Raw genomic sequence first — 144179 nt, forward strand, 5'->3', positions numbered from 1 at the left:
AGAGGCAGACAGATACAAGAAAGAAGGAATATTATATTAGCGGCATTTTTGTAGCCATTATGTAGGGTTTCGATCGCATAATTCAGTAAATAGTCAGTATCAACTTACCAGTCTTTAACGGAAGGACAAAAAGAAGAGCAGACGGCACACAGGCCGCAATCATGATCATTTTCAAGTAGAATCTCAAACTACCGTACATCTTCGAAAACTTCGTTAGTCGTAAGGGATCAAAGGATGATGTCCGCGCTGCGGAAAATAGATGAGAAGCGGCTATTTCAACAACCACCGTGTAGGTACTGCACTAGCCAGAAGTATCTGCGACAGAAATCAGAATACACTCGTTTTCGCGATGGTTGGATCAATTTCGCGTGGGACTAACCTGATTGAACCTAACGCGGGATAATTGCTCAACTCACGACTTTAACCAGCTCGCTTGATTCTCTGTAAATGCTCGAAATTGACGCTTGGATTCTTTCCAGATTAACTAGCTTTGTCCCTCCCTCCCTTTATCAATTTTCTTAGATTGACTTAGACTGCCACAACATATTATCTTTCTTCTTTTCCTTTCTTTTCTTTTCTTTTGATCTTTTAAAGCCCTAAATCGCTGGCTATTTTGTATACTATATATTTTGTACACTCAATTACTCTGTAAGTCATAAGTACATATGTTTTACAACGTTATTTGTCATATTTCAGTTAAACGCCAGAAAAGCCAGAAATATATTTTCAGCATATTTTAACGCGCCCCTGGCAAAGATCTCAAAAACGAGTTGCGGCACAATTTAAGGCGACAAATAGCATCGCGTGTCTCGTTGTGGTAACACACGATTCGCCAGTTTTTTTTTTTTTTGATATCGGTGACTGCCATATTCTCTTGAGTTTCCAAATCGTAAAGAATCTTTCCCCAGGGATTGGTCAACTGTGTATGTCCCCATGCGACGTAACTTGCTTAAGGAACAGGAGCCGGTGATATGCAGGCAACGTATAATTGATTATCATTCGCTCTGAAACGCTGAAGTAATGACCAGTGCAGTGTTCCAGTGGTCATATTGAATGCCGCTGGATATATCAGCATTTGGCAACCTAACCCAGAGAAGCAGGAAATATGAAGCCACCGAATACCAATTAACTTCGTAGTTGCACGGTTCACATTCCATCATTTCTGAATATGCGAGGACAGTCCTCTTATTGTGCTTTTAATTCTTTTATTTGTTTCATTTTCAGCAAATATACTGGTTTTTTAAATTAAGCTTCTTTTTATACAGAGTTACAGATTATATTATTTTATATAGAATATATTTAAGAAAGATATTTAATTTTTTGCTAGTTAAGTATTGATCGATTAAGTTACTGTACCTTTGTTCCGATAAATGCGTGCCATTTCCTCGAATCTAATATCATAGCAAATGCCAATACCTATTTTGCAGCCCTTCACATCGAACGTCGTTAGGGAGTTACCAGGACTGAGTGAATCACTCTCTCGAAAAGTAATCTTATTAGGAATGTCGATGTCGAATAGATGTACCTAATAACATAAAAATGTAGTCGCTAATTCTATTGCTGCAACTTTTGTAATTTAATATCAAAGTTACCAACTCCTAAACTTTAATTATTTTTTATTTAATAACTGACAGCGTTTTTATCACTTTCTTTTATTAAAAAATCTTATCATTTAATAATGTTTAAAAAGGAGAAAAAATAAGTATAATAATATTTTAAGTATGTGAAAAATTTATACAACAACAAACACATTACAACAAAAATGGGCGTTTCCCGTATCATAACGTATTTTATAAACCGTAAATTATAGAATTGGTTATAGTATACGTATGTACATATGTATATTCCTAAATTATTCCTAGATAGAGTCACTTTCTTCACCCCAATATTTTCAAATTCAAAGCCATAAAGGAATATATTACTTACCTTTCGGTGTTTTGCTATCAAAGTTCCATCGGGACCCCAAATAGTACAGGTATTGTACAATTTATCGCCCTCTATTTCAGGCATCGTACCACCAACTACATAGATGTTGTTTTCTTTAGCTGCGTTCGATGAAGCAACGCTCGTTTCACCATCAGGAATACTCTCGGCGTATTTTGGAAAGTACTCTGCATTGCAATATTTCAATTAATGAAAAATAACTGTCTTCTGTTCCAACCATAAATTAAATTGAAATGTTTGTCAGTTTTTTATTTTCTAAATTATCAAAATAACTAAGTTTTATATTTCGACTTAATTAAATATGCAATTACTTAGCTAACAGTATATATAATAAATTGTTTCTACAGGTTCAAAATGAAAAATGAATATTTAGAAATATTTAATTACGACAATGCTATTTGTGTTAGCATCAGTGGCTTGTTACTCAACGACTTTGCTAGTACTTTTTGAAACATAAAGTTAGTTTTCAATTAACACTTATACTAGAGGCGGAATTATAAATGCAAAATAATTGATAATACTAATTTATAAGTACCTAATTATTAGTATCTTAAAAAATATATTTATACAAAAATCACGATAATCATGAAAATGGGGAAATCCTATATTCTCGAATCAATTCACAATTTATTTTGTATATTAATTAGATTCCGGGCTCATCAGTACGTACTCACTGGCGACATCGAGAAAATGTATCGGCAGTTCCTCGTACGACCAGAGGATCGGAAATATCAAAGGATATTATGGCGCAGCGCGAGTGGAGAAACAGAAACATATGAGCTTAACACCGTAATACTCTTATCATAGAAATAGAAGCAGTCCTCAATTCCCGCCCACTAACTCCTATCTCCACCGATCCAAATGATCTCCTAGCCCTCACTCCCGTACATTTCCTCATTGGCGATTCATTAATGTGCTTACGTGATCGAGATTTCAGAGACATTCCATCGAACCGACTCTCCAAATGGCAGCATATCCAACAGCTTAAACAACATTTTTGGAACCGCTGGCATAAGGAGTATTTGAACGAGCTAACCAACCGCAATAAATGGAGCAAGGGTGGACACAGCATCCAAAAGGGCACAATCGTCATCCTCAGAGAGGACAACGTTCCCTCCATGCATTGGCCTCTGGGCCGAGTTATCAAGGTTCATCCAGGCGCCGATGGTGTCATCCGGACAGCTACAGTTCAGACGGCAAAGAGCATTTTGGATCGGGGCGTCAAAAGGCTTGTCCCACTGCCAATTCAACCCGATCTCGAGAAACCCGAACAACTAGCCACCGAGACGAAATAAGATGGGAACTTCAACCACACCTCCCTAGTTTGATCGGTACCCTCTCAACGGGGGGGGAGAATGTTACGCCATGCGGCTTACCATAGGTCATATTCTTAACTATCGATCGCGGCACTATAATGTCGCAGACGGATCGTCGCGTCTGCCCGGCAAACAAACGTTGTAGTGGCAAGCGCATGGTTCATTAAGCAGGGCGACTTCCAGAAACGTCGACTCGTGGCCCGTATTTTACCTCGCAGTAAAAGAATGTGGCGTGATCCGAACGTAGTGGGGGTCGCCTTCCAGAAAAAACGAAAAAAATCGAAAGGCGTTCAGAACTTTTCGAGAAGTCGAACCGTCAACACATCTGATACGTCGCGCATTACTTATCAATCAAAACGCAGTTACATTTTTTTTGTTCCTTTTATATCTTTCTAGTTAATAAGTTGTTGAAATAAACATTAATTTATTTGTGTTAATTCTGTGGAATTTCATTGAACTACCCTTACTATCATAATCGAAATAAGGGGATCGATCAGTTCGTGGCGTCGATTATTTAATCGTAACGGGAACTTACAACTCTCGTTGACGTGCTATCTCGCGATCGCGTCTCTCCGCGAACGGTCGAAACGCCTATTTTTTAACGAACGACGTCTCCCACTAGAGACTTTCTCTCGAGAGCGGCTAGCATCCTTTTCTAACCACCGATATACAAATTGACCAATTAGCAGCAATGCCAATTTCCCTTACTTTCTGAACGAAGGTTGTCCTCGACGAATCCGATTTTTCCTCTGCAATATTTTTAAAGCTGCACATTTCGAATTTTCCAATTATGCCGAAACAATTGCGTGAACCACTCTATATATTCCATACAATAAACTATTTTTTGCGTTTTAAAGTAGTTGAATATTTTATTAAAATACTCTGAGCAATTCTCAGGTTTCTGTGAAAACAAGATAACCCAAATGTAGTTGTGTTAGCGCGCTAACGATATGTCAAACAAGAATAAAACAGTTACGACCAGTGAAGAGTCCGCGTGCCTTTGACGATGCCCTAGAAGATAGTGCTAAGGTTCCCCTTACTAGAGAGATAGCTCGCGGCGGCGAGCATCGCGGGCGATGAAGAAAAATCTACCGCCCTCCAAGGGAGTCTAGAACCTGAGTACTTAGAGCGAATCGAGGACATAGCGTTGAATCCCCCGGCCACCACAATATGATAAACTCAAGGACGAAACACTTCTCTCTCCTTTTCCTTTATTTGTCGGCTCTACATCCATCCCCCTTGCTTACTCAAGTTGTTGTTTGTCTATATACGATTCAGCAGCTATGGAACCACATATGGGCAAGATGGATTGACAGAAAGGAAGCGGAGGATTTTCGCGACGGAGGATGTAATTGAAGGATGAGCGTTGTAATGAATTGGTTTTGGTTTGTAAATATATTTGTTATGTTCTTGCAGCACTTCTTCTTTGCATTCTCAAGTCCCTTGGACGGCCTTTAGGAGAGAACAAAGACACAAATGATAATTGTAGCTGCTGGCTGTAGATGTCGCTGCTAGGGTACTGCTGTATTTTCTTTTCATTTAAGAATCGTGGAAGAAAAATCGGACTACGGTCGCCGGGATTTAAGAACCCAGATCCCGAACGTTCGTAACTTGAGGCGCTAACCACTGCGCTGCCGTTGTCTGGTATTAGTTAGTGTCGAGTTGTCGTATTTGTGCTGTCGAGTGCCGTCACATATGTATGCATTTATGAATTGAGTGGTTTACGAGTAATTACAATCGATATACATTACAAGTAATTACAATTTATTACAAATGACTCGCTGTGCATATTACTATAACAGTCAGTACTAATTCTATAGATCAGCAGCATTATAACTTTCCAATAAACAACCGAAAATCACGTCGTTGAATAATAAATGCATTCACTGTAGAACGAAATTATTATTACGAATATAAGAGAAACGATTTAAAAACCATGTATTTTTTCATTTAAATTATTTGCATTTGCAAAGGGAGATACAAAATTTTAACAACGTTGCAAATTACAAAGACACAAATTACAGTTTCGTGTTTACGTTATTGTTCAGAGTTTGTTGGAATACAACGATATTAATCGCATACAGGTGAGGTGATTGATCGAACGGATTCTTTCCTTCGTTGTTCAGCGATATCCTCATTAGCGTGCGTTCGTGAGATGTACCACAGCGGCTAGCACGTGCATGCTCTTTCGAGAATTCGGCGGAAGAAGCGTAGGAATATGGATGGAACATTCCCGATGGGCACGTCGAGAAGCTACTAGAAGGTTCTGTGGCACATGTGACGCCACACAGACACCCACACAGGTCACACTCATTACTGCATAGAGAGTGGGGTTCAAAACCTTTTCAAGGGCCATGGGTCACTAAGCCAGTCAGTCTGTGTCTGTGTCTGTGCCAGTCAGTCAACTGTCTACATTCCAGAACACACACACTTATAATTCCTGTAATAATTGTTTAATAAATATCACATTATATTGTTTCAACACAAACATTGTGTCTTCCACAGATTATTAATCTTAATTCCAAGATTATATTCTGTTACGTCGCGTAACACTCTACCTAGCCGAGGCCACACACCGCGGGCAATGTGGCAACCAGATGTCTTCGGATACTCGCAGCATATCCTCCATAGTTTTAAGCACCGTCCATAAATCATAGATTTCCTAGAAAAGGTGCTTTAAACAAAACAAACATCTGGTCCCGAGGAATTTCTAAACACTATTGTCTACCACGGCAGGACAAGGGAAAGTTGTTTTTTTGTCACGCACGCTGCAACTTTCCTCCCACTAACCACTTTCTCTCGAGGGCAGTTAAGACCCTTCGTTTAACCAATTAAAAACGAAGCCTATTCCCTCACTCTCCTAAATAACATCGGCACCAACAAATCCGATGGTCCCGTGCGCTAGACACTCGGATCCTTAGCCTTCCTCCGAGACAGCATCGTCTGCCAAGAGGACGGTGTTTGCATCCTTCGAACGATCAGCATCCTTCGAGCGGGTATCCACCAATCTCGTACACACGCACCAGTGTAACTATCCTCGTTATAAGTTGTGGAATAAACGGTGAAATATAACTTACTACTGTGTCATATTCAATCAACCACCTCTGTTATCTCAACCGAAATAGGGGAACGACTACTTCGCGGCGTCGATTCACCGAATCGTAGCGAGAAGTTACGCCTCTCGCTGACGCGTTTTCCTCGCGACCGCGTCTCTCCGCGAACGGTCGTACCATATTCTAACAAAGCTTCCTAATAATTATGGTACAATTGGTAAAATGATGATTTTACATGAAAAAAGTAAAAAATATATTAGATAATCGAAATAACGCGATATAAATATAATTGAAATAACATCAGTAAGAACGGATGTTTTAAGCTTTCGATTTTGAGAAAACAGGATATGAATATGTTTAGTTAAAAAGCAATCCGTGTTTATTCGAGCATTCGCGGAGAGACGTGATCGCGAGAAAGCACGTCAACGGGAGTAGTAAATTCCCGTTGCAATTAGATAACCGACGCCACGAACTGATCGATCCCCTGATTTCTGTTACGATAATAGGGGTGGTTCAATGAATTTAACACTGTATTAACAGGTTAATATAGCTTGTATATTTAAAAATAATGAATGTAATAATAAAAACGTCACAAATTATTTAGCGATAAATACAGTTGATATGTTATAGGAATTCGACCCGACTTTGCGATATCTCTCAATGAATTCGTTAGACTAAGCAATTTATAACGTTTGACTCTTCAGAAGGGACCGATTACTCTTCGATCCTTTTCGTTGTCTTCTCTGGAAGACGACCCCCACTACGCTCGGATCACGCCACCGTTCGCGCCTATGATCACGTATACCAGCTTCTTTATGCGGATAAAATAACGCACCGAAGGCGAATAGATGTTTCTGGAACTCGCTGCTTGACGACAACTATGCGTTTATCGCTACTTTGTGTATATCTCGACGGTCATGTAAGACGATCTGTTTGCGACGGTTAGGAACACGGCCTATAGTAAGCCTTGGGGCGTAATAAACGGAGAGAATAGAATAATCTACAGGATTATCAACGGTGAAGTATATAAATATACTAACGACTCAGAAAACATAATTGAGGTGAGTTGCTTAGATATGAAATTATTGTTAATAACTAAAAGAATAATAGTACAAGTTAGATTAGCAGAGAGACAAACGTGATTGTGCAGTGAGTCTAGGAAACAGGATAAAATATAAAACAAATAAAAATGGAATATGCAATACGTCCTATTCAAGAAGATTGGATATCAACTAATGCATAATAAAAGAATGTCCGCAATATTTGGAATTAAGAACAAAATTCTTAAAATAAACAACCACCATCTTTATGAACAGAGAAAATTGATTATTGAGACTAAAGAATTTTATTAAGAAACAACATGACGCTCAGAGCATAATAACTGAAGTTATAATAACCTGAGCACAACTCAAAAACTTAGCTATGACCCTTTTGTAATAACTAACAAACAAACATTTCAAACTTAATTAATTGTAAACAAGCTACAGATAAGTTGAAGTTGGATATGAATAAGCTTAATAACAAAATTAAATAAATAGAATTTTTCTTATTTAAATGCGACAGTTCGTAGTACAAAACAAATTTTGTTCAGGAATAAGGTTTTCTGAAAATTTCCAGCGAAAATTTTTGCAAAAATTTCCTAAAGGAATTATAACCTATGAGATAAATGAAATAAAAATACAAAAACCAACTGATATTAAAAGAAGAATGATTATTTTACAAGATAATATGAAACTGTGTAAGGGATTACATATGTAACATATTGTCCCGATGTACACATATCTGCGAAGCGACTTACTACCCTGTATATTCCAGAAACTTCTTAGTTTGCCCCAGCCTTAGCAATTTGAAACTATTTTATTAAAATTAAGAATTTTCCACATTAGATCGAACGCACTTCTAATAGGTACCAAACAGTATATATATATAGCAAGATTTCACATATCTCTAAATTATTCACAGAAAATTAATACGGCACATAAATTAGACTTCGGATTGTAAAAATTAAGAATAAATAACCGATACAGTCTCACAAAAATAGAAGGATAAAGATAGAGATAAGGGATCAAAAACAACAGTTATTTTTCAAATTTGTATGAAAAGCCCTTAAGAAAATAAGTTCCTCCTTAAATTGAAAACAGTTATATGTATAGAAATCAAACTTGCGATAAAAGTAAAAAAGATAGAAAATAAGAAAATTGTATTTGTTTTTATGACTCACTTTTACATGTAGTATAATTTCCACCGCTATTTTAGCATAGAACGCTATTTTCAAACACGAATTGTTCCAACTCGATAGTCCCTTGCTTTACTGTAAACGGAAAATTCTTTCGTGTTCTCAACCAAATTTATCAAATTCCAGCAATGACACATGCTATGTGATTGTCAGTAGAACATGGAGAAATGTTTCCAGTAAAGTTTCGAGCGACTTATCGGCGATTTTCAGGAGACACGACGCGACGATATCGCGTGTACAGTGCTTCTATCGGTGTTGATGCGCTTTAATACATAGTGCAAGAGAACACTAATAAGATTTCCCAGTGGGCCTGTAAATCCTTATAGATCACTCAAAAATATATCATATTGTTTGTTTCAACTACTAGCAATTTAAAACGTCGTCTACATATATTTAGAAAGTTAGCAAAGACATATATTTGTTCCTGAGCATGATTTCTATCAGTTGAGCGTTGTAGCAAAATGTCCGATACAATTTTATGTTGAATTTGTCTTTTTTTTAGGCTAGCTTGATTGGATTACAGGTAGATATAAACGATCCGTGTGTTGCATCTCCAAGGCATCTTCGACTCATCGATACGCAGTGATACCCGGCAAACTTCTAGTGGACAAGCGACGTTGCTTGCAGGCAGTTTATATACATGTTTTGGCATGTGTTGTCGGCAGGCAATGTCTACAGACGCCTGTAGTCTGCCCGTACGCGCCTTAAGTTTCACTGACAGACATTGTCCGCCGATTACTACGACATCTGTCTGTGGACAATAGGCCGTCAGTGTGGAGTTATCTTTACCCGAATAATTTAAGAAATATAAAATAAACTTCAACGAAAAGTTGCTAGCTTCGATATCTTACTAATACAATGTTATCGAAATTGAATAAACCTCGTTACTGTATTTAAAAGGAAATTGCATTTATATTTCAAGTTTATAGAGACAACAACAACAACCAAACAAAGAATCGCAACGAAGAAATAAACGGATACAACAAACAGAACACTAGATCGAAGATAGAACAATAAACAAGATAGAACCAAGAAAACAACAGTAACGAAGAACCGGGGCGCAGAAAAAAGCACGAAGCGTGCGAGCTGGAGAGAAAACCTGTGACCGTCGGTGCAAGCGGTAAGCATACAAAATGGTTGCCGAGCAGGAATAATCGGCTGGAGAGCCAACCTGCTGGGACCGAGCTATATGGTGGCAGGTATCGCGTGGCGCCAGCTAAGCGAGCTGCCGCCCGAAAGGGTAGGTTTAACTTGTCCAATGATCCGCAAGGAGAGGGCAAGTCGCGCGCCGACCATCTATGCGCGCCATTCCCAAGTCGAACGCGAACATCTAAATGCGAAGCCAGTATGCGTTTTCACTGCAGGTATGGCGCGGTCGACCAAAAGGTCGAGCCCTCAAACGCACACATTACTTGTACAATTCGAGTGCTGCAGATACGGAAAAGCAATTTATAATTTATCGTAATTTATCGTAATGCGAATTTTGGCGCGTCGTCATAAATAGATTTTTATTTAAAACGAAATTGTTAAATATCCTTTTGTATCAATTCACATAACGTTAATAAATCAATATTAGACATATTACTCATAAATTGTACATATCTTTGTGCATATACGCATAGTTTTCGTGCATATATCAATATTTGTATATTTTATGTGTATAACTTTCATATGCTTTTCGCAAATTTTACATTCATAAACATCTGCAATCTACACGTTACGTTTTTCGTTGTATTTACAAGTACGGACATTAGATATTCTATTACATTCTTTTATTATAATCTTTTGATATATTTATAGTTGTTTAATTATTAGGTCATCCCATAAGTTCGTGCCGTTTTTCGAGAGGTTATATATGTTAAGATCGTTTACATACCTTTCAGTTTCATGAAAAAATGTAATCCCCCTCTCGTTGTACAACTTCTTCCCATTTTTCTGGTAGGTTCCGTCTCGATAAAAGTTCTCTTGTTTTTCTTTAAAATAATTTTCTATGCTATTTTTGAGAGTGTCAATATTTTCAAATTTTTTAGCTACTAAAAAGTGTTGTAATGCTCTGAACAGGTGGTAATCAGATGAGGCAATGTCTGGGGAATATGGGGGATGTGGTAAAATTTTTCAATTAAATTCAGACAATTTTTTTGTAACGCTTTTCGCGACATGCGGTTTAGCATTGTCGTGATGGAAGATAACGTTGTTCCTATTCACTAAACCTGGCCGTTTTTCAGCTAGTGCTTCCCTTAATTTTTCTAACTGAGCGCAATATTTGTCTGAATTAATGGTATCACCACTAGATAAAAGTTCAAAATAGAGTATTCCTTTATAATCCCACCATACACACAAAAGAACTTTACGTGGATGTAACCCTGGTTTTGCACAGCGTTCAAGTGGCTGATTTCGTTGGGATCAGCTACGTTTCCGTTCAGGGTTTTCGAAAAGTATCCACTTTTCATCACCAGTTACCAGGGGCGTTTAAGGAATGGTTCACGTTTATTACGTGCAATTAATGCACGCTGTCGTTCGTTCAAGACGGTTCCGTTCCGTAAGTTCATGGGGCACCCAAACGTTCAACTTTGACACCATCCCCATTTTTTTAAACACCTATGAATCGTTGTCTTAGGTATTTTCAGGACATTTGACATCTCTTGAACTGTCAAACTTGGTGATTTTTCAACAAGATCCCGAATTTTATCTCCGTCTGTCTGAGGAGGACACCCGGAGCGTACCTCCTCTTCTAAACAGAAATTCCCAGCTCTACAACGTTGGAACCACTTCCTACAGGTGCGAGATGAAAGCGTATTTTCTCCGTAAACAGCACATATGTTTTTCCTGGCAATTGTTACCGAACTTTCTTTCCGAAATTCATATAACATGAGATGTCGAAAATGGATACGCATTTCACTCGTGATTTTTTACTGTTAGAAGTCACTGTGTTCACTATATTACGATCTTATGCCCACGAAGATCTACTCTAGCCTGTTCTCGATCAGCTAAGCTCAAGTGCATTGGTCCCGTATGGCCGTATGTTTAGAAATCGACACATGAAATATATACACAAAAACTTATGGGATCACCTAATATGTAAACGATTTTGAACTATTTAATTTAATAAAGACCTTAGATCGACGGATTTTAATTGCTGTCACATAATCGTTAATTCATTACTTTTCCTCCAACTGTCACGAATTTTCACAAAGTGTGTATTTCGGATCGTTAATCTCATACGGATGTAAACTTCATTTTCTTAATAATCTTGGTCAATCATGTATCACATTTTCTATAAAATCTATAAGATCAGCAAGTGCTCTAATACTTGTGAACAATCATATATCTTAATTCGTGCCTTTTGTATTAATACAGAAGCTTCATGCGAGAAAGAATTTTCGATATAAATGTTCTCAATGTTGTAAATCGAGTTCTGCCAGAGCAACCGAGCCAAACGGACGTGTAAAACAGTGCTTCAGAAAAAGTGCGGCAAGTGGGGAAGAGAAAGTTACGAACGGCAACGCCCATAGCTAAATGGTGGAAACTCGTGTCTTCTACTAAGAAGACTACAAGCAAAACTAAAATGAAAAAGCACATCCCACCGATAAAAATAATTAACAAAGACGAACAATACTACATAAATAAAACAACAAACATATCAAAACCAAGCCAACCAATAAACGAAGAACAGGAATGCTCAGCTACAAACGAAGTTGATATGGAAACAATACCAAACAATGAAGAGAATATTACCAATAACGAATTAACCCAACAGGATGAAAGCTGGAAGGTGGCAAGTTATAACAAGAAACGAAAAATAACAGGAAATTCAGATACAGAAAAGCAGCGATGGCTGCAAGAATTACCATTAAGAAACTCCTTCAGCTCACTTACGGAAGAAATAGACGACCCAACAACCAAAAACACAATTAAATCAACGCAAACTACAAAACCACCACCAATATTTGTCGACGCCCAGATAATAGACCCGCTTATTGATCGACTAAACGATATAGTTGGGAAGGAAAACTACACAATAAAACAAACAAAATTAGAACAAGTAAAAATTCAAATAAACACCCCAGAAAATTATAGGAAAGTGATAAAAGAATTAAAAGAAAAAACGCTGTGTACCACACATACCAGCTGAAAACGGAAAGGAGCTACGAAATAGTTATAAGAGGACTACATTCAAAAACTAACACAAAAAAAATTAAGTGACGAATTAGCAAAAATTGGTCGTCAAACAAGAGCAATAAACAATATGACAAGATACGATACGAAGCATTTAACAACACATTGTCCATACGTAGGGAAAATAAATGAAGTAAAATGTTACAACTGTAATGGAAACCACCCAGCCAGCTATAAAGGATGCGAAATCAGAAAACAATCACAACGTAAACAGTTTCCACCACTTGGCAATAGATCAATCAACAACTACCAACCACAACAAAGTATAACGGATAATTAAGCAACATTGAAAGCACAAAATGAACCAAAAGCTATAAACGGAAACACCGATCCCCAAGGAAACCGCAGCTACGCGCAAGTAACCCAAAACATTAGACAAACAACGCCCACAAACAAACAGAATCAAAGCAACAATACCGAAGACGATACAGAAATCAAAGAAATGCTCAGACAATCCATTAAAGGTACAGAGATATTAAGAAAAATGGTAAGTGAGAAAAACACAATACTAAGGCAACAAGTACAACAAACAACAGTCATGTTACAACTACTCACAAACTTGCTAAGTAAAAAATAAAAATGGACATGCTTAAAATAGCAGCCTGGAACTCTAACGTACTACAACAAAGGGCCCTAGAAACTAAAACATTCCTGTATAATAATAATATCGACATACTACTCGTATCGGAAACACACTTCACTATAAAAAGTTACATAAAAATACAGTACTACACAATATATGATACCAAGCATCCCTCAGGAAAATCACACGGAGGGACCGCAGTAATAATAAGAAACGACATTAAACACCACTAACACAGCCAAGCTAGTAAGGAATATATACAAGCCACTGTACAAACTAGCAGCAACCATTTACAGTTGTCAGCAGTATATGTACTACCGCGACACAAAATGACATCACAAACGTGGGAAGAGTACTTTCAACACTTAGGTGACAAGTATATCGCAACGGGAGACTACAATGCAAACCCACGCTATGGGGATCAAGAATTACCACACCTCGAGGTAGAACCCTGGAAAAATACATTAACAACAACCTCAATATATTATCCACAGGAAGACATACTGGCCGACAGACCTGAGCAAAATACCTGGCCTACTCGATTTTGCAGTTACAAAGGGACTAAACGCAAATAAACTAAAAATAACACCCAGCCTCATTGCATACAGCCCAATTGCTTACAGAAACAAATTAATACTTTATAGCAATCTAGGGACACTATGCAACAGAACAACCAAATGGCAAATTTTTAAAGAAATAATCGAGAGCAAAACCAGTTGCAGCATCCCATTGGAAACACCCGAACACGTCGAACAGGCAGTAACACCATTGACAGAAACTATCCAAGAAGCATCATGGACAACCACTATACCTGAACCAACCAACAGACAAACAAAAATAATTCCATCAGACATACTTGAAAAAATTAGAGAAAAAAGAAAAGCGAAAGCAAAATGGCAAAAACATAGAACACGAGAAAACAAAAAACACCTAAACAAACTTGCAAAGGAAATAAAAAACAAAATAAAAGTGCACAACAATAACGAATTCACAAAATTCATGGAGTCACTCTCTGCTCACGAGAACTCCAACTACTCCCTATGGAAAGCCACGAAAAAAAAAGAAACCAATAAAACTAGTCCCAGCAATCAGGACGGCAGACAACACATGGGCAAGAAGCAACGAAGAGCAAGCTGAAGAATTTTCCAACCACCTTTGAAACACATTTATACCACATAATATCAACAACAGCAACCCCAAATGTCATACGGACGAGGATGCGTTTACCACTAGTACCTCAACTGACAACCACTATACCATACCTAAAACAACAGCACAAGAAATTAGAAACATAATCGAGAAAACAAAAAACAATAAAGCACCACGAATCGACCTAATCAATGGTAAAATCTTGAAAAACCTTCCGCCAAAAGCGATAACACTAATGACAATAATATTCAATGCAATACTAAGAATCCAATACTTTCCTAAACTGTGGAAACTAGCACAGGACATAATGTTACCTAAACCAGGCAAAGAACCACACCAAACTGCATCTTACAGACCAATATCACTACTTCCTGTGTTTTCCAAAATACTAGAGGAAATAATATGCAACCGCATAAAACCAATAATATAGAAGGAAAAATTAATACCAGATCACCAATTTCGATTCAGAAACATACACTCCACTATAGAGCAAATGCACAGGCTCATTAAAGAAATAATACTAGCATTAGAAAACAAACAATACTGTACAGCCCTCTCTATGGACATAGATAAAGCATTTGACAAAATAAACCACGAAAGCCTACTACAAACAATCAGGAAACAATTTCCGGAGCAAATATACCAATTAATAAAATCTTACTTAAGCAGCAGAACCTTCGTAATAAAAATCAAGGACACATACTCTGAAGTTAAAGACATCAAGGCAGGAGTTCCGCGAGGAAGCGTCTTAGGATCAATACTATACACAAAACATACCAACAACTACCAATAGCAAAATACTGACACTCACGGACGACACAGCTGTACTAGTCAGGCACACTAACCCAGAAACAGCAGTCAAATTACTACAAGAACATATCACAAAAATAGAAAAGTGGCTGCAAGATAAACAAATAAAAGCAAACCCCGATAAATGCAACCATATTACATTCACACTGCGAAAACAGACACCATCAAACATCCTACTGAACGGCACGCACATACCGCAAACAAGGCAAGTCAAATACCTAGGACTAGACCACCTAGAAACACAACTCACATGGAAACAGCATACTAAATCAATAATAGACAAAATACAGACAACAAGGAGACAAATGCATTGGCTAACAAGTCGAAAATCCAAATTAAGCATAGAAAATAAATTAAAAATATACAAAACGATCATAAAACCAATCTGGACGTACGGAATACCACTATGGGGGGCAGCGGCAATGAGCCATATAAACAAAATAGAGACAGTACAAGCTAAAATTCTTAGAACAATAGTAAACGCCCCATGGTACGTTAGAAACGAAGGCATACAGAAGGACCTGGGAATACCAATGGTCAAAGAGAAAATTAGCAGACACGCAGAAAAATACAAAGAAAGAATAGGAACACAGCCAAACTGGCTAGCTGCGGAAACGATCAACACCTCAAACATGGATAGAAGGCTGAAAGGGAAATACCCAGCAGACCTCACAAAGGACACAACCAAACAAACACGAAGATGGTATCCCACTGGGGGTAGCTACCCACATAATAATCTAACAGCTAAAAAATTCTACCAAATGTCCAAACTGGACAAATTGTGAATCTAATCTATAAAATAAAAAAAACCTGTGATCTGAGTTTAGATCTCAGTTTAGAGTGATACATCTCCTAAAAGGATTAAGAGATTTTTTAACAAATTCCCAAAATAACAGTGAATTTTAGAGCAAAGATAATGGAAATACATAAACATCTTGTTAATAACGACGTGGGTATACTGATAGGAACTAATATCTGCAGAATATATGAATGTCTTAAACATAAGGTAATGCTAAAAAACGTTCTCTTTGTCCAACGACCTCTTGATTCCTATACAACCTCTCCTGGTTATCTTGCACACGCGTAACATTCACGTACCGTTACATGCATTGCCATTCCATACTTTTCGTATCCTTTTTATACTGTTACTTGAATATAGAATTATATAAAAAATACAAGAGCACAAAGATATAGAAAATATAAAAATATAAAAATAAAAGATTACAAAACTGTCAAAATTACAGAAAATCAGATTAAACATTAGTACCTATATTCTACATTCTTTTTGTATTACATATACATTTTTTACATTATAAATGTCGGGTTTACATTAGAATTAGGGTTAGGGACGTGAAACGAATCTTCATTTGGATTACACATTGTCGTTGTGCAATAGGGAAGACATTGACTAGTGCAACTGCGATTATGATAGAATCGGACAAGTAACCGTGGTAATTAGATACTCGAGAAATTAATGACAATGATCCTAAGTGCAATAACGAATCCGCGGTCAACGGAATAGTGGATGTACGGGCTCACAAAATCTAAGTCGGATGCGTAATATTCACTGGTCGTAAAGGGTTACTCCTTTCATCAGTGAGATCGCGAGCGAGAATGCCTTTCCCGTCCCGATGATGCCACAGAGGAAAACTATAATGTGGTGTGTCTAAGGACACGAGATCATCGGATTCGTCGAGAAAAGCCTTCGTCCAGAAAGTAAGGGAAATTGGCGTTGCTGCTAATTGGTCAATCTCCATATCGGTGGTTAGAAAAAGATGCTAGGCGCCCTCGAGGGAAAGTTGCTAGTGGGAGACGCCGCTCGTTGAAAAATAGGTCTCCCCTATTTTCCCGTAGTTGGGACAAAGACTGTTTGTCTGTTTGAAGGACTTTAGTTGACTAAATCTTAAGATTTATAACGGGCCCTCGAGCTAGCCGAACATGTACTGCGGAGACGCATCGACATCTGGCAATCATCTTACTCGAAGAATAGGGTCTGCGTGCGGCGAGCCACGGGACAGAAACCGTTGGAATGTTTACTGTCGCGTGTCGCCACGAATATTTCTTTTAAGGAGAGCTATAGAATTACTCCATACCTTTGTTAGACAAAGCGTTCATCCCGTAACCGCGGCTACGTTCGGCGACTGACTGTCGCCTCGAGCCCAAGCTCATTATCACAACTCTCGAACAATTACAATCGGATTGAATAACTACAATTGTTCAATTACAGACTCCGGTGTTCTTTCATCTCCGACATATATATATGTCGAGTCAAGTTCCGAGTCTGGGCCCGAGTCGTCCTCGTGGCGGGGGCTTGGGACAGGTAAGGATTCCTCACTGAAGCTATCCATGTTTTCTTTTACACTGAAGTTATTTTTATTGACACACACGAAATTGTTACAGAGTTGACACAAACTCACAATGACCACATACTCGCGACGCTAGTGACAATGGTCTTAGGTTCGATAACGAGTCCGCGGACAACGGGACGGTAGTCGTACGCACTCGCAAAAATCTAAGTCGGATTTTGTGTTGATATTCACTGACCGTAAGGCGTTAATCTCTTTTTGTCGGTGAGGTCGCAAGAGAGAATGACTTTCCGTCCCGGTGATACCCCAGAGGAAAACCATGACGGGGTGTGTCTAAGGACACGAGATCATCGGATTCGTCGAGAAAAGCCTTCGTTCAGAAAGTAAGGGAAATTGGCGTTGCTGCTAATTGGTCAATCTCCATATCGGTGGTTAGAAAAAGATGCTAGCCGCCCTCGAGGGAAAGTTGCTAGTGGGAGACGCCGCTCGTTGAAACGTATGTCTCCCCTATCTTCCCGTAGTTGGGACAAAGACTGTTTGTCTGTTTGAAGGACTTTAGTTAACTAAACCTTAAGATTTATAACGGGCCCTCGGGCTAGCCGAACATGTACTGCGGAGACGCATCGACATCTGGCAATCATCTTGCTCGAAGAATAGGGTCTGCGTGTGGCGAGCCACGGGACAGAAACCGTTGGAATGTTTACAGTCGCGTGTCGCCACGTATATTTCTTTTAAGGAGAGCTATAGAATTACTCGATACCTGTTGTTAGGCAAAGCGTTCATCCCGTGACCGCGGCTACGTTCGGCGACTGACTGTCACCTCGAGCCAAAGCTCACCGTCACTAATCTCGAACAGTTACAATCGGATTGAATAACTACAATAGTTTAGTTACAGTTATAGTAGACTTTAGATTGCAATGTTGCGGGGCTATCCAAAGGTTCCGGTGTCCTTTCATCTCCGACATATAGATATACATGTATATGTGACGAAATATACTAAAGCAATATTGACCCTTTGTCGCTGAAAGTATCAAACTACAAAACTTTCTTTCAAATTTTCAGAATAAGGAAATCAGGATCATGATAAATAATTGGAACATAATTAAAAATAATATATCTTCTCTATAAGATAATGAATACATTGGTTCATTTAATTTTTATGGATATTCAAACGCTTCTGTGAAATAAAACGTCAAGATTATAGGGTATAAAATTCATAGCTATGAAATAACTAGAACTCTGATGTATTATTAAAAATATACGTTAGGTTGTATGTAGTGATACATACAAAGATTACATGTACAAACCCATAATTAACACAATGCTACCGCAACCATTCTGCAATCTACCTTGCCCAAAACACTCTTCCAGTCACCTCCAAACTCTTCAGTTCTCTCCACCTAACCACCCACAAACCATTCACAAACATGCAATTCTCGACAAAAGAAGAACTTATCGTCAGTTGTCCTTAACATCTCGTTCATTCATTTGGTCCCTATCCCCCTATTTCCTCCCACTGCGATGATCGCACTACATTTTTCCACGTCTCTATTCTATTCTCTGGATGATCTGAATTCTCGAGCAGTCGAGTGAAGATTGATCTGTACAATTGATCGATTTCTTTTTACTACAGACATGCAAGAAATTCCGTGTTGGAGAGCGATGTTGCGAGTTCGAGAGCCTGGACCATCTGAAGAACGTTACCGGAACTGGTATAGTTTATGTCGTTGATGATAAGAATTCCTCCACGACTCAGCAACAAGAGCTACTCTGGGTGATGAGCTCAATGGTGCTGTTGCGGCTATTTTAATTTTTCAACAAGGATCCAGATGGCGCCGTTGACGAAATTCTTTCATTGTAAACTTCAACGATCAACATCAGCCATCAGGGAACGAAGAAGGTACGCTGTAACGTGTCTGAGTAATTATACCTCGAGGAGTACATACAGTTATGTAATGAAGATTCGTATGTGAGTGTTTGTTTTCTTATTTCTTTTCCCTTTGTTTCATTTGAATGGATTTTTGTACTCAAAGAGCGAGGTAAGATTACGTCAGATACGTTTTTACATATGCTAAAAAAATGGAAAATGATGATGATGAATCAATGACGCGTAGAAAATTATAATCTATTGTATTGCTGTTATCTAATGGTGTTGTAGTTGACTGTATGGTGGATGTATCTAATGGTGTTGTAGTTGACTGTATGTTGTTCAATATTGCTATGAAACTCTTCTGATTCATTGTCACTTATACGAAGGATGGAAGTATACGAAATTGATAAAATTATTAATAATATTTACGAAGAGAAAGTAAACTGTTGGATATATGACAAAATAATTCTATTTTAAATAAGAGACTGGTCAGCGTGGTTATTTTGTTTACAAAATCAAACGAATTTAATGAATGTAATGGTAAGGAAGTAACTATAAGTGGCTGTTAAACTATTTTTATGCTTGAAAAGTAATTCGCAAAGTAATGTAAAGCAGTACTACTGAGTTGTACATAACCTCTTTCAGAATTTGTTCTTAACCTCTTGCTTTATAACTTCCTTAATTATACTCTTCAAACTTATTGACTACTTCGATGTTGTTACGAACAGAAACTGATAAAATATTAATCTTAAATATAGATTGAAATGAAAGCTTGTCACGTAAATATATATATATATGTCCGGTTTACATTAGAATTAGGGTTAGGGGCGTGAAACGAATCTTCGTTTGGGTTACACGTTGTCGTTATGCAATGGAGAAGACATTGACTAGTGCAAATACGATTATTATAGAACCGGACAAGTAACCGCGGTAGTTAGGTGCTCGAGAAACTAATGACAATGATCCTAGGTTCAATAACGAATCCGCGGTCGACGGGATGATAGATGAACGTACTCACAAAATCTAAGTCGGACGCGTAATATTCACTGGTCGTAAAGAGTTACTCCTTTCATCAATGAGATCGCGAGAAAGAATGTCTTTCCCGTTCCGATGATGCCACGGAGGAAAACTATAATGGGGTGTGTCTAAGGACACGAGATCATCGGATTCGTCGAGAAAAGCCTTCGTTCAGAAAGTAAGGGAAATTGGCGTTGCTGCTAATTGGTCAATCTCCATATCGGTGGTTAGAAAAAGATGCTAGCCGCCCTCGAGGGAAAGTTGCTAGTGGGAGACGCCGCTCGTTGAAACGTATGTCTCCCCTATCTTCCCGTAGTTGGGACAAAGACTGTTTGTCTGTTTGAAGGACTTTAGTTAACTAAACCTTAAGATTTATAACGGGCCCTCGGGCTAGCCGAACATGTACTGCGGAGACGCATCGACATCTGGCAATCATCTTGCTCGAAGAATAGGGTCTGCGTGTGGCGAGCCACGGGACAGAAACCGTTGGAATGTTTACAGTCGCGTGTCGCCACGTATATTTCTTTTAAGGAGAGCTATAGAATTACTCGATACCTGTTGTTAGGCAAAGCGTTCATCCCGTGACCGCGGCTACGTTCGGCGACTGACTGTCACCTCGAGCCAAAGCTCACCGTCACTAATCTCGAACAGTTACAATCGGATTGAATAACTACAATAGTTTAGTTACAGTTATAGTAGACTTTAGATTGCAATGTTGCGGGGCTATCCAAAGGTTCCGGTGTCCTTTCATCTCCGACATATAGATATACATGTATATGTGACGAAATATACTAAAGCAATATTGACCCTTTGTCGCTGAAAGTATCAAACTACAAAACTTTCTTTCAAATTTTCAGAATAAGGAAATCAGGATCATGATAAATAATTGGAACATAATTAAAAATAATATATCTTCTCTATAAGATAATGAATACATTGGTTCATTTAATTTTTATGGATATTCAAACGCTTCTGTGAAATAAAACGTCAAGATTATAGGGTATAAAATTCATAGCTATGAAATAACTAGAACTCTGATGTATTATTAAAAATATACGTTAGGTTGTATGTAGTGATACATACAAAGATTACATGTACAAACCCATAATTAACACAATGCTACCGCAACCATTCTGCAATCTACCTTGCCCAAAACACTCTTCCAGTCACCTCCAAACTCTTCAATTCTCTCCACCTAACCACCCACAAACCATTCACAAACATGCAATTCTCGACAAAAGAAGAACTTATCGTCAGTTGTCCTTAACATCTCGTTCATTCATTTGGTCCCTATCCCCCTATTTCCTCCCACTGCGATGATCGCACTACATTTTTCCACGTCTCTATTCTATTCTCTGGATGATCTGAATTCTCGAGCAGTCGAGTGAAGATTGATCTGTACAATTGATCGATTTCTTTTTACTACAGACATGCAAGAAATTCCGTGTTGGAGAGCGATGTTGCGAGTTCGAGAGCCTGGACCATCTGAAGAACGTTACCGGAACTGGTATAGTTTATGTCGTTGATGATAAGAATTCCTCCACGACTCAGCAACAAGAGCTACTCTGGGTGATGAGCTCAATGGGGCTGTTGCGGCTATTTTAATTTTTCAACAAGGATCCAGATGGCGCCGTTGACGAAATTCTTTCATTATAAACTTCAACGATCAACATCAGCCATCAGGGAACGAAGAAGGTACGCTGTAACGTGTCTGAGTAATTATACCTCGAGGAGTACATACAGTTATGTAATGAAGATTCGTATGTGAGTGTTTGTTTTCTTATTTCTTTTCCCTTTGTTTCATTTGAATGGATTTTTGTACTCAAAGAGCGAGGTAAGATTACGTCAGATACGTTTTTACATATGCTAAAAAAATGGAAAATGATGATGATGAATCAATGACACGTAGAAAATTATAATCTATTGTATTGCTGTTATCTAATGGTGTTGTAGTTGACTGTATGGTGGATGTATCTAATGGTGTTGTAGTTGACTGTATGTTGTTCAATATTGCTATGAAACTCTTCTGATTCATTGTCACTTATACGAAGGATGGAAGTATACGAAATTGATAAAATTATTAATAATATTTTCGAAGAGAAAGTAAACTGTTGGATATATGACAAAATAATTCTATTTTAAATGAGAGACTGGTCAGCGTGGTTATTTTGTTTACAAAATCAAACGAATTTAATGAATGTAATGGTAAGAAAGTAACTATAAGTGGCTGTTAAACTATTTTTATGCTTGAAAAGTAATTCGCAAAGTAATGTAAAGCAGTACTACTGAGTTGTACATGACCTCTTTCAGAATTTGTTTTTAACCTCTTGCTTCATAACTTCCTTAATTATACTCTTCAAACTTATTGACTACTTCGATGTTGTTACGAACAGAAACTGATAAAATATTAATCTTAAATATAGATTGAAATGAAAGCTTGTCACGTAAATATATATATATATATATATATATATATATATATATGTGTACTACTTACTCAAACTATGGATCACATAACCTATACAAAAAAAAAAAAAAAAAAAAAAATTATTGTACACTATAGAGCAAGAGGTTAAATCTTTAATCTGTTAAGAATTAAATTTTTTATTGTAACTGCGAAAATTATAAAAGTACCAAGCGAAGCAAGTACGGAATATATGCGGAATATGAATCGCTCAACGAACCAAAGAGCGGCTCAGTGACAAAATTAGTAAAGTAAAGACCACAAATATTACAACATTATATTCTACCACAAAATAATTCTCTATACAAAAAAGGTACACAACGAATCGATTTTTCACAACGATAAGAGTCAACAGAACCAATCAAGACCAGGCGAGACTCTCATAAGACAACGATATCAGAGGGATCAAATCAGCGACTTCAATCTATGTTACAGAGTATAGTTATCAAGAAAAATTGCTCTTTTCATGAAAAGTATGGTAATGATACTCTTATAATACATTGTATATCTGGCAGTCGGATGTGCCCGTGGCCATCGGAAATGTAAAGACGACGCTTTTAGAAAGTGATAGCGCCATCGCGTTTTAAAAACGCGTTAGAAGAAGGACGGTTTCGCTATCCAAGGCGAATCGAAAAGTGTGCGTGTTGCGAGAATCAGAGTTGATCGAGACGTCGAAGCATAGAGTCGTTAGAATTGAGTTGCGAGTGTTGTCGAGTGTTAGAGTTGCTAGTGAGAGAGAGAGAGAGAGAGAGAGAGAGAGAGTTACCAAATAGTTGTCAAGTTATTTGTTGTAAATACGAGCGTTGCATTTAGTTTTCCTGTTAATCAAACATCGTTTCTCTGTCTAACTAATATCTGTATTTTCAATCCATTATTAATATATTCCGATATTACAAGTGGTGGCTCGTCCGGGATTGAATAAGACAGAGAAACGATACGATTTAACGGAGCTATTTGTGCGGGAGTAGAAAAGAATAGAATAAAATGGCAAACGTTGAAGACGAACGATTGTCGGGTGAAGAGGATTTGACGCTGGAGGAGCTGAGGAGTAAGCTCGCACAGATGAATCTGCCTATATCCGGTGCGAGATCAGTGCTGGTTGCCAGGTTGAACAGAGCGTGCAAACCTGGTCGATCTACTCCTAAGGATTCGAAGCGTGGCGAAGAACCAACAAACCAGTGAGATCTAAGAAGCAAGCAGAGAGCCGAACGCAGTCAAGAGGGAGAGGAAGACCTCGAGAAGATGAGGACGAAAGAGCTGAGAGCGCGTCTCGTTAGCTTGGGGTTGAAGGTAACGGGAAGAAAATCCGAACTACGCGCGCGGCTACAGGCGGCCCTAGAAGGAGACGATGTATCGTCGGAAGAAGGGAGCTCCGACGAAAGTGAAGGCGAGGACGATAAACAAGGCGCGCGAGAATACAGGAGAGGCACGCGAGCGGTGTATCAGGACCGCGATGAGTATCAGCAGAAGGTATGCTTCGGTTCGATGTTGAGTTTTAAAGACGTGGAAGACTCATTAGAGAAATTCAGCGGGGATGATCTGCTGAGTGTAAATCAGTGGGTGGAAGACTTCGAGGAAATGGCAGCAGTGTGGGGTTGGTCAGACGCCCACATGGTGGCCTATGCTAAGAAATTACTCGCAGGCTCCGCTCAGGCCTTCGTACGACAAGAGCGATGCGCGAAGTTCTGGGCAAAGCTAAAAAAGGCGTTGAGGAATGAGTTTGAAAATGTAGTAAGCGACCAACAGATACATGGCGAGTTATCCCATAGAAAGAAGAAAGCAGATGAGAGTCTGCAACAATATATGTATCACATGTGCGGGATTGCAAAACAAGGAAGGGTTGATACGCAATCCTTGATAGACTACATTATTCAAGGCATTCCCGACGAGGTCGCGAACAAGACTGTGCTATACGGAGCCAGGAATATCGAGCAATTAAAAGAGCGTTTCAGGCGCTACGAAGCGATAAAAAGAGATATGGAGATGAGGACGAAATTTGAGGAGCCGAAGAGTAGCAGGGTAAAGCCGGTGGCGAAGCTGTCCGAAACCGAGAGGAACAAGGAACCCGGTCGATCTGGAGATGCGAGGAAGGCGCGATGCTACAATTGCGGTGATGCGGAGCACGTGTGTGCGGAGTGTCCGAGCAAGTCGAGAGGACCTAAATGCTTCAAATGTAGGGAGTACGGACACATCGCATCAAGTTGCGACAATTTGGGTGAGCCGTCAAAAAAAGTTTACAGCGTGTTTCGGTCGTTACAAACAAGGCGTGGTAAGGATGTTAAGATGGAAAATTTCGAATTGAGCGCGTTGATAGACACCGGTAGTGAGCTGACTCTAATGCGAGCAGATCAGCATGTGAAAATCGGAGCGCCCAGATTAAGTCGGGAAATCGTTGGATTTGGCGGTGTCGGTTCCGGAAGGAATTTTACGCTCGGGAAATTTTCGACGAACATTATTATAGACAATGAGTCGTACTGTATAACCATACACGTAGTTCCAGACACAGTGATACAACATTCGCTTATTATTGGCGCAGACTTTTTGGACACTGTTGAAATAAGTATAAAAATAAGTATAAAAATCTTTTATTAGTAGAATAAAGGACGAAAATCCCGAGAGTGTCCGGAAGTCCTCAAGATAGATGTAGAGACACAGGCGAGTGAGATAGATTTGTCACACGTTAAGGACATGCAACATAGGCTAAAAAGAGATTTGAAGAGAACCAAAGCATTGCTAAGAGACGCTCAAACGATGCTGGAGAGATCGAAAGGTGACTCGACGGGTAAAGCAGCTTTACGACAGCTGAAGAACCAGTTAGAAGATGCAGAATGCGCTAGAGCAGTTGCAGTTAAAGCGAAACAGGCACTGGAGCAAGAACCGAATGAGACGCAGGCTTTGTTGCAGGAAGTACTGCGGCAACGTTCCGAAGCAGAAGATCGTGATTAATGTAGCTAGTCGCGAACGAACTGAGCTACTGTCGCAATTGGAAGAAAATAAAGAAGAGTTAGCAGAAGTTTTGAAGAAGTATCGGGCAGCTGTGCAGCAAGTGTCGGAGGAACGGAGAATAGTGGCAAGACACGTGGTGATTGGTAAAGTGGACCACGAGATGGTGTCCTCGTCGGATTCTTGCGGCCAGCAGGAGGACTTAGCGAACATCACGAGGAGGAAGAATCTGGCTAAACAACAGTAACAGGATGTTGTTGATGATATTTGCGAATTTACTGAGAAGGATAGCGTTGCGGGTGTGAGGGTTGTTTCAAGTTTTCGGATAGACTCGAAGAGAGTGAATGCAAGGCGAACGAAAAGACAAGGGAAGTCGCACGTGCGGAATCCCTCCAATAATATCGATACGAAGATTCGATATACAGAGGATGTGGATGACGAGGACGACGATGGGATTGTCGAGGACACGATGAACGTGAAGACCTTCGAAAAAGAAGAGATCATAGTCTCGGTAGATGGTAAGTTGTTAACGTCTTCCATGTACGAACCGAGCCTACGAAAATGTCACGATGCTGTCACGACGATCAAAGCTCCTGACAAGAGTGAAATGGGTAAACAAACAACGGAGAGGAAGATAGAGGAAGAGCGAAAGAGGAGCAGTAGCATCGAGGACGAACAGGCCGCGGTGTTCCAAGAGGAACGAGATCAGCTGCGTGCGGACGCAAAGAGAAGGATTGAGGAGATCCAAATCCGAAACAAGCGGGCGTATAACAGGAGACGCAAGAAAGCGACAGCATACAGGACGGGAGATCTAGTGGCAATCGAGAGGATGCAGAGGGGTCCCGGGCTAAAGCTGCATCCGAAGTTTCTTGGACCGTATCGGGTGATAAAAGTCCTGCGAAATGACCGATACATAGTGCAGCGAGAGGGGGAGCACAAAGGGCCACGTACAACTTCCACGGCAGCCGATCACATGAAATGGTGGAATGCTGACGATAGTGATGTAAGTGCGAGCGGCGATGATGAGCACATCTGAGGGCAGATGTGATTGTCAGGAAAGGCCGATTGTGATATCGTAGAATAGCTTTGATTGGAGATCGGCTGAAAATAGAAAAACCGTGTACGTCGTGTTTCTGTGGTTCGTTTACATTTAAGAGTGCCTACGTGACTAAAGGCACGTAGTTGGTAGTTCTTACATAGGTATGAGGGAAACAATAGACAACGTTAGAAGAAGGACGGTTTCGCTATCCAAGGCGAATCGAAAAGTGTGCGTGTTGCGAGAATCAGAGTTGATCGAGACGTCGAAGCATAGAGTCGTCAGAATTGAGTTGCGAGTGTTGTCGAGTGTTAGAGTTGCTAGTGAGAGAGAGAGAGAGAGAGTTACCAAATAGTTGTCAAGTTATTTAATGTAAATACGAGCGTTGCATTTAGTTTTCCTGTTAATCAAACATCGTTTCTCTGTCTAACTAATATCTGTATTTTCAATCCATTATTAATAAATTATAATTAATCGGACAAAATTACACCTTTAATATATTCCGATATTACAATAACTTACTTTTTTCTACGTCAATGGACGTAGACGAAAGACGTTGAGTGAGGAATTAAAACAAGTGTGGATCGTTGGAAACCACTATGCTGCGGTCTACCATTCGTTTTACCCTATATATACCACGGAACAAAGGATAATTTTCACCGGCTTCATCAAGAGCACATTTTCTAAGCTTTATTATTTATTATTACACCCATTATATTATATTATTACGATATTATCTAATTAATTGTTGTTTATTTATTTTGATGCTTATATTAACTGTTATTTGAAACATACTTTCAACAACATAATAAATACAGAGTAAAGGTTAATGAAATTTTAAACAGCTTTTTCCAAAAGAACATGTTATATCCGTGTAAGGACTATAACACTTCTGTTTTCTCGTCATGAGAACTTTATGACGCAATAAAAACTGTTGTCCTTGAAAATTATACTCCAGATCAATTTTGTGATCCATTTTTTCTAACAGATCACCATCTCCCACGGCTATAACAAGTAAGTTTTTAACACTCTATACACATAGAAAACACGTATTGATTACGATTCTGCTGATTAAAACACGGAACGTCAATATATTTATTCACTATGCCAACACAGATAACATTTACCACTGACGAATATAATATATATTTGAAAGGATGGAAATTTTATTTAACCGACTATATGACCATACTCGGTCAAGTATCAACAGCGACCATCTATCAAAAAGATTAAAATTTTTAGCCATGTGATTTGGTCCCTTAAAGCGGGGATTTTAGAAGTAATATTTTTATAATAAAAGAATTCATGAAAAAGTTGTATTATCATAGAACTAATGATAAAATGCCACCAAAACCTTTAAATTTGTAATATTCGAAAGAAACTTGAAATCTCGTTTATTTACTCGGCAGCAAAATCTGATTTACCTTCAGGGTATACCTATACAATTTTTGCGTAACTCTCTCTTTTAAACAAAACATCAAAGCGTGTTGTTCCTAGCTTCAAAGGGCTTAACTCAATATTTTGATCAATTTTTTCTCGTTCCATACGGTCGTTTCAAAGCTTATAATACCATTTACACCTTTGCCTTGTATTTCATCCATAGTTCCCATGCAATTTTATTATTATCGTTCCGAAGAACCTTCGCACTTCTGCTTCGCTCGTGATATGTATTCACATTTGTTTTGCCATTTTGTTTCGCCTTTCGGGGACGATATGTTTGGAAATGATATGATATTGTAAACAAATAGGCCATTAAACGAGAATGGATGGATTCAAACGGAATTAAGTGATCTCAATTCCACAGCTTTGGCGGCTGAACGTGTTTTCCTTTCGAACGGTTTGCTCGCGTCAAATGGTGCAAATTTCAACAAGTACCCACGTGTTTACTATTAAATTCATTTATTTCTTTTTTATTTATTTATTTATTATCTTTTTGGCTAGGTTACCTTCGACGCATTTTGCGTATTTCTTGAGCAATTTTTAAGGTATTATTTCCTATATTATTGAAGAAAGTAATGATTTTTAGATTACCAATAAAAGGTAGATTTAAATTTTATACAAATTGGCATACATTGGCAATTGGCATAATTTAAGGAAATTGGCATACTGAGATGACAAATTACTGACATTCCTTTAGTATGTTATGGAAAATTTGTAAAGGTTTAAAAATTGTTGGAACACTTTGCATGGAATATATATTCTATATAGAATACGAGTTCTTTCTCTTTCCTAATTATTACGTGATAAAATAAGGCGTTTCTATTTGAATTCATTAAATGTTGTCTTAAATATTCAATTTGAAAATTCTTTGGAGAAAATCGAAGAAGATTTAGAACTATTTTTTAATCGATAAACGCTTCAAGAATTGAGAACCACTGACCTAGGGGAACTTGATTAATCGAGGGATACAAATAGTTCAATGATATTGCAGAAGCCATTTACTGCGTTCCCCTAATATGATTACATCGATAAAAGAGAGGTCACTACTTCTTCGCCATATTTCATACGTAAAAATAAAAATCTTATATCAAAGCAAAAAAGTCACTTTTTTTTCTTTTCTTTTCTTTTCTTTTTTTTTTCTTTTCTTTTTTTTTTTTTTTTTTTTTGGACCAGATCGCCATGTCATTAAATCGAGCACAATAATTAAATTAGAAAATTGAGACACCGATTGACACGAAACAGCCACCGTCAACCGAATCTTATGGACGTCTTACAGATTAGAGCGTTTCATTTACTTGAAGCGAAACGAGGATTAACTCGTAGCAACTGAGCAGTAGCTCAATGCCGAACATTTATCTTCGTTCTCGCCAGTACGGGGAGTACAAAAAGGCGATTTGCGAAGTCAAATTTGTGCATCAAATTGAGCGGCTTTTTCAACAAATCGAAATTCGAAATGTTGTTAAATACGACTTATTCGGAGACAATGAGGCGAAAATGATTATAAGATTCCATGAAAATATTATGTTAGATGAAAGCTGTTGGTGCCTATTAGTATGGTCCTTCTGTAGTATACACACGTATAATAGAATAATAATAATTTACTACGAGTAAAAGAAACATTTATACGTATCCATAGGGCTTTCGATTTATGAAAATTGAAAAGAAGATATATTCCATATGGATTTGGAATAATGGATTTATTAATAAATTATAATTAATCGGACAAAATTACACCTTTAATATATTCCGATATTACATTACCGCGATGTAATATTTATCATGCTTATTTTGTACGTAAAACGAATCGTTGGAATATTCCCGAAGCTAACGAAGCATTTCCCAAAAGTTAAACCGAAGAAATTAACGCGAATAGTTAAGTGAAATTTTTCCATTAACTTGCTGACCAACCGGCAAATAAAAAATCATAAAAATTGTTTCAATGTGTTGAGGTCACGCATAACTTCTTTTTTCATTGACGATTACCAAACAGGTAAAATTTCGAAATTGTACGAAGGCCACGTGACCAGATCGTATTGGAATTTGAAGTGCATGGAAAAAGACAACTCGAAGTACAAACCTTGAGCTGTACTACTCGAAGTACAAACGTGAACTAATGGATGCAGAAAAGCAATTAACGCCAAACATCCGAACAGCATCTTGGAGCCCGTCATTGTTCTGAAATAAAAGAAGTGACGAATTAAAAAGACGCAGGACTAATAATAATAAAGGAAACTTAGTTCGTATTATAAATTGAATTTACATCAGAAAAGAAGCACGATCAAGCGAAACAGATCGTAGAAATGACAAATATCATCGATATACGTTTCAGTGTAATTTCACTTTTGAAAATTATTTAGTTTAATACGATCGTATTCATCGCTCTGAAACTTTCATTGTGCTGCAATTTGTGCTGCGTCTTTTTAATTTCTCTATCTTTCTGTGTTTTCGGAAGAATTACTTGAAAGATTAAGAATTGTGTTACGCCGCGCGACTCTCTGCCTGGCCCAGGTCACACACCGCGGGCCAGACGGACACCAGAGGTCCGCTCTTCCGTACGGCGTACCCTCAATAGCCTTAAGCACCGTCCATAAATCATAGATTTACGAGAAAAGGTCCTTTAAACAAAACAAACATCTGGTCCCGAGGAGTTTCTAAACACTATTGTCTACCACGGCAGGACAAGGGAAAGTTGTTTTTTTGTCACGCACGCGGCAACTTTCCCCCCATTAATCACTTTCTCTCGAGGGCAGTTAAGACCCTTCGTTTGAGCAATTAAAAACGAAGGCTAATCCCTCGCTCTCCTAAATAACATCGGCACGAACAAATCCGATGGTCCCGTGGGCTAGACCGATCCTTAGCCTTCCTCCGAGACAGCATCGTCTCCCAAGGGCACTGTGTTTGCATCCTTCGAACGAGCAGCATCCTTCGAGCGGGCTCTCCACCAATCTCGTATATACGCACCAGTGTAGCATCCTCGTCATAAGTTGTGGAATAAACGGTGAAACCTAACTTACTACTGTGTAATATTCAATCAACCACCTCTGTTATCCTACCCGAAACAGGGGAACGACTACTTCGCGGCGTCGATTCACCGAATCGTAGCGAGAAGTTACGCCTCTCGCTGACGCGTTTTCCTCGCGACCGCGTCTCTCCGCGAACGGTCGTAACAAATTGCTTGCCTTATTTTATTTTCCATTAGTTAGGATTTGATTATTCCAGGTAAGGTTTATTATTTATAACAGGTTTTATCACTTGTTTATTACTTAGGAGTTTGTTATTTTAGGATTAGTACCTTTTAGGATTTCTTATCCTTCGAGTTTCTGTTTCAGATATCTAGGTCTATTTCAAGATGTTTTATTACATTAGGATTATTTATTCGATTAAGATAATTTAAGAGTTTCACAATGTACAAAGAAATAATCGCGTGAAATTTAGATTTATGCTTTAAACGTATTAAACACGCGGTAATTTCAATGTCTATAGCCTCGAACGTGTTCTGATTAGTTGTGTCATTGTCTGTGACATTGAAATCACAAAAATCCATTGCAAGTGTGCTGTCATGCAATGTGGATGTAATTGGGTTTTTTGGGTATTTCCTGTATCATCTGATTTGTACAGTACTATTTTAACGCAAGGACAGGAAAGTTATTATATATTTCCCGTCCATTATTTGAATCGTTGTGAAGTGTAACGAATTATATTCGATTCGAGCAGATGTTAATGAATTACCCATTTCATATGTAATTACATGGAAATAAAAATCATTGCAAAAATAATTGATCTAATGACAACGGAATTTCCAATATTTTTTTGTTTCGTCACGTCTTTTTCATAATATATCTTTTATAGGTACGTGATTTATTAATCGTTCGAATGGAAATAATTATTCGTATAATATTCAAATGATTCTAGCCATAAAATAAATTAAAACGATACCTGTAATGCAATCTGCGTATGACGTCAACCTCGATCTATGCTTATACAAGAAATTTTATCAATCAATGACTAGATATACAATAATCAAATATTATAAAATTTCCTGAAAACCTTTAGGTGTTAATATTAAGGTGTTAATATCTTTAATATTTGCAAGTTATTGTTTAGCGCTAATTAGTTAGAATGTAACAAGTGGTGTACCAGAATTGAGATAATTAAGCCACACGAACAATCTTATTTAGATCTTTTTAATTTTTTAATTCTCTTTTGCTCTAATACTTCGTAAAATTAATCTTCATTAGCTACTACACTTCATAGAATGACAAGAGATAATTTTTCTTATGTAACGTTTCATTCATAAAATCTATCATTAAAGTATATCTTCATAAAAATATCATTCCATACTAACGGTATATTTGGTGTCATACGAGATAACAGTTACCAGTGATGACATATGTAACTTTATAAAGATATCTCGTTTTATTATATATTAAAAGAATGTACTCATTGCTGCTATATTTCAGATGAAAAAAAGGAGGCAATGATTTTACAGTAAAATCGTTCGTTTACAACTGATTCATTTACATTTCATGATAATACTGTGCATTCTGAATATGCTATGATTTGGTTTAAAATAATAAATAGTCCATTCTTGCATACTATTGCTCCAGCTTTACTTGTATTTTCGATATTGGTATAAATAGAAAGACAATTAATGTCGTTCGAGTCTATTTTCGGATCATTTATATTACGTTTAATCCATATAGTTATTATATGAGACATAGTATCGTAAAATTTGGAAGAATAAAACGTTCGTACAGGAAGTACATTTTATAAGAACTCCAACAAATCTGCGTGTGCACCTAAAATACAAACCGATAGTGATTGTTCATAAGTTTATATACATTATCTAATGTCAATCGAAGGTATCAATTCTTTTTCTCCATAAGAGTACTTTTTCATTTATATGTGTTCAAAAATACATGTGTTCAACCGTGAAGCATATGTCACCTACAACGAAAAAGAGTTTTCCTATACTTAATATTTCCTTTATATACCTATGAAAGTCTATTCTTCGCGTAGTATGAAATTATGAATAAATCTGGAATATTGTTCAATCTGAAAAGAAAAATAACTTATTGACATCATTCATTGATACGAGATTCGGAATGTTTGTTTTGTCTTGCAGAAAAAGAAGGCAGCCCTCCCTTTCTTTTAATGTGAAATAGGAAGCGAAAATTTGAAAACAGATTTTTTGGAAATTTACTTGCAAATATCGTTTTCAATATCGTGATTTTCTTCCCAATGGTACTGTACTTTCAAATTTTCCAGTATCCCTCTAAAAACAAAAAGTCGAACCTCGTTATTATTAACGTAGGCATTACAAGGAAGAGAAGTATTAGAAAGCAGCTCCTTTTTATTATGGATTTCTTTATAATCGTGTAAATAAGAAATTCCGGAAATTTTTTCCTCAAGAATTTAATTCTTGTGTTTTGATTGATAATTATTACACTACATACTAACTTTTCGCATACTGTTCGCGTCTAACAATTTCCTAATAATAACTACTTCAAAATTACATATGTTCTTGCACGAATTCAAAAGTACGTATGATACAATTACAATTGATTCTAAAATAATAATTATTTAAAGATATTAAGATACTAATTAAACGTTTCACTATATTTCAAAATCTGGAACAACAAATTTTTATTTATAAAAAATGAAACTGTGTTTATATATTCTTTGTCATGATGCTATTTCTTATTACCATGTCGACATTTTTTAAAATTCATTTTGTTATCTCTACGCAATATGAAAATTCATATACTGCTTAATATTTTTTACATATTATCCATCCACCGCATGATATCTCCTGAAAAATCAAAATATTAATGTTATATTATTACAATGCTTCTTAAATTTCAATTTTTGACAAATTTGAAATCCAATATATTTTGCACAATTATTATTTATCAAAAAATTCTAAGTTAGTAACTTTCTTTTCAAATGGCAAATAACATATACTTTGACTTACCTGTAAGTTTTTGTTCCTAATCATCATTTCCTCTTATAGAACATTATTATTGTTTTTATAATTACTACCAGTGTCATAGATATTGTAGTGGCTACAACTGAATTAATAGAAAATGATAAATAACTGTGTATAACAATAACACATAACTGTGTATAACAATGACACATAACTTTTACTTACATATCAGTCGATAAGGGATTACTGTGATATCCTGTTGATGTTTCTTAAGGCACTTGATTAGGTGTGATACGGTATCATTCCTTATGGTATACTGTAGATAAGTATTTTAGAAAATAACAAGAATAAATCTAAATTATTCAGAGGTTCCAGTTTCGGCTTAGACATAAATACAGGACCATTTGCAAAGAAGAAAGGGTGCGTTTCTACAGCCTCGTTATAGTAACCATGAATACCAATCTCTGAATTACTGGTTACTAAACATAAATATCCTATAAAATTTAATATATTTCTTTAATTTTTAATACATACATGAGTTAGTAGTTCTAAATTATGAATCATCCTACCTGTGATATTACACTTTTCCTTATAATATCATCACTCAAGTGAACAACATTAAGATCATGTAAACCATGTCATCCTATCTTACTGTGAGGATACTTAGTTATGTTATCTAACATTATAAAAATATCATCAAATTCAAGTCCTTTTATTCACATCACATGGCCACGATGATCTGGTTCTTCGTTATATAATGTTCTAAAATTTGTTGTATATATAGGATGTACAAACCGTGATATCAAGGTATCAGTTCTTCCTTCCCAAGGGACAGTTTCATTAAAATTCTGATAGAATTAAAAATTAATTATTAATATTCTAACAATCATATATGTTAAATACATTATAGTCAACGATATATACCTGAGCGAATGTAGGGGTGATTCCTTGATAATTATAAATGTCATCAGCCCACATCATTGTGCCACTTCTTTGTACTGCAGCCTCTAGATTAACAGCCTAAACAAACATACGAAATTTTATAGAAGCTGTACAAAATATAGTGTATATGCGCAATATTGAAGCGTTCAAGGGGATATAAAGGTAATGTACATCACATACACGTGTACTCTCATGCAACAAAATACAATTAGATTTAATAGTATAAGCTCTTTTATTCATCATAATAGATTGGAAATTTAAGTGTCTTACGAGGGTGAGTAAAAAGTTACCCGCTCTGTCGGTGTAGAATTTATTTTAAGCAATTGTCAAAAAAGACATACATCATTTTTTGACATAATCACACAATTTCTGTATACACTTTGTCCATTTGCTGAAGGACCTTCGTATTTTCTCATTAAAAAATGTTTTGGGCTGAGCTGCGAACCACGAATGCATCGTCGTCTTCACCTTTTCATCAGCTTTTTCGGCATCCATCTCGCACAAACTTTTTAAAACCCAAATCTGTCGTGCACTATTGCATAAGCAGAGCCGTGGCTGATTTGCTAATGATTTGCCACATTATCCAGTGTCACTCGTCTATTCCATAGAGCATAAGTTCATGAGCACGTTCAATGTTGTCATCGTGGATGTGGACGGGCGTCCAGCTGTTTTTTCATAACACTTGTGCGATCTTCTTTGAACTTTTGTGCCCATTCAAACACACTTCGTGACAAAACACTTTCTCCATAATGTGCATTAAATCTTTGATAAATATAGGCATCAGACATAGCCTCCGACCACAAGAAACGAATCACAGCATCCTGCACTGTTTTCCTGCAAATTACCATTGCAAAGCGCCATTACTCGCGCAACGGTCACAAACGAATTGACGTAACACAATGAAACCTACGCAGCAGCACTGAACAGATGGTGTCGTCATACGAAGAGTGCAGATGGATCAATATGGTCGACAGAATTTTTAACTATCTGGAGTGCGGATAAATTTTTACTGAGAGTCGTATAGGAATCTGTAATCTGTAAGTATACCTTTGGCTGAATGGAAATTTCTCTTACATATAGTCAAAAATGCAGAAACAGTGTATTGAATCGGAAAGTGATAAAAAATAAGTGAAGTTTCGAGGTTGCATGTGATTGCATGAGTACACAGGACGTTTTTAGCGAATAAAAAATAATTTTGAAAGACACGAGACTTATCTTGTATTTTATGCACTCTCTGTGTCCGAATTTCCAGAAGCTCTCTATCTTATGAAGTGTTTTAGATTAGCCGGAAAATTTTGTATGTACATACAAGAAGTATACGATCTAAGTGGAATATTCCATTATTCTCTTGATACAACAGAAACGAAATTTACAGAACTTCTCAGAAAGTTGGTTTATTATTACAAAATTAATAGAATTAATATACGCTTATCCTCTTTACATACCTAAGTCGTGGAGGTTTATCGTGCGTAAAAAATTAGTGTCGTTTCAAAGTTACATTTCGTACATTTTAAGCCTATAATTTGTAACGTACAAAACAATGTAAATTTGAGCTGTTTCTTATCTCCACAATAAGAAAATCCAACTTTACGTTTTTTACACAATGATATTTATGGAACAGTAATATCATATTATTGCATCGCTTGGAGAATGAAGTCAAGGTACGATGTGACCCTAGTGTAAACGCTGGGATAGCCAGCTGTGCCGCACTTATAAGCATAAGACACAATACCTATTAAATACGAGTTTAATTCATGTTGTATCAGCAGTGGTCCGCCGCGGTCAGCCTGAAAGGATCGTTAAATTTTTAATCAAAGGTACCGAAATATATCAATCGAATTGTATTGAAATTATACTTATATACAGTAATAATCTTCTATTGATTTGTGTATTGAAATACTCCAATTTATAATGTACATGTTATATGTATTTTGAGCAAAACTAGGATTAGAAGGAAGTTAGATTAAATACCATAATGAGGTGTGAGAAGTGGGCAAAACTATTAAATTGTGTTTATCTATTATTTTTAATGTTTAAGACGTCGATTTGATGTTAATTCGAATTGACGTGTCTTCAGATACCGTATAGTTTGTAGTAACTCTGTAACTTAATTACCGTACAAGAATCCTCTCCACCCTGAGCATGTTCGGCGCATATTATACCATCAGTGATATCAGGTGCATTAGGAAATTTGGAATAAGCTATTTTGCATTCGGCGTTCTTAATCGCTGGCATTTGTACTTCCATTAATGCATTACGTCGTGGTCGTCCTACGAAGAAAATAAGAAAGATATTTAAGACTGGAACTGTTTAATTTTATTATAAAATTGGTATCACTTACTATATCTTAATGCTCCCCATCTAGCAACAAGGGGGTTATAGCCGACGAAGTTGCTCTTTCGTAGGGGCTCTTTCGTACAAATGGGATATATGTACCCTGAAAAATAAAAAAATAAATGAAAATGGAGGAAACGAATGACCAAAAGTATGAGAAAGAATTGTACACGCTTTATGACACAATATATGTGTATATATATTGTATCAAATATATATGTATCAAATAATTCTATATAATTTCTATTTGAACTATACTGAACTATAAAGTTCAAACGTGTAATTTCTGCCCTAACAGTTTTTCATCTCTATCCATATTATTACTCCTATATCAATTTTTTATTTCAAGCAAAAAGATACTCTTCCTAACATGAAGTAAAAGAAAGAAATAATTCAAGTTAATAAGTAAAGTTACTACCGATGAAATCATAGCATTATTATTTAGTCTAATTGAAATGTACATTGATGTGCTGTTTAATGCCTTTAAAGTTCATTCTTTGCAGTAAATGGCTTATTATTAATCGGAAAGAAAGACATAAAACGTACCAAGTTCAGCTGGTTTACCATCGACCAGCCTGGTATGAGAGACGTTGCTAAAACCACAGTATGGTGGTCGCAAAGCCTTATACTTGTACACAGTTTTTATTAAAATTTCTCTCTTCTCTTTGTTTGGATCGTTCGGACAGCAAACGATCGTAACATTGCCCTGGTATCTGCACACTGATCGTCTATAAAAATCGGTGGCTGTACGGTACTGTATCTGCCATATTTCTTGCAGAGGTTTACATTTTCTGTAGTCAAGGCACCTGCCTTCTTGATTGTCCGGTGTGGTACATTCTGGATCAAACAATTTTAAAACATTTATACAGTTCAAAGATGCGTAAGAAAGCGACACCGATTACTCAACTTTCGAAGTAAAAAGCCGATCAAGTCCACCGGATTGCCCTACAGACACGTATTAATCCGTAAGAGTTAGTCATCATGTTGATAATAATTATCTAAAGAAACTCACGTGAAAATATAAAATTTTAATTGATTAGATATTGTGTTAGCCATACTTAAGAAAGAAAATGAAAATGAATGAAATGAAAGAAAATGACTACCTTCAACCTCATTTTTTAAATAAACACTTTGTCAGTTTTGCGGTAAATAAATTCTTAGGAATTCAGGACAGTTTTTAGTGAATCATTTTGTTTCGACCGTTCGCGGAGAGACGCGATCGCGAGATAGCACGTCAACGAGAGTTGTAAGTTCCCGTTACGATTAAATAATCGACGCCACGAACTGATCGATCCCCTTATTTCGATTATGATAATAAGGGTAGTTCAATGAAATTCCACAGAATTAACACAAATAAATTAATGTTTATTTCAACAACTTATTAACTAGAAAGATATAAATGGAACAAAAAAAATGTAACTGCGTTTTGGTTGATAAGTAATGCGCGACATATCAGATGTGTAGACGGTTCGACTTCTCGAAAAGTTCTGAACGCCTTTCGATTTTTTTCGTTTTTTCTGGAAGGCGACCCCCACTACGTTCGGATCACGCCACATTCTTTTACTGCGACGTAAAATACGGGCCACGAGTCGACGTTTCTGGAAGTCGCCCTGCTTAATGAACCATGCGCTTGCCACTACAATGTTTGTTTGCCGGGCAGACGCGACGATCCGTCTGCGACATTATAGTGCCGCGATCGATAGTTAAGAATATGACCTATGGTAAGCCGCATGGCGTAACATTCTCCCCCCCGTTGAGAGGGTACCGATCAAACTAGCGAGGTGTGGTTGAAGTTCCCATCTTATTTCGTCTCGGTGGCTAGTTGTTTGGGTTTCTCGAGATCGGGTTGAATTGGCAGTGGGACAAGCCTTTTGACGCCCCGATCCAAAATGCTCTTTGCCGTCTGAACTGTAGCTGTCCGGATGACACCATCGGCGCCTGGATGAACCTTGATAACTCGGCCCAGAGGCCAATGCATGGAGGGAACGTTGTCCTCTCTGAGGATGACGATTGTGCCCTTTTGGATGCTGTGTCCACCCTTGCTCCATTTATTGCGGTTGGTTAGCTCGTTCAAATACTCCTTATGCCAGCGGTTCCAAAAATGTTGTTTAAGCTGTTGGATATGCTGCCATTTGGAGAGTCGGTTCGATGGAATGTCTCTGAAATCTCGATCACGTAAGCACATTAATGAATCGCCAATGAGGAAATGTCCGGGAGTGAGGGCTAGGAGATCATTTGGATCGGTGGAGATAGAAGTTAGCGGGCGGGAATTGAGGACTGCTTCTATTTCTATGATAAGAGTATTACGGTGTTAAGCTCATATGTTTCTGTTTCTCCACTCGCGCTGCGCCATAATATCCTTTGATATTTCCGATCCTCTGGTCGTACGAGGAATTGCCGATACATTTTCTCGATGTTGCCAGTGAGTACGTACTGATGAGCCCGGAATCTAATTAATATACAAAATAAATTGTGAATTGATTCGAGAATATAGGATTTCCCCATTTTCATGATTATCGTGATTTTTGTATAAATATATTTTTTAAGATACTAATAATTAGGTACTTATAAATTAGTATTATCAATTATTTTGCATTTATAATTCCGCCTCTAGTATAAGTGTTAATTGAAAACTAACTTTATGTTTCAAAAAGTACTAGCAAAGTCGTTGAGTAACAAGCCACTGATGCTAACACAAATAGCATTGTCGTAATTAAATATTTCTAAATATTCATTTTTCATTTTGAACCTGTAGAAACAATTTATTATATATACTGTTAGCTAAGTAATTGCATATTTAATTAAGTCGAAATATAAAACTTAGTTATTTTGATAATTTAGAAAATAAAAAACTGACAAACATTTCAATTTAATTTATGGTTGGAACAGAAGACAGTTATTTTTCATTAATTGAAATATTGCAATGCAGAGTACTTTCCAAAATACGCCGAGAGTATTCCTGATGGTGAAACGAGCGTTGCTTCATCGAACGCAGCTAAAGAAAACAACATCTATGTAGTTGGTGGTACGATGCCTGAAATAGAGGGCGATAAATTGTACAATACCTGTACTATTTGGGGTCCCGATGGAACTTTGATAGCAAAACACCGAAAGGTAAGTAATATATTCCTTTATGGCTTTGAATTTGAAAATATTGGGGTGAAGAAAGTGACTCTATCTAGGAATAATTTAGGAATATACATATGTACATACGTATACTATAACCAATTCTATAATTTACGGTTTATAAAATACGTTATGATACGGGAAACGCCCATTTTTGTTGTAATGTGTTTGTTGTTGTATAAATTTTTCACATACTTAAAATATTATTATACTTATTTTTTCTCCTTTTTAAACATTATTAAATGATAAGATTTTTTAATAAAAGAAAGTGATAAAAACGCTGTCAGTTATTAAATAAAAAATAATTAAAGTTTAGGAGTTGGTAACTTTGATATTATATTACAAAAGTTGCAGCAATAGAATTAGCGACTACATTTTTATGTTATTAGGTACATCTATTCGACATCGACATTCCTAATAAGATTACTTTTCGAGAGAGTGATTCACTCAGTCCTGGTAACTCCCTAACGACGTTCGATGTGAAGGGCTGCAAAATAGGTATTGGCATTTGCTATGATATTAGATTCGAGGAAATGGCACGCATTTATCGGAACAAAGGTACAGTAACTTAATCGATCAATACTTAACTAGCAAAAAATTAAATATCTTTCTTAAATATATTCTATATAAAATTAATATAATCTGTAACTCTGTATAAAAAGAAGCTTAATTTAAAAAACCAGTATATTTGCTGAAAATGAAACAAATAAAAGAATTAAAAGCACAATAAGAGGACTGACATATTCAGTAATGATGGAATGTGAACCTACGAAGTTAATTGGTATTCGGTGGCTTCATATTTCCTGCTTCTCTGGGTTAGGTTGCCAAATGCTGATATATCCAGCGGCATTCAATATGACCACTGGACCACTGCACTGGTCATTACTTCAGCGTTCCAGAGCGAATGATAATCAATTATACGTTGCCTGCATATCACCGGCTCGTGTTCCTTAAGCAAGTTACGTCGCATGGGGACATACACAGTTGACCAATCCCTGGGGAAAGATTCTTTACGATTTGGAAACTCAAGAGAATATGGCAGTCACCGATATCGGTAATTTACAGCTTAAAATTAAAAGCGAGAGATCCATGATGTAATTAATTTTTAGTCTCGTTAATTTATCGATTTAGCCATCTTCCTCTGTATTTGTTGAATTTATTAGTAAGCATTACTTATTACTTCGTATGCTTCTTTTTTCTATCAGATCTAAAAGTTGTTGAGGAAGTAAGGGCTCAGATACCTACATTTTCTCAGAGACGTACAGATTTGTACGACACTGTCTGTAAGAAGGAGTAACTCTACACTAAAACAGAAAATGTTTTTTTATAATATTTCTACTACAATATCCTTTTTTTGTGAATTATTACTAATTTCTTATCATTTGTACTAAATGAATGACTCAATTAAGAAAACCAAAACGTTATAAATAATAATCTGTATATCTTGTGTATCAACATGTAATTGGATATTATAATAATATAGGAATGCTATAATAATATAGGATAATAATATAGGAGAATAATAATATAGAAAAAAATACATGCTTTTAAACACCTTTAGTATCGATCACATAAATTGTTATAATTCACAATGATTACGCATACATAAAAGACCCCTTGATAGTAAAATTTACGATCAAATGGCAATTACGTATCGTTTAACAACATTTAATTTATAACACCTTTTAAACATTTAGACAGATTAATACATAACACTTCTTATATATAAACATCAATTCGAAGTTATCAGCTTGGAGAAATTGGTCGATTAATACCTGTAGATTGTCTGTCTCGATGAAAGACTTAAAGAGAGCAAAAACATGATAATGCCGCTAATATAATATTCCTTCTTTCTTGTATCTGTCTGCCTCTCAGGTCGTTTTACTAATTACAATAAGTAATTTCGACTTCTTTGCGCTCTCTTTTAACGCATTCGAGACCGAAAGAAATTCATATCAGTCAGTAGGCAAGGGTATAATATACATATTTTATATATAACTTATGTAGTAATGTATATATCATGTTAATTTCATATTTTTTTCAATATAGTATTATTATATATGTAATATCGTGATGTAATATGTTTACAAAGAGTGGACAATAGAGATGTTAATCAGACAGAAAAAGACGATTGTTGATTAACTTGAACTATTCATACCAAACGTACAGAAGCAGCGCAATCCACACTCTCTCGGCAACGCCACTCGCAAACTCTCTCCGCTCAACTCACACTCGGCTCCTCCGCTCGCACTCTCTGCTTTTCGACTCGCGCTCTGTTTCTCGACTAACACTCTGTTGTCCTTTTCCTAGGCCCATAGCACACGTATTCCGCAGACGCTCGTAGCCAGGGTCACGTAGGTCTTTTCCACGAAACTATGCACTTGAAAAGACCGATGACACATTGATGGGCCCGACGGCGCCTCGGCTCTCGCGACACTGTTCATAGTTCGCCCGATATCTCTTAGGCTTTTCGTCCACGATACTACATTCGGCCATCCTGCAATAACATCTGCCCTCAGATATTGCCTTCTATCTCGCTGTCATCAGATGCGTCATTTTCGGCGTTTAGGACCCAAGGTTTCATAAAATCGAGGTGTGTGCGGGTCCTTCCTTCGGTACTGCTTCGCACGCTTTCTTCTTCTCTTGTAATTTCGCAGGTTCCCTTCTAGCTTACCTATGTTTCGTTCGGTTAGGCTACAGTCAAGGCAGTTGGATACCACGTGTTCGACCTTTTCGCGTAACCCCTTGAACCAGAAGTCCTTTTTGACCATAGCTTCTGTTTTGGTAACCTCGAAATGCCCACGCTCGTGCGCTTGCCTGACTACTTGAGCCCGCATCGCCTTCGATACTACTATTAGCACATCGTCCTTACACGCCTTATACAAAATATTGTTTCTTATTACCTGCCCATCGGCCTGACTGCACGTTGCGGCGTCCAAAATCCTACGGACTTCGATGTCCTTGTTCTGTGCCCTTCTCAACCGTGCAATCAGCCCGTCTTCACTCTCCGTTACATACATAGTGCTCGGCAGGGGGTTCCTACTCAGAGCATTTACATGCTGCATACTTTTCCCGGGCCGATGACACACTTGATACTTAAACTCGCCTAGTAACAAGGCCCATCTAGCCACACGCACACACAAATCTTTCTTTCTAACTACACCTATCGGACTCGCATACTCCGAGTCTGACGATTTGATGACACCCTCGTTTGTCCACGCTTCCATCAAATCATCTTCTTCCTTTCTTTCCGACGGCGCCAGTCTTCGCGGTCTTCGCGCTACCGGCTTGTCGCTTTCCAAAACTACTTTTGCGGTTATTCCGACGTCTCGCTTCTTCTCCGGCCTATACCCCCTAACGATATCTCGAATCGCTTCACGATAATGCGGTTCCTGTACGTGTGTTAGGTCTGTTTCGTCGGTCTGTTCTACCACGTTAACTCTAAACACATCCGACACGTCTTTGTTAGTCTGTTCGTCAAGCCGCAAGAAAGTCACTTCGCCTCGTTTAACCCGTAACTCTACCTGATCCAGAAAATCAGTGCCTAACAACAGGCCGTGCTTCGTCAATATTTTGTTTGAGACAACGTGCAAAGTGATTGGCAGTTTACACCCATCAACCGTCATTACCTTCGTGAATTCACCCCAGGTCTCATTGCCAGCGGAACCAAAACCGTCGAACTTGAGCTTGCATTTACCTAGCGGTGGTGACCCTAACCTCGCATACTCGTCTGATCGAATGAACGTGAGATCACTACCCGTATCCACTAGTACCACAAACCTACATTCATCTATCGCCACTTCCTTCATATACTTCCCCTTTTCGGATCTTGACATTACGCAAGTCTCTTTCGGTCGTGCCGTACACCTCGCTGCAATATGTCCAAATCCGCTGCACTCGAAACACCTAACACCTTCTCCCCTCTCCGGACACTTAACCCTTACATGATCCTCACTACCGCAAATGAAGCATCTTCTTTTCTTCATTGCATCTACAGATTGACAGGGCTTCCCGTTCTTCTGGGTTTTAGCCGGCTTCACAATCGACTTTGCTCTGCGACTCTTCTGCTCTTCGTACATCACTAACCTCTTCCTCAACTCTTTGATTGACGTAGCGCCGTACAATATAGCCTTATTATTCTCGTCGTCTATTATTCCATCTACTATGTATTCCACCTTTGCTTCCTCCTCCATGTCCACATGGCTGGCTATTTCGAGCATGCGGTACATGTAAGCCAAACATGCTTCATCATTCTCCTTTTTTGTTTCTTCAAGTTTCTGATGAACTTGCCTACTGTTGACTTTCCTCGAAAATTCTTTCACTAGCCCCCTCTTCAACTCATGCCAAGTCCTGGCATGACACTCGAAGCTCGCAAATATTTTCGCTGATCCCTTCAGTAGCTTCCTCGCGTAGACTGCCTTCTGCCCATCCGACCACATGCACGTATCAGCGACTTCCTCGAACGACTCGAACCATCGTTCGACATTTTCACCTTTGTCGCCACTAAACGACTCTAATGCATCTTCGACGTCTCTAAAACTCAGTGTCGAACCAACGCATGCCCTTCGACAATATTCATCACGGTCCTGATACACCCTTCGCGTACCTCTCTTGTATCCTCTGGCGTTTTTTCTGTCATCTTCATCCTCACTTTCGTCGTCGCTTTCTTCTTCCGACGATATGTCATTACCATCCATGGTCGCTCGTAGCCGTGCGCGTAATTCTACTTTTCTTCCCGTCGTTTTTAAACCCAAACTAGCGAGGCGCTCCTTCAACTCCTTCGTATTCATTTTCTCAACATCTTCATCTTCGTTACAATCACGCTCAGCTCTCTGTACATTTTCTAAATCTCGTTGACCGGTTAGCTCTTCACCGCCCGTCGATCCCTTACGATACGATTGTCCAGCCCTACACGCCCGATTCAGCCTTGCAGTCAGCACTGACCTCGCACCCGATATAGGGAGGTTCATTCGCGCGAGCTTATTCCTCAGCTCCTCCAGCGTCGAACCCTCTTCACCCGACAATCGTTCGTCCCCGACGTTTGCCATTTTTCACACTACACAAACTTAAACAGTCAACGATATCGTCTTTTACCGCACCGCGTACCGGTAAATTCACAACTAGCTCGAATAGCTCTGTTAAACCGTTTCGTTTTCTGTCTTGTTCAATCCCGGCTGAGCCCCCAAAATTATGTAATATCGTGATGTAATATGTTTACAAAGAGTGGACAATAGAGATGTTAATCAGACAGAAAAAGACGATTGTTGATTAACTTGAACTATTCATACCAAACGTACAGAAAACAGCGCAATCCACACTCTCTCGGCAACGCCACTCGCAAACTCTCTCCGCTCAACTCACACTCGGCTCCTCCGCTCGCACTCTCTGCTTTTCGACTCGCGCTCTGTTTCTCGACTAACACTCTGTTGTCCTTTTCCTAGGCCCACAGCACACGTATTCCGCAGACGCTCGTAGCCAGGGACACGTAGGTCTTTTCCACGAAACTATGCACTTGAAAAGACCGATGACACATTGATGGGCCCGACGGCGCCTCGGCTCTCGCGACACTGTTCATAGTTCGCCCGTTATTTCCCAGGCCTTTCGTCCACGATACTACATATATATATATATATATGACTGTACATAATACATTATAGAATAACATAGTATATAATTTTATATTTTAAAAATATGAGGCATACTATTTAAGATTGTCATCGATTTAAAATCAAAGTATGAAAAGGATACCCTGGAGAGAGTAAAACACAGAATCATTCCAACTAAACATTCAGATCGTACCGACACCTAGGTATCGTCTTACAATTAAATCTCGGTCTCGAATGGATTAAAATGAAATACATACTTGCAGCTTCAACATCTTCAATATCGAGGAGATTCAAACTTTACAAATAAATGTAAATTGCGATGTAAAACAAAGCGATGTAAAAAGGGAAAAAGGAGGAAAGAAGGAACAGGGAAGCAAAGAGAAGAAACGAATTTTTCATTTTCTCGAAACTGGATCAAGTTTCAGGCTGCTCGCCAAAGAGTCTGTAGCTAACGAGACAAGATTAGACAAACCACGCTTTAAAATTGCCACAGAACTATAATAATCCCCGAAATCAATACGATTCGTCGATCCATCGCCTGATTAAAAAATGAGATAGGATGAAGCTCACTAGTCGGCCTTCGAACTTTCAATAGCGCTTACGGCTCGTATACTCTAGTTTGAATGCTACAATGTAAGCCGTGTCAGCTGTAACTAGCGTTCGCGTGATTGTCGCTATCTATTATTCACGCGTTACACGTTCACCAGACAAACGCGTCTACCGGTTGACATTGTTTTCTGTCCTGAGTTTCAAAGCAATTATGTTGCTTCGTGTAATCAAATCTCGCCAAACTAACGATAAGTTCTTGTTTGATCTTACACAGTTATTAAAACTATACAAGTTAAACCAATCTAGCCTAAACAAGTAATGTCGTTATATATTCTTTTTTAAATCTATATATTGTTTAATAAATCGTGGTTAGGATATAGTAGCTGACAAAAATATTCGGACAAATATATTTGTAGAAACATTTTAGGAGTGTATTATGCATAGTGGCACTATTTAATACTGTACTGTGACTATCATGGTCGTGTTGGTATTATTCGAAACTAATCTGAAAATCTGTATGGAATTTGTAAGATATTTAGTACGAGTACTGTGCATTACTGATATGTACACAACCGAGACGAGATAACGAAGGTACTGCTCTCCATCGTTCATCGCTACGCGTTACTAATAGCAACGTATAATGCATATATATCTCGCAATGACCGTAAAAGTACCCAATGGAACCACGTTTAATATTTGATAATAATGTCCCATTACAGTTTCGTCATTTTCAATTAATTAAACACGACCCTCTCTTTAAAAATTAGAAGATAAAATACGTAATACAAATCTACTCGAAATCTTTTAAACCTTACGGACGACTACTTATGGTCTTTAAAAGCAGCAGGGATTAGCAGAATATTAACTGCGGATTTTTTTTGGACCGCAGCATGCAATATGAAATATGGTTACTAAAATGTACACTGAAAATCTCATATCCATAAGATACTCGTGCTTGTAGAACCTTGAAAATGAATTCTTAACCCAAATAGTAATTTTCGAGTTACCGTTTGCGAAGAAATCTTTTTCTTTCTTACGTGTAATAGATTATTTTTAAGTTTTAAATTACATTGGTAACCTTCTATAATTTATTACTCGAAGGTGGTAATTTTTTCTTAAATAGTTTGTTTTTCCTATAATTTATTATAATATATTTTACTACAGAATCCTCAAAAACATGATGTATGTATATATATATCCTGAAATATTATCAGTCTATTGTCAAGTTATAGAACATTATGGAAATTGCCAATTAAAGTCATAAAAAACAAAAAATAAGGAAGTTCGTTAAAATATGTGATTTTCCAATCAAGATATAGAATTTATTCGAGTAATATAGATTACGGTAGAGATGGTGACGGTAACAATGAGTGGACTGATTCTTCGTGCGAAAACAAATTGGAAGCGCAGAGCGATGTATTGTTTCAGCGAATATCGATTTTAAAGCACGGTTTTAAAGTACGTGTGCGTTTGACTAGGTGTGTTAATTAATATTGCTGTCTGATTTTCGATATGTAAATACAATATCTACATATCTTTAAACTTATGATAATTGAACTAACAATTTTTTTAAATTTAAATTAAACTTATGATAATTGAACAAACAATTTTTTAAAATTTAAATTAATATTTATCCTTTTAAATGCAACAATTTTTTTTAATAATAACTTCACGCGTAAGTCAGCTGCGCACATATTTGATCGTTCTTTAAAGCTTGAATCTCTGCAAAGAGAAAAAATCTTTCAACTATCCATTTCCTTCCAGATAAATCTCTCTATCTAAAATCCTTATTTCCGTATTTCCTTGAAAAGGTTAAAGTCGTTTTGTATAAAATCCAACGTAGAGAAGAAGGAAGATCCGCAAAAGATTCTTTCAGCTTTCCCTATGTTTGAGCTCGAATCAAAGCAATCCTATTCCCAATAGGGTGACTATGCGTTTAACTTCTCATAGAATCTCTCTGATTCCGTGTGATACCTTCGGTGTTTTTAAAGTATGTAATTGATGTCGTAACGTCGACGCTTTGCAGTGCGAATTCAATTTTGAGTTGCAATTTCCCTGTTTGCGTGGCAAAAGCATAAAATCGATAGCGCACGTTTCGATAAACACGTTTTCTTTGCTGATGGCGCACTGTAAATATAAATATTTGAATAAATATCGCGAATTTCATGTTGCTAAAAGATTTATACTATTTATTCGTAAATAACTGTTGCATATGTTTAAGTTGAAACCACTGCATTAGGTCTTTTTTCTTGTTTAAAATTATTTGTATTGGTAAATTGAATGAAAGTTCTAATATGTAATTTGTTCTTCTTTTATAAATAGTTTACAGAGGATAAAGCGTGGGTAACTCACGACTGTCGCGATCATGACACTATACATACCTATGTATAGCACGTATACTAAGCTAACTAAAATAGCAAGTCAGAAAAATGGAAACTTAGGAAAATCTAAAGGAAGATAAAACGTTCGAGCCTTGCCAGGAATATAAGATGCTAAGTAATCTTCCTAAGTAATCTCCTCCAGCTTTTTCTAGTTTGATCAATAATTATTAGTACATGTTAGGAAAATAAATAGAATTTTTGTTCTCAAGCGAGGTATAATTTAAATTTTGTATGTACACAAAAATGTTAAATATCTGTAATAAACATGGTATAATCAATTTTTTTTACATAAAATTATACTGTATAGGCTATTGTTATTTAAACATTTTAAATTGGATGAAGGAAAAAAATGACGCAAATAAAACGTAGGACATTTTAATTAAAGAGACTAATATAGAGATTTATCTACTTAACTGTGATTAAATCATCTCCACTTAACGCTCTACCTCTTCTATTAATTATGCTTCGTTAAACTATGATTACAGAGGATGGGTTTTTTGATAAAATGACATTCTGACAAATATATATAGATCGATATATATAGATATAGATAGACAAATATATAGATTCTTACAACAGTAGTTATGAATGAACAGTAGTTATTGTATCAATTCCGCTCTTCAGAAGCTTCATTTGTGAAAAGACAATTCGCCAGAATATGGATTCACTGTAGTTATAGCTATAGGATTTCAATCTAGTTGACAGACTTGCTTTACGTAGAGAATATCTGTCTCTTGTTCTACCTTATCGCGATTCTCTCCTCATCTTATACGCTTTGTCGAGCAAAGTAATATTGGCATATATCTCGGCTCTGGTTACAATCATTAGTTTCCGCCTAAACGGTTAGAATCACATAGCTCGCGCTCTACTCTCGTTTATTCAACATTCAGGCCATATGGTCGCATGCGACGAGTTTTATGTTAATCCCGACCGATTACAATACCTTTCTTTCGTTTACAAGGAACGACGAGACTGGCAGTTGCGTGATTTCCAATGCAAAAGCCGCGATATCTGCACGATAACCTAACCTCAACCGATTTTGTTGTACTATTCTTATGTGGACTTCGTTTGTACCACTTTCGTAACAAAAATAGAATACGTAGAACACAGCATTCCGTTATGCGATATTGTCGATTCCTAACATCCGAAAAATCAGAGATAATTTTTTCCCTACAGTTGTACATTTGTGTGAAAAATTACGAACGTAAAGTTGTTTGGTGCATGCACAGTCCTCCCCTATCCTGCATTTGCGTGGACATGCTAGAAAGATTCACTTTTCCACGGTGAAACTGTATGTATTATAATTTCATTTTTACAAAGGTCGAACATCCTACTATGCATAAATTTAATATTAATATAAGCAGGTTTCGTGTTAAGTATTACATCTGACGTATAAGCACACGTGTGTACGAGCCTTGGTTTTAAATGTCTTATAGTAGACACCGAAAAGATTATTCAGTTGGATATCTGACTCAACATCAATATTTTACTAGGAGATAACATGTTAAGAACACGTTGGTGGATGGCATGGGAGATGATGAATGAAGACATAAAATAGTAGTCAGAACGTATTTTGGCGCTTGGGGACAGCAACAGCTGGTGATACTGTCATACACCTCCATTTATAAACTTTCGAAAATCGATGTGACCTTCAAACTTTAGTGTATTCTGTTTCACAGCACAAAATGTTTCCGAAACGTACGTTTATTGTTACAATGAACTTGACTAATGGCTCTGAAATACTATCCTTGAAAAAACAATGGGGGAATTGGAGCAAAAAAAAGAAGGAAATAAACAAAGACCTTGTTGGTTCGTAAAAATAAAATATGCTACAGGAAAAACTTTTTCCAACGGATTGAGATGCGACAAGCTTTAAAAGCTATGACGCGAATCGAGCGTTTGTCTACAAGAGCGCATTTTCGGTGGATATATAGATATACATGTATATGTGACGAAATATACTAAAGCAATATTGACCCTTTGTCGCTGAAAGTATCAAACTACAAAACTTCCTTTCAAATTTTCAGAATAAGGAAATCAGGATCATGATAAATAATTGGAACATAATTAAAAATAATATATCTTCTCTATAAGATAATGAATACATTGGTTCATTTAATTTTTATGGATATTCAAACGCTTCTGTGAAATAAAACGTCAAGATTATAGAGTATAAAATTCATAGCTATGAAATAACTAAAACTCTGATGTATTATTAAAAATATACGTTAGGTTGTATGTAGTGATACATACAAAGATTACATGTACAAACCCATAATTAACACAATGCTACCGCAACCATTCTGCAATCTACCTTGCCCAAAACACTCTTCCAGTCACCTCCAAACTCTTCAATTCTCTCCACCTAACCACCCATAAACCATTCACAAACATGCAATTCTCGACAAAAGAAGAACTCATCGTCAGTTGTCCTTAACATCTCGTTCATTCATTTGGTCCCTATCCCCCTATTTCCTCCCACTGCGATGATCGCACTACATTTTTCCACGTCTCTATTCTATTCTCTGGATGATTTGAATTCTCGAGCAGTCGGGTGACGATTGATCTGTACAATTGATCGATTTCTTTTTACTACAGACGTGCAAGAAATTCCGTGTTGGAGAGCGATGTTGCGAGTTCGAGTGCCTGGATCATCTGAAGAACGTTACCGGAACTGGTATAGTTTTTGTCGTTGATGATAATAATTCCTCCACGACTCAGCAACAAGAGCTACTCTGGGTGATGAGCTTAATGGTGCTGTTGCGGCTATTTTAATTTTTCAACAAGGATCCAAATGGCGCCGTTGACGAAATTCTTTCATTATAAACGTCAACGATCAACATCAGCCATCAGGGAACGAAGAAGGTACGCTGTAACGTGTCTGAGTAATTATACCTCGAGGAGTACATACAGTTATGTAATGAAGATTCGTATATGAGTGTTTGTTTTCTTATTTCTTTTCCCTTTGTTTCATTTGAATGGATTTTTGTACTCAAAGAGCGAGGTAAGATTACGTCAGATACGTTTTTACATATGCTAAAAAAATGGAAAATGATGATGATGAATCAATGACACGTAGAAAATTATAATCTATTGTATTGCTGTTATCTAATGGTGTTGTAGTTGACTGTATGGTGGATGTATCTAATGGTGTTGTAGTTGACTGTATGTTGTTCAATATTGCTATGAAACTCTTCTGATTCATTGTCACTTATACGAAGGATGGAAGTATACGAAATTGATAAAATTATTAATAATATTTTCGAAGAGAAAGTAAACTGTTGGATATATGACAAAATAATTCTATTTTAAATGAGAGACTGGTCAGCGTGGTTATTTTGTTTACAAAATCAAACGAATTTAATGAATGTAATGGTAAGAAAGTAACTATAAGTGGCTGTTAAACTATTTTTATGCTTGAAAAGTAATTCGCAAAGTAATGTAAAGCAGTACTACTGAGTTGTACATGACCTCTTTCAGAATTTGTTTTTAACCTCTTGCTTCATAACTTCCTTAATTATACTCTTCAAACTTATTGACTACTTCGATGTTGTTACGAACAGAAACTGATAAAATATTAATCTTAAATATAGATTGAAATGAAAGCTTGTCACGTAATATATATATATATATATATATATATATATATATATATATGTACTACTTACTCAAACTATGGATCACATAACCTATACAAAAAAAAAAAAAAAAATTATTGTACACTATAGAGCAAGAGGTTAAATCTTTAATCTGTTAAGAATTAAATTTTTTATTGTAACTGCGAAAATTATAAAAGTACCAAGCGAAGCAAGTACGGAATATATGCGGAATATGAATCGCTCAACGAACCAAAGAGCGGCTCAGTGACAAAATTAGTAAAGTAAAGACCACGAATATTACAACATTATATTCTACCACAAAATAATTCTCTATACAAAAAAGGTACACAACGAATCGATTTTTCACAACGATAAGAGTCAACAGAACCAATCAAGACCAGGCGAGACTCTCATAAGACAACGATATCAGAGGGATCAAATCAGCGACTTCAATCTATGTTACAGAGTATAGTTATCAAGAAAAATTGCTCTTTTCATGAAAAGTATGGTAATGATACTCTTATAATACATTGTATATCTGGCAGTCGGATGTGCCCGTGGCCATCGGAAATGTAAAGACGACGCTTTTAGAAAGTGATAGCGCCATCGCGTTTTAAAAACTTTTACTTTTTCATTTACCATTACGAAGATTGTGATGGAAGAACGTAATGGGGTAAAAGACGACAATTCCTTAGTGAAGAATGCTCAAAGAGATTCTATAGGGATCGATGCTCGTTCCGTTGGGTGGTTCATTCGAATTTTGATTGGGATTATCGGGATGGAAGGGTCGAGAGTGTCACGTAAAGTTGGTACTTGGGTGGTAGTAAGAAGGCTGAGTCGTAACCCAACTACTTATTTTCCTTTATAAAATATTCTTTATCTAAAGATGTGTCACCTGCATATCTTGAATGATCTCCAATCTCAGTTGTATTCTCTCCTTGCTCTTCTTGAAATTTCTCATCTTTTTTTTTTTTTTTTTATATTGATCATCAATTTGTGGGTCCTTATTTATTATTTTTTGTTCTACTTCATTAATCGCAGCGTTCTTTATGCTCTCTGTCTCACTACTTTCCTTACTTTAAAATTTTTTTTTGTTTTTATTTAAATCTGTTACATCACATTTATTTACTACTAAACCATCTTGAATTGTATTATCTGTACATTCCTGTGACTTATTTTTTTTTTTTTTTTTTGATTTTCTGGAATATCATGCACATTCTTTATAATATCAGTCGTTGATTCTGATATTAATGAAGAAGATACATCTACTTTTATCGATGATTCTACTTTATTAATGTCACTGTGCACTTCATCTAGTTGTTCCATAGTAAAACATCAAGATTGTTACAATTACTTAAGAAGTCATGGATTGTTATTTAAATATTTACTGCACTTTTCCATCAATGTAACCCTTTATGGCAGTTTGACATTCTACAGAACACCAATGCTGTATCAGTTTATATTTTTCTTCATCATGAAGTTTTATTATATCACCTAATTCTTCCTGATGTTTTTTTTTCTTTTTTTTCAATTTTCAAATAAGAGTGTGTTTTCTATGTGAATCTTTTAATTCTTGGTTCGCCTCGAGTAAGCGATTATTAACATCTTTGGAAAGTTTTTGGACGTTTTCCAGTTCTTTTCTAAGAAAATTATTTTGTTCGTTCATATCTTTTACTTTACCTTTAATTTCTACCCTACGCAATATTTCAAATTTATTTTCATTGACAAGGATCATTTTTCTTATTTTTCAAAATCCAGTTTCAATTTATTAGTTTCTTCTTCATATTTATATCCAAAATCACCCACTTTTTCATATTCACCCTTTAGTTCGTCTAGTTCACATTGAAGGGCAGATTATTTGTCCTTGTGGTTCAAGAACTACATTTTATCTCTTTTGCATCTTTAGCTCCAGCTTCACGTTCCTCCATTGAATTACTAACACATGAATTAAGTTTGGCCTTTTTTTTTTTGTTCCAGCAAGTCAACTTCATATTTGTGACTTATGTTATTTCATCTAATTTTATTGTTAGTTCTTCAATTTGTATTCCAAAAGATTGAACTCTTTTTACGTGCGGGTGTTTTTTTTTTTTTTTTTTGTAACTCGTCGAGTTGCAATTCTAATTTTTGCACTTCCTCCTTCATGTCCTCTATGTGCTTCTCGAACTCTTGTGTCGTCCTGTCTTTGTCGGAACATTCTACTTGAAGATCAGCGAGTTGATGCTCGGGATCGTAATTCAATTTTTGGTCGTTAGCAGTAATAAGCTCACGTAACTTCACTTTTGAACTTGATCTTGTTTGGTCTTGATTGTGTTTTCGTGGTGCTTGTGGTGCTCTAAAAGTAATCGTCACGTTGCTTGCATTTTTAGTGCACATTGATACACTGCACTCTGCACAGGCAATGCTTTTGTTGTCATGAAATCTCTCTAACTTTTCAGTAACAAAACCTTTTATTTTATTATTTAATTTTGGATCATGCGCCCCTGGTGAAGATACATTATGTGTTCTCTTTACCTTTATTATGCACACGTTTTCCTTTTGCTCTCAATTTTTCGATCATCTTGTGCTGTTCTATATATTGTGTTCTTATGTTCTTCGCATATAAATCCTGTCGATTGATTTTATCTTTCAGTTGAGGTACATGTTTAATTCTTTACCTTTTTTTTTCTTTTTTTATGGATTTCTTGATAATCTTTTAGAAGTTGCTCGTTATATTTGGAAAGCTTTCTCACTTCGTCTTCAGCTGTTTCCTAACGGGATTTTTCTTCTTCAAGTTTTTCTGTAATCATTTTTTCTAAACTTCTCCATTTATTCTGTTCTTCTTCGAGTAATTCATTACGTTTCGGTATCTGGCTATCTTTTCCTTTAAAACATTTAATTTTATCAGAGAGTTCTCCTATTTTCAAACTTGCTTCATTTAAGGTAACTTTATGAATTTCCGATTGATGCTTTAACATTTGATGTAAGTCTTCTATTGCTGTTTCACGTTCTTTCAACTGTTCATTAAATTCGTTGTTTAGCATATCCACTCGAGAAATTTCGAGTTCTTGGGCATCGTTTCTTCTTTTAGGAATTTGGCTTATTTTCTCTCGCCTGCTGCTACATGTTGCTGTCATTTTATCAACTTCTTTCTTCTTTTTTTCTTCTTTTTTTTTTGAACTTAAAATCTTGATTTAAGGTTTATGTTTCACTATATGATTTATTATTATTAACTAGTTCAACATTATTCTCAGTAGATTTTTTTTCGCGTGATTTTTATACTTATTTAAATAGTTTAACATGAGCAAATGCATCGTACGTCAGATATACCATTTTTTATAAATTGTCGCCTTTACAACTCGAGTTACCTCTGAACGAGTCGCATGATTGATCAATAAGCCATGAGTAATTATGCAAATTCAGTTTTTTTTTCATCTATCTATCTGAATATTATAACAAAGACTTTACATTGACTATTTTATTAAAATTGTAAGTTTTTCATAAACGCTTCAAAATCCACAGTCTATTGATCAACTCCTCTATCCTTTCTCTTTCTCCTCACTAAAATAGATAAATTCCTAATGTAGTTTGTGGATAATATATTTTTTTTTTCTAAAGCAAATCACATTTATCATCGGATATATTTTTTGAAATAATTTCTGTCTGTACATTTTCTTCTTTTCCCTTACTCCTCTTTCTCTTTCTAATGAATTCTTTTTATTCCGTAAAATAGTTTTTGTATATTCAATTTTGTTAAGTGCAATCCTTATTTCTGATAACTTACTTTCATTAGATAATTCTTGTGAATCTTCTACTACATCTTCCATATCATTTTGAGTGCAGCTTCTACCTTCAGTAAATTTAATATCTTGAACCGTATCATTAATTTCAATAGCTCTTTCGGTATCAAGTAAATCGCACTTATTATTTAATATACCTTGTGAATTGACTTCTGTCTCTGCAGTTTCTTCTTTTGTATCTTCTTCGAGTTTTCTTTGTTCTTCTAATCCACCCTTCTCATTTTGTAGGATCTTCCTTGTATCTTCATCTTTTTTAACTTCGACTTTATCCGATCTCCTAGGTCTGCCTCTATGTTTCGCTTCATCAGTTGCTATTACACCCGTTACTGCATTATCATTTTCTACAGATTTATACCTATCGCTATCACTAGCTGTGTTCGTTAAAAGAACTTCCCTTCGTTGACGAACTTATCAGTTGTTTCGTTTTCACTATCTGAAATTGATTTTTGTTTAACACCTCTTTTTTTCTTCTTTGGCAAATTTATTTTCTACATTTTCCGATGCCTTTTGTTTATTAATAATTTCAGACTTGTCTTCGATTAATTTCGTCTTTAAAGCGCTTCGCAAAATTTTATTTGTGTTTGATTGTCTGGTTTGATTATAAACAATTTCTTCAAATTTTGGCGAAGTAGCAGGCTTTGCAGCAACATTATAACGACTGCTCCGTTTACTACTATCTAACATAGATGGAGATGGACTTTTGTCATCTTTATTCTCTAAAGACTTCTTTTGTGTATTAGCATCTGAATTTCTCGACATAAGATCTGCTGAATTTTTTAATTCTGTAGTGTCACACGCAATTTTCGCTGTCATCATTTGGTCTTCCTCTATAAGCAAATGTTCATTATTGTAAGCATTATCTCTTGCTTTTTGTATGGATTCTAATGATATATTTTGTTCAACGTTGTCTATTGATTTTGTATCATTTTCAGCAGTTGATTTACTAACTGCTTCTAATTCCTTCGTTTCAATTTGGTTTTCTTTATTTGTATCGCCGTCCGAAATATTTCTCATTGAAATATTATCCTTCTTGTTATGATCTTTTTCTGCTTCTCCTAAACTTTTACTTTTTTTGTCAAACCATTCTTGTAAATTTTGAGTATCTTGTGACGAAGATGGTGACAAATCATTATACAACACTGCAATATCTTCTTTCCTTCGTTTCACAGACTCTTTCTGGTATTCTGTCGAGCTATTGACATCAAACATTAAGTCTGTTTTAATGAAAATATAATCCTGTGAAGCGGTGTCAATTGATACTTTCTTTTCATAAGAATTTTCTACATTAGACTGCAATTCTTTTGAAAATTCTTTCAAAACCATTTCTTCATTTCCTACAGTAACGTCTGTTTTCTCCAAGCTTTTGTTCAAATTATTAGAAACTAAACTACCCTGATAACTCCGACTAGTAGCTGCTTTAATAGTCTCCTTTAACAGTTTTCTTAACTCGATTTCGTCAATTGTTTTTCGTAGCAATTCGATTTTTTATCGAGGCGTTGACCCTCTTCTTTTGCTTGTTGGAAAAGGTCCATGCTTCTTCGCAGTCGCGCGATTTGCTCCCGTAGTTGGTTTGTCATTTTAATACTTTGTTCGTCCCTACCAGTGCATGCTTTACCTTTCCACATCGTTTTAAATGTCGCTAACTCTTTGTCTGAGTCTTGTTCAAAGCTAGATAGTCTGCCTCTATATGTAAAATGAATCCAGCGTTTACCTTGATTTGTTAGCTTCCGTAGATGCTTCCAGTTCCAAAGGCCTTCTGGTTTCGTGGATTAAGAATTCGTCGCCGAGGATGACCGTAGTCCAAGTTAGTCCTTCCCGTAGGTATGGATGTCCTTGTTTTCCAGACGAAGCGATGTTTCACAATCCTGGGGTCTAGCGTCCGTAGATGCTTTATGAATATTTTCTTCCGGTTTCGTTGATAGTTACTTCGTTGTCGCGGATGTTGGCTGGGTGTTTGAAAATTTCTACATTGACTGGAGACATGTCCGATTTGGTTGCATTTGAAACATTTCAGTTGAGTTCTTTGGTTAAGTGGCGTTCGTTCAGCTTGCTGGAAGTTTCTTGGCATTGGTTTAGGTGTTCCTTGGAATCGGTTTTTGGCTCTCTCAATTGGTTGGTTCATTATTCTTATTATTTTTTTGTTGCGTTCGATTTTCCTTATGACTAACTCCGCCTCGAAAGCTGCATCTTGTGCTTCTTGGAGATTCTTTGGTCTTGTAGTCGATGTGCGTATTTCTATTTTGGGTTTTAAATTTAGGACAAAAACTTTGGTCGCTCGTTCAGTTTCAAGATCTATGGCGACTGCTCGACGTACTGGATCGCGAATTTCGTGTTGAAGCGCGTATATCAGTTCGTTGAGGTTGTGTCGGAACCTCTTCACATAACTGTGTACCGATTCGTTAACGTTTTGTCGCGTGCGTTGCAACTTATCACGAGCTCCATTAGATGTAATATTCACGGATACAAATTTTCTGAGGCTTTCAAACAGGTCCTCGTAATTCTCGATTTCGGTGTGGCGGATACTGCGTTCCGCTTCTCCAATGATTCTTTGCGTTAGAATTAGTCGTAATAATATGCGTTTTTCTCGACATTCGGCTCGAGCTTCTCTTACCCGTTTAATAAACCCTTCTACTCCTATATCGTCTTGTCCATTGAGTATAGGGATAAAATCTAGGCAGGTTTTTGCATTGTACGTGGAGTTGTCACAACTTACTGCTCCTTCTTCACTGTCCATATCGTCCGTTTCGTTAGGTTTTACAGGTGGTCGTTTTCTCTGAACATTGCTGGCATTAGATTCGTCCGTGGTAATAAAGGAGCCTAATTCAGTAGTAGCGTCATGTCCTAAATTTATTTTAGAGATATGTTTTCCTAATAGTTCTATCTCTGCTGCACGTTTTTTGTTTTCACTATCGGCTACTCGTTGCGTTTCTTCTATACGTCGCGCAAGAAGTTCGATTTGCTCGAGTATGGCACGAGTCAACTTATCCATAGCTCTGGTTATAGAAGCGATATCAATAGTTCCAATTTTGTCTTTTCGTGATGTGGACATGATTCTAATCGAGCTTATTGATTTTCTCACACGGTAATGTAAAAATGAATCCAGATTTCCAGCTTACCGTAGTAGCTATTGCCGTTGAGGAGTCTCTGGGATGTTTGCTCTCTGGTTGGTTCTAGATTCCGAATCTTATTCGTAGGCTTGCTCTGCGCTGACCGCTCCATTTATTACAGAAAGCATTGTTTAAATGAATATTAATTATGAACCATTATTAAACATGCATTGTTATTACCAACAAACAAGTTTAACAAGACCACAATTTTCAAATTAAATATGTACACATATCTTTAATGCTTTTATATTTGACGCATATATTAGAAAGTAAGTTTGTTTTTAGTTTTTTCTTAATTTATTAAAAAATTGTGTAACTATTAACATTACCTATAACATACGTAAATAGTGTCATATTTAAAATATTACCCATGATTAAAAATTTTCAATGTTATTAAATTCTTTATTGAGGAAGCTAAATTATAATAAAATTATAGAGTTTACAAAGGATTTTAATAATGAAAAAATATTTATTTTATATAACATTTATTAGACATTAGTTAGATATAAAATAAGAATAATATAATCATAATAATCATATATCTAAGATAAAAGTTGATCTCTATGATCATTAACATGGTGTTGCTTTTTCCTCACACCCTCCTGCTACACGCTTCGAAGCAGAACATACAGCGAGTAGATATTACGGAATCAGATCCAATAGCAAACAATACAATATGTATAGAACTCTAACCATGGAAACACCAACACCTTTGGTAGCCGAAGTTATGCACAAGTAACTAACCAATCGCCACCCTTAACACCAACATAGCCAAATCCATCAGTAATACGCTCAAGCAACCACCGTTACGATACTAACTAACGGCAATTACTTCCAGATGTAGCAGTATATGCACCACTGCGAACAGGCAGTACATTGACAGAGATTATAGAAGTAGCATTGGCAACTACTACTTATGAACCAAATAACAGGCAAACAAAAATAATTCCGCAAGACTTTCTTGACAAAATCAGAGGGAAAAAGGTAAGCGAAAGCAAAATGACAAAAACATAGAGCACGTGAAAGCAAAAAAACATCTAAACAAACTTGCAAAGGAAATAGAAAGTAAAATAAAAGATCATAATAATAACGAATTCTCAAAATTCATAGATTCACTTTCTGCGTACGAGAATTCCAACTATTTCCTATGGAAAGCCACGAACAAAATAAAGGAGCCAATTAAACTAATCCCAGCAATCAGATTAACGGACAACACATGAGCCAGAAGCAACGAAGAGCAAGCTGAAGAATTTTCCAACCACCTTTGTTGAAGTTATCTCTTCGAGGAACGCGTGATGAATGTGTAACAGAAATATATTTAAGTATAAGTGTAACTGTAAGTATAAGTATAAATATAAGCATAAGTATAAGTACAGTGTATACTAATCCAGAACCACACTGTGGCAGCGTTACATTACAACAGAGCTTCGAAGCCATGAGTCTATGGGTATTTATATAATTACGAAAACTGGCCCGTCTATATATACCCTGCTGCACCATCTGTGCATGGCATATTCCTAAAAAAGGCTATGAGACTGAGAGGCCTTTCAAATTGATTTAGAGCTAAACAATACTCAATAGCATCGGGGACTAAGAGAACTAAATACTAGAGAAGATGTAGTTTTCCTAGAAGTGAGTATTACTTCAACACCCTCCCTAACACTCGAAATCTTTACAAACGATTACTTTTTAACATCATTGTTATTTTTCAGACCTAATTTTTGTCGTAAATATTGAAATCTTGGTTTCGGTAACGCCTTCGTAAATATATCTGCTTGTTACGTCCGGCGACTCTCTACACAAAGCAGACTCCACGCCACGTGAGTTCTATTAGAAACAGTGACAATGACTGTTTTGTATCGTATCTGGTTATATTATTTATTGTTCTTACTTGGTGCCCGATTTTTGTTAGTTCCTTGCATATATTTTTGGTGTTTGTTCTTGGGTATAGATCTCTAATTACTACTTTGTGGTTCTTTTCTGTTTTGAGCTGGTATGTATGATGTATAGTATGTTTAATACTTGCGCCACTTTTCGAAAGATTTTTGGAGTATTTGTTTGCACTTTGACTTGTTCCAGTTTTAATTCCTTTATACTGTAGTTTTCTCTTCCGACAGTGTTGTTTAATAGTTCAATAAGGGTATCTGTTATTTGAGCATGAATGTAGATCGGTGGTGGTTTAACGATATGTGTTGTCATTTCTTCCTCTGAACTCGTATCTTCGTCTTTTATCAGTGAGCTGAAAGAATTTCGGAGTGGGATGTCCTGTAGCCACTGGTGCATTTCTGTATCGGGAATTTTTATAGCGCTTGTATTTAGGATTATTTTACGCCTTTTGTGAGCTGTTGCTACCTTCCAGTTTTCATCTTGATAGGATAGTTCGTTATTGTACCTATTTTCTTCCTGCTTTTGCAACGTTTCCATTTCTTTTATAGGCTTTCCTGTTCTTTGCTAATTGGTTGTTTTCTGCTTAACGTATTTGTAGCTTGATTTATGAAACATATGTCACCCTTTTTTGTTTGGCGGCGGTATTGGTTGTTGCATTTTGAAACTTTTACCATGTGACAGTGTTCGTTAACGTTTTAACCTCCTAAATTCACTATTTATCGCACTAACACTGGAGCACATTTACTCGCGCCTGTTTACCTCGACTGCTCGGGCAGAATTGTCATTACAATGCAATTATCTATATTGTTACATCGAGGCCTTTCTTCTATTTTGTCCGGCAATTTTCATTTTTAACGTGATGAACATTTTCTTCTACATCATATTTTAAAATTTGTTAACAATCACTGTTTACAAATTGACGGCAAGTACCTGATTTGGGGTTATACATTCTATATACATCGAACGTAACAATAAGGAACACAGAAAGCAACTGAGATATAACACGATATTGAAATTAGAAATTAATTACACCCTCGTAGCGGTGCCTGCATCAACTTGGACTAATTCGCAAACGATGGAAGTTGTATATGTTAGAGCGAAAAGAAGCCTCGCGTATTCAATCTCAGAATGTCATGTCCGAAGGAAGTCCATCTCCAACGTAGCTAATCGAACTATGCGTCTAATCGAACTTTTCGGGGTTACTTTCATGTTCGGTATCATTTTGATCAAAAGAACCTCAACAATTCAATTAAAACAACATTTTGTCGATGAAATAAAAGATGTAGAAGCTTCATTTTTTCTATCGAAGAGATCTTAACAAAAGAACGATAACAGGTTGTACCTTAATGCCTCGATGAAAGAAATTTTATATTTTAACGTTTCAACATTTTAATGATGCAATAGTATAATATTTTAATAAGAAGGGAGAAATGGTACGTTCGTGTACGATTTTATACTTTCAATCGGCAAAAATGATGTTGGAAGGGTAGAAAAGCTATTGAAAAACATTTGGATAATTTCTCATCGAAGCATCTGCAAATAGATCTTAATTCGATCTGAGGCGTCTATGTTGTCTGTAATAATTGTAGCTGCTGGCTGTAGATGTCGCTGCTGGGGTACTGCTATATTTTTCTAATTTAGATGCGTGGAAGAAAAATCGGACTACGGGCGCCGGGATTCGAATCCGAGTCCCGAACGTTCGTAACCTAAGGCGCTAACCACTGCGCTACCGTTGTCCGGTATTAGTTAGTGGCGGTATTTGTTGTCGAGTGCCGCGACAGATCTATCGGACGATGGCCCGCGGCCGGTTCGATCGTAACGTCGATTAACATGTATCAACGGCTGGACCCGCTAGTAACATCAAAATACAATTTCTTTTGTCAAGGGGAAACATTGAATTATAGGCTCGCCCTATCAACTCAAAATCAACTTCAAATGACGACTAATTGGACACTTTGAAAAGTTTCATATACATCACGATCACGATAGACATTACGCAGGACGATTAATTCGTTTCTAAGTTTCTCTTTGTACAGAACCATACCGTCGACCGATGGGTCCGCGGTAGAAAACGGTAACAAGGAAGGATGGCCGCAGGAAATCCCTGACTCCTAAAGCCGCGAGCAAGGAGGTTGGAGCGGAGGAAGCGGCGATTGAAGCCATGAACTTAGGTGATTAAGATTAAGGGTGCGCACCCTCCAGAACAATCTGGGACAGTCAAGACCTGCTTTTCCAAACCATTCTGGAGAGCACGGTTGCCCTAGCGGTGGTGGCCGAGCCATACAGAGTCCTGGACGCTCCGGACTGCGCCGGAGATACAGACGGCTGTCACCTGGACATCAGCGCCGGCATCGTCCGCCCACAGGGATCCGCTGGAGCGCGGCAACGGATACGCAGCGGTCGAATGGTCAGGAATGGTGGTAGTGGCCGTATATGTGTCGCCCAACAGCGAATGGACAGCGTTCGAGGAGTTCTTGGACGGGGTAGGCGACTGCCATTACGATTACGAGATATAGTATTACGTTATAATACATTACATTATAACGTATTCCGTTAAATTGAATTACGTTATATCATATTACGTTTTGCCGTTCCTTCACATACTGAGCAGAAGGCGAACGTTACCATGATCGCGGACGGATATTAAGACAGGTAGAGTGGGGATATGGTAAGAATAGAAAGGGAGGCAAGTGGGTCAACACAGCAGTTGCCCGTAACCAGTCGTCAGTAGGAATCGCAACCAGAGAGTTCTGAAGAAGTCGCTGGTCAAGAAAGTAAACGAACTGCGGAACGAAGCGCCGCGTATTAAGTTGGCAGCCTTCACGTAATAGAGTACATTCAGTAATATAGTATTACGTTATATAGTATAACGCTATAACGCATTACGTTATATAGTATAAGTAAAATCCAATGCAACCACAGCTATCAATATTGAAGATTAAATATGTAATTGAACGAATCTCCGCTTCTATTGAGGATATGTAGACAATTCGATGCGCGTTATACTCCACGTTTGATGCCAAATACAACGCACATCATCTGGTTTGCGCTATGTTCACTCTTTTCCTGTCAAATCCGATGCAATTATAATTTTTAATGCTCAAGGCTAAATATTCAATTCTACGAATCTCCGCTGCTATTGGACAAATTTCGACAATTCGATACGCGTTGTACTCCACATTTGCTGCTTTACACAGCGCACATCAGTCGGTTTGCACTATGTCATCTCTTTTGCCTGTCAAATCCGATGCAGTTAGAATTTTTAATGCTCAAGGCTAAATATTGAATTCTACGAATCTCTGCTGCTACTCAGGATACATAGGCAGCTCGATGCGCGTTGTACTCCACATTGGCTGCTTTATACAGCGCACTTCAGTCGGTTTGCACTATGTCATCTCTTTTCCCTGTCTAATCCAATGCAATTAGAATTTGTAATGCTCCAGGCTAAATATTCAATTCAACGAATCTCCGCTGCTATTCGGGATACAGAGGCAGTTCGATGCGCATTGTACTCCATATAGCTGCTTTATACAGCGCACATCAGCTGATTTGCATTGTGTTAATCCTGGACCCTGTCAAATCCAATGGAGTTAGAACTTTTAATGCTCGAGGTTAAATATTGAATTCCACGAATCTCCGCTGTTATTAGGGATACCTAGGCATGTTGGGTCCCAAAGGTGCTAGTGGTATCATTGGTTACACTGTTGCATTGCACTGTTCACGCCCAGTAGTGCCAAGTGCCAACTCCTCCTCCAAGTCGGTGGGGCTGGTAAATTCTGACTTGTCAGTGGCTACGTAGATGGCGACGTGGCTTAAGAACTCATGGCGTAAACAATCACACGTCGCAGACCCGATCGGGTGTCGTGGCGGGTTAAGCCTTTCGTTACTGGCGGCTTCTCCTGCGTGACAAGCGCTCTGCGCCAAAAAGAAAAAACTTTCCTCGAAACAGGGTATTTATAACTTCTTAACACACTCACTTTTAATTGAAATTTGGGTAGGCCTACTTTGGGGGGGGGGAGGACAATCGTCTCCCCTAACGCCACATTTAGTTAGTTAGTTCATAGGATAGGCCTAACGAGAAGACGCGGGGAGTGTACCGGCAGTAATTTCCAAGAGGTCTCGGGCACTGCTGCCAAACGTGTAGGTTGGCCACCGTGGAGTTTTTGTCAGTAGGAGTCTGGAACTACTCCACTAATTCTCCAGAATGCAGCGGAGTGTCCATGAGGATTTCTCCACGTAGAAGAAAAAAAGAAAGAAGGTGTTGAAGCATATAAATAGGTGATATATCGTATTTCAATTCTTTGAATTTTGTTTGAATTATTGTTAATTACAATCACAATTTCTGATAATATCATGCACACGATTAAGTGTAACCACGTTCTTAATCGTCATCGTTGTCAATTACAATTATAATTCCAAGTTTACTTACATTCATTTTAACGAAACCAATGTTTACTGCTAGAACACGCACATATTCGTACAACGATGTTAAAAATCTGAGCATAATGGAAATGTACGTACAGCAGATACTCACAGGAAAAACCAACGAGACTACTAATAAAATCAATGAATTAGAAAAAAGGAGCTATAGACAAATATCTTATAATATACCGTGGCATAATCTGCAATTTATTATAAAATAATTGATCCGAGCAGTATCAATTATAAAAGAAGATGGCTGAATATGATAGACACTGTCGAATACTAATCAAATATAATCATTTAGTTAATCTTTAAGATTTAAGTTAAGATACATCTTTGAGGAATCAATAAGTGTTTCGCTAATAGCCTAATAGATCTCTTGATAGATCAAACGAAGAAATACCTAACCGCGATTACAGCCAATTGGTACATATTATACGATACATAATTAATATTTGTATCACGTACAGCGATGCAAGTGGTATTGAAGAAAATAGCCATTTTATGTTACAACTATAACGAGTAAATTTACTCGTTTAACTTGAGAGGAATTAAAAAGGTACCTGACTTTTAAATAAGCATTAAATAAGAAATTTAAATATCGCAGACGGTGATGTAGGTGTTATTCAAGAAAAGAGAACATTTTATTTTGTAATTAGCACGAGTAAATGAACGAATATCGATAATATAATATAATGATTAATATGAATTTTATCTGGCTGATTATTTAAATACCATAACATATTTCACAGTAACGTCATCGACTGCCGTTAGGCTCTTTTCCCTTTTTGTTCAAACTAATTGATAGTCGAAAACTAGTATCAAGGAGGTGTGAATTTAGTCTTAGTTTGTAGAAACTATTAAAATGATAAAAATGGATACCGTATTAAACCGTCGAAGGCGCCAATTTACGATAAAAATTAAAAATTACGATTAAAATTGTTCAATTTGATTTTGTTATAATGGAAAACCCATCCTTTCCTATGTCAAGAGATCGTTAACGTTTGATTGACATCTCGACACCTTGTCAAGATATATAAGGAACGCGAAAGTCGCGCGCGAGCTCTTTCGTGCCTGAAATTCCGGTCTTAGTTTGTAGAAACTATTAAAATGATAAAAATGGATACCGTATTAAATCGTCGAAGGCGCCAATTTACGATAAAAATTAAAAATTACGATTAAAATTGTTCAATTTGATTTTGTTATAATGGAAAACCCATCCTTTCCTATGTCAAGAGATCGTTAACGTTTGATTGACATCTCGACACCTTGTCAAGACATATAAGGAACGCGGAAGTCGCGCGCGAGCTCTTTCGTGCCTGAAATTCCGGACAGTGAACATCCAAGAAGAATTTAAATATAAGGTAAATAAAAAAAAATATCAAATAACAACATTGTAACTAGTAATTTATAACGTCTAAGCCATTAATTTACAATACTTGAGAAATTAATTTACAATATTTAAGCTATTAATTTATAACATTTAAGCCATTAATATATAACATATAAGCAATTAATTTATAACGTCTAAACTATTAATTTATAACATTTGTTGAGATATGTATAATTTTCTGTGTTGGACTGGGTTAAATGTGTAGTAGAGATACTTGTAAGTGAATATCAGCGTGTGGATGTATGTGTGTGCGCGGCGTCTCGAAAACAGATGAATGTAAACTGTTCAGTCGGTTAACAGAAATATAATACGTTATATGGTATGCCGTTATAACGTATTACGTTATATGGTATGCCGTTATAACGTATTAGGTTATATGGTATGAAGTTATAACGTATTACGTTATATGGTATGACGTTATAACGTATTACGTTATATGGTGTGACGTTAGAACGTATTACGTTATATTTTGTAACGTTATAACGTAATACGTTGTATGCTATGACGTTATAACGTATAACGTTATATGCTATAACTTTATAACGTAATACGTTATATGGTATGACGTTATAACGTATTACGTTATATGGGATGACGTTATAACGTATTACGTTATATATTATAACGTTATAACGTATTACGTTATATGGTGTGACGTTATAACGTATTACGTTATATGGTATGGCGTTATAACGTATTACGTTATATGGTATGACGTTAGAACGTATTACGTTATATGGTATGCCTTTATAACGTAATACGAAATCGCCAAGGTTGAACCTAACTATTTTAGCTTTGTTTTCGTCGAACCTATCCTTATCGTATTTGACGCTTGTTTCTATATTCTTTATCGCCTGCTGTCTTACATTTTTTTTTTATTTATTTGTTGAAATTACAATCAATTCTTGCGTTGAGAATTTTCAGTAATTTTTCTGGCGTGGCGCAGTGACATGGCTGTTTATTTACAATAAGTTAATACTTATTATAGATAGGTATAATTTATAAGTATTATAAGTAAGTGCATATGCTTAATTTGGATAATTAAATGAATCTAACGGTTAGGTCTAGCGGGTAGTGCCTCTTCAGCCTGCGAATCTGGTCCGTCGTATCGAGTAGTCCAGTGATTAGGGGGTTTCGGTGTTTGTTGATTCTTTTGCTATATCTGTCGCTATATTTTGCTATTTCCTCTTTGACGGTGGGTATCTTGAGGTCGCGGTGTATTGTTTCATTGGTTACATACCAAGGTGCGTCAATTAGGGATCTTAGCGTTTTCGATTAAAAGCGTTGGAGTATTTCAATGTTGGAGTTACTTGCTGTTCCCCATAGTTGGATTCCGTAGGTCCAGACAGGTTTTATTACGGTCTTGTAGAGGGTAATTTTATTCTGTATGTTTAGTTTGGAGCGTCGGCCCGTGAGCCAATAGAGTTTTTTTAGTTTGTCCTTTAGTTGCTTCGTTTTATCTGAGATGTGTGTCTTCCACGTTAGTCTCCTGTCCAGGGTCATGCCCAGGTATCGGACTGTGTCCCTGCTAGGGATTGTTGCATTGTTGATGGTGACCTGGGGGCAGGTTTGTTTTCGGAGCGTGAAGGTTACATGTGAGGATTTCTTTTCGTTGACTTTGAAGCCCCATTTGTGAAACCACTTTTCCATGGAGTCGAGACTTCGCTGGAGAGTGGATGAGGCTATTACCGGGTCTGCGTGGGTAGCTAATAGCGCTGTGTCGTCTGCAAATGTCGCTATTGTTATATCGTTTGATATGGGTAGGTCGGCAGTGTAGATGGAGTACAGTATGGGTCCGAGGACACTACCTTGGGGTATGCCGGCTTCTATTGGGAATGTTGCGGAAGTGGCGTCTAGGCATTTAACCATGAATTGTCTATTGGTTAGGTAAGATTTTAGGATGGAGTAGTAGGGGTGAGGTAGGATCTTTTTAATCTTGTATAGTAGCCCTTCATGCCATACTTTGTCGAATGCCTGTTGGATGTCTAGGAAAACCGCTGAGCAATATTTTTTCTTTTCGAGTGTTTGGCTGATCGTATGAGTTAAGCGGTGGATTTGCTCTACTGTAGAATGATGTTTTCGGAAGCCGAATTGGTGATCTGGGAGTGTTTTCAAGTTCTCTAGGATTAGAAGGAGTCGGTTCGTGAGCATCTTCTCGAATAGTTTGGACAGGGTAGGTAAAAGACTGATTGGGCGATAGGAGCAGGTTTCGTATATCGGTTTACCGGGTTTAGGGATGAGGGTAATCAATGAGATTTTCCAGGCCTTAGGATAGTGTTCCAGGCGAAGGATAGCATTAAAAATCGATGTGATGAGTGCTATCCCTTTTGTGGGAAGTTCCTTGATTGCTTTATTGCTTATTAGGTCGTGTCCTGCTGCTTTCTTGGGGTTTAGGCGACTGATTGTTTCTATAGTCTCTGCAGAGGAGAAGGGTTCGATAGGAGGGGACATTTGGAAGGGGGTGTGCAGGTATTCAGTAACGTCCGCGGCGGCTTTGGGGGAATGGGGTTTGAATACTTTTGACAAGTGTTTAGCAAATAGGTCGGCTTTTTCTATAGGGCTTCGCGCCCATCCACCTTGCGGACGGCGGATAGGTGGGATTATTTGTGGGGGGCGTGTGAGTTTCCTGGAGACCTTCCATAGTGAGTAGTTGGCGTCGGCTGTGGGGGATAAGCTGGCGAGGTATTTATGGAAACAGTCGTTTTTATAGTTTTTTAAGGTTCTGGATAGCTTTCTAGTTGCGTTGTTAAGTTTGCGTTTGTCCTCCGGTGTTCTATGGGTCTGCCATACTCTTCTTAGTCTACGTTTTTCTGCTATTTTTTTTAGTATGTATTGGGGATATTCTTGTTTGCTGTTAGATGGCTTTGTCGGTGTGGAGAGGCGGATTGCGTTTATTATGCTCGTGTTTAAGTATTCCGTGGCTGCTTCGATATCTTCCTTTGTTTTTAGTGGGGTGAAGGCTGAGGTTGAGTGTGTAAAGACTTCTCTGAAGAGCTGCCAGTTGGTGTGTTGGTTGTGAATGGAGCCATTAGCTGTATTCTCGATGATTGCTGTCTTACATGGGAGATATTTACTTCTCTTTCTTCGATACTGTCGGGTAGGGATAAGCCGTAGGGTCTCGCTGTTTTACCGATTAGTAGTTCCAACGGGCTTGACTTAGTCACGCGGTTGGTGGTACAATTCAAGGCCAGTTGTATTTCCCCGATCGCGTCTTGCCAGGACCGCCCGGTGGTTTCTATTGTTGTGAACATGTTTTTTAGCGTACTCATAATACGCTCTACCTGTCCGTTGGCCCTACTAGCTCCGGTCGCAATTAAATGGAGTTTTATGTATTTATCTTGACAAAAGTCTCAATTCTTTGCCCGTAAAACATCTTCCCTGATCCGCTATTATCCGGCAGGGACTGCCGAACAATAATATAGCGGACTTAAGCGCTTTAATGGTGTTAATGGAGTCTATCTTACGGGTATGGTGCAAGTATACGAACTTAGTAAAGGCGTCGACCAACACAATGACGTATTCCTTCGAATCGTTTTTACCGCTTAGTTTGCCCGTTATGTCCATATGAACCGTATGCCAAGGTATACTGGTCTTAGGTATGGGATGTAATTCGGCTTGTACTCTACCCGAACTTGCCTTTGAAACTCGACAAGCATGACAGTTCTCTACGAATATGTGAACATACTTCGCCATTCCTTCGAACCAGTAATACTCGTACAGTTTCTCAAGCGTTTTATCCCAACCTAAGTGCATAATGGACTAGTGCACATGGTTAATAACAGACCACCTAAACCCTCTCGGAACGACGGGCAGGCAGAGAGTTCTATCTTTTCTCTGTATTTTACGATGAAGGGTGCCGGACCGTAACTCATACGTATTCGCGACGTCTTCCGCGAGCTCTTCGTTCTGTAATTTATCGACGATCTCGGAAATTTGTGGGTCGCGACGTTGTTCCACTAGTAGCCAATCGTCGGAGATTTCGGTTAGGTTAATTTCTTTCTCTACAATTTTGCTGAACGTACTGCGATCCAAGTCTACGGGATTTCACGAAAAGAAATCTACGTGGGCCATTCGTTTACCTTCCCGGTACATAATGTCAAAGGTAACAGTTTGCAGGTAAGCCCACCATCTGTAAACCCTGTCGTTCAAGTGTACCTTATTACTGGATGCTTTCAGGGAGTTGCAATCGGTGACAACGAGAAATTCTCGTCCGTGTAAGTAATGACGGAAGTGCTTGACGGTGTTTACAACTGCTAACGTTTCCAATTCGTAGGAATGATACCTAGATTCCGCAGGGCTAGTTCTTTTGCTGTAATACTCCACTATTCGATTTTTACCTTCGACCCTGTGCATTAAAATTGCTCCATATCCTTCCTAGCTAGCGTCCGTATGTAGTTCTATGGGGTAATTGGGGTCAAATATCATTAGCACCGGCGCGTCAGTCAGGACGGAAATTACCTTTTATCTTATCTGTTCGTGCCTATCCGTCCAAGGTATATTCTTGTTACTCGAGGTAAGTGCGTACAGGGGTTTCATTACTTGTGAAAATTTGGGAATGAAGTTTCGGAAATAAGAGGCCAAACCTATGAATTGCCTAAGTTGTGTGACGGTCGACGGTGCAGATAAAGAACTCAAGGCTTGTATTTTACCCGGGTTTGGACGGACTTCTCCGTTACGAATTACATATCCCAAGTAGAGTACCGATGTCTTTAAAAAGGAGCATTTTGAAAAGTTAAAGGAGAATCCGGCTTTCACGAGGGTATCTAATACGGTGCTCAACCTTTCTAGGGCTTGATCTACTGAGTCGGCAATAATTAGGACGTCGTCCAAGTAAACAACAACGAACGAATACGCGAGGTCGCCTAAGGCGTTGAGAATGGCCCTCTGGAAAACGGATGGTGCATTTTTCAATCCGAACGGCATAGTCACGTACTCGTATTGCCCGTCGGGTGTAACGAACGCCGTATATTCCGTCGAATTGGGATGAATGGGGATTTGGTGGAATCCGCTGGCCATGTCCAGGCTAATGAAGTATCTCGCCTTCTGCAATCTCGCGATTTGATCCGCGATGAGGGGTAGGGGATACCGGTCCGCGACCGTATTTTTATTTAATGCCCGCAAATCTACGCACAGTCTATCTGAGCCGTCTTTCTTCTTTACAAGTAAGATAGGGCTCGCGAACGGTGAGTTGCTCGGCCTCACGATTTTTGCTCTAATTAACTCGTCTATTCTCTCACGCACTATCCTACGCTCTTCTTCGCTAAGTCGGTAGGGACTTCTTTGCACGGTAACATTAGGATCGATTAACCGCATTTCTAACTGGCCCGTGCTTACGCGAGTACGTGGGAAGCCCGTAATGAATGAATCTTTGAATTTCTTGAGGACAGAAATTAACCGACTTTTATCATTACCAACCACGTCAGTGTCAACCGCATTGATATTGATCTCGTCCTCGGAGGTTTTACTACAGGCATTAATAGTCTTCGTTTTACAAATATCAACGCTATTCCGTGTAATAGTTACATCAAAACCCTGGCTTAAGATCTCGCGGCCAATCATGATATCATAATGCAAGTGACTATCGGCCAGAACGTGGAAGGTTATCTCCAATGTAAAACAGTTAATGCGTACCGTAGATAAGATCTGGGATGTACTCTTAACGCAGGTGTTTCCTATTCCTCGCATAACTACTATATCTGTCGTTCTCCTACCGGAGAATTTCGGAGCGACAGATTCTCTAATTAATGAGCACTCGGCTCCGGAATCGAAGTAAAATGGGAACGACTCACCCAGATGACTTAAACTACCGGCTGGGGACTCCACCACGCAGGTGTAACGTCAATTCATATCAGAGACCAGGCCATACACCACGGACAGGATGGCACCCAGATACCTGCATATCCCTGGCGCGCACCCTCAATAGTCTTAAGTGCCTACCAGGGGCACTTGGCATTTTTATAGTTAAGGTCGTTCAGACCAAGCGAGTATTTCCTGTCGTAAATTCCGTCCCTTGTCCTTAGATACCCCCACCCCTAGCTTTCCTCAGACACAGTATCGTCAGTAAGACTTCACTTATTCTGTATCCTTAGAATAGTCAACATATCTATGTCGGTCTCTACTCTTATAAGTCGCGTACTTAATGTATCGTTGTAACTAAGTCTGACATAACGTGGTTGGAGTGAATTGTGATTTATGTTAATTCAGTGCGTGTTACATTGTGATTGCTGAATTCATAATAAAGGTTGATTAAAACCAAGTTAATAGTTGTGTTACGACTCAACTATATTTTATTTTCACCAACCAACCCAAAAATTACGTGACACAGGAGTTGACTTTACGCTCATCCTTGGGGCCTGGTCTACCGTCCCGTCGTGCCGGGCAGTTAGATGCGATATGGCCTTCCGCATGACACCTGTAGCAAACCGCCTTGGACGGTGCGGCCGGTCGGCTTCCTTCCTGGCGTCGTGCATCCCTCTGCTGTTCATTCTGCATCCTCTTGCGGCAGTCCTTTATTCTGTGTCCGAGAGTACCAGTAATGACACCTCGTCTGGTGGCCCGATAACTTGCGTCGCTTAGCTTCGGGTTCCGCCGGTGCATCTCTCGGCGAAAATGTCGACTCTTCTTCGTAACAAAAGGGTCGCATTTCGCTCAGAAATTGGTCCTCCGTTCTGATATCGCTCGTGAGGGCCAATCGTTTAAGACGTTGGTCGTGTGGAATTAATATGTAGAGAGTGACAGCGTTAAGTATTTCGTCTAGCGTAGAATGTTGCCACCGCGTCTGCAGGAGGGAACGGACACGGCCGGCAAACGCCCCCGTGGATTCGCCCGTTCCCCGCGATTCCCTGGATACCTTGATTAACGATGAGGACGTCGTCTCTCGGCCACCGAACTGTATAAGGAATCGTTCCTTAACTTTAGACCAAGTAACTTCTCCGTCTCCCGTCATTCGTGCCAGCCAATGTGCTGCAGAACCCTGTAGAGAGTCACTTAAGGCAGAGTATAGCGCGTCATCTCGCAGGGGGTTGTTCTGCATGGCCCTACTAACAGCCGCGCACCACGCGGCTGGGTCGGCGCCTGCGACTTCTGGGTTAAAATGTGGTAATTTGGTGATTCCCGTATTTGGTCGTTGCATTAGCGTATGAATTAGGTTGTTCATGACAGCGACCTGCCCTTCCAGCGCTCGCAACCGTTCTGATCCCACTTCTGATGTCGGATCGTCACTGGGAATGGGGTTGTGGGCGTCAAATGAATCTTCTCGAGGATTAGCCATTGATACGGTACACACAGGCGTAGTTTATTGCAATGATAGAATTATTACAGTCTTGACAATTAATCACGGCAGTTCGGCACTCGCGACACTAGTGACGATGCTCTCGGGCTCAATAACGAATCCGCGGCCAACGGGATGACAACAGAACGTACTCACAAAGTCTAAGTCTGAAAATAATCACTGATCGCGAAGGCGTTACTCTTTAATCGATGAGATCGCGAGCGAGAATGCCTTTCCCGTCCCGATGATGCCACAGAGGAAAACTATAACGGGGTGTGTCTAAGGATACGAGATCATCGGATTCGTCGAGAAAAGCCTTCGTTCAGAAAGTAAGGGAAATTGACGTTGCTGCTAATTGGTCAATCTCCATATCGGTGGTTAGAAAAAGATGCTAGCCGCCCTCGAGGGAAAGTTGCTAGTGGGAGACGCCGCTCTTTGAAAAATATGTCTCCCCTATCTTCCTGTAGTTGGGACAGAGACTGTTTGTCTGTTTGAAGGACTTTAGTTAACTAAACCTTAAGATTTATAACGGGCCCTCGGGCTAGCCGAACATGTACTGCGGAGACGCATCGACATCTGGCAATCATCTTACTCGAAGAATAGGGTCTGCGCGTGGCGAGCCACGGGACAGAAACCGTTGGAATGTTTACTGTCGCGTGTCGCCACGAATATTTCTTTTAAGGAGAGCTATAGAATTACTCCATACCTTTGTTAGACAAAGCGTTCATCCCGTGACCGCGACTACGTTCGGCGACTGACTGTCGCCTCGAGCCCAAGCTCATTATCACGACTCTCGAACAATTACAATCGGGTTGAATAACTACAATTGTTCAATTACAGCTATAGTAGATTCTAGGTTACAATGTTGCGGAATTATCCAAAATTCCAAATGCTCCGGTGTTCTTTCATCTCCGAAATATATATATAAATTATATTTAAGAAGTTTGGGATAGTTTAAAGATGAAATAAATTGCTTTTTAAGTTTAATCTCTTACTTTCGACGAAATCAAGTTTCTCTGGAATTTGGTGGAGTTTAAGATTTGATATCGGTGTCGTAGGAGTTATGTGACACTTTAAGGTGGAATAAATCTAGCGAGGAGTTTAAGGTGCGGCAAAGGAGTGTGGAATGTTGCAATAGAAATTTATTGCAGTGTTAGTGCATTGGTAGATTGATCAAATTTACGTGTAGCGTGGGTAACCAATGGTAAATATTTTGCAATGTGTATAATTTCTCAGTAATCTGAGGTTTATAAAATCTATTGACAACTAATGGAAATTGTTGATTTAACAGATCAATTTTAAATTCCTCGTTAATCTAAATTTTTTTAATCCTATTTACAGCTAAACCTTACGACGAAAAATTAACGAAGTGGAATAAAAATGGCATTGTGATTCTTCTCGTCGTGTATCGGTGTCACATCAAATTTAAGAGACAGTTTTACTTGCGGATGCTGCGTGTTACGTTGGTGAAGTCGACGAAAGCGTAAAATAGGAGCTCGTCCGAAATACACTAACGCGGAAGGTTAAATTTAACGCAAAAGGCTGAGAAATTAATCTAGAACTCGAAGTTTCATTGGTACGACGCACTTGAAACGCATTCAAAGAGGTCGGCGACCTCGAAAGGGGATGAACGCAACTGTTTCGTGGGAATTTCTTATTGTGGCTTATTTGGATGAAGCTGCTTTAAAATCAGCGCTGGATTCGTCTGTTTTTTGCCCGGAAATCATAAAATGTTTAGGCCAGGCGACTCCATGTACAGAAAATGTTATGTCCACTTTTTACGTCCGTAGAATTCAACTCTTTACTACTATGCACTTCTTCTCCAAAAAAATATCGCATTTCAATATTAAAAAAAGTTTCAATAATATACTATCCATTAGAAGAATGATAACATGATAACCTTACAAATTATTAGTATTAACAAATTCTTATTGTCGTATAGAAATGCCAACTATTGCTTCGGTAAAACAAACAAAGGAATTTTACAGGTAAATTTTACAAATTACAAGTCATCTTATAACGCAAAATACGACGTGTAAAATTGTCTCAATTTATTAATAGTATTAATAAATTATTATGATAAAAGATGCAGGAATCTTAGCCTCATGAGAAATTAGAGATGAAAATGAGTGGGAAAAGATTAATCACTGGTCCTCCTAAAAAGATGCAGTCCCATGGATGGATGGTTGTGCGAGTATTAAAGCAGCGCAAAACCGTTCCCCGAATTCTCATCCCGGACGTCGTACGACCAAAGACAAAAACAACTCACTCGAGGGCATTGCGGAGAGACATTCATCGAGGACACAATAGTATTATTCCAGGAAGTGCTAGTTCTTCCTAGATTCCGGTTACAATGTTCTTAACGCGTGGAAATTAGTCTTGACCAGGAAACATCTATAACGACATGTATTTTCTGCCGTGATTGTAAATCTGTTTGGAACATGCGGTTTGTCCGTTAATCTAGGCGCTGTTGTTCAATTGAGTCAATATTATTTGTTGGTAGATTAGTGTGTGCAAGAGCGCTCTATCCATTATTGACCAATTCGAGCACGTATTGGTAAATTTCACACCGGCAATTACGGTGAAATCGTTCGTGGTCGCTGGAAATTAGCAGTATCGTTTGCGGTCGTGAGCTGATTGACACTGCGTGAGCGGGGAATTATGTGAAGCAGCTTTGCTTTGTCGTTTCATGCATTTAATAGGTTTACGGCGGTGGACAGAGTTTGTAAAAAATGAAGACAAGGTAGAAAAAGATTATTTTTCATTTTTTACTATTAGATTATTTTCAAAGTGATCTTTTCAGTGAAATATGATTGACAAAAAATAAGATCTATAATTGAATCATTATAGAAAATAGAATAATATTGATAATAAAGAAATAAAAATCAATTATAGAATAACATATAATAATAATAATAATAATAATAACAATAATGTGGATAGACTTTATGTTTACTTTTATATGTATAATGATACTGTTTGATCCTTGAATTAAAGTTAAGATTAACGTTGCGATTATGATTATCCTTTGTCTGACTAAATATATTTGAAGTATCAATTACAGTAGAATTTTTGAAAGATTCTTGGCTGTTAAACAAAAAACTGGTTCCTTTATATTTCGCTCAATTATCATAGAATCGTGAAACTGACTTTCACTTCAAATTTTGTCTGTTTCAGGAGTAACAAGTACCTGCAAAAATCATCCATCAGCCGGATATGTGCTGTCGGAGGGTTTTTCATTAGCATTCCCGTCTTTCTAACTGGTAAGAACCAATTCCTTCAATTCTGTCAACTTTAACCTTTTGAAAGATACTAGTACATAAGTTATACGTTTAATTTTTCTTGAATTCAGGCATGAATCTAAAAGATACTGTGAACTATCTCTGAGTGTATGAAATCAGTTTAGAAATCCAATGGAAATAAAGTTAATTTTAACGCCGAATAGTCATTATTTTTCTTAGAAAAATAAAAAATGATCGTCTTTTAGGGAAGTTTTAACAGATTAATTTATAAAGAGCTGAAACAGAATATTCATGTCATGCATGAATACGACTGGTGGATGGATCGAGATCTAATCTAAGGTTTACGTTGTGTCATGCTAGTTTACACAGCTATCATTCGCTCGATCGATCGTTAAGCTGTTGAACTCGATTCAAGACGGACATTTTGACTCTGTTCAGAAGAAAACTGCGTTTTAATAAATTTGACGGAATAGAAATTATGATAGACTACAATGTTTTTTTAATTATATCATAAAATTTATTTATTTTTTTTTAATGTCATGTTAGAAACTTCAAATACTGTCCAAAACTTCGAACGTAATCGTTTTAGAAATTTGTAAATTACTTAACGACCAAAAATATTGAATTCTCTATTGTCTGAAGATAGATTCTCTATAATTTAAGTAATTTATTCGTCGAGAATTGATATATAAAGACTTAAATAATAAATTAATTGAAAAATAATTTGCGACTAGTATTGAAAATTTCAATGAAAAGCATATGTATATAGTTTACGCTTCGAGAATTATATGTATTGAGAATATGTATTTGCGCTGATTCTTTGTCCCGCTTGTTATGGCAAACGTGTTATAATGATCCTCTAACAATGCTTTCAGGTATGATATTGTATACATTCATCCAGTTTCATTCGACGCCGGCAATCGTTGCGTCGGTTTTCATAGGCCTTGGCATCGTGTTTTGTGGATACGCAATGGTCCATAACGTCTTTGTGTGGCAGAGGGTAAGAACATATCGCTATTAAAAAAGAAAACGAACACGTTCAAACACGTCTAAATCATCTTTTATGTGTATTTTACCCGGAAATCATTTTATCGTGAAATTTTGTTTTTCAGAGTTACCATAATTTATCTGGTAGAGTTCATAAAAATTTTTCTGAAATCAATTGCAAGCTTTTAGGAAACCAGAATTTTTCACATTTTTAAGAAGCGTTATAATTATATTGCGGATCTTTATACGTTCGTGCGAAATTGAAAAGTACGCAAATGGCGCAAAATGCACAAAATGCGCTAAAATATACGTATATAAGAAAACAAATCTCGATTAAAATTTTATTTCTTTGATTATGTTCGTAAAACTACAAACTTGTATAAAAATACGCATTCTAGTTATAAGTGTTAAAACATTCGATCTAGTCCTTATCACATTCATGAAAACCTCCATTTAACCATTCGTTGTATCAACAAACATTCATATGCAAAACTTACCACCTACCACATCCTCCGCGTATTAATATAATCCCCTTTTATAAATTATACACTTTAGAATGGACTGGTTGGGTCAGAGTCATATAAGCTTACAAGTTCTCGAGGAGTTCTACCGAAGTTACATTTACGTTTGCATAATTTCACCGAAAAAGATACTCTGTAGAATGACAGGTTCGTTTGTTTATGTGATCCGCGATCGCAACTATTTCAAGGGGATTTTATAAATAACCATACACACGATATTCAGTGTATTTTCGTATTCTCGTTTATTTTTGGGAGATTTGTAAAACTGTTGAACAAAATAATTGAGTAACGATTATATTTGCTGAGAAAAAGTCTTTTTCTCTGTACCCCTCCTTCTACTTCAAGCATGTAGTATTGACAATAAGATTGACAATGGCTGAAAGTAATCCAAAAGAGTTTTCACCATGGTTATCGGTAACGAAAAAGATTTGAATCATCTTTAATACTTATTCCTAACTAGAATCATTTCAACTAAAATGTAAATTCTTATATTATAACTTTTTTAATTTGTTATGGCCCCTGACTACAACCTAACCTATCATTCTTATTTCGTAGGAGAAGACGAATGCCGTGAAGGCGTTAGCGCGCGAACAGTGCGAAGCGGCGGTACAGCTGCAGCGTCAGCAGCAGCTGCAACAGCACCAGAACCAGCCCCAGCTACAACAGCAACAACAACTACGTGGCCCGTTAACCATCCACCATGCTGGCTGCCCAACGAAAGTCGGGCCCGTGACGAACCAACTAAATACCAGCCACGCAATGCACGGCCGAGCTGCACAGTACCAACACTATCATCAGCATCATCATCATCGACACGTGTCAATGTCCCCACCGCCCTTGTTGCTCTCATCGCCAGCTCCGATCGCGGCGACGCACAATCATCAGAACGTGAGCGGACACAGAAACGTGGTTACGCCACCGGATACATCAGCAGATAGATCGCCACCGAGTCCTGGAAATAAGCTAAATAGATCGCAGCATTTGCCACGCGAAGCAACCGGCAGCGTCAGTCCTGGTCTTCCGGCTGCCACATTGGATCTAAGTAGCGCAGCAACCACCAATAGTCCGCATGAATTGTCCACGTTAGTTTAGAAATTTGGTCCGAACATTATATCTTCACATAGGATTGAAGATTAATAATTGATAGTTAATTTACACATCGATCTTTTTATTTGTAAATTGGGTCGTGGTTTAGAGTTGGTTTGTAAAAATTCGGTCCTAATTGTTAAATGATGAATATTGATTAAGAATAATAGGCATTGATGTACCAATCTTTTTTTAACTTATATACTTGAGCACACGCATTGGAGATTTCACTTTTATTCAGTGATACAGCAACTTCATTACTCGCTTATTCAATACGGCAATTGCATATATTTCATGGACATTTTAACAATGTTTTGAATAATTTCTAACGGTACAATTGTGATGAAGTGAAAAAGATCGTGATAAGAAACAGAGAGAAAAGTTGCTCGTTAATGAATATTGACCAGAAATAAAGTAATTTCTAAAGAATATCCCGAAGACGTCGTAGATATTACGAAAGGAATGATTAATTTATACCCGCCTGTATCTTGCCATTACCATACTATTATTATTATTATTAATATTGTTAGTAGTACTTGATTACATTATTATTAATATTAATATTATTGCCTTATTATTATTAATGTTATGGAACCTCTAGTCCTAGGTTACTTTCGCTGCCACGAAAGGATAAGATTTTTTGACTACTCGAATTTTTGACTATTACGTGTAATTCAAGTTTTCCTGTTGCGCATGCGCAGTAGAAAGAAAGTTAGCGGAACTCAAATCTCGAACTATAGAGAGTTGAAAAGTAGTAAAAGTAAAAAAGCACGAATAACATTTGTATTTGTGCTGGATTAAGTTTGATAATTGAAAATTGAGTTTGATGATAACATTTTTTTCGTATTCGCTTTGGTAAATATTAGTTTTATTTAAAATTGAACAAAGCATTTTATGTTTTTCAAATACGGTACATAATCGTAATATCGAATTTTGTAAACTGATAGTAAGAAACTCTATAATTCGAGACTGGAACTTTGATCAAGTTCACATTGAACGTAAACTGACTTAATTTTGTTATTTAAGCGTGTATACTATACGTGTTTGTTCCTTCTTCTCTTGTGCGCAGGCTATAGCTTAATTACTTCCAATAAACGCAGTTATATCGAATCAATGACCGATACAAATTTAGATATTACGATTATTTAAACAAGAGATTAAAAACTAAAAAGTATTGTTTTTATACTGCATATGTACATATGCAATATGAACGACAGTTTGTGTAATAATATGTACCCCTCTTCTTAGTTTACTTTTGTATATTTTGCGACATTTGATATTAATTTTATGAGGAACGTACTTACACTTTATCTTTGTAATTAAATGTGAAATGAAAGAAAAGAAATGACATGAGAAAAGGAAATTCGATGTATGAGTATATACGAATTGACGGAATTAAAATTTAACGCTATATTTAAATAGAAAACGTGAAATATCTTGTCATCTTAAAATAACTTGATCATTCCTATTCTTTTACATAAAAACACTTTTCGACTGTAACTTAAGAAAAATGTCTGCTAACGTGAAACGTGCCAGAAAAAATTAACAACTTCCATTAAATTGGCAAATTTCTCATTAATATCGTAAAACTCGCGTTTACAAAGATCAGATCAGTGTACATAATATACAAAACAAATGCAGAATATATAAATATAGCACATACGTTCTGAATTATATTCGAATTGGGCAGGGTAACCAAGTGAAAATATGTAAATTTCACGATGTGTAATGTACACTTTATCGAACTTGTAAGTAGTGTAGAAATAGAATATTTTACACGTAACAAAATATACAAACGACAATACACAAGTTAAATTATTTGTTAGATCCATGTATAACAAGCATAGTACAAAAGTGTTTTAGCTTTATGTACTGGTAATTATGAGAAATACCAACTTAATAGATGTATTTGGTATGTACCTAGTTAAGAAAACAATAAATTATTCTGAACAGATAAAGCGTTTAGTAGCTTGTGAAGTATGAATTTTCGAAAACGTAAGTATTTTATATCTAAGTAGTTAAGAAACGCGAGCAAGGGAAATCAAACAAAGGAACAAAGTTTTTTTGTTTAAAAATATTTAATTTGTTGTTCTATTATCCGAGGTTAGAAGCGATAATGTACAAAATCTGAATAAATAAGATTCCTCAATATTATTGAATTTTAATTCTAGGGTAAAGTAATATATCCGCATATTTTATTTATATACAATATGTATAAATAATGATGTGATTTGACTAATTTTGTTGAAAGAATATTTGTACTTTTTACGTAAAACTTTCTTGTCTTTTACAAACTTTCTTGTAATTAATAAACCAGTAAACACAATATTAATAAAATCTATTAAAATTATAAACAAACTCATAAGTTTTAATTTTAGTCCTTAAAGGTTGAAATATTTTGCACCAATGTCGAGACATTTGTTTTAATCCAAAACATTACTATACTGAATCGATAATGTTGCATGTGCCACGAAAATGATGATAGTGTCAGATAACTTGTTGTGAAACGAAAAAGCATTGCATGTACATTTCTGTTGTTTTGTTGACCATGAGTTTGATGATCTTTTAAACTTGCCCACAGCTAAGAAATCAAACAGTATATCTAAACGAAATTAATTTCAAATTATTTTTTAGGTTCTAAGCTTTTATCTAATCTTTCAGAAGTTGCAAAATTTATTCCACAAGAGTCTTTTTTATCATAACCAAGTACACATCTTAAAACCATTTAAGTCTTCCTTAGTAATTTCTTCTTATCTTTAATAGTAACGAAAATAATTTAGATGAACGTTTTAAAATTGACACCCTGTATATTAAAAATAAAAGATATATTTTCTTCATAATTGGATAGGCTTTTTACAATGGCAATGTACAAATATCAAAATTGCAATTATACTATAACATATGTATATATATAAGCTTCACATTTAAACACAAGATTCTTTATTATATTTTTTTAATACCAATATTTTAATAATTATAACAAGGGTTTTTTTAACAAGAGATGTATAACATTGTATACAAATTTTCAAAAACCTATAGATAATTTCAGTTATGCTCTTGCATCATTAATTGTTGATGTAACTCTTACCTCAATTCCATCTAGTTCCTTAGACATTACTATTTGACAGCCTAGCCGTGACCTGAAATTAAATATTATATAACTGAATATGTCAATAAATATATTTATTGCTATACAAATTAATACTAATACACAATAAGATTTCTATTTATCCATTTGAAAATCAACATTGTAAATATGCTAATTCCAACATAGATTTGTAATGATTATAGGGTCATAAATAAAAAACTATGAAAATTTATTATAATTTCAGTTTCGTAGTATTCAGAGATAGCGATTTGAAATTCTACATTGAGATGCAGATTTCGAAATACCCAATACTAACCTGTTTTTACATAAATTTAAATAGAAAAATTCACTTTATAAAATATTAAAAGGTAATAGAATTAATAATGTGAATGATTTGATACTGATTATTATGAACTAACGTATCTGTTAATTCATATGCTCAATCCAACATGTCTAATTCTTCATCTGTTGGGTTGTCAGGAAGTGCATCATAAACTTCTTTCGAAAATATTAAATGGCACGTACTACAAGTTAATGTTCCTTCACAAGCACCTATATCAATTATATTTTAATATTACAACATACTTATATAATAAAGTATCAAAAGTTAAAAATAATAAGAATATTAAACTTGATAAAAATGAAAATTTTCAAATATTTTCTACCTCAAAATTATTTATTTTAAATTAAGTAAATTATGCTTCTTTAAAACATACCATATCCATCTAAATCAATTTCATTATTTACTACTATGCCTAATATAGTATCTCCAACTTTCTCTTTGCTTTGATTCTCTCTCCACTTGCTTTAACAAACGTTATATTTACTCTGAAAATAATATTTATGAAAGATAAAAATTATCTCAATATAATTATTTTCTTTATTTTTTGTGTTTCTTCAATTAATCTTCTCTTAATTATACCTTAATTATATGTATCACTTATGGTAATAGAAATAATTTAAAAATAAGATATACTTGTCTTAATAATATATAAATAAAATTCGTATATCATATATTTATAACAGTGTTATATTTTTAGTTGTTCACTGTCAATGTTGTTCTTATTAATACTATTCTATTAATACTATGTTATTTTTCTAGATGTTGTACTCCTACAAAGAGAAAAATTTCTTAGACATTATTATTAGCATTATTATTTTGACACCAATTTTATATTGGAAGGTAAGTACTGAAATTCTATTAAAAAAAGAAGGAAAGCACAAGAAAATTTGTATCACTTACTCTTGTTTTTCTGAAAGTGGTTGCGTGGTCGATATTCCTCTTGTTGCCTGCAAAAAGGGCAACGTTGTGTTGCTTGTATATTTTGAATAATTTGATGCAATACCGAGAATTGATCTCGAAAATTTTTGTAATTGATTTACTAACGCTATTCCACTGTCATAAATATCATGAGTATGGGACACCCTGACCGAACACCAGATATTGCGGAAAATATCAATTGTAGATCAATTGTACTTTGTACAGAAACTTTCACGGCATTCTTCGGCTGCTATACTGGGACGTTCCTTTACTGTGATAGGTTATAAAACGATTCCTAACACAAGTGACGTATCTCTACCGGACACGTGCTCTTCGGGCCACACGTTTTATGATACAAGACCAGCAAAATGATCAATGTGTAATTTTACATATCTTACATTTTTTCCAAATGAAATATTGTTTTTATTAAACGTTTAAAACCTCAGGCAACATTTATTTCATCTGATTTCAGTTTTACAAATATATATCTATAATACATATCTGTATAAATTACGGTCTGGTTATATCAAACAGGGACCGACACTCGCTAGGGAAAACTGCCCAAAAATTGAATCGTAAAAACCAATATGAAAGATAACAAATTTCTCGTTCTGCGGAACAAATAGAAATGAGCAGAGTATCTTTATCTTTATCTGAGACATTCAAAGCGTATCACGCATACGCTAAACCTGAAGAAAACTTTCTTGTCTTCCATGTTCATTTTTCCCTTTCCATTTGCGAACGGTTTCTTCTATATTTATTTATATGTTCGTGATTGATGCTATTGACAACATACAACTAAGGGGAAATACGAATAGTAATAGATAGATGTATAATTCATTATGCAATTTTATAGAATTAAATCTTATTTATCTTCAGATATAAAAACTATATTTACCAGCTGAAACACTAACGCATATGCAGTATAATATAATCTACTTAATAATCTCGTTTTAGTTATAATATGTGATTAATTCTTTTGCTATTTCGCTATAAACAGTTTTTTGTGCATACAATATTTTTTTATAGTATTCTAATATATTGTTAGATATTGTAAAGAAAGTAAAATACAGTTATTGAAGTCTGGGAACATTCAATGTTAACCTTGCTTCAAAAAATAATCTTTCGAATGAATGGGGAATAGATTTTTAGTATTATAGTTGGTATAATGTCATCATTGTTTACAATGTGTTAGAGTTAAAGAAATGAGACAAATTAATATTTCAGAAGCAAATTCAATATTTAAATGATGTTATTTTAAAATGGCAGATGATATGAATGTTCTTTTTATACGAGGAAATGGAAACGTATGTATGGTAATGGAAACGTAATGGTTTTAACATTATTTTAGTACAAGATCTTAGCATAATAGTAATTAACAGTATCCATTACCTTTTAGTCGATTTTTGAAAAATGACATATATGATAATTTGCAATAGTTTGATAATAAAATACTTGTATCAATATTAATAACGTATAATTTGCTATCTCAAAAGGATACAGACACAGCCAATGATAATGTTTGGGATGATAGTGCATTAATAGAAGCATATGATAAAGCAATAAATTTAGCAAAAGAAGAAGTTATCAAGCGAATGGGAATGGATGTTGGAAATTCTCAACCGAAAGGAAACCTACAAAATCTTAAGCAGCCTAAACACGCAAGTAAATTACACAAGGTTGTGATTTTGATAGAATATTACAAATTTGATACAGAATATTATTAAATATATTGATTAAGAAGCAAATTATTTTATTTTGCTATTTACTTATATTTATTTGTATACACATCTTTTCTCTATAGAAATGGATCATAGGAGCACCTTGTCGTGCAATATACTCAGAGGATGGAGAAATTTATGAAGCTATAATATAAAAAATTTACGAAAACAATGGCACGTGCGTTGTAAAATTTGTAGGTAATACCTTTAGCATGATGGTTATGTCAATTAAGAAATGTACTAAAAATACATATATATATGAAGTAAAGGCTTTCGCATAGTCTATTACAGTGTCATTCAGCAGGTCCTTAACTGGGCAGGAGTACCTGTCAATGTCTATGGGGAGACCCATAGATGATATAGTGGGATATAGGGTCATGAACCATAAACATGCATGTTACTTATTGTTCATTATTAGCTGCTTGGAATATAATTCTCCTCATTAGACGAGTGATTATTACTACATATTTCAAGGCAAACATTTATACATATACATTTATGCACGGGAAATTCTAATACATTGCCTGTAAGGACGGTAACTGAATGGCACTCAGTCATTCTATTAAATGACAAAAATTTCTTTTACTCTGTGTTTAGGCTATGGTAATACAGAGAAAGTCGAGTTGAGTTCTCTTTTAGAATCAGAAGGTTTGCAAAGTCAAATAGCACAACAAAAGAAAGCTTTGGAAGAGAAATTCAATGAAGAGAACGACGAGACTTGTGAGACTAATTTTTCTACAAATGTAAATTCGAAAAAATATAATGTAGAAAAAATGGATTGTGACTCTGAAGAAGCAAATGCGTATAAACATCGCTTCATACCGGGACCATCTTTCAATTCGATGACTGATATAATGCCACCTGCACCTCCTTTACCACCACAATTAATGACCAAGTAAGTACAATTTAAAAATTCTAATGGAATGCTGAATACTTCTAATATTAATAAGTAATTTGGAATAAGTTTAACATTTTATTTGGAAAAAAAAATACGAAATTTTAATAAAATGTACTAGATTACCAGATAATGATACAGACGCACTTTCAAGTATGTTGATGTCATGGTATATTAGTGGTTACATGGTATATTACACAGGTAATTATTTCATATAAGTATTTTATTGTATATTAAATTTTCAATGGACTATGTTATTTCTTTTGTAGGTTATTATCATGGTTTGAAACAAGCAAGAAACAATCAAGAGAACAGGAAGAACTGTTGATTATATCAATTTTTTCAATAACAATATAACGATAATATAAGATATAATAAAATATAAAACTCATTGTATTTATTTACTTCAATTATTTGAAATAAAGAACAGCTTTATTTTCATATAAGACTTTAAGACTTTTTTAAAAATAATTACTAAGATAAGAAAACATAAAAAACATATTTTTGATAAAATACACTCACATATATATGTCGGGTTATCATTAGGATTTAAGGCGCGTAATGATCCTTCGTTTGAATTAGCCATTGTTTTACGAAACAGAGAATATATTTACGCGAATAAACAAGATTTTACAAAATATTATGAATAATGAGTTTAATAAATAATAAGATTAACAAACGATAAGTTTAACTAATAATTAGATTAAAGATTAATAAGTTTAACGAACAATAAGAGGAACGAATAATTAGCCATTGTTTTACGAAACAGAATATATTTACGCGAATAAACAAGATTTTACAAAATATTATGAATAATGAGTTTAATAAATAATAAGATTAACAAACGATAAGTTTAACTAATAATTAGATTAAAGATTAATAAGTTTAACGAACAATAAGAGGAACGAATAATTAGCCATTGTTTTACGAAACAGAATATATTTACGCGAATAAACAAGATTTTACAAAATATTATGAATAATGAGTTTAATAAATAATAAGATTAACAAACGATAAGTTTAACTAATAATTAGATTAAAGATTAATAAGTTTAACGAACAATAAGAGGAACGAATAATATGTCTTACGAATAATGAATTTAACGTATAATGAGATTAACGATTGATAGGTTTCACGAATAATGAATTTAATTAACGCTATTAACAATGTTCCGGGGTTCAAACGAATCCACGGTCAACGGGATAACTCTTTACTATGTGAAGAATAATTTTAAACACAAAATACAATTGCTGAGACACTCGGTAAATTGCTCGATGTAACACTTTCCAAGGCGATCACACGAATGAATATCTGATGAAAATCTTTTTCGCTATACGACTGCATCTGTTTGTTATATGCTCGCTGGAAACATCGAGAAGGTTCCAATCGTTGTTGCTAGGCAATTTCTGTCAAAAGTTTGTTGTATACTCTTTGGAAACATCGAGAAAGATTCAAACGCCGTTACTAGGCAGTTTCTGTCTGGAGATTGATTCCTAATACAACGTGTGTCCCATTATATCGATATCTCTAAAGTACAATTCTATGTGATTTCTAGGGAGAACAATACAACCGATCCACACCTTCGTCAGGCAAAACGTTTATCCCGTGACAGTGGCTACGTTCGGCGACCAGTTGTCACCTCGAACCCACTTTCGCTTTCACAAATATCAAACAATTACAAATGACAATTGCTTAATTACAGTTATGATAAAATCTAGGCTAAAGCATTAGAAGGCTTCCTCAAAATTGCAAAGGGAAGGCTACGGTTTTCCTTTCATCTCCGACATGTATAATACAAGGATATAATACAACCGAACATTTTAAACTTAGCCTATAGCGCGTGCGCGCACACACACGCCCACACATGACACACATGACACACATGCGCGCACACCCATGCGCGCATACACACGCGCGCATACACACATGCACACACATGCGAATGATTTCTCGAACGATAATCCATTTATTTATATTTTTCAATATCTGTCCTTACGATTGCGTATTTATTTGTTCCACGTATCATATTTATCTATTTGCATAACTGTAGGTGACATTTTTTTTAACAATTTTGCTAATATTTCATAACTTTTTCATTCATATTTCAAAGTGGTAACAGGTGTTTCTTTCTTTTCAAGTCTCCTCCATATCGGGCTTATTTCTAGTAGTCACGCTTGCTTACAAAGCAATTTTATATCTGCACAAGAATATCTTTCAGTACATTTTACTATGTGGTGTACAATATCTGTATTTTCTAATAAGTGGTTGTTAAGGTACAATTTGAATATACCAAGTCGAGCAACTTCATTGGGTAATGATACGTATATTTGCTTTTCGAGACGCCTGAGTAAAGCTGCATCAATGCCCCTAATAACATATTTACAATAAATATTATCGTTCTATTATATTAATAATAATGAAGGAATACTTCAAACAACACAATAACATATTTGGAATTTGGAGAAATATTACGATATTTTCTACTTAGAAAACATTGAAATAACGTGATATACGTACCAAGGGGAATTAGTTGTAGCCAGAAGAACTACATTAGAATTCTCATTAGACACTAATCCATCCAATTTAGAAAGAAGTTCTGATCTGAATCTCTTTGCAGGTTCAGACAATATACAGTCTCCTTTATTTGTGGCGATCCAGTCAATCTCGTCGATAAAAATAATTGTAGGCGAATGACTATAGGCAAGTTCAAATAAAACCTGTTCAGTTTAACAAATGTATTATTCATTAAATATTATATTCGAAATTCTTTAAATTCATTGCCTCATCACGAATATGATATCATTTCGTTTTCCAAACAACTATTCTATTTATATATAAATGACGAAAAATGAAATCAAATCTTTTTATACCTAGAATCTCTCCTTCATAGACAAAGGAACAAAGAAACTTACATAGACAAAGCAACTTACACGTATATACTTCTCGGAATCGCCTCTCCATTTGCTGACCAATGAGCTGGCAGTTATGTTAAAAAAGGTGCAATGGCATTCTGTCGCGACTGCCTTCGCTAACTTTGTTTTCCCTGTTTTGTATATTTCTTGTAAACACGTACAGAAATGAAAAGAATGCGAGTATCTTACCTGTACCAGGTGGGCCATACAGCAAAATACCTTTCCAGGGGGAAAACGGGCCATCAAAAAAGATATGATACTTAAGGGGATACACAACGGCCTCCTTAACAGCGGTTTTACATTCCTCTAGGCCTATAACGTCATCCCAATGTACATTTAATTTGTTTACTATGATCTCCTGTGACGATACAAAGATAAAATGGCGTCTTCTCTATATTAAGTAAGTGTTACGTAATTTGATATTTGAAGCGTTTCTGAAATCATGTCATCGTCGATATACGTTGAACGGTTTATCGACGGGAATTTTATCGTTTAAAAGCTTTACGATACGTATATTAATCGAAAATAACTTACGCATGAGATGTCCTCAGCAATCTTTCGTAATTCCGGATTATCTGAATAAAGCTTTTCAATGCATTTCAATATCTTCGATTGCATGGATTGTTCCATTGGGACGTTAAATAGCTCTTCTGATGAACGTCCATCACTCTCATTGGGAAATATTGACGTCACTGTCATTGCGAGATTAATATGATTCGTATTGTCATCAGTTATCTTCTGCTGTAGATTCGTCTCTTTCACAGGCTCACTTCTCGCTTGTTTACTAACAGATTTGGCTTTTGTCTCAATACTTCTACAAACACTGGATCATATTGTAATACGATACGTTGAATACGTTGAATACCGTTTAATATCGTTAAATAATTTAAATTCTTACGTTTTGCTTGCATTTGTCACTTCCCTCGTCATTTCCCTTCCAGTTATTTTCTTACACAATATGGGATATTTTTGAAATTTCATCTTGTAATAATTTTCATACTCTGCAACGATAATTTCCAAATCGATGTTGTCGCAGACCCGATGTTCGGGAGATAGACGAGCTTCCCGGAATAATACATCGCTAATGTCTATATACCTAAAGAAATGTAGTTTTTAATTAATTATAGTTTTTAACTGATTAAAAATATTTTTCGCAATGACTGAACACTATAAGATAACCATCAAACAACTGTTTTATCTCTAGGTAAGACAGGCAAAAGAATGTATTTACTATATAAATCCTCGAAGATAATTTCTTGTCTTCTGCTCTTTAATTTCCAATTTTTAGATGGATAAGAATAATTTGAATTTATATTTCATATATTTGTTTATAACTAGTTAATCTACATTATCGATTAAGTTATTCTTAACTACTGAATTACCGATGTCGAATTTTCAAATTTGGTTTCGCCTTCTCTTTCCACGATGTCCACTGATTTCTATTTCGATTGGTCACTGACACTATTCAAAAGAAATGGAACTAGGAATATATTTTAATTATAATATACTCACCCATTGTGTTCCAAATAATCACATACAAGGTATAATATGTTCCGATGACGTTCCGAAATACGACTCTCCTCCTAATATAATTATTTTTTCATTACAATAATATAAGTTTTTTCATGTAATTTTTTGTTACATTTGCGAATTCAACGAGTTACACATGATTTTTCATGAAACACGAACGTTAAAAATATTTGATACAGCCTAATTATAAAAATTGTTAGAAGCAAAAGTCATAGATACTATGTGCCAGTATCGCATGAAACGAACAGCTATTAAGAGAACTGCAGCAATATTACAAATCAAATAACAAAACACACTCGTCTGTGACGTGGAAATTCTAAAATCTAAAATCTAAAATCTAGAATATTCCTTACCTTTTTTCGCAGATTATAAAATATCTTATTCATACTACCTTGCATCGATAAATCACCGTTCATAGTGACACTTTCAAATCGCCTATCGTTTCTCAATGGATACGAGAATTTCCGTTTATTACTTTAAAAACAACCCGTCCATTACGTTTCTCTTAAAAAATTCTTTCAACTCCGTTGAAAACCGAGCATCAAACAAGAGACAAACGATTTGTTGCCATGGAAATGTTTGGTTCACACATAAGCAACGCACAAATATAATGATAGAATAGCTGAGTGTGTGTACTGTATAGTAAGATGGATGCAACATGGAAATAGAAAGAGAACACCATGTATAGATACTTCCTGTCCTTGTTTAATCAGGCGTGCACACTAGTGGACACTGACGCTGCTCGTATACCCCTGTTACATATTTCCTGTACAAGTGCGCGTCATTAGACAAGGACGGAACATCCTCTCTCTACTTCTCTATCGCGTTTTTAGTTCGCTCACGCGCTCTGTACTTATATCTATTACATTTCCACCATAAGCAGCGGCCGTGCAGTGACTTACAAAAGTTCCGAACGGTTCCATCCTGGGCGGACGGTTAATTGCGTTCGGTACTTCGAGGCAGGAAGGTGAGTACAGAATCGCTCCTCTTAGTACTCTTATTAGAAGTGTTATCATCGAATATAAGTTTTTTCAATAAATTCTTATCGTTTTACAATCTTTCTAGAATACAATGACGTCAGCAATCGATCATTTTCGCGAATTTATTGTAAATTAATTGGGGGAATATCTGGAGTTCTTTATCGGTTTCGACTGTAAAATCAGCAACTATTCGAATTTTTCATTCATAATTGTGACGTTTTCGACTCTTCCGTTGCCAAGACCCTCTTGAGAGATTTTTGGCACGTTCCATCACCCTTGTTAAACGAGTGCACATTGGTGGATATATTGATTTTAAAAACCAATACGTGAACGAGGTTTATTATCTCACTGGGACAAAGAAATCCGTTTTATTCGCGAATTTTCCGTGTTTCTTCTTAATTTTCGTGAGTGTCTGGCGCGGAGCATTATTTGAATGAACTTTTCATCGTTCAGATTATATTTCGTTTAAAAAGATTGAAATTGATGTCGAGAAGAAATGAAACAAGGTGCTCGGGCATTCCATCGTTTCCCGGGGAAAGAGAAATATGAAAAAAACGGTCGTTCTTCCTTCTGCCATTTTCGTCCATTACCAAAATGGTATGACCCAAATGTCCCGGGTCGTGAATCAATCAAGCGAATTTTGAATAATTTTTGAATAATATCCAGTTAATAATTTGTGAAACAAATTAATTTCATTTTATCGTTGGAAACAAATTAGTTGGATTTTTCTTTCTTTAGCAGTTTTCGCCGGAGTTGACCTGACGTGCTACTTCAGTTTCCATCTTCGCTTCTCGAAACTTCCAACGTCCTTGGTGTTGGAGTCTCCTTGCCCAGGTGAGTACATAGCTTCTAGATACTCGTCGCTGTTCATCCTTACGAGCCTCTCGAGCTTTAGTTGTCAATTGTTATCGTTAAAGGAAGAGAAGCTCGCGACAGATGTTATCGAACAAATCGTTTGTTCTCGAAAAGTTCGAACTTGTTCGTTGCGTTTGAATATATATGGACGGACGCCATTTTTCATGACATCTTCATGATTTGTCATGTCGTGAGTATAGCTTCTGACTACCATATGTTTGTGATTTATGTGAAATTTGACCACTATACCGTGATAGAAAAATATTTCCAATGAATTATAAATATTTTACATTGTGAATTATAAATATTTGTTACAAATTATATCGTACTTGAGGTGAAAATGAACCATATATCTGCTTATGGAATACGAGGTGGTAAATCATTCGAAACATAATAACGATTAATTAAGCACATATACAATAACGTTTACGAATGAATATTGCGAATTATTGTATGGCTTTAATGCGGTATTTAATGTTTTGATTGCGGTCTTTGAAATGGTATCATAGGTGCTGATATAATATCGCGCGAAGAAGGAAAGACCAGTGGTTAATATTGCAGGTGCACCAGTGCGTTGCGCTCGTCGGGGGTGGTTTTGACGCCGGTGCCGAGGAGAGACGCAGAACGTGTTCGATCGACCCGCAAACGTAGCCCGTGCTCATACTGCGACAGAGTTCGTTTCAGTTAGGCTCAGTCGCTGTTTGTCCGTCGACAGCGTATAGTCGCGTCGGCCTACGATTCCTTTTTTCTTCTTGTTTCTTGCGAACTCTCTCGCAACAGCCGTTCTATACGTACGCCGCCAGTATATCGCGTGATCATCGTTCCCGTTGCTTCCCTTACCCTCTCACGTCCTTCGAAGAAGACCTCCCTTTGGTTTTTCCTTGTTTGGAGGGAATTCATCGCTCGGACACATGGACTGCGAAGCACGAGGGTTGATCGAGGTATCAGCGTGATGTACTTTTCAGGTTTCATATTTTCTCTATGATACTTTCTAAGGAGAATTTGGAAGATATACATTTTTAGGAAATAAAGGTTTTTATGGAGTCATCGATAGGTTAGAATTTAATTAACTCTCTTATAACAGGTATTCCAATTTTTTAATATATAAATTTAGTTTCCTCTATGGTGTTAGAGAACATAATGCGGGCATTTTATGATATAACAAATATATTCGTATATATTTTAGTTTATTCATTCGTCAAATTTCCCTAGTAGGCCGGCCTGCAGCTCACATGCAGCACTTAGTAAAAATTTGTTTTGTTAGAGGTTGGCCATTCTTCTTGCTATAAAAATATCGTGAAGTCATATCATATGATAAAGCACCTTCTGAAAGCTAGATGCTCGATAACGAGCCTAATGATTTTCGGTAGTTTGTAATGTCAAGCTTTGAATTGGCGAGATCGCTCTGCTGTCAAACCGCCGTCCAGCGGCGACCACATTCTTTAACCACGTTCAAGGGGTATATCACGCTACAGAAACCATCAAAGGGTTTGCAAGTTAGTTGCCTTTTAGAAGTGGGGCAATTGGTTGTTACATGTAATCCGTAGTTGCTGGCTGTTCTCCTTAGTCGCCATACATCATAGAGACGACAGTTATAGTCGCCAGTTGTCCTTGCTAATGGTTGCTTGTTGTCGCTAGTTAGTTCTCGTTATCGTTATGTATTCCATCAATCACGCGAAATTTAATTTTAAAAAACAATGGGAATTTATTCTTCTTTATTCTTTCTGTAGGGAGATTTTTTAAGACGAGGAAAATATAGAATATTTCAAGACGACGGTAAGGTTTGAATTTAAGTAACTATTTTATGATACAACAAAGTGGAAAAACGATTTAATTTTATAAAGTTTAAGGTAATTTTTTAAAAAACCTCGAATTTAAAGGATTCAAATAGATATCTTAAACGTAATTAAACCCTCCATATCGTAAGAAATTAAATGAAATTGCGCAAGAAAGTTAATACATTTAATGTATTATTTTAAACATTTATTTAAAAACATTTATTTAAAATTTAAGTGTAGGCGTTGACGCGCGCGCGCCATTCGAAGCATTTGTCAGTTCGTTACATCTGCGGTAAAAGTTGTAACTACGAAGAAGCTTAACATATGGTGCGTCTCAAGACGACAGTAAAAAGTATTAAGAGATTTTTCGAGATTTTTTCTTTTAAGTTTCCAAGTACTTTTTCTATTTAACTTCTTTTTTTTGCATTTTCTCACAATATTCGATAAATAGAGACGAAATATGACAGTTCTTAGTTCGGGGATTTATTGGTTCGAAAGTTACTTCAAAAGTGTTTCTGGAGTTCGTGCGGTTAATACTTTTAAACTGCTGAGTACGACTTATTCCGTATGGCTGGACAAATCTTTGTTGATACTGTAAGCGTAACTGGTCCGGATATTGTCTTGTGGAGATAGAAAAATACACGAAGTATTGATTGAACTACATATTTTTTTAATTCTTTTTTAATTCTTTTAGTTCTTCATATATTGATAATAAAACGATATTCCGCTACTTTGAGCACAATATAGTAATGTTTAAATAAATAATAAAATTTACGCATTTCGTCTTCATGCGTCGATAAGAAAATGCAAAAAAAGTTAAAGAAAGATGATGCGCAGACGCGAAGTTTAGTCAGCAATAATATTTAAAACCTCTAAAATATATTGTACACATTTATTTGCAAATAAGCTCAATGAAATTGAACTGTAACTGTGTTTCCAATAATGTCTTCGATGTATTGCTCGCCATTATGTCGGATTAACAGCTCTAAGTGATCGACCTTAATCACTAAATGGCGGCCGTGATTCAGTGGTATAGCTTTACATATGACGGACATCGCAGGCGCTTGTAAGACGTCCATTGTGAAACGTTTCCAATAGCACTGTTTATGTGATGGTGAAATCTGAATATATATATCGCTGAAATATATATCGCTTATCACTTGAGTCTGACACGATCGTTTTTAAATAGAATCACAATTTTTTATTCTTTACAAAATCAGTCTTTAAAGATTATGTGCAAATAAAATAGATAAATAGATAAATGGTTGTACAAACTTATAAAACAGATATTACAAGTATATCTAAATAAATGATATATTTATAAATTGTAATATTTGATCTAAAGTTTAAATAAATAAAAGAGATACTCGTGACTTACAATAAACGTATTTTTTTTTCAATTTTTAAACAAAGCAAAAGTGGATAACAATTTTTCAAAATGTAAAAATCAACACAATGGTTGGTTTCTTTAATTAATCAATAACGTTTAAAGTTAATTAATGTCCAGAGTGGTTTGTACATTTTGTATTTCGCCGTATTTCAACGTTCGATGTGTAAATAGAACTTGATGCCTGAAATATCGAAAAAATAATTAAATCCGATCGTTCCGTCGAATTTGCAAATTGTATACTCGTGTAAAATCGAGTGCGCTTGTGTATGCTGATACGAAAAGTGGTAGTATATTTTTCTTTTTTCGATTATCGTTATCACTTTTTGTGTGGAAAAATTAATTCCGTGAAATGGAAGTGCAATCAATACGGCTTATCACGAAATAATAGCACAACGACGGTACATATTGGTATTGACGTCAGCTTCACAAAATTTCTCGAGTATCGCGGTCGACTATTTGGGTTAAGAATTCATTTTCAAGGTCCTACAAGCACGAGTATCTTATGGATATGAAATTTTCAGTGTACATTTTAATAACCATATTTCATATTGCATGCTGCGGTCCAAGAAAAATTCGCAGTTAATATTCTGCTAATCCCTGCTGCTTTTAAAGACCATAAGTGAGGTCCGTAAGGTCGTCCGTAAGGTTTAAAAGATTTCGAGTAGATTTGTATTACGTATTTTATCTTCTAATTTTTAAAGAGAGGGTCGTGTTTAATTAATTGAAAATGACGAAACTGTAATGGGACATTATTATCAAATATTAAACGTGGTTCCATTGGGTACTTTTATGGTCTTTGCGAGATATATATGCATTATATGTTGCTATTAGCAACGCGTAGAGATGAACGATGGAGAGCAGTACCTTCGTTATCTCGTCTCGGTTGTGTACATATCAGTAATGCACAGTACTCGTACTAAATATCTTACAAATTCCATACAGATTTTCAGATTAGTTTCGAATAATACCAACACGACCATGATAGTCACAGTACAGTATTAAATAGTGCCACTATGCATAATACACTCCTAAAATGTTTCTACAAATATATTTGTCCGAATATTTTTGTCAGCTACTATATCCTAACCACGATTTATTAAACAATATATAGATTTAAAAAAGAATATATAACGACATTACTTGTTTAGGCTAGATTGGTTTAACTTGTATAGTTTTAATAACTGTGTAAGATCAAACAAGAACTTATCGTTAGTTTGGCGAGATTTGATTACACGAAGCAACATAATTGCTTTGAAACTCAGGACAGAAAGCAATGTCAACCGGTAGACGCGTTTGTCTGGTGAACGTGTAACGCGTGAATAATAGATAGCGACAATCACGCGAACGCTAATTACAGCTGACATGGCTTACATTGTAGCATTCAAACTAGAGTATACGAGCCGTAAGCGCTATTGAAAGTTCGAAGGCCGACTAGTGAGCTTCATCCTATCTCATTTTTTAATCAGGCGATGGATCGACGAATCGTATTGATTTCGAGGATTATTATAGTTCTGTGGGAATTTTAAAGCGTGGTTTGTCTAATCTTGTCTCGTTAGCTACAGACTCTTTGGCGAGCAGCCTGAAACTTGATCCAGTTTCGAGAAAATGAAAAATTCGTTTTTCCTCTTTGCTTCCCTGTTCCTTCTTTCCTCCTTTTTCCCTTTTTACATCGCGTTAAGACCCGTTAAATAATATTGACTGCTGTGGACGCTGGCTGAGAAGTGCACTTTATAACTAGCTTTAAAATCACTGACGTCGATGAGGATGTAACGTCAATTCATATCAGAGACCAGGCCATACACCACGGACAGGATGGCACCCAGATACCTGCATATCCCTGGCGCGCACCCTCAATAGTCTTAAGTGCCTACCACGGGCCTTAGCATTTTTATAGTTAAGGTCGTTCGGACCAAGCGAGTATTTCCTGTCGTAAATTCCGTCCCTTGTCCTTAGATACCCCCACCCCTAGCTTTCCTCAGACACAGTATCGTCAGTAAGACTTCACTTATTCTGTATCCTTAGAATAGTCAACATATCTATGTCGGTCTCTACTCTTATAAGTCGCGTACTTAATGTATTGTTGTAACTAAGTCTTACATAACGTGGTTGCAGTGAATTGTGATTTATGTTAATTCAGTCCGTGTTACATTGTGATTGCTGAATTCATAATAAAGGTTGATTAAAACCAAGTTAATAGTTGGGTTACGACTCAACTATATTTTATTTTCACCAACCAACCCAAAAATTACGTGACATTTTGGCAATCCGTGCCAGGATCCATCAGCTTCGAGAAAACGAAATTACGCATTTCGGGCTACGGTCAACTTCGAAGATTGAGGATCAACGGACCACTGCAACAGAGCAGACACCTCTGACGTTTCGACAAAGGAACACCGCAACGGAACCTTTCCTACGGGCTAAACGATCAAGGTGAGCGAACGCTGAACTCTTTTGCCAAATAGCACAGACAGTACAAGTAGTATAACAATGGCAACGCCACAAGAAAGTAATACCGAAATGGTTGAAGCCGCTTTAACTAGTAGTGGGATAGACCCAACAGTTAGAGCTATAATAGACGCATGGCAGAAAGAGAGCGAGACTTCCACGCAACGATTTAACCGACTCGTAGCAGAGATCGCACGAATAAACGATAAGTTAGCAAGAATACAAACGAGAACTGTATCAAAGGCCACTATTAAAGAAGCGACTAGTGGGAGTTGTCAGGATAGTTTAGTTTCTAATAGTTTGAACAAAAGCTTGGAGACGAAAAACGTTTCTGTAGAAAATGAAGAGATGGTTTTGAAAGAATTTCCAAAAGAATTGCAGTCTAATGTAGGAAATTCTTGTGAAAAGAAAGTATCAATCGACACCGATTCACAGGATTACATTTTCACTAAAACAGACTTAATGTTTGATGCAAATATCTCGACAGAAAACCAGAAAGAGTCTGTGAAACGAAGGAAAGAAGATATTGCAGTATTGTATAATGATTTGTCACCATCTTCGTCACAAGATACTCAAAATTTACAAGAACGGTTCGAAAAAAAAGTAAAAGTTTAGGAGAAGCAGAAAAAGATCATAACAAGAAGGATAATATTTCAATGAGAAATATTTTGGACGGCGATACAAATAAAGAAAACCAAATTGAAACGAAGGAATTAGAAGCAGTTAGTAAATAAACTGCTGAAAATGATACAAAATCAATAGACAACGTTGAACAAAATATATCATTAGTATCCATACAAAAAACAAGAGATAATGCTTACAATAATGAACATTTGCTTATAGAGGAAGACCAAATGATGACAGCGAAAATTGCGTGTGACACTACAGAATTAAAAAATTCAGCAGATCTTATGTCGAGAAATTCAGATGCTAATACACAAAAGAAGTCTTTAGAGAATAAAGATGACAAAAGTCCATCTCCATCTATGTTAGATAGTAGTAAACGGAGCAGTCGTTATAATGTTGCTGCAAAGCCTGCTACTTTGCCAAAATTTGAAGAAATTGTTTATAATCAAACCAGACAATTAAACACAAATACAATTTTGCGAAGCGCTTTAAAGACGAAATTAATCGAAGACAAGTCTGAAATAATTAATAAACAAAAGGCATCGGAAAATATAGAAAATAAATTTGCCAAAGAAGAAAAAAGAGGTGTTAAACAAAAATCAAGTTCAGATAGTGAAAACGAAACAACTGATACTCGTCAACGAAGGGAAGTTCTTTTAACGACCACAGCTAGTGATAGCGATAGGTATAAATCTGTAGAAAATGATATTGGAGTAACGGGTGTAATAGCAACTGATGAAGCTAAACATATGTGGCGGCACGGGCCACGGAACTTTTCAACGGCTCCGGATACAAAGCGCGACGCCGCCAAAGCGCAACACCGACGTGCCCAATGTACCATAAATATCTTCACACTCTTTCCGCCGAATTCTCGGAAGAGCATACACGTGCCAGCACTGGCGGCACATCTAATGAATGCACGCTAGTGGGGATATCGATGGGCTACGAAGGGAAGAATCTGCGCGATCCGAAACAAAAGCAGAGTCAGTCTGTCTTGCGCCATTAAATGTGTAACTTCTCGGTACTATTTGATAGCAACGCGTCGAATGACCTCTCGGTGTCTATCGTTATTTGTTAGTTGTTACCTGTTGTCTGTTAAGTGTAATTGTTGATCGTTAATTGTTAACTCTGATTGTTGATTAGTTCTAATAAACTATTGTTCGTAAAAACACCAAGAGTAGTTCCTTACGCACCTATCACCATACCACCTCAAACTGGTGACTACCGACGTGATTTGACGTAATATTTAGTGAAAGAGGTGACCGTGATAGTGCCATCGTTTTTAACCACCGATTTTGAGTGCACCGCGACGATGGAAAGTAATACACAGGGAACCATAGCCAGCCAGGTGATCAGCATGTCTCCACTGCTGCCCACGAACACGGCGGCATGGTTTGCCCTTCTGGAGAGACAATTCGAGGCAGCGCGAATTACGGAAGACACCATTAAGTACGTGACGCTGGCAAAATGCCTCAACGATCAACAGCTCCAGGACGTCGAAGACCTAATGACGAACCCTCCAGACATCGGACGCTATGAGAAATTAAAACATGCGCTCATTCGCAAATTATCCGATACGGACGCGACCCGGATAAAGAAGTTGGTGGAAAGCGAGGAGATGGGAGATATAAAACCATCCCAGTTTTATCAACATCTAAAAAAACTCTCCAGCCCCTCCACGCCCGATGATTTTACCCTCACGCTGTGGAGGAACCGATTACCCGCCCGCATCAGGCGTATCCTCGCGGCACTCGACGATTCGGACCCAGAAAGGTTATTGCGGCAGGCGGACCTGATCGCTGAAGAATTCAGGGAGGATTTTCAGCGCACCGCCCGGGTAACGGCAGTAATGGACCCACCAGCGCAAAACGCTGGAGCATACGAACCAATGGCCGCCGCAATCAACGTGTTGAGCGAGCAAATATCACAGTTGCAGGCACAGATGAACGCGTTGAGCATGATTAATCATCGTCGACCACGATCACGATCACGCTCGCGTTCGCGATACCACCGACGTTCGCGCTCGCGAGATCGGCCACGGCAAGACGGTCTGTGCTTCTATCATGCAAAGTTCGGAGAACGCGCGAGGAGCCGTCCGTAGTCGCGGCAGACGACGACGGCCTGAGATCCCGCCGCATCTTCGTTACGGACAAAGGAACGAAGATCTCTTTCCTTGTAGACACCGGCGCCGACATCAGCGTATACCCCCGCAGTAAAATCCATAGGCACGTCAAGAAAAACGCGTACGAACTATTCGCGGCCAACGGGACGCGCATCGCAACGTATGGTACCACTGCGATTGGCCTTAACCTGTCCCTTAGACGAGCCTTCAAGTGGAACTTCGTAATTGCTGACGTTCAAACGCCTATCATAGGCGTAGATTTTTTAAGCCATTATGGGTTGCTCGTGGACCCGCGAAACAAACGACTCCTCGACACGACAACCCAATTATCAACAAAGGGATATGCTGCCACGACGGAAGAAATATCCATCAAAACCGTAATCGGCGAATCGGTCTACCATCGACTTTTGGCGGAGTTTCCGGATCTAACTCGTCCACCGGCCTTCGGACGAGAGAAAATCCGACACAGTGTGGTACACCATATTGAAACCACACCCGGGCCACCCGTCTACAGTAAACCTCGACGTCTCGCACCGGATCGTCTCAAGCAAGTCAAGGCGGATTTCGCAACAATGATCGAGCAAGGAGTGATGCGGCCATCGAAGAGTCCATGGGCACCACCCCTGCATGTCGTCCCAAAGAAGGACGGAAGTCTACGACCATGCGGCGACTATCGTGCGTTGAACGCTCGCACCATACCCGACAGGTACTCCCCACCACATATCGAAGATTTCGCGCAACATCTGTACGGTAAGCTTGTCTACTCAAAAATCGACCTTGTCCGCGCTTACCACCAAATCCCGATCGCGCCAGAAGACGTTAAGAAAACCGCGATCACGACACCTTTCGGACTTTTCGAAGCAACCAACATGATGTTTGGGCTTCGAAACGCCGCGCAAACGTGTCAAAGATTCGTTGACGAATTTACCCGTGGTCTGGACTTCGTGTTCGCTTACATAGACGATTTCTTAATCGCATCCGAAACCGAAGAACAACATCGCGAACACCTTCGGATTTTGTTCGAACGCTTAAACGAGTATGGCGTAGTCATCAACCCAGTAAAGTGCGAATTCGGTGTGAACGAAATCACATTCTTGGGACACACCGTAAACGCCGACGGGATAAAGCCGCTAGCCGAACGCGTTGACGCTATTGTAGAAGTACCGCTCCCCGGGACCGTTAAAGCACTACGCAGGTACCTCGGTATGATTAATTTCTACCGACGTTTCATACCGGGGGCCGCAAAAATTTTTCAACCCCTAAACGACCTATTAAAAGGAGGAAAAAAGGGCAACGCGCCCATCAAATGGACAGAGCAATCCGAAGCTAGCTTCCGCGAGTCGAAACGCGCCCTCGCTAACGCCACGATGTTAGCGCATCCGATACCTGGCGCACCTGTTAGCCTCGCGGTAGACGCATCCGACTATGCAATAGGAGCGGTCCTCCAGCAACGCGTCAACGACTCTTGGCAGCCGTTAGGTTTCCTTACCAAACCGTTGAACTCCGCGCAGCGAAAGTACAGCGCGTACGACCGCGAATTACTCGCTATGTACACTGCGGTAAAGCGATTTCGACACGCCATAGAAGGGAGAAATTTTATAATTTACACCGATCATAAACCCCTTACATATGCGTTCAACCAAGATCCTGATAAGTGTTCGCCGCGACAATTCCGGCAACTAGATTACATCGGACAATTCACCACCGACATAAGATATATCAAGGGGTTAGACAATTACGTTGCCGATGCTCTGTCACGCATCGAAGCGATAGGAAAGTCTGTGGACCATCGAGCTCTCGCCGCCGCGCAAGAAGCCGACAAAGAACTAAGCAACATCGTCAACTCCGGTACATCCGCACTACGGTTAAAGAAAATACGTTTCCCCGATCACGACGTAGAAATATATTGCGACGTATCGGGTGACTTTGTACGACCGTACGTACCGAAATCCTTGCTGCGCGACGTATTTAATTCGCTCCATGGACTTTCCCATCCAGGGATACGTGCCACTCAAAACCTGATGACGACGCGTTTCGTCTGGCCGTCCATAAACAAGGACTCCCGAAATTGGACACGACAATGTATCCCGTGTCAACAATGTAAAGTCACCAGGCACGTATCCTCACCCGTCGGAACATTCGGAGAATTAGCGGGCCGTTTCGAACACTTACACATAGACATTATCGCGATGCCATATTCAAAAGGCTACCGATATTGTCTAACGTGTATCGACCGTTTTTCGCGTTGGCCCGAAGCCATTCCCATCGCCGACATGGAGGCGGCAACCGTCGCTTCGGCTCTCCTTTCCACGTGGATATCTCGTTTCGGCGTGCCTTTAAGAATAACGACTGATCAAGGACGCCAGTTCGAGTCGAACCTATTTAACGAACTATGCCGGTTGCTCGGCATCAGACATTTGCGCACGACAGCCTATCACCCCGCGTCCAACGGGATGGTAGAGCACCTCCACCGACAACTAAAAGCAGCAATCAAATGCCACGATACGAGCAACTGGGTGGATATCGTGCCGATAGTTCTATTAGGCATACGAACAGCTATTAAAGAGGACCTAAACGCGACGGCAGCCGAAATGGTTTATGGCACCGGCATACGATTGCCGACAGAATTTTTTATACCGACTAAACAACAGGCCAATTCGGAATTCGCAAGTCGCCTAAAAGACCGAATAGGAAAAATCAGGCCTCATCCAATTACGCGACACGGCGAAAAGAGAACCTTCGTGTTCCGCGACCTCGAAACATCGCCTTACGTATTTCTGCGTCGCGACGCCATCGGAGACCCCTTACAACCACCCTACGACGGGCCGTATCAGGTTATAGAGCGAGGAAAAAAGACCTTCACTATTAAAATAAATAAGAAAAACGTAATAGTGTCCATAGACCGATTGAAACCCGCATTTCTTTTTAACGACAATATTGAACACCATAGCATGGAAAAGCGCGATGTAACAATACCGCCCGGTGCCCGAAACGAACAAAGCGAAGGGGACTCAAGAGTTCATCACATCACACGCGCGGACAGGAGAGTTCGATTTCCTGATCGGTTTCAGGCGGGTCTCGGATAGGCGTTAGGAGCTGGCGAACGTGCACCCTTGCCTGTAACATTTATATATTTTTCATTTATATAGCGTTATCACTGGTAAGGGGGTACTGTGGCGGCACGGGCCACGGAACTTTTCAACGGCTCCGGATACAAAGCGCGACGCCGCCAAAGCGCAACACCGACGTGCCCAATGTACCATCGATATCTTCACACTCTTTCCGCCGAATTCTCGGAAGAGCATACACGTGCCAGCACTGGCGGCACATCTAATGAATGCACGCTAGTGGGGATATCGATGGGCTACGAAGGGAAGAATCTGCGCGATCCGAAACAAAAGCAGAGTCAGTCTGTCTTGCGCCATTAAATGTGTAACTTCTCGGTACTATTTGATAGCAACGCGTCGAATGACCTCTCGGTGTCTATCGTTATTTGTTAGTTGTTACCTGTTGTCTGTTAAGTGTAATTGTTGATCGTTAATTGTTAACTCTGATTGTTGATTAGTTCTAATAAACTATTGTTCGTAAAAACACCAAGAGTAGTTCCTTACGCACCTATCACTATACCACCTCACATAGAGGCAGACCTAGGAGATCGGATATAGTCGAAGTTAAAAAAGATGAAGATACAAGGAAGATCCTACAAAATGAGAAGGGTGGATTAGAAGAACAAAGAAAACTCGAAGAAGATACAAAAGAAGAAACTGCAGAGACAGAAGGCAATTCAAAAGGTATATTAAATAATAAGTGCGATTTACTTGATACCGAAAGAGCTATTGAAATTAATGATACGGTTCAAGATATTAAATTTACTGAAGGTAGAAGCCGCACTCAAAATGATATGGAAGATGTAGTAGAAGATTCACAAGAATTATCTAATAAAAGTAAGTTATCAGAAATAAAGATTGCACTTAACAAAATTGAATATACAAAAACTATTTTACGGAATAAAAAGAATACATTAGAAAGAGAAAGGGGAGTAAGGGAAAAGAAGAAAATGTACAGACAGAAATTACCGCAAAAAATATACCAGACGATAAATGTGATTTACGTTAGAAAAAAAAGAGAAAAAGAACGAAAGAAAGAAAGAAAAAAAAATCAAGTTATAATAGAAGGGTTTGATGACCCAGGAATATTCTTTTTCGATAACTACTCGATAGGTGAATTTAATGAGACGCGAACTAATTTTCAACATTCGAAGAAGAAGTTTATGGAATTTATTACACGATTCCACGAGAGAAACTCCAATTACAAATATAGAGATATTTTAAAACGTAATTATAATTTGGGTCAATCATGGATAGAAATTAATTTGGAAGATCTGACAGCTTTCGATGAATCACTCGCAAAAAAAAAAGTTTACAAGCACCCAATTGAATGTTCACCTATTTTGGAAGCAGCGGCAACACCACCATAGGAAGGAAAAATTGAAGACATACAAATTTTATTATCTACAGGAAAGGTACGACAGAACAATTGGCGGAAGGAGAGCTTTCTGATAAAATTAAATATTTTAAAGAGAAGGATAGCCAGGTACCAAAACTCAAAGAAGAACAGAATAAATGGAGAAGTTTAGGAAAACCGATTACAGGAAAACTTGAAGAAGAAAAATCCCGCCGAAAAACAACCTCAAGATGTAAATCATTCTCAAGACCGTCCATAGAACAATCTTAAAGAAAAACTAAGATTTTGGAGGACTAAAATCAATCTAAGAAGAGGGGTATGTAACGTCAATTCATATCAGAGACCAGGCCATACACCACGGACAGGATGGCACCCAGATACCTGCATATCCCTGGCGCGCACCCTCAATAGTCTTAAGTGCCTACCACGGGCCTTGGCATTTTTATAGTTAAGGTCGTTCGGACCAAGCGAGTATTTCCTGTCGTAAATTCCGTCCCTTGTCCTTAGATACCCTCACCCCTAGCTTTCCTCAGACACAGTATCGTCAGTAAGACTTCACTTATTCTGTATCCTTAGAATAGTCAACATATCTATGTCGGTCTCTACTCTTATAAGTCGCGTACTTAATGTATTGTTGTAACTAAGTCTTACATAACGTGGTTGGAGTGAATTGTGATTTATGTTAATTCAGTGCCTGTTACATTGTGATTGCTGAATTCATAATAAAGGTTGATTAAAACCAAGTTAATAGTTGGGTTACGACTCAACTATATTTTATTTTCACCAACCAACCCAAAAATTACGTGACAAGGACAAAGGTAAGTTAGAGGGTCATTTATCTGAGCTGGTGTTATTCCGCTGTACAAACTATTTCGGGCCAGTACCTTTTATGTACTTTCGCTTCCGCTAACAAGCAACGCGCCATGTCCATCACTGTTCTATTATACCTTTCCGCTGTCCCGTTTAATTCATGTACGTATGTTGAGCAATTATTTATTCTTATACCTTTATCCCTAGCAAATTTATAAATTCGATTATTTAAATATTCTTTACCATTATCGCATCTTAATATTTTTAACCTCTTGCCCGTTAAATTTTCGGCTTCATTTACGAACTGTACGAAAGAATCAAAGACCTCATCTTTTGATTTTATACAATAGATCCTAGCTATTTTACTATAATCATCGATAAATGAAATGAAATATTTTTCTCCATTGAATCCGGTAGTCTTAAAGGGACCACATACGTCCGTATGAATAATTTCCATTATTTCCTTAGCCTTAGTTCGATTATTTTTGAAAGGTAAGTTATGCATTTTGCTTTCTATACACACCCTACATTTCAAAAGTTCCTTTTCAAATTCATTCGGTATGCCAGTCACTAGCTGCTCTTTACCCAAAATCTCTAAATATTTAAAATTTACGTGTCCTAGCATCCTATGCCATCTTTCCTTTTTACTCATACCACTACGTTCGGCGCTGTTTACTAAGTGCTTCTTCCCTTTCAATATACTTTTTATTCTATATGTCCCATTCTCTTTGAACGCTACAGCTGTAAGTATATTATCCTCATCTATTACTTTCGCAATATTTCCTTTGGAAATAACCGTATTCTTATTGTCTGTTAGTTTACCTAAACTAATCAAATTTGCGGACATTTCTTTCGCGTAAAATACTTTCCTCATATTTATTTTATTTTGTTTTCCGAATGCTTCAAAATAACTTATAACATTCCCAACTTTTGTCGCTTTTATCGGTCTATTATCGCCTAAATATATATTTACCGGTTCTTTTAGGTCGATAGATTTATCGAAATAATTTATGTTATTAATTATGTGATCGGTACAACCGCTATCTAATAGCCACACTATTTCGTTCTTACTTATTTCATTCGTCTCACTGCTGTTTGCTGCGTGCGCCGTTGCTGTCCATATGCCTGCTCTTGAGTTTCCATGCTCGCCCGTGCCGGTTCTTGATTGACGATGAAAGTTTCCACGTCCTCTGCTCGTATTGCCTTTGTTCTCTCTTCCTCTGTTTCGACCACGTGTTGGCCCATGCCAATAGCCGTTACTGCTTCCCGCTTGGACGCCATTTTGACACTCTCTCGCAAAGTGTCCTAATCTTCCACATCTGAAGCATCCTTCCTTTTTTGCAGAAAAGGCGTTGGTTTGCCTTTCTCCTCCATTGGATTTATTTTTCTTCTCTGCTATTTCTATTTTATTTATCACATACGCTACCGTTTGATTCTCTTCTTTCAATGCATCTATTATGTCCGCTATGTAGCTGTATTCTTCGGGTAACGTATTCAGCATGTAATTCAGCTTTTCCCTCTCACTTACTTGTGCGCCCGCACTTTTTATTTCATTTATTAATTTTTCGAAATCGTTAAAGAATGATGCTGAATCACTGTAGTTCTCCAGTCTTATGTTTTCCAATCTCCTTCTGCATACGATCTGCAGTGCCGTCGACTCTTTCAAGTACATTTCATCGAACTTTTTTATTATATCATACGCCGTTTTTCCTTCCCTAACATACTCCAATTGTCTGATCGATATTGCACTATAAATTATATTTATCGCCCTCAAATCCTTTTTGTCCCAGTCTTCATCGTCTCTTTCGTTCTTCATTCTAGTTGTCACAACCTCGCATTCCTTATATTTGAGAAACATCGTGATTCTTTGCTTCCACATTCCATAATCCTCACCATCGAATATAGGTATCATGATTTCCGATCTCTCCATTTTAATTGATTCTTCTTTTTTTTTCTTTTCTTACTCAAGCGCTCCTACGTGCTCGAAGTATATTTTGTTCCTCTGAAAGTTTTTTTTCTTTACTGAACACTCACTCGCAAGATCGTAACCACGCACTAAATATCTTGCAAAACTAGTAACCACGCTCTGCTACCATGTTAAGGAAATTCGAGGATTTGGGAATACAAATAATTGACTATATTTCCCACACAACAGTTATACATCTATATTACACTCTGAAGAACGTCTTGCACGCACGCTTGTCGCCAACCGACTATCCTAGATTCTTCTAACATCTGGCAACAGTCTTTTATCTCCACTAAGACCTTGACGCCCTCTGGCCCTTACATACACACTCTCATGTACAGTGTAAATGTATCACTTCCCTAACACAATTATCCCGCTTTAGGTTCAATCAGGTTAGTCCCACGCGAAATTGATCCAACCATGCGAAAACGAGTGTATTCTGATTTCTGTCGCAGATACTTCTGGCTAGTGCAGTACCTACACTACTACTAGACTTCTTTTACGCTTCTCATCGCGACTTCTTACGACTAACGAAGATGTACGGCAGTCTGACAGTCTACATGAAAATGATCATGATTGCGGTCTGTGTACCGCCTGCCCTTCTTTCTGTTCTTCCGTTAAAGACTGGTAAGTTGATACTGATTAATTATGCGATCGAAATCCTATATAATGGCTACAAAAAATATTTGCATCATTATTCTCGTTTCCTAATGAATCGCTGTTTTAATCAAGTTTTATATTGCATCAAATTTCTGTAGTTACACGAAAGTACTAAATTATAGAAAACTTGATATACACGGATTTAATTAATTGATAAATTAGTCAATATATAGGCATTATTATTTCACGTGAAATTTTACAACGTCAAAAACCTAACATTCCTGTACGAGCAGTATTAATCACAAATTGTGAGAATGCCTACTGATAAGGAAGAAAGATAATATAGAAAACGCAGACTTATGGAAAGAGAATCTCTGACATTAGACACGAATACGCGATTTCACGAAATATTTTATGGTATATCTAAGATAGAGAATATATATAGAGTACATATAAGTATATATAGAGTAAGAATATATATAGAGTATATATAAGTACCAAAAATACATCCTAAGACGTGTATGCGATCTACGCTGTATGGGACGTGTTATAAATGGTTTCCGCCACTCAACCGCATTTGAATTTGTGAACACGATCGAACAATTGACACGAATTATTAATTCCCGTCTCTACTCTAGTAACGATTTGCTTTGGAACGAGGTCGGATCGTTCTGATTCCGCGCATGATTAACAAATAATTACAGAGGACATCAATTACTTGGATGGTGTTCGCCATTTCAACGTAGCATCGATGACATCCGGTAATTGGACTCAAAGTGATTTGCTTAAACCGATTAATTTGATCAAACCAACCAATTACTTTAATTAATGCAAGCTGTACTCGAGATTCGCGCATCTTGTGTATACACACCGGGTCAGACAAAAGTTTTCATTCATCCCAGTAGAACTTTCGTAGTCCTTGAGCACGAGTGTCGCTTCTCGTGCATCTAAAGTTTCGTTCAAATTAGCCGATTTATTTGAATTCGATCGACTGGAAACCTCTTTGTCACTGTGAATTTGTTACTTAATTGATACTCTTATACGCCTTTGTCCTTTAAGCTCTTACATCCATTTTTAATTAGTCAAGTCGTTTGACTTTTCACAAGTATTTTGAAACTATTTTACTAGCGCGAATCTACTTTTTTTACTTGAGATTATCTGCTATTTTTATTGAAATGTATATGTACGTATATACACTTTTGAATTTTAGCCTTCTATTATTCTTATATCCTTTAAACGTCATTTCAAGCTTCAAGCGACTTTAACTCAAATAGCTCGATTTCAAGTTCTAATGTATACTGTAAAGCACACTTGCGAAGTGAAACAGTAAACACGATATGAAAACTCTCTCCCCAGTAAGAAATCGAATATCCAATTTCAATCGTGCTTCATCGATGAAGCATCAATGCTACGTAGAAGCATCGTGGCAGCCGCAATGCGGATCCGTTGCGGATCCGAACAAAAATTTCCTGGCACGATCGTTTTCGTAACGCTATTAGCCGTTTCAGTATCAGGGATGTTTTAAAAATCCGTATCGGATTGTCGAAACATACCGTTCAACGCGTTCACGCTTCACTTCATCAGCTATATCAGAAACGTTACACTAAAGAGTCAAAAGGTTGCCAAATATTCGTGCTTTACCTTTTGTTTGTGTGACGTTCTGTAATTGGTTTTCCAATTCAAGAGGTAATTTATACATTAGTTTTTTCTTTATTTGGTTTACGATTATTTGAAAGAAAAGTAATTACGAGAGGAAACTCTGATAGACTAGTGACAAGCTACGTTCGGAACCGAGCGCGTTGTGAATTGACAATCGTAACCAAACATCGCGACACAGTTCACCACACTACGCGTACAGCATGATCACGCTGAGTGGCGTTGAAACGGTTAACGTAACTGCACGTACGATCGTCGAATGGCAAAGATATTCAAGCTGAGAATCGTCTTCAGATGCTATAGACGACAACTGTACTGACTTTCAAGGAGAAACCATTCGACATGGTCTTATGCTTGTGCCGGGACCTGCGGTTTGCAGTCTCTGCATCTGCTATCATTCGAAGCCGAAGTGGTGCCAGGTGATCTCATGCAAACCACCCGTAGTGAGTATATGCTCATTACTTAAACACTTAACACAACCAGAGAGAAACTAAAGCACACCGTTAACGCTTGCACGCTGGTCGTTAAAGCACATGCTACGCGAATAGGGTACACAGCGATTCATCTAACTTGCCTTGAATTACTTTTACAAAGAGAAACATGGACAGGAATAATTTTTTGTCACGAGTCGTTTAATTTATTCGTTCGTTAGAACGATTGGTCTGACAAATTCAAAGTCTTGTTCCGTATAAATATTTTTAAACAAGCACGTCATAAGCTTTGTATATTTTTTTTTATCGCAACGAAGAAAGTTCAGAGAAATGTCGAAATTATTAATTACAAAAGAAGACATTTACGTAGTAAAAATGTCAGCGAAAACATTTGTGAAACAATTACTTTGTTATAAATTCTAGAAAAAGAAATATTGAAAATCACGTCCCATTTATTCAGTTGCACGTATGAAAAGTATTTTGCATTCGCGCAAAAAAATCCCTTAAGGATACATATTTTATAATAATTGGAGTGTCAAAGTTATTACGCGGATTGGCGTACCTTAACCACGTGCCTTTTAATGAAACTAGGTTATTCATTTGTTATTCGTTCCTAACTTTCAACTTTATGATTTTTGCGGAATAAAATTTTATATTCCGGTTCAGTTTATAAATGATTCATTTTGAATTTAATAAAATTAGAGTTACAGCAGTGCAATTTAACAAAGAACAAATAATCATTTGTACTTTATTAAAATGTTCTTTTAGCGTCTCGTTTTAATATTTCTCTAATAATATTTTGTTAACCGTTATATTTAAATGAAGGTTTTCAAAGCAGAAACGTACTTTAACGTAGGAAATGGACGTACATTTATAATGAGAATTCAGAAGCAAAAATATTTCATACGAAAATAAATATTCCCCATGTGTAAATAGCTACGTTATGACTTTTATATGTATCTAACGTCTTTCCATGCAAGGTAACGTATATTTGCATCTGTGCTTCTTCGCTTCTGAGTAGTAAAACCTGGCATTCATGCGGCTGATAGGTAGTTACGCGCTGACAACGAAAAACATAAAATGAATAAAAAGTATGAGCCATCCTATAAAAAAAATAAAGCTGCTTTCATCTTTCATTACATATTCGTCAGAATATTGTTAATAAATATTTAAGTTCAGATTTCAGCTTAAATAAATGCATAGGATTGGACATTTATTTATATATGTATCTGTGAACGCTTTTTGACATAAAATTTTTATAACGACTAAAATGACATATTCCGATATTAAATTAATTTGATGAGAATAAAAACTGAATTTTTTAAACGAGATTTTGTATGAAGTTACATTTATTGGGAAAAATTCATTCTTTTATAATATGATAAAACGAGACTCATAATAGACTCTGTATAAATCATTTCATGGAATATTATGCGTATGTACATGTGTTCTACGCTTTTATTATAAAAATGCTAAATGAACGTAACGATCAAATGCATCGACAAATGCATTGAACATATCGATTGTTATTTTGAAAAATTGATTATCTTTTATTTGTTTCGAACTACAAATTGATTGAGACATTCGTGTTTGCTAAATTGCGAATTTAACGCAATGAAGTCGAATATACGAATATATCGAAGTCTAAATATAGCGTCGAATTAACAGGTCAATTACTTGAGGTTGGAACTGAAAGAAAGAGAAAGATGGAGGAGGTCTTGCCTTTGAATGCTGGACATTTCTAAAGCCCACAGTTCGCTGAAATTGCCAGAGAATTCAATTAAATGGCAAATTAAACCATTGAACTGAATCTGTTTCCAATCGTGAGCTTGGAGGTTCTACCCTTTGAATTTTTAAACCAGTCAACCTTCTTTTGTACGTATGGTAACGAATATAATTCATAAACTAATGAAGTGTGTAATTCAATTGAAAGCTCTTTTCACTGAATTCAGTTTAGACTAAGAAAAATGATATAATAACGAAATTATCAATTTACAATTTATAGAGCGTATACTTTATTCGAAAGTGAAGTTTATTACTGCAAATATTAGTTGGCTATTTATAGCCTGTTTGAAAAGGTGATTTAATTTCGATTGATTTTCGATAAGTTTTTGTTGGTTTACTCAGGTTAATTAATCTCTAATAAAATAGAAATACCAATCCGGTAGTATAATTGCTTTCTTGCTTATTATTTTTTTACTAATTAGCGATGCACGATTCCAGACCAGTAAATATTTTTCCATCGGGAGAAGTCAGGTTGAGAGATGCAAGATTTATACGCTCGTTCTGTCAGTTATCCCAGTGTCTGTTACGCGATAGAAAATGAACGAACTGAATAATAAATGCATTATCGGCATGAAGATTGCTTGATGTAGGCCACCGCTTTTTTTCTATCCTTCCGATACCATTTTTCTTTTTTTTTTTTTTTTGCGAAACACTTTGCTAGTCGTGAGAAGCAGCAATTCCCTTCTGCGAATCAATTACGGTTCACGAGAAATTGTATTATAGCCTGGAACGTATCCAAATTATCTTCAATTATTCTCGGCTGTTTCCATTTCCATTCGTCTCTTACGTAAGTACTCGTTTGATGTATGTACATAGTGAGACAATAATCGTTAACACCTTTAATGTCTTCAGTATTATAGAATAAGACGCGAAAATACGTGGAAACCTGACTTTTAGATTCGCGAGACTATAAGGCTTCGAAAGTCTCTTGTTTCAGGCCGAATAAAAAATTGTAGATGAAGAGTTACATTGCGAGGTCTGTTAAGGAAAATTTTAAATCGTATCGTTGTAATAGGATTATTTCAGCGAGGGAAATTACGTGTTGCGTGCGAAGCCACGAGCTTTCTTTCAGGCTAATATACATAATTGTCCTATCGAACTTTCCATCTAAACCGTTGCGCTCACACGTGGATTTTGCATTTCAATTTTCTTACTTACAGTCCAGTCCAGTGAGACCAAGTTAAATTTTTCAGCCCTCCGAGGTAGAATATGTTTTATAGAGAGACGTACAACGCCATGAAGGGGAGACAGATCAATAAATTGGGTTATCTTTAAATTACTGACAATCATTTCATCGACGCGGTTTCACCGACACCGAGTGGAAGGAGAGCTATAAAATTATTCAATGCCTTTGTTAGACGGAGGGTTTGTCCCGTTGACCGCGGCTACGTTCGGCGACTGATTGTCGCATTGAGCCCAAGCTCATTGTCACAAATCTCAAACAAATACAATTGGGTACAATGACGGCAAATCGTTTAATTACAACTGTAGATTTTAATTACAATGTTATGGATTTTCCCGAGGTTTCAGAGGGAAGGCGCCGGTGTCCTCTTATCTCCGACAAATATAAATTTAAATATAAATATACGTACTCTCGAGAGACGCGTACAAACGTATTCGCAAAGACAGTGTATGATTGCTTGCAAATGACTCTATAATTCGTATAACTCCGTTAATTACCGTTAATAACTCGTGAAACTCGAATAATAACTGACTCGCTCGCGACTGCTTCCTCTTATTTATACTGGTTGGGCGAGAGTCGGAAAATTCGAATTCGTCTTTGATCGGGGGTTGCACATACGGCGACATTATTTTGCCCGGAGTTTATTTATCGTTACGTTTCGTGCGTTAAGGAAGTGTCAATGTCCGTTTGGACTGTACGTTCGGAATAACTGTTAGTGTACACAATTATTCATCTAATATAGTAAATAAGTAAATAGTAATAAGTAAATAGCTTCATAATATGTAACCTAATTACTAATCTTACAATCCACTCTTACTGTTGCTAATACATCTAATAAGCCTAAAAATTTCTATTATTTTGTTAATTCATTGTTCAATCATTCATAATTTGGGAACCTTTTTTTCGCGAGGAGGGGAAAATGCATTACGCACAGCTGACAACCCGCGTCGCCGGGTTATGTAGGACTCGGCTGATGGCAGTGCCATACCCACTAAATACCCCTCCTCTTCCAATCCTTCTTCGAGCGTAGGGTTACGTCGCCACTGTCAAATAAACATTACTTCGGCGAAACCCCATTCAACGCGTCTACTCCTTATCTATCAAATGCCTCCATTTCCTCGGAGATAGTCAAACATCATCTTTCCCATCTTCTAGTAGCTCCGCCTTGGGCCCTTTCTTGTGTCTGTCTCGCCTTCATCACTGTCCCGTAGAAGCTCTGGAAGGGCCCCCAGATATTGTCGTCGACCGACACCAATGCGATTATATTATTCACTGTAAACGTGTCGACAACAACATTCTCCAGAGTGGTACGTTGGACTGCCCATCTTGGACATCTCAGTAAGTCGTGCTCAGCAACATCTGGACACGCATCGCAATCCCAACATTTGTCAACGGTTTCCTTGTTAATCCTAACCCTATACGTGTTGAAGATACCATGTACAGTCAACAGCTGCATGGTATAGTGATCGATATTTCTCTTCCTCTTCCGGAAGGTGGCTGCATCCTCAATCAACCTATTTGTCTAATTGTTCGCGTTGTACCTGGTCTACTCACTTCTCCACTCGTCCACCGCCTCCTCTCCGTAAAGATGGAGCTGATTCAAGAGCACTTCTGGTTTGCCGAGGTCTGGCTGAGCTAGTTTCTTCCTAACCTCGTAAATTCTCCCTCGCCACCGCGCTCTGATATGAATGGGCATGGTCCCCGTCAACATGCACAACGCCGCATGCGAAACCGTCCTGTAGGCCGTAGAGGTACTTATCAAAGCCTTACTCTGTGTCCTGCAGAGTTTTCTTACTGTCTTGACCTTGCTAAGTGCATCCACTCAGACCGGGGAGGCATACAGCATGACTGACCCGATAGTACAACTTCCTACAGGCGTCAGAGGGGCCGTTCACATTCGGCAGGAGCCCTCTGATGGCGCCTACAATCGCGTCTGCTCTAGTACAAACTGCGTCGATGTGGTCACTGAATTTCCTTTCGGAGTCCGACACCACGCCTATGTATTCAACCCTTTCGCATGTGATAAGTACCTGTTCTGTCAAAGTTATGTTAAAATTCTTTGAAACTTCTTTGCTATTTGGAGATCCGAATCTTCACACCATTTTAGGATCGTCTTCATGTGGAGATTCAAGTTGACCACCACACTTTCCTTCTTCTTCAGACCCACCAAGATAGCAAGGTCGTCCGCAAACGCAAAAGCTCTAAATTCACTCGATTGTCAAATCTGGTCAACAGACCATCGTAAACTAGGTTCCACAGAAGCGGGCCTACTACAGAGCCCTCTGGAACACCAGCAAAAATTTGTTTAACGATAAGACCACTCAGGTTGTCTGGAACTATGAATCAGTCCTTGAGGTAGTTTGCGAGAACCCTCGTCAGAATGTAAGGGTGGCTCCTGCGCTTCGCCTCTTTCAGGATTACCTCTCACCGCAGTGAATTGAACGCGTTTTTAACATCGATGCACATCGTGACGCAAACCATGCCCTTCATTCTGCAAGAATCAGCGAACTTGCAGACCTACGTGATGACATCGATGGTATTTTTCCCTTTGCGAAATCCAAATTGATTTCGGTGGAATGGGTCCATTCTCAGTTTCTTCTCGATGGCCAACTTGACTGTGTATTCCCACACTTTGTTCATCGCCGGTAGGATACTTCTTAGCCAATACGACGAGACCAACATGGGATCCTTACCCGGTTTATTGAGCAAGATCAACCTGGCCATTTTCCAATTCGCTGGAATTTTTTCCATCACGTAAATAGAGTTCACCGTATCGAGCAGATCGTGCGCCCGATGCCCGAAAATCCACTGAATGACCGTTCCCGGCACCTCGTCGATCACAACGGCTTTGTTTCCATTCAGCCGACCAACCGCTACCTGAGCTCGTCCATTTGGGCCACACCAACTCCGGGGGTTCCTCCGCCATTTTCCTCTATTACGTCCTCATTAGCAACGTCCGTGTCCTCGATTAGGAAGAGTTTGGCGATAATATTCTCAGCTTGCTGAGCTTGGCAATGGCTCTTTTATATGGAAGGCACCATATATAACTCTTTCTGCTGCTCCTCTGGTTTCCTGCTCCAATTCTGCACCTCGTTGCACCATTACTATGGTCCCCGGTCGTATTACCCGATCGAGTGGGCGCCCCGGATCCCACCCTCCTCTCGTCGTTTGCCCACTCGCTAGATAACCGCCGAGTAGAGCTTGGAACGTCACTCGAGTCAGCCACGGGGCCTGGAGTCACCGAAACCCCCTGCGCCGTTACTTTTTTTCCGATAATATACTTCTCCATATTTATTAAAGGTAAAGAATAGTCCAAGGTCATAGCCAGTCGTCGTATATCTAACCATAACGCCACCCAAAACGCAAGACAATCATAGTCCCAATGCAAGCCAACGTCGTCATAATAAATCAAAACCCTAATATGTGGCTATACATAAAGTTGATTTACTACATCATACATATGTCGGGTTGAGATCGGAATTTTGGGCGCGTGACAACTCTTCGCGTGGACTAGCCATCGTTTCACAAAGCCGAGATTATATGTAGACGTATATACAAGACTGTTACAAAACTTAACAAATAATAAGTCTAATGAATAATAAGCTTAACGAATAGTAAGATTAATGAATAATATGATTTACGAATAATGAATTTAATGAACACTATTAACAATGTTTTTGTTGGGTTCAAACGAATCCACGGCCAACGAGTTAACTCTTTACTAAGCGTAAAAAAATAATCTTAGGCGAAAATACGATTGACGAAAATGCTCGACGTGTCACTCTCCAAGGCAATCGCACGAATGCCTGCCTCGTGGAGATTTTTCTCGCTGTACGATTGCCTTTTGTTTTTGTATACTCGTTTGGAAGCATCGAGAAGGTTCCAAACGCTCGTTGCTAGGAAACTTCTGCCTGGAATTTGATACGCACTTGTTGAAAGCATCGAGAAAGTTCCAACCGCCGTTGCTAGGCAGTTTCTGCCTGGAGTTTATTTATTGATACAATGTATGTTCCATTGTATCGGCACCTCCGAGGCAACCTCACACGTGGCTAGGCCCGCTCTCGAGGCGGCACGCCGCCACAATCACACTTCTCGGAAAACCCATACAACCACTCCAGACCTCCGTTAGGCAAAACGTTTATCTCGTGACCGTGGCTACGTTCGGCGACCAATTGTCACCTCGAACCCAATCTCGCTATCACAAATTTTAAACAATTACAGCTATGATAAAATCTAGACTAAAGTACTAGAGGATGTTCCCAAATTTTCCAAGGAAAGGCTTCGTCTTTCCTTTCATCTCCGACACATATAATCCATTATTTTTTTTACCTTATGGCACTTACCTTATTTTTAGATACTTTACCTTAGGTATGGTAATTATTTTTACCTTATGGATTATAATCAAATTTCAAATGTCTTAAACTATTGATTATCGCAGAGCACTATGTTTTATACAAATTTTTTAAGTATTATATATTATTATATTGTTTAATATATTATTTTGTTATTTATTGTTGAAAATGACAATGTGAGTTCGTTCTCGCCATCCATATGCAAATGCGTTACTTATAAGAAATAGTAACTAGAAGATAGTCTTAGTTACAATCGATAGATTTAATCGATAGGCTCAAGATGCCTTTTTGTTTTTATCCCTAGTTTTTGTAAGAGCGTGCAATGAAGGTTTTTTGGCTCAGAACGGTGTGATAGATTTATTCATTCAATAAAATAATTACCATTGTGATCCTACCTCTGAGTATAGAAATAGCAACAGGTTACGGGCCCAGGTGCAATAATTAGTTATTATTTTATTGAAAATGTTATTAATAGTAATAATTTTGAGGAGCGCGGAAGATAACCTAAAAACAAAAGAAATGGGTGCGTGATCGATGATTCAGTGTTGAATATCATAAGGGCGCTTTATCGAGTATACAATAATTGCTTGCGTGATAATACAGTTGTCAAAAGAAAAAAAAAAAAGAAACAAATGTCGAGCGGGGCGAGTTTAAGTATTAAAAAGCTAAACAAAGTAAATTACGACACATGGAAATTACAAATAGAGGCAATACTCATTAAAGATGACTTGTGGAAATATGCAAATGGTTCAATAATTAAACCTGAAGCAGTGGATGAAGCCTCTTTATGGAATAAAAGGGGTGGTAAAGTCAGAGCCAATGTTATTCTTACCATAAGTTCGAGTGAGCTATGTCATGTGAAGCAAGAAAAGCTACGCTCCTAAAGCAATTATTATTCACGAAAATGTCCGGTAGTGAAAATATGTACGATCACTTAAATAATTATTTCAGTCACGTGGATAAATTAAAAGAAATGGATATTCCAATCGCTGATAATTTATTGTCAATCCTATTATTATATAGCGTCCCGAACACATACGTAAATTTTAGATGTGCAATCGAATCGCGGGACCAATTACCTACTCCAGATGCGCTTAAGATAAAATTATTAGAAGAAGCTGATTCTCGTCATAATTCAAATGCTGTAGAAGATTACCAAGAAGCTCTGCAAGTGGAAGATTCAAATAAACACAAAAGCTATGATAAAAATAGAAATTCTTAAAATAAAAATGGATTTATTAAAGCTAACAAAGTAAAACACATCGAATGTTTTTATTGTCACAAACGTAAACATAAGGCAAATCAGTGTTTGAAGAAGAAAAACGATGATCATAAAGCTCAACTAGTACAAGTTCCTGAAATACCCAAAATTGAACAATGCTTGCGTGCTTCCAATATTCAGGATGAAGATAATCAGCATAAAATAGTATTGTTACTGATATTTCATTGAATATAAACATGGAACCACCGATGGAATAGTGCATTGACAGCGGTGCTACGTCACATATGTGCTGTGACATAAACTGTTTTGAATCCATAGAGCCAGTCAGAAATCAGAAAGTAAAATTAGAGAATGACATATTAACTGAAGTCAAAGGTAAGGGTACTGAAATATTATTTAGTTGTATAAGAAACAAACTTGAGAAATTTAGATTGGAAAACGCTTTATACGTGCCAGAATTAAAAGCAAATTTGATCTCAGTATCAAAAGTTACAGCAAATGGAAAAAGGATTGTATTTACAAATAGAAGGCCTACAATATTTGGAAAGAATGATGAAGTCGTTATTACTGCTATTCGTAAAAGGGATTTATATGTCGGAGACGAAAGGAAAACCGGAGCCTTCCCTTTGCAATTTTGGGAAAGTCTTCTAATGCTTTAGCCTAGATTTTATCATAGCTGTAATTAAGCAATTGTTGTCATTCAATCTGATTGTAATTGCTCGATATTTGTGATAGCGAAAGTGGATTCGAGGTGACAACTGGTCGCCGAATGTAGCCACGGTCATGGGATGAACTTTTTGCTTGACGAAGGTATAGATCGGTTGTATAGTTCTTCCTAGAAATCACATAGAATTCTACTTTGGAGATGTCGATATAATGGGACACACGTTGTATTAGGAATCAAACTCCAGACAGAAACTGCCTAGCAACGGCGTTTGGAACCTTCTCGACGCTTCCAGCGAGCATATAACAAACAAATGCAGTCGTACAGCGAGAAAGATTTTCATCAGATCATCATTCGTGTGATCGCCTTGGAAAGTGATACATCGAGCAGTTTACCGAGCGACTCAGCAATCGTATTTTTTTGTGTCTAAAATTATTCTACGCATAGTAAAGAGTTATCTCGTTGACCGTGGATTCGTTTGAACCCAAGAACATTGTTAATAGCGTTTATTAAACTCATTATTCGTTAAACTTATTATTCGTAAAACCTATTATTCGTTAATCTCATTATTCGTTAAACTTATTACTCGTAAAACATATTATCCGTTAATCTTATTATTCGTTAAACTTATTATTCGTTAAACTTGTTATTCGTTAAACTTATTATTCGTTAATCTAATCATTAGTTAATCTAATCGTTTGTTAATCTTATTATTCATTAAACTCAACATTCATAATATTTTGTAAAATCTTGTATATACGCGTAAATATAATCTCTGTTTTGTAAAACGATGGCTAATTCAAACGAAGAATCGTTACGCGCCTTAAATTCTAATGTTAATCCGACATATATATTGTAGATACAAAATCCGAATATATTGATATGGTATATGAAAACAGAAATACACTTATGGATTGGCGCTATCCATATGGACACTTAAATGAATCTGATCTTCGGAGATTAATAAATAAAAATATGGTAAATGGTCTACCTAATATAAGATTGAGTAAAATGAATACTTGCGATATATGTTTGAAAGGCAAACAGGCAACAACCCCAGTGCCAAAAAGATCTGAATTAAAGATGTTGGAAAAATTAGAACTGATACATTCTGATGTATGTGGCCCTATAAGACAAACATCTTTGGGTGGAGCTGTTAAGGAAATTCGAGGATTTGGAAATACAAATAATTGACTATATTTCACACACAACAGCTATACATCTATATTACACTCTGAAGAACGTCTTGCACGCACGCTTGTCGCCAACCGACTATACAGAATCTTCTAACGGCAGTCTTTTGTCTCAACTAAGACCTGGACGCCCTCTGACCCTTACACACACACTCTCATGTACAGTGTAAATGTATCACTTCCCTAACAGAAGCAAAGTATTTTGCCACCTTTATCGATGACACGTCAAGGTTTGTATATGTGTATATCCTTAAGACAAAAGATGAAGTTGAAAGTTCATTTTGGAGATTTAGAGCTTTAGTTGAAAGGCAAACGGGTAACAAGGTAAAAACCCTCTGTAAATTCGACCAATTGCGGGGAGACGTAATCGCGAGGAGAGACGTCAACGGGAGTCGTAAATTCCCGTTACGATTATACCAATCGCTCACTTAGATTACACTGATGAGCATAGATAGATAGATAACAACTTGTCGCACGAAGATGCGATAGATATGTACGCTAGAGCAGAGCTCTTATAATGGAAGTTAATGTATTAATAGACGTAGCACTATAATATATTTAGGAGAGGAGATGTATGTTCGACAACACCGAGAACCGACAAAAGGTTTGCGTGAAGTATGCGACTCTCGCGCTATGTGTAGACTGCCGCGTTAGGCGTTAGTTTTAGACTGACTGTCGCTCTTTTTCTAATACGGACGAAAAGTTCGGTGTGGGTGGCCCCTGTGCCTAAAGAACGCGGATTCGTTGTTCCCACTTTCGTTAGGAAAAGTGAGGGTAACGAACCACAGTGTTGATTGTTCATGACCTGCACTACTGCTCGAAGGGATGAGTAGGAAGTCTCCTACCGTCGTGGTGGATAGATGACCGTATTCGTGAAGAAAACCCAGCTTGTTTTATTAGAGGGCTATTCGGATTTTCCTAATGGGCGCATACCCGCTTTCTCCGTGTTTTAAGTGCGCCTAATAAACCCAAGGACCTCTCTAAAAACCGACTGTGTTTCGAGAATATTTTTAAGCTTTAGAAATTCTTCAAGACAAACGGATTGAAGACACACGGCGAAACAATACAGGGAAGTGAAAGTTATGGTGGGTCCTTAGGTTTATTGAGGGTCGAAGTGACGTTACGCAGGCCGGTTGTTGTCCGGTCGCGCGGGCTGGCGTGCAGATGTTTTAGGCGGCGTAACACCCTCTGAACTGATAATGGTTTGGAATATTTGGGATAGTATTTCACAAATGAATTGGAAAATTGTGGTATTTGCAGGAAATTTACAACTGCCCACACACCTCAGCAAAATGGAGTAGCTGAGCGAATGAATAGAACACTCGTGGAGATGGCACGATGCATGTTGATCCAGTCAAAGTTACCTATCCAATTTTGGGCAGAAGCTATTAATACGGCATCATACATTAGGAATAGGTGCCCAACAGGTCATGGTAAAACACTATATGAAATTTGGCACAAAAGGAAACGAAATGTGAATCACCTTAAAATTTTTGGTACCGAAGCCTATGTATTAAATAAATGGCCCGATAAAAGTAAATTTGAAGCAAGATATTTCGATGACTCAAAAGCGTTTCGACTATGGGATCCAAGTAAAAGAAAAATCTTAATAAGTAGAGATGTTTCTTTCTTAAGAAATATTGAGTACCACAATGATAAAATTAAAAATAAACTTGAACAATTTAAATATGAACTGATAAGTCAAGAACTTGACGAAGAAATCACAGAAGAGATTCATGAGGAAGAACATGATGATGGTGAAAACATAAATCAAAATGAAAATTATGTTCAAGATAGAACTGTGGTCAAGAGGGGAGGGGGGAAGGAAGGACACACATAATGCAAACAGGAAATGTCGGTAGACCAAGGAAAATTTATAAGACTGTCCCAATTGATCAAGAAACGGTACAATTAGTCAATGATGATTTGACTGAGTCAATAGATGAATTATTATCTGGACCTCATGCAGAAAAATGGAAAGAAGCCATGAAAGAGGAACATGACGTGTATTTTCGATCAATCACAGGGAGACGCAATCGCGAGGAAACACGTCAACGGGAGTCGTAAATTCCCGTTACTATTATGATAAACGACGCCGCGAATAGATCGATTCCCTGATTTCCGTTGAGATAATAGGGGTGGTTGAGGTGGTATAATGCTGCGATTAACAGGGTTATAAAATTTATATTTCCAACACTTAATACACTCAAGAGTTACACCGTTTCGTATGATATAAGTCGTAGACGATGATTTGGCGTATCAAGATGCGATATACATGCACAATATTCTTTGGGAATAGAGCAAGGCCCTTACAGTTGAGTTTCTTGTTGTAGTTGAAGTAGCAATAGAGGAGACGTAGAGTTGACACTGCTGATGTCGTAGAAGAAGTATAGAGATGTAGTGACTGCTTTGTAATCTAGGGGATCAGTGACGTTCGTTCTTTTGTGATTACGGAGGAAAGCTCGGAGTGGATGTGTCTTTTGAACTAAGAACGTGGATTCGTTGTTCACACTTTCGTTAGAACAGTGAGGGTAACGATCCGTGATGCCCATTGGTTATAGCCAATATTAATAAGTGAAGATTGGAGGAGGAAGCCTCCTACCGACGTGACTCGGGAGTGACCTTGTGCATAGGAAAAACCTGCTTTTCCGTTAAACACCCATTCGCTTTCTCCGTAATCTGTAAGAACGTGCAATAAACCTAAAGACAGTTTTAAATACCAGGTATAAACCGAAAATACTTGCAGGATTAAAGGTTCCTGCAAGCTAGTAAGATTCGGTTTATGGTGGGGCCTTAGGTTTATTGAGGGTCTGTCGAAAGAGGATTGGGCCTTGACGGTCAGACAGTGAAGGACGTCGCACGGACCATTTCACGCGACGTAACATGACGCCTTGATCAAAAATAACGTTTCGGAATTAGTAAAATGTCCAGTAAATAGATCTGCAATTGCATCAAAATGGGTTTTAATGACCAAATACAATGAAAATGGAAAAGTTGAACGCAGAAAAGCTAGGTTAGTAGCGAGAGGTTTTGCTAAAAAACCAAGTATTAAATACAATGAAACCTTCACTACTGTGGCACGATTAACTTCCATTAGAGTTATAATGGCCTTAGCTGCTATATTAAAATTGGATTTATATCAATTGGATATAACCATGGCATATACCTATAGTGATCTGAATGAAAATATTTAGATGCATCAAGCCAAATATTTTGAAGTACCGCGCAAGGAAGATTATATATACCATCTAAAGAAATCTTTATATGGATTGAAGCAATCTGGTAAACAATGGCTTGATAAATTAAATGGCTGCTTGAAAGAACTTCCCCTTAATCAAGTTGAAGAAGATCCTTGTGTTTATTCAATAAGAGATGGAGATAAAATCCTCACACTGGCAGTTTATGTGGATGACTTAATAATAGCCACTAATAGATATATGTTGTTTACTTACTTAACAGAAAATTTAATGGAAAAGTTCGAAATAAGAGATCTTGGAAAATTGAATTTTTGTTTGGGCCATTTATCAAAATGAAGAGATCAAAGAGGTAAAAATAAGTCAAGAGGAAATATATTACAGATATGGTGAGGAAATTCGGTCTTGAAGATGCTAAAATCGCAACTACCCCATTGGAAGCAAAAATAAATTTAAGCAAAGATGACGATTCACCTGAAATTGATTCGAACATCTATCAGCCATTGATCGAATCATTAATGTATGTCGTCATAGCTACCTGACCCGATATAATGTATGCTGTGAGCGTACTAAGTTGTTTTAATAACAACCCAAAGGAAAGTCATTGGTTATCCGCCAAAAGGGTCTGACGTTACCTTAAGGGAACGTCTAACATTGGTCCGTGTTTCAGGGATATTGGTGATGATATAACAGGATATGTCGAATCCGACTGGGGGGGGGGGGGGTGATATTGATGATAAAAAATCCAGGACTGGCTTCATATTCAAACTATCGAATGGTGCTATATCATGGGAATCTAGAAAGCGAAAAGGTGTGGCAATTTCCAGCACCGAAGCAGAATGCATGACGCTAACAGAAGCCACTCCAGAAGCCGTATACTTGCGACGATTTCTAAGCAAGTTTGATATGATCGCTGAAGAAAGAGCAATCGAAATATATTGTGACAACCAGAATGCAGCCAAGTGAATTCAAAATCCAGTGTTCCACGGTCACACGAAACATATAGACATCTGCCATCATTATATTCGTGAAATTTTCCAAAAAGGAATCATTGGAATTCGCTATATGCCCACAAATGAGATGCCAGCCGATTTACTAACGAAAAGCTTGAGCAAGCCAAGTCATAGTGTTCACCTAGAGACCATTGGTTTGACGAGCATTCGAATTCCGTTGAGAGGGGGTGTTGTAAACGACAACGTGAATTCGTGCTCGCCATCCATATGCAAATGCGTTAGTTATAAGAAATAGTAACAGAAGATAGTCCTAGTTACAATCGATAGATTTAATCGATAGGCTTAAGATGCCTTTTTGTTTTTACCCCCCGTTTTTGTAAGAGCATGCAATAAAGGTCTTTCTTTTTGGCTCAGAAGGTGTGATAGATTTATCCATTCAATAAAATAATAATTATTATGATCCTACCTCTGAGTATAGAAATAACAACATTTATTTTATTGTTCATTATTTTTATCGTTATGCGTGCGTATCAAATAAATTACGTTTCATAGTATTTAGCAACTTTATTCTCTAAACATTTTTTTTTTTAATTCGCATTTTCCAAAATGTACCAGATTTACAACTGAGTTCGGCTCTATGTTCAATACATTCACTGGCAGTTTACTTCTCCATTTCGAGTCGCCACTCTCATATGTCACTAGTTCATAGTTTTACCAGTACGCCGCCGACAAGGTGGCGGCAACCGGGAACCAAACTCGTGTCACGTAAAATAAGAAAAGGAAATCTCAGATGAAAAGAAAAATAAAATAAAAAAAAATAAAAAGAGAATTTATTTTTGAACACGTGATTTATACTAATTACGATTTGGTTCTGAACTCCAGCCGTGACTTTCCAAGATTGAAGCTCTTACAATTTGCTCATTAAGCACTTCGGCGATATAAATTGTCGCCGAGTGCCGCCACATCTTTATCTCCATCATCAGTCCATCGGGGTTTGTCTGATCGCGCCAACGAAGGTTTTTGAAAAATTTGCGAGGAAGTGTATTTGCTACAAAATATTGGGATCGCTATGAACCGATTTTCTGCAGGTAATGGTACAAAAGTTATTTCGTTAATCTTAAATATAGCAATTTTACAATATTTGATAGTGTTCAAAAAGCTAATGATTTTAGAGGAGCAATCATGTTGTAGTTTTCGATCGTGAATTGGCTGGGTTTGTTTACAAAGCGTAATTCCTATCCCGTGAATTTAAGGCAACTAAGAGTATTATTACTAGTATTATTTTAGAGTATTATTATTAGTATTATTATTAGCAGTATCCTGAAAAAAGTACGTTTTCAATCGGTCACCATCTATCTTTTTCTTAACATTGTCAATAGAAATAAAGTAATAAGAAGTTTTCACATCGTTGATTCTGTAGGGTTCTAACCATTCAATATCCAACTTATCTCTTTTATGGCCGTTGTGAATTAAAACAAAGTCTCCTTTCCTAAACACGGCCTGAGTTTTAACAATCTTTCTCTCTTAGTCTCGCTTGTATCGTTGCTTATTCTGAATGAGCGTTTTGCGAGCTGTTTCCCAATATTTATTCAACTATTTCTGCCAAAGTGAGTACATACCATAGGTAAGTGTGGGGAATTTGGATATTGCGGAAGGTAAGTTAGCTTTTCGCCCAAAGGTCAATTCAAAGGGAGAGAATCCTGTTCCTTCATGTTTCGCGGTGTTGTACCCTAAACAAATGAAATTAAGTACTTCATCCCATTCTTTGTCATTGTCGTGTAATGCAGTACGAATTAAATCTTTAACTGAGGCATGCGTTCTTTCGAGGGATCCGTTACTTTGTGGGTGAAATGAAGTTGTTTTGATGTGTTTGATTTTAAAAGCTTCTTCAAATTTCGTCATTAAATCGCTAACAAAATTTTGTCCCTGGTCTGTTAGGATCGTCTTTGATGCCGAAAATACGTAAATATAGTGTTCAGTGAGCGCGTTAATTATGGATTCAGTTCGCTGCGTTTTAAGGGGGACTAATATCAGATATTTCGTAAGTTTATCGTGAATTGAAAGTATGTATTGGTTTCCGCGTTTGGTTTTCATCGCGTTTGGTTTGGTCATCATCGGTCCTATGATGTCCATAGCGATTTTGTCGTTAGGGTTAAGTGGCGTGTCTGAGACTTGTGGGGATTCTTTGGGTCTGATACGTGGTAGTTTCTCCTTTTGACATATGTCGCATGTTTTCACAAAGTTTTCTACTCTTTCTAAAAGTCCGGAAATTTTGAATTTATCCTTGATCCGTTGATACGTTTTCTGTATCCCTAAATGTCCTACGGTGTCGTTGTGGTTTTCATTTATTGCTTGTATTATTTCGTTTTCGTCTAGTTTTAAGGTGGGATTAGGTGCATAAGTAATTTTCTTGTACGTGTCGTTAAAATATATTAGCATGAGTTTAATCTGTGTTTTCTCTAATTCAGTGAAATCGTTATTTCCTTTGCCGACTTTTGTTGTATCTTTAAGAATTTTGTAAAGTCTTCTGATCCAAAGTGTCTCGTCGTATTCTCCTAAATCGTTTCGAGATAATTGGTAAAATGTTGGCAACCGGACAAATATGAATTCGTAAAACCCAAACTAGAATACTTAGGCCATGTAGGTAGTTTCATCCGAAGGAGTTAAACCAAACCCCAAGAAATTAGACGCTGTAAAAAACTTTCGATTACCCCGCAATGCCACGGACATGAAATTGTTACGTTTTATTTGGATCGTTTTGGTTGTGTTGCCGTTAATTTTTGAATTCAGGTTAAATTGTAGTATTGTCTGTTGTTTAATGCGATTTGAAATTAAACTCCACGTTTCGGCTAACCTGCTACGCGCAGGAGTACTGGCACGGGAGAGGATTAAGGTTGATGAAAATAAATGTCCGCTGAATCCTATTATATTATTAGACAAATATTCTTCACAAAAGAAATGTTTATTCGTATTCTAATTGGATATTGACAGAATTGTCGTTGAAATTTCGAATACTCGGAGTTACAATCGTTCGCAATACGTTTTCACTCTTATTAATTACAAGATTTTAATTTGGATAGATTTTCGATAGTTTACAAATTGACAAATACAAACACGTCGATTAACAAGACTAACAAGGGCTGGGAACTAATGAAACAAAGAACTAAAAGTTAAAGAACTAAAGGAATAAAGAACTTAAGAACTGGGAGCAAAAACTAAGTGCTAAAGGAACTAAAAGCTGAAAAGCTAAGGAACTAAAGAATTGAAAGGCAAAGGAACTGAGAAATTAAGAGCTAAAGGAATTGAGAATTAATCACTATGAACAAGAAATTACTTGCCAAGAAATGGGGAACTGATCGCCAAGAACCAAGGAATTAATCACCAAGAACTAAGGAACTAATCACACAAAACTGAGAAATTAACTACTCTGAGCTAAGGAATTATTTTCTCTCTCTTCTATGTCGCTACACTTATTTATATTTAGGTCTACCGTGGAGGGGTCGTCATGTGACGGGTTATTCCGTGGGGGTTGCGAGGTTCGAATTTGGTTTATACAAATTGTTAAAATGTGGCGGATCGGTATCAACAGGACGCCGACAGGTCGAGGCATCAACGCGGCGCAACACCTCCCGGGCAATCCGCGGGTACCAACCGCCAACACTAGAGGGCTACGACGACAACGAGTCTGTCTGTCTAACTCGTTAGCGGTCGAATATACGAGCGATTGATATAAATACCGCACCTAGCGAGACTCCCTCTACGTCTAAGGCAGGGACTACCGGGCATAGCCTTACTGACGAGTCCACCGGTAGTCCCGGGACGAAACGCACAGCTCTCTCTCTCTCGTTTCATCCGCCTCATTGGTGATCACCGACAACGAACACGCACCTTTGGAGAAGGAGTCAGGAAAGGAGCCAACCACCGACGACGACCAAGCCAGGAAGTGATGTAGCCATTGCAATAGTTCATGGGCATCACCTCCAGCAGCACGTCAGAGGAGGCGACAACCACCTCGTCCCCACGACGATCAGCCTTCCATCATCGACGACGAGCCATTCCCTCTAACTTGTATCGCGCTATATAGCTTTGGGGTCACGCTATAGCACTAGGGGGAGGCTGTGTAGCGGATCGGTATCAACAGGACGCCGACAGGTCGAGGCATCAACGCGGTGCAACACCTCCCGGGCGACCCGCGGGTACCAACCGCCAACACTAGAGGGCTACGACGACAACGAGTCTGTCTGTCTAACTCGCTAGCGGTCGAATATACGAGCGATTGATATAAATACCGCACCTAGCGAGACTCCCTCTACGTCTAAGGCAGGGACTACCGGGCATAGTCTTACTGACGAGTCCACCGGTAGTCCCGGGACGAAACGCACAACTCTCTCGCTCTTTTCATCCGCCACATATTTTATAACGTTATAAGGTAATACGTTGTATGCTATGACGTTATAACATATAACGTTATATGCTATAACTTTATAACGTAATACGTTATATGGTATGACGTTATTACGTATTACGTTATATGGGATGACGTTATAACGTATTACGTTATATGGGATGACGTTATAACGTATTACGTTATATTTTATAACGTTATAACGTATTACGTTATGTGGTGTGACGTTATAACGTATTACGTTATATGGTATGGCGTTATAACGTATTACGTTATATGGTATGACGTTAGAACGTATTACGTTATATGGGATGACGTTATAACGTATTACGTTATATGGGATGACGTTATAACGTATTACGTTATATGTTATAACGTTATAACGTATTACGTTATATGGTATGACGTTAGAACGTATTACGTTATATGGGATGACGGTATAACGTATTACGTTATATGGGATGACGTTATAACGTATTACGTTATATGTTATAACGTTATAACGTAATACGTTATATGGTATGACGCTATAACGTATTACGTTATATGGTATGACGTTATAACGTGTTACGTTATATGGGATGACATTATAACGTATTACGTTATATGGGATGACGTTATAACGTATTACGTTATATGGTATGAAGTTATAACGTATTACGTTATATGGTATGACGTTATAACGTATTACGTTATATGGTATGACGTTAGAACGTATTACGTTATATTTTATAACGTTAGAACGTAATACGTTGTATGCTATGACGTTATAACGTATAACGTTATATGCTATAACTTTATAACGTAATACGTTATATGGTATGACGTTATAACGTATTACGTTATATGGTATGAAGTTAGAACGTATTACGTTATATTGGGTGACGTTATAACGTTTTACGTTATATGGGATGACGTTATAACGTATTACGTTATATTTTATAACGTTATAACGTATTACGTTATATTTTATAACGTTATAACGTAATACGTTGTATGCTATGACGGGACGTGACAATACCACACTCCTATACTTACATATATATATGTAATATAATATATGGGATATAATTACAAATACATTTACAGGAATTGTGTAATATGATAAGTATCTCGTTAAAGAAATTGAAATCGTAAACTCTAGATTCTAGTATTCTTTCACTTTCATGTTTCCTATGAGCCTTTCAATCAATAAATATTTTGCAATGAAACACGTATTATTAAACAACATAATCATACTAAATTAATTTAATGTGACTATTTATTATTATTATATAATAACACAGTGATGAAAGAAATAAACTGGTCAAGTAATCTAAGGAACGATAATACGTATCTATGTCAGTGACAGTTTATTTGTTTAAGTAGTGGCTATCGACAAAGGTGTATCGTTCTAAGCTGATTAGTATCAGTTTCTACTACAGGTGCGATAAATAGAGAGTTTTGCTTGAAAGGTATCGGATAAATTTTTATTATCTTCCATTCGTTGTCTTCTGAAAACGATACAGTTATCGTATATATGAGTTTGTTATCATTTGTCCATAATTTTAGTTTACTTAGATCTAGAATTAGTAGAAAGTTTTGAACTGAAAGATCGATATGATTACTCATAAAGTTTTGCTTCGTTATTTGGTCGAGTGTTGTTAAGAATTGTTTAGGTTCCATAATTTGCGGGTTTATGATTCCTTGTTTTCCTGATACTATAGTGTTAAAAATTTCGTCGATGTTAATATGGAGCTCCGATATGGTAGATTCAGTCCGAATTAGTAAAGAGATCAACATTTCGTTTTTCTCGTTATGGTTTTCAATCTTGCGTATGACGTTGCTAACGTTTTCGAGTTGATTCGTCTTAGCATAGTCTAGCACGCGTTTGATAAGTGCGGTTTGATTACTGAGGATCGTTTTTATTTTATTGTTGGAGTCAAATAATGTGTAGAGGATGAGTCGAGTCCGTGATGATTGTGGTTGGTGGCTGTAGATGTCGCTGCTGGGGGTACTGCTATATTTCCTTCCTTTTTAGAATCGTGGAATAAAAATCGGACTTCGGTCGCCGGGATTCGATCCCGCGTTCCGAACGTTCGTAACCTTTTTTTTTTTTTTGTACGTGGAGAAATCCTTATGGACACTCCGCTGCTGCAATAATCGCGTAACAGCAGAGTAGTGTCGGACTCCTACCGACTAAAACTCCACGATGACCATCTTATGCGCGTGACAGGGGTGCTCCAGGAACTTCTTATGAATTAACTTCAGTTGCACCCCCTTCTCGCGTTCTCTTGTTCGAGCCGGCTATTGAGTAGGCGTTAGGGGGAGGTCGTTGGCCCTAGCGCTGTCACTTCTTCTGGTCGTAGTCCGTTGGGGTGGTGGGGGGGCGGCTCTGGGTCGTCTGACTGCCATCCTTCTCCATCGTCTTGTCCTGCAGGGGTGAGAGTTTTTTTTCTCTCCCTTTCCGCTCGCTCCTTCGCGAGCATAACTCGCTCGCAGAAGAGGCGGACGGCCTCGTGTTCCTGTCACCCTCTCAACACCGCTTCTACAATCGCTGAGGGTGTCAACGTTTCTCCTATGGCGTGCCGCAGGGTGTAGCGGGGCAGCTCCCACGCCGGACAGAGCTCCAGGGTGTGCTGCGCTGTGTCCCTGCCATCTCCGCAGTGGTGGCAGGTGTCTGTCGTCTCTCGCCTTATTCTCTTCAGGAACTCGCCGAACACGCCGTGTCCGGTGAGCACTTGTGTCATCCTGAATGTGAATGGGAGGCCGTGGCGGCTCCTCCATGCCTCCCAGTTTGGCAGGACCGCTTCCGCGCCTCGGTGTTCGCTTCTCCCGTTGATCAGTTGGGATCGCCACAGGTTCCATGTGTCCTCCTCGGCGGTTCCTGTGTCGTTTGGAGCCGCCTGCTCGGTGGGGTCTTCTCCCGGATGCCATTCTCTCCGGCGGGTGTATCACTTTTTGAGCGCCAGCGCCCGCAGCTCCCACGGGGGGGACGCTGCTAGGGTGGACGCCGACGCGTGAGACACCGTCCGGTATCCCCTAATGATTCTGATGGCGGTCACTCTGTGCAACCTTCTCAGGAGCAGAATGCTGCGACGGCTTGCCATCAGGTCGTCCGCCCATACTGGGGCCCCGTACATCACTCGTGACCGAACGACGCCCTCGTAAAGTCGGCGCACCGCGTCTCCGGCCCCGCCGATGTTCGGTAGTAGGCCGCACAGGGCATTGGCAGCCGCTGACATCTTCGGGATCAGAGAGTCGAAGTGCAGCTCGAACGTCCACTGGCTGTCGATGGTGAGTTCCAGATACTTCATCTGTGATCCCACCCGGACGGTTTTACCTGCCATGTTTATGCATAGGCCGGGCGGTGGTGACCCTCGCCTCTTCCTGTCAAAGAACCAGGTGGCCTCCGACTTCGCAGGGGAGACTCTTAGGCCCAGTTCGTTCACGGCACGGATCGCACAGGCCGTTGCGATTTCGCCCATGCGCAGCGTCTCGTGCCAGCCACGACCCTCGACCAGGATTAGGGTGTCGTCCGCGTAACATATCATGGCCGCGCCTGGGGTAGCGGGCATCGCAGTACCTCGTCGTGCGCAACGTTCCATAGTATGGGGCCCAGCACCGAGCCCTGTGGGACGCCACGCTCGACGGATCGCTTTTCCTCTCCTTCCTTACTGGTGCAACACACCCACCTGTCGTCGAGGTAGGCTCGGATCAATCGGACGAGGTAGCTGGGAACCTCGAAGTGCTCCAGGGCCGTCACTATCCTGTCCCATGGCATGGTGTTGTACGCGTTGACGATGTCCAGGGAAACCGCCAGCGCCACGCCTTTCCGGGAGACCATGTCCTCCGCAATCGCTCGTACGCGTCTGACCGCGTCAATCATCGAGCGCCCCTTCCGGAAGCCGTACTGGCTTTCGCGCAAACCTGGCACTTGGCCCGCTATGTGTCGTTCCAAACGGGCGGCGACTACCCTCTCGAGTAGTTTGCCGACCTCGTCCAGTAGGCATATCGGCCGGTACGCTGACGGCGAGGTCGTCGGTTGGCCCTCTTTATGGAGCAGGACCAGTCTCGTCGTCCGCCACGCCCGGGGGTAGACTCCATCCCTCAGGCATCTTGTGAAGAGGTGCCGGAGTCTGGGGGCCATGACCCCCATACTTCCCCCCAGATCCGGCCAGGGATTCCGTCCGGGCCCGGTGCCACGTTGCGGGAGGTCATTCTTCTGGTAGCCTCCCATATCTCCTCCTCCGTGACTTCCCAGTCGTCCCTCCATTCCAGCGGTCGTGTCGTTTCCCGTGGCCGTTCCACCGCTCTGTTTTCTTGTGGGCGAAAGAGCGTTCCGGTGATCCGCGTCAGCAGCGCAGGTTCCATCTCCGTCGTTGTCAGGGGGCCCTTCGCGCGTAGTTTCTGTGTCACCGTCCTGTATGGCCTTCCCCATGGAACCGACTCGACTGTTTCGACCAGTTCGGACCAAGCACGGTCCTTCGCTTTTTTAATTTCCTTTTGTAGCGAGCGCCGTAGCGCGCGGTACGCCCGGTAGCGCAAGGAGACTTCTTCTTCGTCGCGTCGTCGCCAGCGGCGGGCCCTTAGGTACTGTCTTCGGGCCCGGACACATCTCGTCCTCAGTTCCGCGATGTCGGGGTTCCACCAGTAAACTGCTCCGCTTCGCATCGTGCCCGGTGTGGCCCGTGGCATAGATGCGTCGCAGATTCCTGTCGTGGCTTGGCGGAGGTTCTTGGCCTCCTCTTCCACGTCTGCTTCGGTCGTCGTTGTCGAGGCCTCCCAGCTCCAAGCTGTTGCTATAGCAGCCACCCGGAGTAGATCTTCATTCCTTTCTTTTATTTTCCATCTGGGCGGTGGGCGCGCGCGCCTCTCCCTCGGCGGGACGTGTCCGTCGTTTGTCGTCGGCATTCCAGGAACTGGTGCGACCACCTCCATGAATATGTACAGGTGGTCCAACACCTTGGCCTGTAATGCCTCCGACACCGTGGTTTCCTTCTCCTTTTTCTATTCTCTGCAGTCGTTCCTCCAGTCGGTGCAGCAAGGATCTCATCTCCTCTGCATGGTGTTTGACTGCAGCGAGACGCGCCCTGTAGCTGCTCTCATCCGCGGTGGGGCGCGAGGCCGGCTCTTCTCGGAGTGCCTATACCGCCGCCTCCAGTGTTTCTATGCGTCTTTGCGCTATAGCGAGTGCGTCGGTGAGTAATGTGTATCCTGAATCAAAGTCGAATGGAAATTAGACGGTTCTATAAAAATAATAATTCTCACGATTCCACAACTTCATACCTTAATTAAATACAATTCTTCGGCGATATAATTACAAATACATTTACAGGAATTGTGTAATATGATAAGTATCTCGTTAAAGAAATTGAAATCGTAAACTCTAGATTCTAGTATTCTTTCACTTTCATGTATCCTATGAGCCCTTCAATCGCTAAATATTTTGCAATGAAACACGTATTATTAAACAACATAATCATACTAAATTAATTTAATGTGACTATTTATTATTATTATATAATAACACAGTGATGAAAGAAACAAACTGGTCAAGTAATCTAAGGAACGATAATACGTATCTATGTCAGTGACAGTTTATTTGTTTAATTAGTGGCTATCGACAAAGATGTATCGTTCTAAGCTGATTAGTATCAGTTTCTACTACAGGTGCGATAAATACAGAGTTTTGCTTGAAAGGTATCGGATAAATTTTTATTATTTTCCATTCGTTGTCTTCTGAAAACGATACAGTTATCGTATATATGAGTTTGTTATCATTTGTCCATAATTTTAGTTTACTTAGATCTAGAATTAATAGAAAGTTTTGAACTGAAAGATCGATATGATTACTCATAAAGTTTTGTTTCGTTATTTGGTCGAGTGTTGTTAAGAATTGTTTAGGTTCCATTATTTGCGGGTTTATGATTCCTTGTTTTCCTGATACTATAGTGTTAAAAATTTCGTCGATGTTAATATGGAGCTCCGATATGGTAGATTCAGTCCGAATTAGTAAAGAGATCAATATTTCGTTTTTCTCGTTATGGTTTTCAATCTCGCGTATGACGTTGCTAACGTTTTCGAGTTGATTCGTCTTAGCATAGTCTAGCACGCGTTTGATAAGTGCGGTTTGATTACTGAGGATCGTTTTTATTCTATTGTTGGAGTCAAATAATGTGTAGAGGATGAGTCGAGTCTGTGATGATTGTGGTTGGTGGCTGTAGATGTCGCTGCTGGGGGTACTGCTATATTTTCTTCCTATTTAGAATCGTGGAATAAAAATCGGACTTCGGTCGCCGGGATTCGATCCCGCGTTCCGAACGTTCGTAACCTTTTTTTTTTTTTTTGTACGTGGAGAAATCCTTATGGACACTCCGCTGCTGCAATAATCGCGTAGCAGCAGAGTAGTGTCGGACTCCTAACGACTAAAACTCCACGATGACCATCTTATGCGCGTGACAGGGGTGCTCCAGGAACTTCTTATGAATTAACTTCAGTTGCACCCCCTTCTCGCGTTCTCTTGTTCGAGCCGGCTATTGAGTAGGCGTTAGGGGGAGGTCGTTGGCCCTAGCGCTGTCATTTCTTCTGGTCGTAGTCCGTTGGGGTGGTGGCGGGGCGGCTCTGGGTCGTCTGACTGCCATCCTTCTCCATCGTCTTATCCTGCAGGGGTGAGAGTTTTTTTTTCTCTCCCTTTCCGCTCGCTCCTTCGCGAGCATAACTCGCTCGCAGAAGAGGCGGACGGCCTCGTGTTCCTGTCACCCTCTCAACATCGCTTCTACAATCGCTGAGGGTGTCAACGTTTCTCCTATGGCGTGCCGCAGGGTGTAGCGGGGCAGCTCCCACGCCGGACAGACCTCCAGGGTGTGCTGCGCTGTGTCCCTGCCATCTCCGCAGTGGTGGCAGGTGTCTGTCGTCTCTCGCCTGATTCTCTTCAGGAACTCGCCGAACACGCCGTGTCCGGTGAGCACTTGTGTCATCCTGAATGTGAATGGGAGGCCGTGGCGGCTCCTCCATGCCTCCCAGTTTGGTAGGACCGCTTCCGCGCCTCGGTGTTCGCTTCTGCCGTTGATCAGTTGGGATCGCCACAGGTTCCATGTGTCCTCCTCGGCGTTTCCTGTGTCGTTTGGAGCCGCCTGCTCGGTGGGGTCTTCTCCCGGATGCCATTCTCTCCGGCGGGTGTATCACTTTTTGAGCGCCAGCGCCCGCAGCTCCCACGGGGGGGTCGCGGCTAGGGTGGACGCCGACGCGTGAGACACCGTCCGGTATCCCCTAATGATTCTGATGGCGGTCACTCTGTGCAACCTTCTCAGGAGCAGAATGCTGCGACGGCTTGCCATCAGGTCGTCCGCCCATACTGGGGCCCCGTACATCACTCGTGACCGAACGACGCCCTCGTAAAGTCGGCGCACCGCGTCTCCGGCCCCGCCGATGTTCGGTAGTAGGCCGCACAGGGCATTGGCAGCCGCTGACACCTTCGGGATCAGAGAGTCGAAGTGCAGCTCGAACGTCCACTGGCTGTCGATGGTGAGTTCCAGATACTTCATCTGTGATCCCACCCGGACGGTTTTACCTGCCATGTTTATGCATAGGCCGGGCGGTGGTGTCCCTCGCCTCTTCCTGTCAAAGAACCAGGTGGCCTCCGACTTCGCAGGGGAGACTCTTAGGCCCAGTTCGTTCACGGCACGGATCGCACAGGCCGTTGCGATTTCGCCCATGCGCAGCGTCTCGTGCCAGCCACGACCCTCGACCAGGATTAGGGTGTCGTCCGCATAACATATCATGGCCGCGCCTGGGGTAGCGGGCATCGCAGTACCTCGTCGTGCGCAACGTTCCATAGTATGCCCAGCACCGAGCCCTGTGGGACGCCACGCTCGACGGATCGCTTTTCCTCTCCTTCCTTACTGGTGCAACACACCCACCTGTCGTCGAGGTAGGCTCGGGTCAATCGGACGAGGTAGCTGGGAACCTCGAAGTGCTCCAGGGCCGTCACTATCCTGTCCCATGGCATGGTGTTGAACGCGTTGACGATGTCCAGGGAAACCGCCAGCGCCACGCCTTTCCGGGAGACCATGTCCTCCGCAATCGCTCGTACGCGTCTGACCGCGTCAATCATCGAGCGCCCCTTCCGGAAGCCGTACTGGCTTTCGCGCAAACCTGGCACTTGGCCCGCTATGTGTCGTTCCAAACGGGCGGCGACTACCCTCTCGAGTAGTTTGCCAACCTCGTCCAGTAGGCATATCGGCCGGTACGCTGACGGCGAGGTCGTCGGTTGGCCCTCTTTATGGAGCAGGACCAGTCTCGTCGTCCGCCACGCCCGGGGGTAGACTCCCTCCCTCAGGCATCTTGTGAAGAGGTGCCGGAGTCTGGGGGCCATGACCCCCATCACTTCCCCCCAGATCCGGCCAGGGATTCCGTCCGGGCCCGGTGCCACGTTGCGGGAGGTCATTCTTCTAGTAGCCTCCCATATCTCCTCCTCCGTGACTTCCCAGTCGTCCCTCCATTCCAGCGGTCGTGTCGTTTCCCGTGGCCGTTGCACCGCTCTGTTTTCTTGTGGGCGAAAGAGCGTTCCGGTGATCCGCGTCAGCAGCGCAGGTTCCATCTCCGTCGTTGTCAGGGGGCCCTTCGCGCGTAGTTTCTGTGTCACCGTCCTGTATGGCCTTCCCCATGGAACCGACTCGACTGTTTCGACCAGTTCGGACCAAGCACGGTCCTTCGCTTTTTTAATTTCCTTTTGTAGCGAGCGCCGTAGCGCGCGGTACGCCCGGTAGCGCAAGGAGACTTCTTCTTCGTCGCGTCGTCGCCAGCGGCAGGCCCTTAGGTACTGTCTTCGGGCCCGGACACATCTCGTCCTCAGTTCCGCGATGTCGGGGTTCCACCAGTAAACTGCTCCGCTTCGCATCGTGCCCGGTGTGGCCCGTGGCATGGATGCGTCGCAGATTGCTGTCGTGGCTTGGCGGAGGTTCTTGGCCTCCTCTTCCACGTCTGCTTCGGTCGTCGTTGTCGAGGCCTCCCAGCTCCAAGCTGTTGCTATAGCAGCCGCCCGGAGTAGATCTTCATTCCTTTCTTTTATTTTCCATCTGGGCGGTGGGCGCGCGCGCCTCTCCCTCGGCGGGACGTGTCCGTCGTTTGTCGTCGGCATTCCAGGAACTGGTGCGAACACCTCCATGAATATGTACAGGTGGTCCAACACCTTGGCCTGTAATGCCTCCGACACCGTGGTTTCCTTCTCCTTTTTCTATTCTCTGCAGTCGTTCCTCCAGTCGGTGCAGCAAGGATCTCATCTCCTCTGCATGGTGTTTGACTGCAGCGAGACGCGCCCTGTAGCTGCTCTCATCCGCGGTGGGGCGCGAGGCCGGCTCTTTTCGGAGTGCCTATACCGCCGCCTCCAGTGTTTCTATGCGTCTTTGCGCTATAGCGAGTGCGTCGGTGAGTAATGTGTATCCTGAATCAATGTCGAATGGAAATTAGACATTTCTATAAAAATAATAATTCTCACGATTCCACAACTTCATACCTTAATTAAATACAATTCTTCGGCGATATAATTACAAATACATTTACAGGAATTGTGTAATATGATAAGTATCTCGTTAAAGAAATTGAAATCGTAAACTCTAGATTCTAGTATTCTTTCACTTTCATGTTTCCTATGAGCCCTTCAATCGCTAAATATTTTGCAATGAAACACGTATTATTAAACAACATAATCATACTAAATTAATTTAATGTGACTATTTATTATTATTATATAATAACACAGTGATGAAAGAAACAAACTGGTCAAGTAATCTAAGGAACGATAATACGTATCTATGTCAGTGACAGTTTATTTGTTTAATTAGTGGCTATCGACAAAGATGTATCGTTCTAAGCTGATTAGTATCAGTTTCTACTACAGGTGCGATAAATACAGAGTTTTGCTTGAAAGGTATCGAATAAATTTTTATTATTTTCCATTCGTTGTCTTCTGAAAACGATACAGTTATCGTATATATGAGTTTGTTATCATTTGTCCATAATTTTAGTTTACTTAGATCTAGAATTAGTAGAAAGTTTTGAACTGAAAGATCGATATGATTACTCATAAAGTTTTGCTTCGTTATTTGGTCGAGTGTTGTTAAGAATTGTTTAGGTTCCATAATTTGCGGGTTTATGATTCCTTGTTTTCCTGATACTATAGTGTTAAAAATTTCGTCGATGTTAATATGGAGCTCCGATATGGTAGATTCAGTCCGAATTAGTAAAGAGATCAATATTTCGTTTTTCTCGTTATGGTTTTCAATCTTGCGTATGACGTTGCTAACGTTTTCGAGTTGATTCGTCTTAGCATAGTCTAGCACGCGTTTGATAAGTGCGGTTTGATTACTGAGGATCGTTTTTATTCTATTGTTGGAGTCAAATAATGTGTAGAGGATGAGTCGAGTCCGTGATGATTGTGGTTGGTGGTCGTAGATGTCGCTGCTGGGGGTACTGCTATATTTTCTTCCTATTTAGAATCGTGGAATAAAAATCGGACTTCGGTCGCCGGGATTCGATCCCGCGTTCCGAACGTTCGTAACCTTTTTTTTTTTTTTGTACGTGGAGAAATCCTCATGGACACTCCGCTGCTGCAATAATCGCGTAACAGCAGAGTAGTGTCGGACTCCTAACGACTAAAACTCCACGATGACCATCTTATGCGCGTGACAGGGGTGCTCCAGGAACTTCTTATGAATTAACTTCAGTTGCACCCCCTTCTCGCGTTCTCTTGTTCGAGCCGGCTATTGAGTAGGCGTTAGGGGGAGGTCGTTGGCCCTAGCGCTGTCACTTCTTCTGGTCGTAGTCCGTTGGGGTGGTGGCGGGGCGGCTCTGGGTCGTCTGACTGCCATCCTTCTCCATCGTCTTATCCTGCAGGGGTGAGAGTTTTTTTTTCTCTCCCTTTCCGCTCGCTCCTTCGCGAGCATAACTCGCTCGCAGAAGAGGCGGACGGCCTCGTGTTCCTGTCACCCTCTCAACATCGCTTCTACAATCGCTGAGGGTGTCAACGTTTCTCCTATGGCGTGCCGCAGGGTGTAGCGGGGCAGCTCCCACGCCGGACAGAGCTCCAGGGTGTGCTGCGCTGTGTCCCTGCCATCTCCGCAGTGGTGGCAGGTGTCTGTCGTCTCTCGCCTTATTCTCTTCAGGAACTCGCCGAACACGCCGTGTCCGGTGAGCACTTGTGTCATCCTGAATGTGAATGGGAGGCCGTGGCGGCTCCTCCATGCCTCCCAGTTTGGTAGGACCGCTTCCGCGCCTCGGTGTTCGCTTCTCCCGTTGATCAGTTGGGATCGCCACAGGTTCCATGTGTCCTCCTCGGCGGTTCCTGTGTCCTTTGGAGCCGCCTGCTCGGTGGGGTCTTCTCCCGGATGCCATTCTCTCCGGCGGGTGTATCACTTTTTGAGCGCCAGCGCCCGCAGCTCCCACGGGGGGGACGCGGCTAGGGTGGACGCCGACGCGTGAGACACCGTCCGGTATCCCCTAATGATTCTGATGGCGGTCACTCTGTGCAACCTTCTCAGGAGCAGAGTGCTGCGACGGCTTGCCATCAGGTCGTCCGCCCATACTGGGGCCCCGTACGTCACTCGTGACCGAACGACGCCCTCGTAAAGTCGGCGCACCGCGTCTCCGGCCCCGCCGATGTTCGGTAGTAGGCCGCACAGGGCATTGGCAGCCGCTGACACCTTCGGGATCAGAGAGTCGAAGTGCAGCTCGAACGTCCACTGGCTGTCGATGGTGAGTTCCAGGTACTTCATCTGTGATCCCACCCGGACGGTTTTACCTGCCATGCTTATGCATAGGCCGGGCGGTGGTGTCCCTCTCCTCTTCCTGTCAAAGAACCAGGTGGCCTCCGACTTCGCAGGGGAGACTCTTAGGCCCAGTTCGTTCACGGCACGGATCGCACAGGCCGTTGCGATTTCGCTCATGCGCAGCGTCTCGTGCCAGCCACGACCCTCGACCAGGATTAGGGTGTCGTCCGCATAACATATCATGGCCGCGCCTGGGGTAGCGGGCATCGCAGTACCTCGTCGTGCGCAACGTTCCATAGTATGGGGCCCAGCACCGAGCCCTGTGGGACGCCACGCTCGACGGATCGCTTTTCCTCTCCTTCCTTACTGGTGCAACACACCCACCTGTCGTCGAGGTAGGCTCTGATCAATCGGACGAGGTAGCTGGGAACCTCGAAGTGCTCCAGGGCCGTCACTATCCTGTCCCATGGCATGGTGTTGAACGCGTTGACGATGTCCAGGGAAACCGCCAGCGCCACGCCTTTCCGGGAGACCATGTCCTCCGCAATCGCTCGTACGCGTCTGACCGCGTCAATCATCGAGCGCCCCTTCCGGAAGCCGTACTGGCTTTCGCGCAAACCTGGCACTTGGCCCGCTATGTGCCGTTCCAAACGGGCGGCGACTACCCTCTCGAGTAGTTTGCTGACCTCGTCCAGTAGGCATATCGGCCGGTACGCTGACGGCGAGGTCGTCGGTTGGCCCTCTTTATGTAGCAGGACCAGTCTCGTCGTCCGCCACGCCCGGGGGTAGACTCCCTCCCTCAGGCATCTTGTGAAGAGGTGCCGGAGTCTGGGGGCCATGACCCCCATCACTTCCCCCCAGATCCGGCCAGGGATTCCGTCCGGTCCCGGTGCCACGTTGCGGGAGGTCATTCTTCTGGTAGCCTCCCATATCTCCTCCTCCGTGACTTCCCAGTCGTCCCTCCATTCCAGCGGTCGTGTCGTTTCCCGTGGCCGTTGCACCGCTCTGTTTTCTTGTGGGCGAAAGAGCGTTCCGGTGATCCGCGTCAGCAGCGCAGGTTCCATCTCCGTCGTTGTCAGGGGGCCCTTCGCGCGTAGTTTCTGTGTCACCGTCCTGTATGGCCTTCCCCATGGAACCGACTCGACTGTTTCGACCAGTTCGGACCAAGCACGGTCCTTCGCTTTTTTAATTTCCTTTTGTAGCGAGCGCCGTAGCGCGCGGTACGCCCGGTAGCGCAAGGAGACTTCTTCTTCGTCGCGTCGTCGCCAGCGGCGGGCCCTTAGGTACTGTCTTCGGGCCCGGACACATCTCGTCCTCAGTTCCGCGATGTCGGGGTTCCACCAGTAAACTGCTCCGCTTCGCATCGTGCCCGGTGTGGCCCGTGGCATGGATGCGTCGCAGATTGCTGTCGTGGCTTGGCGGAGGTTCTTGGCCTCCTCTTCCACGTCTG

At 38.6% G+C, this 144179-nt stretch overlaps 5 protein-coding genes, 3 long non-coding RNA genes and 2 pseudogenes across 14 annotated transcripts; 5 read left to right on the forward strand and 5 right to left on the reverse strand.

Moving 5' to 3' along the window:
• Window positions 1–844: 844 nt before the first annotated feature.
• LOC143304256 (omega-amidase NIT2-A-like) lies at window positions 845–2148 on the reverse strand. Its single transcript, XM_076626662.1, has 3 exons — window positions 1927–2148; window positions 1357–1525; window positions 845–1083 (listed from the first exon to the last, which is right to left on the reverse strand). The coding sequence occupies exons 1-3, from the start codon at window positions 2008–2010 to the stop codon at window positions 950–952; spliced, it is 387 nt and encodes a 128-aa protein (XP_076482777.1). The 5' UTR covers window positions 2011–2148; the 3' UTR covers window positions 845–949.
• Window positions 2149–33676: 31528 nt separating this feature from the next.
• Window positions 33677–36098, reverse strand: LOC143304261 (uncharacterized). 2 transcript variants are annotated; one of them, XR_013061002.1, is made up of 7 exons: window positions 35505–36087; window positions 35197–35292; window positions 34842–35120; window positions 34498–34766; window positions 34318–34414; window positions 34051–34155; window positions 33677–33973 (listed from the first exon to the last, which is right to left on the reverse strand). It is a non-coding gene; the product is annotated as an uncharacterized LOC143304261 (long non-coding RNA). The 2 variants fall into 2 exon arrangements; XR_013061001.1 differs by having other exon boundaries at window positions 33677–34155; window positions 35505–36098.
• A 34-nt stretch (window positions 36099–36132) lies between these two features.
• Window positions 36133–66710, forward strand: LOC117163013 (omega-amidase NIT2-A-like). 2 transcript variants are annotated; one of them, XM_076626658.1, is made up of 10 exons: window positions 36133–36251; window positions 40478–40662; window positions 41064–41232; window positions 41495–48307; window positions 51809–52075; window positions 60531–60676; window positions 60803–61028; window positions 61100–61324; window positions 61405–64062; window positions 64191–66710. In XM_076626658.1, exons 2-4 carry the CDS (start codon window positions 40579–40581, stop codon window positions 41626–41628), a joined length of 387 nt encoding a protein of 128 aa, XP_076482773.1. In that variant the 5' UTR covers window positions 36133–36251; window positions 40478–40578; the 3' UTR covers window positions 41629–48307; window positions 51809–52075; window positions 60531–60676; window positions 60803–61028; window positions 61100–61324; window positions 61405–64062; window positions 64191–66710. The 2 variants fall into 2 exon arrangements, with proteins under 2 accessions (XP_076482773.1, XP_076482774.1); XM_076626659.1 differs by having other exon boundaries at window positions 41495–41728; window positions 61405–66710.
• Window positions 36657–37717, reverse strand: LOC143304259 (venom serine protease Bi-VSP-like). Its single transcript, XM_076626668.1, has 3 exons — window positions 37556–37717; window positions 37330–37484; window positions 36657–37001 (listed from the first exon to the last, which is right to left on the reverse strand). The coding sequence occupies exons 2-3, from the start codon at window positions 37459–37461 to the stop codon at window positions 36846–36848; spliced, it is 288 nt and encodes a 95-aa protein (XP_076482783.1). The 5' UTR covers window positions 37462–37484; window positions 37556–37717; the 3' UTR covers window positions 36657–36845.
• Window positions 66711–76532: 9822 nt separating the features above from the next.
• On the forward strand, window positions 76533–81061 carry LOC117162299 (uncharacterized). Of its 2 annotated transcripts, XM_076626649.1 has the most exons (5): window positions 76533–76652; window positions 76751–77407; window positions 77842–77927; window positions 78782–78906; window positions 79970–81061. In XM_076626649.1, the coding sequence occupies exons 2-5, from the start codon at window positions 77397–77399 to the stop codon at window positions 80504–80506; spliced, it is 759 nt and encodes a 252-aa protein (XP_076482764.1). In that variant the 5' UTR covers window positions 76533–76652; window positions 76751–77396; the 3' UTR covers window positions 80507–81061. The 2 variants fall into 2 exon arrangements, with proteins under 2 accessions (XP_076482764.1, XP_033200058.2); XM_033344167.2 differs by having other exon boundaries at window positions 76574–77407.
• Window positions 81062–81676: 615 nt separating this feature from the next.
• Window positions 81677–87911, forward strand: LOC117162850 (survival of motor neuron protein-like; annotated as a pseudogene). Its single transcript, XR_013060971.1, has 7 exons — window positions 81677–82495; window positions 84691–84771; window positions 86346–86528; window positions 86654–86768; window positions 87168–87465; window positions 87587–87666; window positions 87735–87911. The product of XR_013060971.1 is annotated as a survival of motor neuron protein-like (transcript).
• LOC117161845 (uncharacterized) lies at window positions 83307–85442 on the reverse strand. Of its 3 annotated transcripts, XR_013061005.1 has the most exons (5): window positions 84832–85442; window positions 84565–84701; window positions 84305–84416; window positions 83905–84140; window positions 83307–83640 (listed from the first exon to the last, which is right to left on the reverse strand). It is a non-coding gene; the product is annotated as an uncharacterized LOC117161845 (long non-coding RNA). The 3 variants fall into 3 exon arrangements; XR_013061003.1 differs by having other exon boundaries at window positions 83307–84140; window positions 84832–85441; XR_013061004.1 differs by lacking the exon at window positions 84565–84701 and having other exon boundaries at window positions 83307–84140; window positions 84832–85430.
• Window positions 87831–92091, reverse strand: LOC117165668 (katanin p60 ATPase-containing subunit A-like 2). Its single transcript, XM_076626647.1, has 8 exons — window positions 91890–92091; window positions 91760–91832; window positions 91276–91473; window positions 90912–91200; window positions 90567–90735; window positions 90396–90508; window positions 89983–90182; window positions 87831–89832 (listed from the first exon to the last, which is right to left on the reverse strand). The coding sequence occupies exons 1-8, from the start codon at window positions 91891–91893 to the stop codon at window positions 89634–89636; spliced, it is 1245 nt and encodes a 414-aa protein (XP_076482762.1). The 5' UTR covers window positions 91894–92091; the 3' UTR covers window positions 87831–89633.
• A 565-nt stretch (window positions 92092–92656) lies between these two features.
• On the forward strand, window positions 92657–109827 carry LOC117164955 (uncharacterized). Its single transcript, XR_013061006.1, has 3 exons — window positions 92657–92874; window positions 93626–93721; window positions 109800–109827. It is a non-coding gene; the product is annotated as an uncharacterized LOC117164955 (long non-coding RNA).
• A 10428-nt stretch (window positions 109828–120255) lies between these two features.
• Window positions 120256–126921, forward strand: LOC117165564 (uncharacterized; annotated as a pseudogene).
• The last annotated feature ends 17258 nt before the right edge of the window (window positions 126922–144179 follow it).

Source organism: Bombus vancouverensis, unplaced genomic scaffold (assembly GCF_051014615.1).
Source record: "Bombus vancouverensis nearcticus unplaced genomic scaffold, iyBomVanc1_principal scaffold0028, whole genome shotgun sequence".
Lineage (NCBI taxonomy): Eukaryota > Metazoa > Arthropoda > Insecta > Hymenoptera > Apidae > Bombus > Bombus vancouverensis.

Coding starts and splice junctions, on each gene's coding strand:
- LOC117165668 (XM_076626647.1), bottom strand. Junction 91,474..91,759: donor AATTTGAAAATTCGACATCG/GTAATTCAGTAG, acceptor ACATTTCTTTAG/GTATATAGACATTAGCGATG. Junction 91,201..91,275: donor GTGACAAATGCAAGCAAAAC/GTAAGAATTTAA, acceptor AATATGATCCAG/TGTTTGTAGAAGTATTGAGA.
- LOC117163013 (XM_076626658.1), top strand. CDS start 40,579: ATGCCTGAAATAGAGGGCGATAAATTGTACAATACCTGTACTATTTGG. Junction 40,663..41,063: donor TGATAGCAAAACACCGAAAG/GTAAGTAATATA, acceptor TTATGTTATTAG/GTACATCTATTCGACATCGA. Junction 41,233..41,494: donor ACGCATTTATCGGAACAAAG/GTACAGTAACTT, acceptor TCTCTGGGTTAG/GTTGCCAAATGCTGATATAT.
- LOC143304256 (XM_076626662.1), bottom strand. CDS start 2,010: ATGCCTGAAATAGAGGGCGATAAATTGTACAATACCTGTACTATTTGG. Junction 1,526..1,926: donor TGATAGCAAAACACCGAAAG/GTAAGTAATATA, acceptor TTATGTTATTAG/GTACATCTATTCGACATCGA. Junction 1,084..1,356: donor ACGCATTTATCGGAACAAAG/GTACAGTAACTT, acceptor TCTCTGGGTTAG/GTTGCCAAATGCTGATATAT.
- LOC143304259 (XM_076626668.1), bottom strand. CDS start 37,461: ATGGAAGTACAAATGCCAGCGATTAAGAACGCCGAATGCAAAATAGCT. Junction 37,002..37,329: donor GTGGAGAGGATTCTTGTACG/GTAATTAAGTTA, acceptor CGATCCTTTCAG/GCTGACCGCGGCGGACCACT.
- LOC117162299 (XM_076626649.1), top strand. Junction 77,928..78,781: donor CATTCCCGTCTTTCTAACTG/GTAAGAACCAAT, acceptor CAATGCTTTCAG/GTATGATATTGTATACATTC. Junction 78,907..79,969: donor ACGTCTTTGTGTGGCAGAGG/GTAAGAACATAT, acceptor CTTATTTCGTAG/GAGAAGACGAATGCCGTGAA.